The sequence below is a fragment of the Dermacentor silvarum genome, chromosome 11, assembly GCF_013339745.2.
Source record: "Dermacentor silvarum isolate Dsil-2018 chromosome 11, BIME_Dsil_1.4, whole genome shotgun sequence".
Classification (NCBI taxonomy): domain Eukaryota; kingdom Metazoa; phylum Arthropoda; class Arachnida; order Ixodida; family Ixodidae; genus Dermacentor; species Dermacentor silvarum.
In genome coordinates this window covers 90,983,371-91,127,549 of record NC_051164.1, presented here as the reverse complement: position 1 = coordinate 91,127,549, position 144,179 = coordinate 90,983,371, and the positions used below count along the sequence as shown (strand labels likewise).

The window sequence follows — 144,179 nt, the reverse complement described above, 5'->3', positions numbered from 1 at the left end:
TATGATTCAGTACTGGAGGAGATGAACGCTAACAAAGAGCGCGGACAGGCCTAGGAAGAGGAAATTATGTGCTTGAATGAAGTAGTCAAGGCCCAAGCGATACAGCTTGAGCTTCTGCAGGATGTACAGAATGAGAACGAACAGTACACTCGGAAGAATAACTTGGAAATTGAAGGCCTCCCACTGGAACAAAATGAAAACCTAAGGCATGTTTTATCAGAGGTAGTCATCAAGTTAGAGCTAGCAAGCTTTTCAAACACTGATGTAGAGGCGGTGCACCGCGTGCCTAGTAAACCTAACACCGATCCCGACAGTCCTGATACGGTTCACTTTTGTAGCAGCCAGAGAAGCTTCGTTTGATTCACGAGGCAAACTGCGGCGGTTACACCGTAACGGTTCTCTACCCAAATTGTTTTATTGCGATAGCAATTATGTGGACACTTCAAACGGATTTCCGCCATCGGCGTCGCCGTCAGGTTCCGTATAAACTCCAAGGGCGATAAAATCGTCGCCGCGCGCCGTATGCGCGAGTAAAAACGCGCGGGGGACGTGCGCTATCACGGAGAGCGAACGCACGGCGGAAAGCAAACGCGACCGTCGCGCGAAAGGCCGTGGGGGTATGGGAGGGAGGGAGGCGGAGTGACGCTGTGCTGCGGCACCAAATGCTAATCTTGCAACCGGGCGTAAGGAGAACTGGCCACTCAATCTCCTATGCGAAAGCAAGAAATCGGGAAGGCAGCGCGGGAGGGAGGGGGGCGGCACATTCTACTGTGCCAGCAACAGCGCTTGTACTTTGCCCGGCTGTGGCGGTCGCCCGCACCGTCTCTTAAAAGCGATCTCCACACGGCTCTGACCTTTGTATGCGCCGTGCATTCGCCGCTCAGTTTCCGTTGAAGCGACAGACCGCACGAACCTTCGCCCGCTGCGGTGGCTGCGCTTGCTGCCAGGGTTTTGACAGCCATTGTCTGCGGTCATTCAGTGTGATCTATTCATGTTTGCTTGTGCGCGCTGACACCACGCTTGTTAATTCAGTTAGTAAGCGAATGTGGCCATGTTTATGCAGCCGATAAAACTACTATCCCTACTCCGAATAGCTCTCTACTAATTTGCTAATCGCAATCGATGCTTCGCTTTTCGGGCGAAGCTGCGACTTTTTTTTTTTCAACGATAACTTGACAATGGCAAATCGTAGTTTGTTTTGGCGTGCAAGAACCGTGTCTAAGGAGAATGGGTACAAGATCGCCTCGGTTAAAGGCGGAAAGATCTTTGTAAAGAAGGTCGAAGGTGCACCTTTGATCCGAGTAATCAGGCCAGCTGATATTGCTAGGATTGTGTAAGCGGAATGGGGTCTAGTTTCTGTATGAATCAATTTTAGAAGTTTCAAAAATACGTTTTGCCTTAGGTCACAACATAATTTTACTCTAGTCAGCGTAAACATAAGAAGCCTCCGAAAGTACTGGAATGAATTTAAAGAGATGGCGGAAGCAGCTAGCAACTACGCTGACGCTTTTGTTCTCACTGAAATAAACATACCACAAGTCGGTGCCGATATGTTTACGCTGTCTGGTTATCGCTCACATTTCGTGACCCGGCCACGAGGGCGAGGAGGTGGTTTAGCGATTTTTGTCCGGGACACGTATGTTAGTCTGGACTAGATACTACGTTCGTTCATATCGGAATGCCTGGCCATAAAAATAAATATTTCAAATGCAGATTTAATCCTCCTTTCTATATATCGTCCACTATGTAACAGTGTGAGGCGATTCTTGGCAGAGCTCGATGAAATACTGGGAAAATGGGGTTCAGCTGTGCAGTTATGCTTAGCTGGTGATTTGAGCATAAATACGCGATGCGTCACGTCAACTACTGTTTCCGATTACTTATGCATTTTGTCTTCTTATGGTATGGAATCCATCATAAATCATCCGACTAGAGAAGAGTGTTTAGATAAGCGAGTGGTAGCGTCCTGCATAGACCACATTGTGGTGCGCGCATCTGAATATTCCTTGGCTGCTTGCGTCATAAATCAAAGGTTAGCCGACCACTATTTTGTGGCCTATCGCCTTTCGAAGCCTTCACTAGCTTTAGAACATCAATCGGTTGGGAACACAAAAAGAAATAAAACGGAAATTCAAATCACTAATACAAAAACGTTCGACCAACACATCACTAATTTTGACTGGTCTTTGCTTATTGACGCCAGTACACTCGATAAGGTATACGAAACGTTTTCCACTCAACTTAAACACCTTGAGCGCCTAAGTACATATACTGTTATGAAAAAGTGCAGAAATAATGTTAGTTGGCTTAATGCCGATATTATGCGTACCATATCGTTTAGGGATTGGCTCTGGAAGCGCTGCAAACGTTCCCCTAAAAATGAAGGATTAAAAGCTGAATATAAAATCGCAAGAAACAGGGTAGTCGGGCTTCTGCGAACAGCGAAAATAATGTATTTTTTAAAATAAATCCAAGCAATCGCGCAAAAGTCCCGCGAAAACGTGGTCTAAGGAGAGGAAGTGACGTGCTGACTAATCCCATTGAATCATTTCCAGATGACAAAGCAGTGGTAGTGAACGTATTCAACCGTTTTTTTCTCGCGTGCTTCTGAAAACGCTCTAACCCGACAGGAAAATCATTGTAGGTTGAATGAATCTGTGTCGGCATCAGAGGCGTACCAACTATTTCTCGAATGGGGGGCCGGGGGGGGGGGGGGGGGCAAACCGCAGATCTAACTTTCTCTCTCGCTCCATACATATATATATAACGAACCACACAAGGACGGTGCTGTGCATTAGTGGGGAAAGGAGGAAGACGAAGAATAAAGGCAGGGTTCGGGCGACCATGTTTGTTTCCGTCCGCAACCCTCTGATCGCGTCACACAAGTCGACAGGATAAAGACCTGGCAGTCACTGCATCGAGCAGACATCATCATGCAAGAATTGAACACCACGCCGTGAGCCCCATGCGCAGAGATCCACCACCTACTACACAGATCAGCATCATGACCGCACCATTGGAAGCCTTGAACGTCCCCAAGTACGCTGGATCAGCGGACGATGGGCCCGTGGAAGACTGGTTCCGCTTCTTCGAGTTCCACGCAACCGCTGCATCATGGTCGGAACAGGAGATGGTCGCCAACTTCAATGACTACGTCGCCGGTGAGGCGTTTCGGTTTTACCTCACGCACATCTTTGAAACCAACGAATCGTGGGAGAGAATCAAAGAAGAAATGATTAGTCAGTTTAAGGTATACGCTGCAGATCCCTCCATTATCGAACAGCTAGAGACATTTCAACTGTGTCGCCGCAGTCACCCACAGCCTCCACTTCGCAATCCCCATCAGTGCCAAACAAGGTCTCGTATGAGGAGATCACCGATGAGTTTCTCATGGCATGATCCTCGTGAGAACACGATGCACAAACGCACGCCCAGCAAGATGATGACTACCACAGAGCCATATTCACCATCTATGCTCTCGACACGCCGCAAGAATCATGTCACTGAACCAACTGACGCGTTCACACCGTTGTCGTGTACGCGCGGTCCACCACCGCGTTTCTCGTCACGTGACGCTTCCACAGCTGTGAAACAACGCCGCATTTCAAGCACAACTATTACTTTTCCTGATGAATCGAAGCCGACTAGCTTTCCGACAATACGTCAGAGAGAAACCACCAGCAGCATGTGCTCTTTTCACGAAGAAGACAATACTCTTTCAGCAGCTACGGATGAGCCATGTACATTTGGAGACCAAACCACTTCGCAACAAATAAACTTTCTTCCGCGTACAACACCCCGACGAATCGCTGTCACTGCAGAAGCGTCGCAAACCCTAAGCGTCACACTCTGCCATAATACAACAGCACCCATTCATCATGTCGGCGCTGCAGCCCCAGAAGAGCCTCCTGTGGAGCCTGACACAATGCCTCTGCCACCAGACAAGTTTCCCACAAGCGAGCAATGCACCAGCTACCCACAGAATACCACGTCGGTTTGCAAAACAAATCAAAGGCCAAATGTGCAGGAAAGACAACCCCAGCAACTCCCGCATAAACATCAAAAAATGTCACAGTTTCGCCCTAAGGGTGAAGCAATGAATGCGATAGCAACACAGCAATGTCATACGAAGTAAGGTGAGCGGCTTTGGTAGCAATATGAATTGTAGTAAACATGAGCTGATTAAGTAAGCAGGTGTGCTGCGGCGTAAGTAGACCGACATGAAGAGAGACTCGATGACCACGAGAAGGCGCGTGTGAAACGGTGGTGTTGATGAGAAGCGCTTCCGGTGGGCAGCGCGTGCGAAGGGACACACCTGTAGCGCTGCACTGCCGATCCGGGCAGCATTGCATGTGTAGCGTGCGTTGGAAAATGTGGCCCGGCTATTACTAACTGAATGAACAAGCGTGGTGTGAGTGCGCACAAACAAACATGAATAGATCACACTGAATGACTGCAGACAACGACCGTCAAAACTCTGGCAGCAAGCGGATACGCCGCAGCGGCGAAGGTACGTGCGGTCTATCGCTTCAACGGAAACTGAGCGGCGAATGCACGCGATCAACATCAACTCCATCAACAACTTCAACGACCCTGACGACGACTTCGACACAGACGACGACGAAGAGCGTCGCCGGAAACACAAATACATCAACAAAAAAGAAGTGACCGCGCAAGCCAACTAAACCCAAGGCGACCACAAGTAGGTCGTGTCCCAAGAAAACAACATCACCAAGGACGTTTTCAACACCACCAGTCAAGACTGCGCCTATTGCGGGGGCAACCGCGACGACACCGCTTGCGACGGCGAAAAGGACGGGTGCCATTTTCCTGCCTCAGAAACATCGAACAACGAGCACTCATTTCAGAAAACGCGTATCGGCAACCATCAGAAACGGGACAATTCACCAGCCAGCAGTACCTGTCACACGAGCGCAATATCCCAAAGAAAACTTACAACGTGCATCCTTTCATCGGCAATAGTTTCAAGAGCAACCACCGCTCCTGCTACTTCAAGGCACTTGAGCTGTACTCAGTTGTGTCAAGAGCTGATCGTGCACTACGATCAGCGTTCACGAGCTACGGCGCGTGCAAACATCGTCCGGAGCGCAACAGTCAGGCTCGCCCGCCAGAACTATGCTTTACGTCACCGGACAGATAAACTTTTCCATGAAGTTGTGAAGAACCATCATGGAACATTTATTCGTAACAATAGACCTATTTCTCAATAAGACATGGTGAACCATCGAGGCCCGAAAAATTATTTGAATTTGCATTTATTTCTTGTCGCTATAAAATCTATATGTGATGCAGGGACAAATGGCATTGAGTGCCCATAGGTCCCTGATCCAACCCTGTAGCAGCAGTGCAGCTCACAAAAAAAAAAATGCACATTTGTTGCAGTCAATTTTTAACATTTTTTTTATTTACAATACCCTCATGGCCAGTGAAGGCATTGAAGAGGGGAGTGGATTAACAAGCGAGTTAAAACAAACATAACTGAATTGTTTACACGGGTGAAAATAGCACAGAAAGAGAAAATAATGCAGTAATCCTGTCGTTGTATAATATTAGCTAAAGCGCTACGAAAAAGGGAGTTATCGTTGATGGACAAAATATTGCCGGGAAGGTGGTTCTATTCAGTGGATGTTCGAGGCATGAAACACTGCAAGAAAGGGTAAGTGTTAGAGCTATCGATGCCAACTTTATGATGGTGATCCATGCGATGTGATAAGTAATCAGGTCGAAGAACAAATTCGTTGCTCAGTGTAGAATGATGAAACTGGAACATATAATCTTTAAAGCGCTGACAGAATTCCTTGAATCTAACTTGTTCTTTACACCTGCACATTTCCAAAATGATGAATGATGATGAGCTTCTCAAACATGACTAAACGTGATATTTTGCGGCGTGATGATAATGATGGAAGCTGAAGGTCGGACTTCATGACTGTAATGCTTACGGTTCGGCTATAGTTAGAATTAATAAAACGAACAGAGTTATTCTGTACAAGTTCAATAGCGCTAATTAGTTTTTCGTGACATGGATCCCATACAGATGACGCATACTCCAATTTTGGACGAATTAGAGTCTTGTACAGCAATAAATACAAAGAAGAAGGAGCGCTGGAAAAGTTACGGCGTAGATAACCAAGCATGCTGTTTGCGTTTTTAAATACGTATTCAATATGGGTTGTCCAAGTGAGGTTGGATGAAATAAATAAGCCCAGGTACTTATATGAACTTACTGATTCTAAAGGAACGTTATTCAAATAGTATACATGCGGGGTATTAGTAATCCTGGCTACATGTATAGATTTACACTTACTAATGTCAAGTTTCATTAACCAAAGTTCACACCAGTTAGCAATCGCAGTACGATCAGTCTGAAGAGAGTTAAAGTCGTCAGAACCTTTAATTTCGCGGAAAATAACGCAGTCATCAGCAAAGAGGTGAATGTTAGAAGATATTTGAGAGGGAAAGGTCATTAATGTAAATTATATAGAGTAACGGACCAAGTACAGACTACAGATCCCTGAGGTACACCAGAGTGCTCCTCAGTAAGTGAAGAGTTGTGACCGTTAACCGAGACAAATTGCGAACGATTAGCAAGAAAACATTCAATCCATTTTAAAACATTAGCCTCAATGTTAAGATAGACTAAGCCTATGTAGTAGTAGATTATGGCAAAGCTTGTCGAAAGCTTTGGCAAAATCTAAGAATATGCAATCGACGAGTGATGATCGGTCGAGAATTCGATGAAGTTTATGTGTGAACGATACGAGTTGAGTTTCACATGAGTGTGACTTAAGGAATCCATGTTGTGCAGGTGTAAAGAACAAGTTAGATTCAAGGAATTCTGTCAGCGCTTTAAAGATTATATGTTCCAGTAACTTACAGCGTGTACTTGTTAAAGAGATGGGGCGATAATGTCCACGGCGTTGCTGCCCGACTTGTGAAGAGGAACCACCTTCTCAATCTTCCATTGTGTAGGTAAAGTACATGTGTCAAGAGATTGCTGAAATATCTTCGCTAATATGATGGAACTATATGCGGACGTATTTTTCAAAAATTTTGCATTGACCGAGACAAAAACTGGAGAAGAGCGATAGTCGAGATTTTCAATAAGTTTAGCAACACCAGCAAAGTCTACGACAATAGGGAACATGGTCGGGCAGTCATAATTTTGTGATTCAGGAAAGTGAGAATTAGGAGCAAGGGAAAAAATTTTGGACAAAAGTATCGTTTAATAAAGTTGGGCATCCTTCGTTAGAAACATGTTCGCCAGAGGAGTCCTGTAAAGTAATTAAATCATCCGAAGAAGGGTTAACTACGCGCCAGAATTTACGGACGTTTGTTTTCAATATAGATGGCAAGGAATTAGATAGGAAATAATGCTTTGCGCTTTTTAAAGCAGTTATGTGAGCGGAAGAAGCTAGTTTGTATATCATCCAACGCGAGTTAGTAGGGCGTGCCCTAGCTGCTGGATAGAAGCGTTTGTTTTTCTGTTGGAAAGGCGTCTGATATGTGCGTTATACCAAGTGGCGTGAGTAATTGGAAGTGATGGTGCGGCTTGGAACGTGTCTATCAGTCAGATCTTTTACTTTGGATGCAAAGGATGCTTTGATGCTTTTACTCATTAAACAAAGAATTTTACTCGGTGTTTAAGTCTACAGCATAAATGTATCGCTAGTTAAGGTAATAGTACTGTCGAGGTTATACATAACGAAATACAATCAACATAAATTACTCTCAATACTAAAAAAAAAAAAAAAAAGACGGCAGAGGTGTGCGAACTTCGTGAATTACAGCCCGATTTTTAGTGAAGCTGTTTTTTTTTTTTTTCGAACAGTTGCACTAAATGTTTCAGTTTCCTGTAATTACATCGCATACTTTGAAAAGTTACCCGTATATTAGTGTTGCGTTTTAAACCTTGTCCCCATTTAATGCTTTGAAGCACTTCTTGCTGGAAGTTAAAAAAACAGTAATTGATCAATACACATCTTACTTCGTCACAAAAATTTCATTATCCCCAGATATAAAGATGCCTTGTTTAGCTCACCGAGGACACCGGAGAAGCAACCTATACGCAACCCCCCGTATGGTGCATGGGAACAAATGGGAAAACAAGGCTTTAGTAATTATCTGCAACACTTGCATTTAAAGCAGGAAAGTGAGATTTTCGCAACGCATCGCGCTTAAACTTATCTCTATTTTCATGGAATTTGAAGTTCATATCTCATGCAATTGTTTTAGGAGTCGAGGAAAGCGGCGGTATGGCACCCTGGAACACTTCAATATGTAACTTTAAAAAATTAAATTATGGGGTTTTACGTGCCAAAACCAGTTCTGATTATGAGGCACGCCGTAGTGGAGGACTCCGGAAATTTGGACCACCTGGGGTTCTTTAACGTGCACTACAACACAAGCACACGGGCGTTTTTGCACCTACACAGAACCTACACAGAAAAAACATTTATCGCTCGTCACTCAGGATACCGTTTCGTACTTCGAATAAATATTAACACCGTGCCCCGCATAGTTTACTGAGGATACCGGGATCAACAACCAAATGCCGTGTATAAAGCATAAAAACTGGGGGAAAGCGAGTATTCAGTAGCGGTTTTTCGAGTACATAAGCAACCACCACAGTTGGTCTTCATTTCTACAAAATATAAAATATCTGCTGTTCTTGCTCCTGCCGGGAAACAAGTAGCAGGGTAGCCCTTATTCAGAAACAGCCTGAAAATGAAATCGATAAAAGCAGTAGTGACACAGGCCTTTAGAAAGAATTCTGTTAAGTGTTCTATAGGCACTGAAATGGCTATGCACGTTCGACCGAGGTCACTTTCACGAACATATCACCTCGCAGACCCTCATGTAATGTCCCGTTCTGGGACCTTGCATATAAAACCCTAATCCGTTCTAAACTATAATATGCCAGTGCTATCTATGACAACCACCAGGTTAACATGAATAATTCCATTGAATTGGTTCATAACCGTGCTGCCAGGTTCATTCTTTCTGACTACTCCTATAATACAAGTGTCTCAGCTTTAAAATCCCGGTTGTGTCTTCCCTCGCTCACCTCCCGCTGCAAAAGTGCTCGTATTTTTTTTTTTTTTTTTAGGTTCTTTCATTCGCTGCCCACGGGCAACCAAATCATCATTCCAGCGCATAGTTTCTCCCGCCATACGCATCCCAATGCTGTGTTTCTACCACGCGCCCATTCCACTATGTATGAGCGTTCTTTTTTTTTCTGCACACAGCCCGAGAATGGAATACCCTTCCTTCTGACATCGCCCTCATCACCGACATTTCCCGCTTCAACACTGATATTGAAGACCATATTTCAAGTCACGCCACCTAACCTGTCCCGCCATTTTTGTACGTGCCCACCCCTCATGTAGTGTCCCGTTCGGGGACCTTTGAGGTATCATGAATGAATAAATAAATAAATAAATAAATAAATAAATAAATAAATAAATAAATAAATAAATAAATAAATAAATAAATAAATATGCGATAAGTCGTGATTACACAAAGAAATTCTGCAGTTAGACCTGTAAGTGGTTTGATTAGATTTTTTACGGTGATAAGTTATATATTTATACTGCAACGCTACGTAGACTATCTCTGGACGGAGATTCAATAGTTCCAGTATTTGATAATCCAACCATTTCATGCAGTAAGGCACACCCATCGTTGGGCGCGGCTGATTAAAATACTTTATCCGGACCTCTCCCCTCGCCCGAAGTTTAAATATATCAAGCCGATTGCTTTGTTTTTTTCAAGTATGGTTAGGCGGTAATTTGTAACTGCGGGAGCTGCCCAGCGCCAGGACTTCTGCGCAATGCAAGCGTGTATGGCGAATCTCGCGCGTCGCCCGCTACAGCGCGTCACGAGGAGGCACAATACTCGCTGCCCAAACCGGGTATACGTAGTAAAGAAAAGCATTATTAACGCGGTGACTCTATTAAGCAATAACATTTACCTTCAGCTGTTATTTGTTGGACGTTCCAGTGTGTAGGCGAAAGTGCCCGCTTTCGAAAGTGGGGGGGGGGGGGGGGGGGGGGGGGCAAATGGCATATACTTGGTCACAAATAGGCACTTGGTGCCACAGCTAAACGTCGCCTCCCTTCCCTCCCCCCCCGCTCCCTCCCCCACGGCCTCTCGCGCGTCGAAGAAGGCGCGTTTGCTCTACATATATGGTGATTGTAAAGGAGGAAAGAGACGCCTACTTCTGCAGCCCTTAAGGGAGCACGGCGCAGAATGCGCGTTTGTTCTCCGCCATGCGTTCACTCCCCGTGAAAGCGCGCACCCCTCTCGCCCTTTCACTCGCACATACAGCGTTCGGCGCGCGGCGACGATTTCATCTCCATTGACGTCATACGGAACCTCACGGCGACGGCGACGGCAGAAATCTGCTTTTGAGTGTCCATATAATTGCTATCGCAATAAAAAAGGTTTTGAAGAAAATGTCATCTTCCATTTGAGTTCTTCGTTTTGTATGGGTATATGTTTATTTGATCTAATTTGGTTGCCTTAACCTGTATATATATAAGCGTGAAAATATGTTCACGCTACACTAGAATAACATGCATCTAATTTTCTTTTTGTTTGCACAATGTTTTGTCGGCACTAAGGTAACGCCTGTATGTACACCCGTGAGCAAAAGTATACGGACCACGGCGTCGCCGAAAACACGGAATTTCTTCGTAATTAGCAAGCATAAACTGGAATTGACGAGTACACTGAAAAGTTTACAATGCCAAGTTTGGACTGCAGTCCTCAATTTCAAGTTGCGTTCAAAGACCGAGAAAAAAAATCGGCTTTATCGCGCAACCCTTGGTCCGCATATACTTTTGCTCACGGGTGTACATACGCTGACCTCATCGCTGTTGCCGGCGCTGCCGAGCCTAGTCACACAAGCCATTTAGGCTTGGACAGGCCCGCCTACTATGTATTTATTATTATTATTATTATTATTATTATTATTATTATTATTATTATTATTATTATTATTATTATTATTATTATTATTATTATTATTGGGACCACTTTTTTTTATTACTGACGTTCTTTCTGCCGTTCGGCATTCCTCATTCCTTCTAGATGATTTGAACCAAATTTTTAAAGCAATTCATACTGTTGATGACTGTCGCATCCTACAGTCTGACTTGATTTCTTTTTTAATGGTGGACAGATAATAACCTAACCTTGAATGCTGTCAAGACCAAAGTCATGACTTTCACCCGCAAAACAGCAAGCATTTCTTTTTCTTATTCGGCAGATTATGTACCATTGTGTAGGGTCCATGAGATCCATGATCTCGGTGTACTTTTTGATACAACCTTACACTTTTCAGCTCACACTAAACGCGTTGCAATGAGGGGTATGCGCACTCTTGGCTCTGTCTGCAGATTATCGAGAGAATTCAATTCTCCTACACCTTTCCGCAAGTTGTACACAACGATCTGTCTTCCTCAACCAGAATACGCGTCGGTCGTCTGGAACGGCATCTCTAGATCCAACAGTGACATTGTAGATCGGGTCCATAAAACATTTCTAAGCATATATCATCACCGCTTTGCTAGCACGGACACTGGACTTTGCTCTAGCATTGTCGGGTTATTGTCATTGCCCTTACTTCGCTGCCGACGTAATCGTGCTGACCTGCTGCTTTTTTTCAAACTCCTTCACGGTATCGTCATGTATCCCGAACTCCTCAGTTGTATCATGTTCCGTATTCCGCGTAAGATCACCAGAGAACACAGACCTTTCCATGTTGCTGCCTGCATGTCACCACCAACACTCAACCCTCCACAGAATACAGTCTTCATAACGCCCCCCTTTCATGACTGATATTTTTCACAACTCGCTGTCATTATTCTGTTCGGAGTTTTGCGTTGCACGATAAACAATCGATTGATTGATTGATTGATTGATTCATTGATTCATTGATTGATGCATTGATTGATTGATTGATACGTTGTGAACAATATGTAACAAAAGTGGGGCCCACAATTATCTCCTACAGTTTGACGGGAAAATAGAAGTGAGAACGGAGTTCACGAAAGCTACAAACGGAAGTGAAAAAAAAAAGCCATGGGACGAAACACACCGTTTTACGATACACTGGTCTCGATAATAATGCACTATTGCCAAGGTAGACGCGATTGTTTCTCATTTAAACTAGCAGGGTCGACCTATGCTGAAGAAATTATTTCTCTTAATAATGTAATAATAACCTCACCAATGCCATCAATAACATTTTCTGCACATGGAATCGCCTGTATCATCGAAAAAATTAAGCTGTGATCATCATCGGGTAACATCGGGTAACACAGGTAACATACCCAGCGATTGGCAGGTTGGAAAGGTCATGCCAGTCTTCAAATCAGATAACGAAGAATCACCTCTTAACTACCGTCCTATTTCCTTGACTAGTGTGCCATGTAAAATCATCGAACACGTCATTTATTCTCAGATAATGAATTTTCTTGACTCGAACGTTTTTTTTTTTTTTTTTTTTTTTTTTTTTTTTTTTCATTCCTCACAGCACGGGTTTCGTAAAGGCTTGTCCTGCGAAACTCAATTAGCCATTTTCATTCATGATCTGCATATCAATCTTGATTCTAACATTCAAAGGGACGGAATCTTTCTTGACTTCGCAAAGGCTTTCGACAAAGTACCTCACAAACGCTTACTACTAAAACTTCCCCAGTTAAATTTACACCCTAATGTATTACAGTGGATAAAATAATATTTAGCATGCACACCGCTCTCAGTTCGTCTATGTCAATAACCAAGCTTCTAATTTCCTCCCAGTAACATCAGGCGTCCCTCAAGGGTCTGTGCTTGGTCCCGTTCTATTTTTGATATTGCCGCCAGCATTGCGAGAACAAAAGGCGACCGCCACATCCTAACTGTGTTTCAGAGAGCCGCCACACCGCAATCGTCAAGCAAAGCACCGCAAGGCAACGCTGGGCCGGTGCTGACAGACCGGCGGGCGGCTCGGGCGCGAGAATCGTACGAATGGCACGTGACAGGAGGCGACGAACAGAAAAACGAGGTTCGAAGAAGCGAAGCACGAGGGACGCTTTTGTTGAGTGTACAGCCTTTAGTTGGCGGGCACAGGTTCGCCCAGAATAAATTAGTTTTTATAGAAACGGCTGTCGTGACTGTTGGGTACAAACTATATAAACGACTTACCAACGCATGTTTTCTGTAACATCCGCATGTTCGCCGATGACTGCGTTGTGTACCGAACGGCTAGCAACACATCCGATCAGCTAGTTCTCCAAAACGACCTAACCTGTGTACAAGACTGCTGTAGCCAAATGCTCATGGAACTAAACCCTAAAAAATGCAAACACGTCATTTCATCGCAAGCACAACCCCATTTTCTTCCCTTAATCTTTAGCGTAGCAGTAGAATTAACCAGTTCTTACAAGTTCCTGGCCGTAACCTTGTGCGAAGACCTAACCTGCAATGCGCATGTCACAAACATCCTATCATCAGCTAACAGAACTCTTTTTTTTTTGTTGGTTTTTTAACGGCATTTGCGCCACGCACCACCAAATGTAAAACTTCTTGCATTGAGATCCCTGGTACTAACAAAACTTGACTGCGCATCTCCTATCTGGAGCTCTAATCAAACGTATCTCATAACTCCACTATAATCACTACCAAATCGAGCCACTAGATTCATTCATTCGTCTTATTCATACCATACCAGCATATCAGCTTTAAAAGCGACATCTGGTCTAACAAATCTTGTTTGCCGTCGTCCAATCGCTAGTATGTGCTTGTTCCATAAGTTATTTTTCAGCTCACATAGTATTCCGCCGTACATCAGCCCTCCGGCACGCATTTCAATCCGCATAGGTCATCCCCGGCAAGTTGCCCGTCCACGTGCTCATACCACAAGATTTGCTGTATCATTCTTTCCTCGCTATGGCATAGATTGGAATGGCCTTCCACACGACGTCACTGCAACAACCTGCCCATATAGATTTTCTGATTATAGAAACTGCCATATTTAACCGATACCTTTGTATATACATGTACCCACCCCTTATGTACTACCCCCAAATTGAGGGTCTTTATGGTAATAAAGTGAAGTGAAATACAATCGCTCTTGAGATACTCAGGGATATTAACGCGTAGCCGCCACAGCAGAGGATATGTGGCCCACGGGGGCCGTCTACGCAAAGCAGCCTAAATGCGCTTTCTCAAGATTGCAGTTCACCCGGATATCTCCCGAATAAGTGTGATTACAAATGTGTCCTACTTATCTTTGGCATACGCTGGGCATCAGCATCCTTCTCTCGACAACCATCACACATGGCCTTCGTCCTCCTGACATCTCGGCGAAGACCTCTCACAATGGGCATCCGCCTGATTTGGTGTTTCCATTTCGGTAAACCATCTGGTCAGTGTAGAGCACAAGTCTAAAAATTGTGCGAGGTGACGGCTCTGTATAAACATTGCATGAAAATACTTGTTGCACAGCAAGAAACCAAATAATTGTGCGCGTCGCCGTTAGTTGTGTAGTATTTGTTAAAAAGTTTCGATTCAAATAAATTATAACAATTGCGTTGGAGCAGCAGTACACTCTTGCTGCCACGATAGAAACGATCAAAACCAAGGTGAAACGCTAGCAAATGTAAACCTGCCTGCAGTATTTATCGAGTGCTCTATCATCAACTTTTTAACTATACATGACATCAATTTGAAAAACGTGCTGCCCTGAACAGGCAGTTGTAGTAAATTTTTCTAACCGCAGATACGCCTACATCAACAGCCCGACAGAGGACGCGGTTACAGCAAAAGGAAGCGGACGGCACTTCACGTGGCTGCTATGCACCAAAAGTTGATTGAGCGTAATTCAAAACAGTCACAAAGATTGCGCTCACCTCCTCTGCTAGGAATCGGAACTTGGCCCGGCTGTCCATCTCCGCGTTGTTTGAATCAAAAGCCACGGGGATGGCCTCCATAAACAATCAGCAATCATTGATCCAGCCACTTCGTGGTGTCTTCAAAAAAAAAGCGGCGTGAATTGCTTCTGGAGCTCATAGGCTAAATGTATTCACGAAATCTGGTGAGCACTCTTTCACGCAACCACATATACCGTCATTCTCAAAATGACCGCCAACGCGAAAGCAACCCACGATTTCTAATTAGGATACATCGACCGTTATTGCAGCGAAAACAATATTTAAGTACAATGAAATGGCCGAAATGACAGCGCGAAAAGTACGTAGTTACACCTAGACGCTGAATTTGCATGTTAATCAACAGCTCTGACAACTTGTATTTTTGATACAGAAATTGATAGAGAAAAACATTTTGCCACCTGTGATTCCTTAACGCATGGAGGCCACAAAAACAGTTGGTTTTAGGCCTATGGGGCGCGCAGAAAGATGACACGCAGCTAGAAAACTGGGACACCAGGTCATCATGGCCGGCATCGAGATACCAGGTCGAAAGATCAGCTGGACGCCAGATCCGCAACACGTAGTGAGGGGGGGGGTCATCGAAACACCAGGCTGCAAGAAAAGCTGACCGTCGCTGTAGCATACGCTAAAGAGGATGGAGGCGAAAGCCTGCGCGCTCATGAGCCATTCATTAAATTACTTGACATTCTCATTCAAATGCATTCCTACTTCCTATTGTTATCCCACCAATGGTGGTTCAACTCCCACAAAGGGTCGTGGGTTCGAGTGCCTTAACTCTATCTTAATTAACTGTCCCTTAATTACTTTTGCCTTCAGTAACACCGAAGGACGTGGATTCGACTCCCACCAAAAGGTCGTGCGCTCGAGTGCCTTAACTAACTCTTGATTAACGTAGAGTTAATTAAGGCACGCGAACCCACGAACTTTGTTGGTCGTGCGCTCGAATGCCTTAACTCTTGATTAATGTAGAGTTAATTAAGGCACTCGAACCCACGAACTTTGTTGGTGGCACCAACGTATGGTGGCACCATGTGCCATAGCGGTACCAGGAATTTTGGTGCTATAATGCCAGACAACAGTTTTTTCGACTCATGAGCCATGTAAAGTTTTCACCTTAAAAGCTGGCCACAAGATTCGCAGGGAAGGCTGCCAGGCACCGTCGTGCCTGGCCACCAATTCCGCCGGGCAGGCCGCAAGACACCGGGCCGCTAAATGTGACCCAGGTTGGCGTGGAATAGGTTGACTGAAAAGACCGAGATACCCAAGTTTGGGTCAATGATATTCACTGATGGACAGTATAAGCATAAACGTACCCAATGGCACATAAAAAATTAAATGTTGGGCTTTTACGTGCCAAACCCACGAGAGGATTAGGAGGCACCCGGTAGTGGGGCATTCCGGAATAATTCTGACCACCAAGGGTTCTTAAGCGGGCATACAACGCATGGTACACGGGCGTTTTTGCATTTAGGCCAGATTGAAAAGCGGCTAACCCACCGCGGCCGAGATTTCATGCCACGCCTCCCCTCGGACTTAGTAGCGAACCCCAAAGCCACTACGCCAGTGACCAAAGTTGGTATAAAACAGGTTCATTAATGAGCAGAACATAAACATCAACTGAGAATGGCGTGAAAGAAGTTCATTGAGGAGCACCGCATACCATAACATAAACAGTGATCCAAGTTGATCCGAAGGATGGTTTTCAACCGTCTTCACTCAGCTTAGCACACCGAATCAGTTGACCACGGACAACCTGTCACCCAAGCTGGCGTGAAACAGGTTAGATTCGGATAAACAGACAAACCAATAGAGAGGCAAACATACCGCAAACTGAGTGAAGATCCGAAGGAATGTAAACTACAACAATTAGAAGGTACAACAGCGAGTGTCCGCGGCCATCCAATGAGATGTGTTCGTATTTGCGTGTACCATAGTGGAGTGCTCCTGATTAATTTTTACCACCTGGGTTTCTGTAGTGCACGTTAAAGAACCCCAGGTGGTCAAAATTGATCCGGAGCCCTCCACTACGGTGTGCCTCATAATCAGAACTGGTTTTGACGCGTAAAACCCCAGAAAGAAGACGAACGTGCGCGCGTGACAACGTGCTTGCTAGTTTAGTTAGTAAGCCAATGTGTACAACAGTTTATGCGGCTAATAAAACGACCAACCTTACTTCGTACAGTTTAGTGTGCGCGAAATCGTTTTATCGGAAATTACATTGGCAGAGCGAAAGGCAATGGAAAGATTACGACGCAACATGTCACGTCTCCGACGCGCTCACCTTGCTGGCCTGGCTCGTATAGCAGGCCACCCTGATGCGTCCCACGCTTGACCCGGTGATGACGCACGAAAGGTCGGCATCGCCTTTGCCCGAAGGATGCGTGCACGACAGGAGCATGTCGATCTCGTGCCGCTCATTCTTAGCATCGACGAAAAACAAAATAGAAAAGACATCGCAACCGTATTTGAAAAGCACGGTGAAAAAGATGAGGTCACGAAACCTTTACCTTCTACTGTGTACACCGTAAGATTTGCACAGAGACAGAAACGCTTTTGGACGTATACTCGCACACAACCGGTGTGATCGGCTCCGAAAGAGATCGCCCAAGAAGTGATCGCCGCAGAAGTGATAGCCCCATGGAGATGTTGCTCCCGAACCACTGGCCGTACGCGCCTCGATGACAGTTATTCACCTACATTGTCCCATATACAGCAACGCTAGCTAAAACGCAAAGGTACGGGCTTTGGTGTTTTCTGGCAAGACATTAATGGGTTGATGGACGGTAAATGGTGCACAGTAAATGAAAAGGCAGTGGCTTTCTGCAACGAATTTCTGCCGGCACTCACCTCCTATTGGTTCTCAGAAGGTTAAGGTTGGTTATGTTATGTTAGGTTAGGGCACACCTGCAGGCCGCTTATCCCCGGCAGTTTGTCATGTGACTTCCGAGCGCCAATAGGAGGTGAGTGTCGGGGGAAATTCGTTTCAGAAATTCTGCCTGCTGCTGGGAGAATAGACTCACCCACATGAAAAACAGGCAAAAGCAAGCGAAGCACACGAACATCGCCACAGCTCCCAAAAAAATGAATCATTCTGGAAAAGGTGACAGCAAATCGTGTCTAATCACAGCGAAAAAGAAACAGGGAGCAATGAAGCACGAAATTATAGGCCACGACAGAAACCAGCAAAAAAATGGCAAAACGTCGGCAAACGTAAACCTGCCTGCAATAGTCCTTGAATTCTTTTTCAGCAAGTTTTGAATTGCGTTTAGGAATAAGGAACAAACAGGTTATGTTTAAACGCACCGACATCAAATTCAGTGACGTGCTGCACTGAAGAGGCAACTCTAGTGCATTTGTATAAGGCTTCGCAAGCAGGAAAAAGAAAGCATTTTACAGCTAAAAGCTAAGGAAGGCACATGTCCCATAGCTGCTGCACGAAAAGTTCACTGAGCGCAATTACTTCACGTCGAAAGTAACAGCAAGGACTGTTCTCACCTTGTCCGCTGCGAAGCGGAAGTTGGCCCGGCTGTCCGTCCCTCCCTCGAGCCAAGAGCCACGGGACTGTGCTGCATGCACGAGCTGTCGGCATTCTTTCAGTCGCTCTGTGGTCCCTCTGAAAAATCGGCGTGAATTGCGGCTTGACGAAAGAAGCAAAAGCTAGTCGCGAAAGCAGATGAGCACTCTTACACGCAACTACATGCACCGACATATGGCAAAATGGCAGCCAAGGTCAAAGCAAGTCGCGATATCAGTGCAGGCTACATCCTCTGCAATTCCGGCGAAGGCAACCTCCCAGTACAAAGAAATTGCCGAAATCAAACAGTTACAAAGGAATGCAGACAGAGACGCGATGTTAGCCTAGCAACTCGCCCTACTTGCAGTTTTGATAAATAAATTGCGGGAGAAAGAGGGAAGTAAAGGAACTTGCGCCGCGTGTGATTCTTAAGCGTGCGCGTTAGCTTATCAGTTGCAGAACGAAAGACATAAGCCTTATTTATATTTTTCAGTAAGCACTTGTATATATAGTTGAATGTGAACCAACGTCCTTGTTTAGTGTAACCGAAGTCGAATGAATGTGGCATAATGATGCATTACTTTTGCTGCAAGAGTGAATTAAGTTGTGTGCTATTGTTAACGCCCTTTAGGTGGTCATGAATGTTGCTATATCGCGGGATGTGGAACCCAGCTGGAAGCGAGACAACACGGACGGCGCTGCCTGCCGTCTTTGTTTTCTACGAGATACTGCATTCCGAATATATCTGGCTTTCTCCTATTGACTGCCGGCTTGATTACGTGAATGAAGAAGACATGCGCTCTTATATGCTATTCAAATAAAACTTTAACAGAGCTGTCAGTGTTCGCCTTGCTGGCGCCTGTTTTCAGTTTTGCGCCGTAAGTATACCACAGACCAGAGCCGCTATTCTGGACATTCCGCCATTTTCTTCGAGGCGTGACGAAGGCGTGACGCTTAGAAAATGGCGCCGATTGCCCCATTTTGCTTTCGTAACGTGACGCAAATTTGACATTTCGCCTATGAAACTGTAATGTAGGCATTGAACATAGCGTGGTTGATAAAGCAAAACAGTTTTACTCCCCAGTAAAAATAAAGCAGCTAGCTCAACGCGTACGATTATTCCATCAAAATCGTTTCTCGCTTCCGTCGTATGCATGCGCGCAGGATGTCGTCTGCTTCATTAGCTAGGATGCGTGTCCTCGGGAAACGGAATGAATCATCATATATTGGCGCCCACGCGCTTGCTTTCTACCTTGAGACAACATACGCGACCTGCCAGTGATGATCAGCGCACGCTCTGGGCCGCGTTATCGCTATCTCGTGATCCGCAAGTGACTCAGCCCGACTCGTCTGGCTGAGAAGCCGCCGAATATCATCGATAGCGTTGCGCGCGCGCCACAGCTATCCGCTTGAGCGACGCAAACGCCGGCACTGCCATCTCTTGTGCACTTCGCTGCTCACTCGCACCGCGAGAGGAAACTTCAAGGCGCCGTCTTGCGTACATTTCTTTTTGCAAATTAAAAAGTCACCGTTGTCATAGCCTTTGATGACGCGAAAAGTCATTAATATTGATTACAATACAAACGCAATAGTGAAAAGTGCGAAATGTCGCAGAAAGTTTGCTAGTTTCAACCAATATTATTTCAAATAAACGTGTTTTTAATAAAAATGATGGCGCAAAACACAAATGCCAACACCACCCGAGAACGATGCAAATGCTATGAACACGCGTTGTGAACAAAAGATTTTTATGGCCCAAAATGACAGGGAAAATGCGGCGATACGCATGCCTCTCCACTGCCATTGCATATGGCCGCTCATTACCATAATTCGCGCGGCTCGTCGCACCACAAATTATGGCGGAAAATTTCTGCAATGGCGGCCCAGCGCAACGTCACGCAATGTCAAATTGACGTTTACGAAACAGCCCTTCCTGTGACGCTCCTCGCGGGATATTCCTTCAGCCAATTAACAAGCTGACATGCCGGCTATCTTGGAACGCCACCACATATTCGCGAAATTGTAGGTGCACTGCACGGGCTTCTGCATGCTACCATCCACGTTCTCTTTAAAGCGCTAAAGTCGCAATATAGGTGCTAAGGGCCCCAAAAAAGTATTAGTCGATAAAACTTGCAGCTCCACGTCACGTTTCGTCATTCTGACGAGAACGCAAAATTGCATTTTGCAAAATTTCCGTTTCCCGGCACAAATTTCAAAACACGTGACCTCTGGACAGCCAATGAGACAGCCAAGATGGCGGATAATGGCGGCCGTGCAGCCGCCATGCGTGTCCAGAATAGAGCCCCAGCTCATTGCTGTGCACAGCGCATTAGCAGGCAGTTCTGCATCGTGTTCGTAGACGACGCTTAGCGGCACTTGCTGGTTTTGACATTGTGAACAAAGGTTCAAGCGTGACCGCGTAAGATTGCGCACGTTGCTCTTCCCGAGCGGCAGCGCTTAATCGGTGTGTTGGTTTTGCGCTAGCCCGCTGCTTGCGCGCTCTACACCGCAATGAATGGTTCTGTATACATATTCAGGACTAACCACCAACTACACCAATCTTGCTAAGCGTTAGGTTGGCCGGATAACTGCAATGAAGTTCAGTCCCTATTCGAGTAAATTTCTCGAAACGCCATTTTTCTTGCGCGTTTTAAGAGGCATGCTCGAACGCACCTTGGAGGCACTTGCCGGCTGGTAGCTCTTGAGAAAGGTCGTTCTCTGCAAAGTTTCTGCAACGTCGTCTTTGATGACCTATGGTTCACACTGGGACGTTAGCCGTCCGCAAGGAGCTAATTTCCCTGCCGCCACGATACCGAGTCGCTCACAATTTTCTGTGCCCTCGTCACGCTTCGGAAGTGGCTACGATATAGTTCTCGAACTTTCTCGGAGACAACGAGGTTACGCCTGGCCACGCGATTCTTTTCGTCGGCGTTATCTGAAGAGCGCGCTCAAACCAATAGCGTTTCCGCGCTTCTAGTTGACAAAAGAAAAAAAAAAAAAGGCACGCTCACTGGCCTCTCTTGCATGCCAGCCACAATTTCTTCTCATTCGCGCCGTTACCCGATCTTATCAATCGTGCCAATGTGCCGCTCCATTGTGGGCTCTTGCGCGTCGGTGTTCGTGAGGCTTGACTGAGTAATTATTATCTCGCCAGATCAACGTCGGTTGCCTGCTTGAAGGGACCTGTTCCGCTGACATGCGCGAACATTGCACGCATTGCTGGCAGCTATGTACAGTGTTTCACATTTAGGGGTGATCTCTAAGTGCATTGCATCGCGATGCGGCGAGCGCTGGGGCGCGATTTTGTAGCGATGCCTTATGACTTATTCTATACTAGCCTTATCATCCACCGCTCAGGACCGGCCGATCCCGTTGATTACGCGAGCGGACCGTCGCTCCGACCACTGACAAAGCGCGATAAGCGCGAAAAAGCATTATTACCGGAAAGACATCGCTACAAAATACCGGCTCTGGAGTCGGGTGTCGGCTACAGCTCGCGCCGACGCACGAGGTGCGCTATCTTGAACCGCGTCGACTGCTATGGCGGCGCGCGCTAGCCGCATGGTCGGGAAGCGTGCTGCTGTCAAGGGCAGTGCACGGATTTCATCGTTACTGCGGGAATTGAGCCGATATTCTTAATTAAACCTTGTGCGACGCCAACCTCTGAGCCTTCATTGGCGACAATGGGGTTCTACAAACTTCTTTTGACAGCAGGCTTCGTTTGTTCTTTCGGAAGGCCGGGGTACTGAGTGCGTGCACATATATTTCTTCACTGTGTGTGCTAACGTAATACGCAGCGACAAGGAAGAGACACCAAAATGTGCGCGCAACGTGCTCAGTCTTTATTTGACGCGAAAGGAAAACATTTAAAGCACTCAACAATAATAACTATGCGGGTCAAACACGATCAAACAAACGGATACGAATAAAGGAATGCTTTAGGTTAAGACAATGAGCTGGAAGTGATTCTTCTCGACAATAGCTCAATAAACCAGACAGGTGTTCATCGTATTGGCCCGCATAGTCATTACTGAGTGCTTTGTTTTCCTTTCGCGTCAATTAATGCATTCTCATTCGAATGCATTGTTATTTCCTATTACTTGTTTTTCCCACCAAATGTGGTTCAACTCTCACCAAAAGTGGTGGGTTCGAGTGCCTTAACTCCATCTTAATTAACTGTGCCTTAATTAACTTTGCCTTCAGTAACACCGAAGGAAGTAGATTCGACTCCCACCAAAGGTCGTGCGCTCGAGTGCCTTAACTCTTGATTAATGTAGAGTTAATTAAGGCACTCGAACCCACGAACTTTGTAGGTGGCACTATGGTGGCACCAACGCATGGTGGCATCATGTGGCATAGTGGCACCAGGAATTTTGGTGCTATTGACCCTTTTCGCGGAGCAGTTTGTTTTAGAGAAACGAGATGGCGCTCACGGCGGCGCGCCATACCTCTCCTCAGCGACCGCGCACGAATACGAAACCATTACCGCTTCTACCTTGCTTCTGTGCGATCAGCTGTCGGAAATGCAACTGAGTTTTCGCTAACACACTGTGCTCCAATCATGCAAGATTGAATAATGTGTATTGAAGACGTGTGCAGTAGTTGGCTGCAAAAATAGTGACTGGCATGTTAAGGAATATAATAAATCTGTGTGGCGAAGTTCGCGGACCGCTGCTGCAACTGTCCGAACGTGTTACCGGCATTTCGTGATGTACAGCTTTCCTCGAGGATACAGAAATTTGCTAATCCGCCAGCCTTGTATCGCTAACCTTCAAAGAAAGGGCTTCATCTCCAGAACGTCGGCAAGAGTGAGTACCACTCGTTAAACAATGACAAAGGGAGTAGCGCCGCTTCCTGTCATGGTAAGTTATCTATACACATCTGTTATCTATACACATCTGTCCAAATGGCAGGAAAACTTACGCCCACTCTATCGCCGACGTATCAAGAATAAGTGAATGAACGCACACTTGAATATATTCGCACTGTATACACACAATAAATGACGGACTACACCTATGGCGCACCAATGGTCGAAGCTGAATGTTTCGTGACGGTTCGCAAGAGTAAGCAAGTTACTAGCTGTAATATATATTTGCTACAAGGTATTACAATGTACAAAACAGCTACGTTTCAATCCTTGTGCGCAGCAAGAACAAATCTATCGGATTCGGAACTGAGCACACCCGCGAGCGATTAGGCAGAAAATAATCATATAGTGGCCGCACCGAGGAACTTCACGGAGTCAGAAACTGACAAGTCACCGCTTCAAAATATTTGCCGAATAAAGAACAAAGAGGAAAACACACTAATCCTGACTGAATTCATAATCGCAAAGCTTGGAATGCATATTTAGCCCCACTTTTAGAAGAAGCACCATATACACAGCTTGCGCCGTTTCGACATAGCTTAATCAGCTCCGAAAGCGCTTTTGCATGTTCTCTGAAGCTGCAGGTGATCAAAGCTTCGTGTCGTCCACCTAGTCACCGTCCACGATATCTCCGAAAACAGAGGTTTTCTAAACCGCGCCGGCGTCATACACTTCCATTGTAAACAAGGAGGCAACGGAGGCAGTTGAGGCAAGCAATGGACGCGTCACCACGTGATCAAATATGGCAGCGCCCACGGGATTGCCGCGAAAAGGGTCAATAATGCCAGACAACAGATTTTTCGACCCATGAGCCATCTAACGCTTTCACCTTAATAGCTGGCCACAAGATTCCCAGGGAAGGCTGCCAGGCACCGTCGTGCCTAGCCACCAATTCCGCAGGGCAGGCCGCAAGACACCGGGCCGCTAAAAGTGACACAGGTTGGGGTGGAATAGGTTGACTGAAAAGACCGAGTTACCCAAGTTTGGGTCAATGATATTCACTGATGGGCAGTATAAGTATAAATGTACCCCATGGCACATAAAAAATTAAATGTTGGGCTTTTACGTGCCAACACCACGATAGGATTAGGAGGCACCCGGTAGTAGCGCACTCCAGAATAATTCTGACCACCAAGGGTTCTTAAACGGGCACACAACGCACGCTACACGGGCGTTTTTGCATTTAGGCCACACTGAAAAGCGGCCAACCCACCGCGGCCGAGATTTCATGCCGCGCCTCCCCTCGGACTTAGTAGCGAACCCCAAATCCACTACGCCAGTGACCAAAGTTGGTGTAAAAGAAGTTCACTAATGAGCAGAACATACACATCAACCGAGAATGGCGTGACAGAAGTTCATTGAGGAGCGCCGCATACCATAACATTAACAGTGACCCAAGTTGATCCGAAGGATGGTTTTGAACCATCTTCACTCAGCTTAGCAGACCGAATCAGTTGACCACGGACTACCCGTCACCCAAGTTGTCGTGAAACAGGTTAGATTCGGATAAACAGACAAACCAACTAAGAGGCAAACATACCGCAAAGTGAGTGAAGTTCGGAAGGAATGCTAACTACAACAATTAAAAGGTACAACGGCGAGTGTCCGCGGCCATCCAGTGAGATGTGTTCGTATTTGCGTGTACCGTAGTGGAGTGCTCCTGATTAATTTTTACCACCTGGGTTTCTGTAGTGCACGTTAAAGAACCCCAGGTGGTCAAATTTGATCCGGAGCCCTCCACTACGGTGTGCCTCATAATCAGAACTGGTTTTGACACGTAAAACCCCAGAAAGAAGACAAACGTGGGCGCGTGACAACGTGCTTGCTAGTTTAGTTAGTAAGCGAATGTGTACAACAGTTTATGCGGCTAATAAAACGACCAACCTTACTTCGTACAGTTTAGTGTGCGTGAAATCGTTTTATCGGAAATTACATTGGCAGAGCGAAAGGCAATGGGAAGTTCGACACAACATGTCACGTCTACGATGCGCTCCCCTTGCTGGCCTGGCTCGTATAGCAGGCCACCATGATGCGTTCCACGCTTGACCCGGTGACGACGCACGAAAGGTCAGCATCGCATTTGCCCGAAGGATGCGTGCACGACAGGAGCATGCCGATCTCGTGCCGTTCATTCTCAGCACCGACGAAAAACAAAATAGAAAAGACATCGCAACCGTATGTGAGAAGCACGGTGAAAGAGATGCGGTCACGAAACCTTTACCTTCTACTGTGTACACCGTAAGATAGCGAGCTTTGCACCGAGACAGAAACGCTTTTGGACGTATAGTCGCACACATCCGGTGTGATCGCCTCCGAAAGTGATCGCCCAAGAAGTGATCGCCTCAAATGTTGCTCCCCAGCCACTGGCCGCATATACGTGCCTCGATTATAGTTATTCACCTACATTGTCCCATGTACAGTAACACAAGCTAAAACGCGAAGGTAAAGGCCTTGGTGTTTTCTGGCAAGACATTATTGGTCTGATGGACCGTAAATGATGCACTGTAAATGAAAAGGCAGTGGCTGCCGCGAGAATTTCTGCAACAGATTTTTGGCGGCACTCACCTCATATTGGCTCGCGAAAGGTTGGGGTAGGTTATGTTAGGTTATGTTAGGTTATGTTATGTTAGGTTAGATAAGGTGAGATTAGTTTAGGTTATGTTAAGTTAGGTTAGGTTAGGGCGCACCCGCAGGTCGTCTTTCCCAGGCAGTTTGTCATGTTACTTCCGAGCGCCGATAGGAGGTGAGTGTCGGGAGAAATTCGTTTAAGAAATTCTACCGGCTACCGGGAGAATACACTCACCCCAGGCGCGTAGCCAGGGGGGGGGCTGATGGGGCTTCAGCCCCCCCCGAAATTTTTTAGTGCCGGCATGCACCGCCGACCAAAACCACCACCGACGCCGGGAATAATAATAATAATAATAATAATAATAATAATAATAATAATAATAATTTATTTTCCATGAAAATAATTACATGGTGGGGTTCTGGATAAAAAGTTGCACGCAGGCAACTTGACCAGCCCAAAAACCCATCAAAGGCACCAGAGGGCGTCGGGCGCTCATATGTGAGTAAACAGATGGGAAGGTGTCAATTTAAAAAAAAATGTGTATAGGAGACAGGTAGTAATACACTTTAACAATTAGAAAAACAAGTAGTCTGCATTAACACGGAAATATTGAATTTACACATGAGCATTATAGATTACATAAAGAAAGTCTTAAAAACAGGAAAAAAATTGGGAAAAAAGAACATAACATAGCACTATATTCAGTGCAGCATAAACTAAAGCAAATAAAGGGGGGAAAGTCATACAGTATTGCATATGAACAAACTCATTAAACAACAAGGATTAGTTTGACTGAAAGTAGTTGTGCAGGCTGCATAAGGACAGAAGTTCTATTTCTCGTAAGGCGAGGTTACTGAGTAAAGTCGGAAGTGTATGTCGAAGCATTTGTTGACCATAATTCGTTCTTGAGTGCAGAATGCTCCATTGTTCAGGTGTCCTAGTGTCATAGGCTGCGACATGTTCGAGCAGGCGAGCTATGTTCAATCATTCTGCATTCTGTCTACAATGTCTTTTTCACCCTCGAAAGACATTTCGGCACGAACATTGTGAACTCGGGCTGGATTTCGTGGCACCTTTGGTGGATTTCGTGGCACCTGGGGTCACGTAACGCAAGAATCCCCATCCGAGCACAAAATTTCAAGGGCTTTTCGATAGCGAGCGCGCGCGTTGCAGCATGGACACGCTCTGCGCGTTAAGGAGCGCATGGATTTCAATTCCGAAATTTTATGGGTGTAAAGTTCTCATAAAGGTTTGACGCGAAAAGTGCACTGACATTTCCAAAGGCGTGCTTCAAAAGATTTTCAATTCTGGAACTTTATGGGGTTAATGCTGTTATAAACTTGGACCAACATGCGTGCACTGGAGCCCTCGTGTCCAAGCCGTTCCAGAAATGAAAGCACGCGCTCGCAATCTTCCACACACACGAAAATACTAAATATTACCGTGACTGTGAGCTAGCAGCTGATAATTTTCTCCAAACATTTTCAGGACGCGTGCCCAATGTGATCGATCAGCTGGACCAGGGCAGGCAAAGTAAATTTGAGAAAACAGGAGGAAGGAAATGGCCTATTATTGAGGAAATTCTTTTTGCGGGCTACAAGGTCTGGCTCTCGTTGGCCACAGGGACAGTGGCCCTATGGATTCAAGCATAGGCCCCCCTAAAAATACAGGTATTTTCAGAGCGCTTCTTCGCATGCGAGCTGATTGTGGAGATACATATCTGAAGAACCATTTGGAAAGTTGCCCCAGTAATGCCTCGTATTTAAGCCCAGATGCACAAAACCAAATTATAGAAATTTGTGGCGAAATTAAGAAAGCCTAGTTGCATAAGCAGGCTGCTTCGCCGTACTTGCTGACGAAACGACAGACATCGCCGCAATCGAACAGCCTACTGTTTGTGCAAAGTACCTAAACAAGGATGCCAACGACATCGAGGGAGTGTTTTAGGTTTTAGCACCGGAATAGATGCCCATCTCTCATTGCGACTGCAGGTTCTATGTAAATGTGTACAAACTGTTCCAGATTCTAGTCACCCTTCCAGAGACCACTGCCAGCGCAGAGAGAATATTTTTTTACAAGAGTTTACTAAAAAACTACTTGCGCTCCACAATGTCTGTGGAACGCATGGTTAGACTGGTGCTTCTATACACCCACAGAGACGTCGGCATCAACGTGTCCGAAGTCATTGACCGCTTCGCTCAACTTCCCCGCCGAGAGAAGTTTGTCCTTTAGATAGCGAAGCAGCAAAAATCAATGCAACTAAAATGCTCTATTCCTTCAGGCCCATAAGCTCGTAATTGTGAAAACGTATGACTGTTCGTTAGCTTTTAAAACCGCAGAAATTTTAGCCGTTTATTCTAGCAGTTAGCATCATGATCAAAATTATCATGCGAATACGAAAATTACGAGGACATCAATAACCAATTTTGACCGACCTTGCTCATTGAAAGCCCGGCCCACGATGCGTTTGCCAAAAATACACTCGGATATTGGGTAGTAACTTGCCGCATCATCTGTGTCTTTCGCTTGTCCTTTTCTTTCCTTTTTAGCTACCTGCTTTTATTTCTTTTTTGAAACGAAGTAAAACCCTCCTTTAATTTTGGGTGCAGAATAATTGTTGTCGCTGTGCAGGCAGTTAAATTACACATTTTCGTACTGATTTCTGCATTATTCCTCTATTATTCTACCTGTATGGTGCTGTCGCGACCGCTGCATGGCCCGAGTACATATCATGATGTCTGCGATCATAGTTTTGTTCTTGCCTAGATCATCTGTCTTTCTGTGCGCAAAGTTTACTATCTCTGACTCCGCAACGTGTTTATTTGTCTTGTTTGACGCATAATATACAGTGACGTTTGCTTAAATACGTAGATTTATTGGAGACTTAGACGTACATTTAAATATCTTGTTGCGAGGTGTTGTGTATACAAGCAGTGAACTTTGTTTCCAGCGACTCTTTTTTGCCCTTAGCGAGTTGTATCTCCGCATTTGTATATTCCATTCTATCTTCGCATTTCTAATGTATATTTTGCAGAACTCCTACTTTATGTGACTGCCACAGATACGAAGATGAGAGGATTGCCCTTCGGACGGCTTTGGGGCACTTAGACGACAGGTTTTTTACGGAGGAAAATATCTTGGGTGCGTCGCCTCGTGCGTCTGCTATGTGCAGGGCTACAAAGGCGCTGCTGTGTTTTTTGAAGTGAACAAGTCTGTATGACCGCCTGTGACGAAACTCAGCGATGAACCCTTAACTGTAAATGTGCAACGTGTGAACTGTGAAATTCTCTCTTCCTTCTCTTTCAATCCCTTCTACCCCTTCCCCAGTGCAGTGTAGCCTACCGGGCTCAGCATGTTTAACCTCCCTGCATTTCCCTTACGACTTCTCTCTCTCTCTCCTACTTTTTATTTGTACTCACTGTTGCGAGTATAATCTCGGTGTAATTACAATACACGACCGGTAACAGCTGCTCCTGCGCAATCTATTGCAACCAGGGACAGCGTCATTGAGGTTTTTTCCTGGCCGTTGCATATGTGCAAAAATGTAAACAAGGTTCTTGAATGACGAAGATTCATCAAAATATTTGTCCTCAACTTATTCATTAGATGGCCTTTACGTTCTTCATATCAGCTGTATACATTGCTTTGCTGGTTTCGAACTCATATAGTTCTAATGTCCGTGTGATATTTTCTTTCCTTATGAAATAGACGAAAAAGAACGCGGCCGCATTGACATCAGTTATTTCTGCCAGAATTTTTAGGACATACGAATATATTCTTTTATGAAAAATACATATTTTACTTGACAGTGCGTAGCGTTCAATAATTCGTTTGCAGCATCTAATATACAATGGCATTGGCAATGCAGTTATTATTCATGTATTTGATCCTTCGACAAATTCTATAAGGAGGAGGCCGCGCTGCAACCTCAGCCCCCCCCGAACAAAATTTCTGGCTACGCCACTGACTCACCCAAATGAAAAACAGGCAAAAGGAAGCGATGCACACGAACATAGCCGCAGCTCCCAACAAGTGAATCATTCTGGAAAAGGTGACGGCAAATAGCGTCTCATCACAGCGAAGAAAAAAACTGAGCAATGACACACTAAATTATATGCCACGACAGAAACCAGCAAAAACATGGCAAAACGTCAGCAAACGTAAAGCTGCCTGCAATAGTCCTTGAATGCACTTTCAGCAAGTTTTGAAATTGCGTTTAGGAGTTTGAAATTGCAAGTTTTGAAATTGCGGTATCATCTAGAAATTTAAAAAGGTCCGGTAATGGCACTAGTGCATCATCTCCTAAACCTAAGGCAGGGTGTAACGGTATGTGTAACTTATACAAGTTCCGTAAAAGTTTTCGTCTCTGTGTTTCGATATGTTTACATGCAAGTAAAATATGAATCACTGTGAGCGGTTCTTGGCAAATATCGCATATCGGTGGGTGTTCTTTTATAAGTAAAAATAATGTGTGAGGTGTGTGTGTCCGATCCGTAGTCGACATAAAACTACTTCAATGAACCGTTCCTGATGACTACATAACTTCCACTCGCCAAGTATACGGGTTTAGTGAGATGTAACTTGTTGCTTGTGCAGTGCTCCCATTTGTGTTGCCATTTTGCCCTCAAGGCTTTCCGAATCGCGCGGATACTACCTTTATATGGGTGTATTGTGTTTGTTATGTCTTTGTATGCTGCCATTGATGCACATCTATCAGCTGCTTCATTGCCCGGTATTCCAACATGGCTTGGTACCCAGCAAAATCTGATTGATCTGCCGTATTTGTTTGATGTTACCAGGTTTAAAATATCCCCAAACAGGGGTTCAGATTCGGAATTTACGTCTAGAGCGTTCAGTGTGCTTAAGGAATCAGTGTATATGACTGTGTTTTCGGGTTTGTCAGCGATGATCTTTTTAACTACAGTGCATATTGCGTAGACTTCCCCCGTGTAAACAGAGGTACGCTGTGGTAGTCGAATACTTGTTTCACAATTTTTTGTAAGACGCCCACGCGTTCTTTTGTTTAAGAGCCATCAGTGTAAAATTACATGTAAGTTTGATATTTCTCCTGAACAACGCGGAATTCTTGTATAATGCGTTCGTGTGGGGTGTCATTTTTCTTTAGAGGGGTTAATGCCCAGTCACATAGCTCTATGAACTCGCACTACGGGGGTAATCGTTGCGGCCTTTTAGCAACCTGAAGGACCTTATGAGAAATGTCATAATCACGACAGTATTCCTCATATCGCAGCAGAAGCGGTTTATTCATGTTTGGTTTATTTGTGTAGTGTAAGCGAGAGTTGCAGTGTGTGACGATGTTGTAGCATATATGTTGTGGTGATGACTGGATTCTAAGTATATAGGAAAACGTTAGTAGCGCTCTGCGCTGTTGTAAAGGAGGCTCATTACGTTCAGTGTATAAACTCTGGACAGGTGATGTTCTGTAAGCACCACTTGCCAGTTGTAGTCCAAGGTTATGAATTGGGTCAAGTCGTCGGATGCAAGACGGTCTGGCTGATCCATAAATGGTGCCACCATAGTCTAATATGCTACGTACTAAAGAGCGGTAGATGTGTAGCAGGCATTTACGGTCAGAGCCCCAGCGCTTCCGGGACAAGACTTTGAGGATGTTAAGTGCATTGTTCCCTTTAATTTTAAGACTATTTATGTGCGCAAGAAAGTTCAACTTTTAGATGCGAAGCACCTTATCGTCGGGGCTATGTCCCTCCGGAGGCTCCGCCGTGCGGCGTCCACACCCCTACGGCGCATGTACGCCAAGCTCCGGCTTCCGGAAGCCGGAACCGGAATCCGGCTTCCCATTCCGGTTCCGCTTCCGGAAGCCAGCTTCCGGCTTCCAGAGAACGCTTCCGGCGTTTTGCCCGAATGATCCCGCGGTGCTTCGCCCACTCATCATCATTCACTTCGTGGATATGCGGTGTTGAGAAGAGGGCTCTAGCCGCTGCCACGAAACGGCAGCGGCGGCAGGCCGATCCCGAACTTCGGGCTCGCGAAGCCGAAAGGAAACGTCAACGCCGCCGAGAATCTGCTACTGATGCAACGAGGGCTCGCGTAATGGGAACTTGAGTCGACCCCATGGCTGCTTCGCATACTACTCAGGCTTCTCCTACGGGAAGATGGTGTAATTTCTTATCAAACAGAACACCCAGAAACTTGTGTTCTTGTTTTACCGGTAGTATGGCTTCCTGTAACTTAAGGGTGGGATCTGGTTGTAGGCCTCTTTACTGTGAAAAGACAAGGCTAATAGTTTTTTTTTTTTTTCAGTTGAGAAACGAAAACCGTTTTCAAATGCTCACTGCGTGAGTTTGCTTAATGTCATTTGAGTTTACCGTTCGCAGGTTGTCATGTTCGATGCACGACACGCCATTTGCTAGATCATCCACATATAACGAGTGCATTACAGACGGTGGAATTGCATTATTTACGGAGTTCATTTTTATGACAAACAGTGTTGTGCAGTGGCGCACCGACGGGAGGGGGGGGGGGGGGGGGATTCGGGGGTTGTAGCTCCCCCTGAGGCCGACTTAAGCCCCCCCTTTTGTTTAACCCCTTTTCTTTCCTTACGCATTTGAGTACTGCAACTAAGATGTAAGACGCGCAATCGTCTGCACACTCGCAAAAAGCGCATTTGTTTGACAATTTCCCGTGAAGAAACCGAAATCAGTGCTGTTTAGATGGTATTGGCAAACTGTCAACCCCCCCTGGCAGAGATCCTGGGTGCGCTACTGGTGTTGTGCTTAATACACATCCCTGTGGCACACCATTTTCTTGGATGAATATGTGTGACAGCACCGTTCCTAAACACACTTGAAAGGTTCGGTCGGACATGAAATCGGCTAGACATTTGAGCATTCTACCGCGGATCCCTAAATCCGCCAAGTCCCTCAAAATACCAAACCTCCATGTTGTGTCATATGCCTTTTCTAAGTCGAAGAAAACTGTGAGACCGTATTGTTCGTGTAGAAAGGCAGCACGTATCTCGTGTTATAACCGGACTAAATGGTCTGTTGTAGAGCAACCTTTCTTGTACCCACTCTGATGGTTGTCCAGCAGGTTCTCGGTTTCAAGGACGTATGTCAATCTTATGTTTATAATTGTTTCATATGACTTTGCAAGACAACTTGTGAGTGCTATAGGCCTGTAGCTGGTTGCTGTTGTAGGATGCTTTCCAGCTTTCAAGACAGGGATTATAATAGCTTTCTTCCACTCATTCGGCATTTTCCCGTTTCCCAGATTAAATTGAAGAAACGAAGTAAGGTATCCACTGCTTTAGGGGAGAGATGCGCGAGCACTGTATAATGTACTCTGTCTCGACCGGGTGCTGTCTTTTTGCCAGAAGTGAATACCCTGTTCAGTTCTTGGAGTGTTAAGGGGCTGTTATACCTCTAGGAACTTCCTGTTTTCGGAAGCTTTTGTTTTTCTGCTGATTGCTTATATTTTTGAAATTTAGGAGAATAGATTACTGAGCTTGATATGCCATGAAAATGCTGCCCTAATATGTCTGCTTGCTCTTCTAAGTTTGTTTGCTTGCCTGGGGGTGAGAGTATGGGGATCGTGTATGGAGTGTAGTTGCCTCTAAACTTACGACCTTGATCCCACATTCTTTTAGATCTTATCAAGCTATTTATGGATCAAATAATTTTTCCGCATGACTGTCTTTCGCCTTGCCTGCGTGTGTACCTGGCTTTCGCTTTTGCTTTTTTTTTTTTTAAAGGAGGTTGTCTTGTGTTGGATATCGCCGAGGGATTCCCCATGCTTTGTTTTGTAGCTTTTTAGTTTCTGTACAAACGTTCGTCCACCAGGGTTTTAATTTTTTCCCTAAAACGCCCGAGGATTGAGGGATTGTCTGTTCTGCTTCAGTAAGTATACTGGCAGTAACTGTTTCATTTACTTCATCTATGGTTAATCCATCTAGGTATGTCATCCAGATTGGTCTTTTCGGTGAAGAGAGGCCAGTCTGCTAGATGGAGTTTCCAACGGGGTGATCTCGATGGTGTGGTGGGGAAATGAGATTTTTTTTAATAATAGAAGGCATATGGTCACTACCGTAGGGATTGTCGATAACCCTCCATTCGAAACCGTTAAAGATAGATGGGGAGCACAGCGCCAGATCAAGATAGCTCAAAGCTCCTGTGATAGGGGCAACAGTAGATTGAATTGCGTTTAGGAATAAGGAACAAACAGGTTATGTTTAAACGCACCGACATCAAATTCAGCGACGTGCTGCACTGAAGAGGCAACTCTAGTGCATTTGTATAAGGCTTGATACGCCATTTCGCGAGTAGGAAAAAAGAAATCGTTTTGCAGCTAAAAGCTAAGGAAGGCACATGTCGCATAGCTGCTACGCGATAAGTTCACCGAGCGCAATTACTTCACTGCGAAAGTAACAGCAAGGACTGTTCGCACCTTGTCCGCTGCGAAGCGGAAGTTGGCCCGGCTGTCCGTCGCTCCCGTTGTTCGAGCCAAGAGCCACGGGGCTGTGCTGCATGCACGAGCTGTCGACATTTCAGTCACTCTGCGGGCCCTCTGAAAAATCGGCGTAAAATGCGGCTGGACGAAAGAAGCAAAAGCTATCCGCGAAAGCAGGTGAGCACTCTTAGACGCAACCACATGCGCCTACCTCTGGCAAAATGGCAGCCAAGGTCAAAGCAAGCCGCGATATCAGTGCAGGCTACATTGTCAGCTATTGCGCCGAAGGCGACCTCCCAGTACAAAGAAATTGCCGAAATCAAACAGTTACAAGGAATGAAGACAGAGACGCGATGTTAGCCTAGCAACTCGCCCAACTTGCAGTTTTGATAAAGAAATGCTGGGAGAAAGAGGGAAGTAAAGGAACTGGCGTCCGCGTGTGATTCTTTAGCGTGCGCGTTAGCTTATCAATTGAATAACGAAAGACATAAGCCTTATTTGTATTTTTCAGCAAGCACTTGCTGTATATATAGTTGAATGTGAACCAACGTCCTTGTTTAATGCAACGGAAGTCGAATGAATTAAGAAACCGGCTATTTGTTCGAGTTGGACGACGGCGACTGAAGGTCTTCTAATGTGGCACTAATGATGCATTACTTTTGCTGCAAAAGTGAATTAAGTTGTGTGCTATTGTTAACGCCCTTTAAGTTGGTCATGAATGTTGATATATCGCGGGATGTGGAACCCAGCTGGAAGCGAGAAAACACGGACGGCGCTGCCTGTGGTCTGTTTTCTGCGAGATACTGCATTCCGAATATATGTGGCTTTCTCCTTCTATAGACTGCCGGCTTGATTACGTGAATGAAGAAGACATGCGCTCTTATATGCTATTCAAATAAAAATTTAACAGAGCTGTCACTGTTCGCCTTGCTGGCGCCTGTTTTCAGTTTTGCGCCGTAGTATATACCACAGATCAACTCATTGCTGTGCACAGCGCATGAGCAGGTAGTTCTGCATTGTGTTCGTAGACGACGCTTAGCGTCACTTGCTGGTTTGGATATTGTGAACAGGGGCTCAAGCGTGACCGCGTAAGATTGCGCACGTTGCTCTTCCCGAGCGGCAGTCCTTGATCAGTGTGTTGGTTTTGCGCTAGCCAGCTGCTTGCGCGCTCTACACAGCAATGAATGGGTCTGTATACATATTCAGGACTAACCACTAACTACACCAATCTTCGTAAGCGTTAGGTTGGCCGGATAACTGCAATGAAGTTCAGGCCCTATTCGAGTAAATTTCTCGAAACGCCATTTTTCTTGCGCGTTTTAAGAGGCATGCTCGAATCGCCAGCATGTGATTGTTCCATAAGTTCTTTTTTCAGCTCACTTCGTATTCCGCCCTACATCAGCCCTCCGGCACGCATTTCAATCGGCGTGGGTCATCCCCGGCAAGTTGCCCGTCCACGTGCTCATACCACAAGATTTGGATCATCATTCTTTACTCTCTATGCCATAGACTGGAATGGCCTTCCACACGACGTCACTGCTACCAACTGATCATCTACATTTTCTGATTATATAACTGCCATATTTAACCAATTACTTCTTTTTGTATACATGTACCCACCCATTATGTAATACCCCCAAATTGAGGGTTTTTAAGGTAATAAACTGAAGTGAAATACAATCGCTCTTGAGATACTCAGGGACATTTGCGCGTAGCTATCATAGCAGAGGATATGTGGCCCACGGGGGCCGTCTACGCAAAGCAGCCCAACTGCGCTTTCTCAAGATTGCAGATCACCCGGATACCTCCCGAATAAATGTGATTACAAATGTGTCCTACTTATCTTTGACATACGCTAGTCATCAGCATCCTTCTCTCGACAACCATCACACATCGCCTTCGTCATCCTGACATCTCGGCGAAGACCTCTCACAATGGACATCCGCCTGATTTGGTGTTTGCATTTCGGTATAGCATCTGGTTGGTGTAGAGCACAAGTCTAAAAAGTCTGCGAGGTGAAGGCTCTGTATAAACATTGCATGAAAATATTTGTTGCACAGCAAGAAATCAAACGATTGTGCGCGTCGCCGTTAGTTGTGTAGCATTTGTTAAAAAGTTTCGATTGAAATAGATTATAACAATTGCGCTGGAGCAGCAGTACTATCATGCTGCCACGATAGAAACGATCAAAACCAAGGTGAAACCCCAGCAAATGTAAACCTGCCTGCAGAATTTATCGAGGGCTCTATAATCAACTTTTTAACTATACATGACATCAATTTGAAGAACGTGCTGCCCTGAACAGGCAGTTGTAGTAAATTTTTCTAACCGCAAGTACGCCCACATCAAGAGCCCGACAGAGGACGCGGTTCCAGCAAAAGGAAGCGGACGGCACTTCACTTGGCTGCTATACACCAAAAGTTGATTGAGCGACAGGCTGCAGGTGATGAGACACCAGGCTGCAAGAAAAGTTGACAGTCGCTGTAGCATACGCTAAAGAGGATGGAGGCGAAAGCCTGCGCGCTAGTGAGACATTCATTAAATTGCTTGACATTCTCATTCGAATGCGTTGTTACTTCCTATTACTTGTTTTTCCCACCAAAGGTGGTTCAACTCCCACCAAAAGTGGTGGGTTCGAGTGCCTTAACTCCATCTTAATTAACTGTGCCTTAATTAACTTTGCCTTCAGCAACACCGAAGGTCGTGGATTCGACTCCCACCAAAGGTCGTGCGCTCGAATGCCTTAACTCTTGATTAAGGTAGAGTTAATTAAGGCACTCGAACCCACGAACTATGTTGGTGGCCCTACGGTGGCACCAACGTATGGTGGCACCATGTGTCGTAGTGGCACCAGGAATTTTGGTGCTATAATGCCAGAAAACAGTTTTTTCGACCATTGAGCCATCTAAAGTTTTCACCTTAATAGCTGGCAACCAGATTCACAGGGAAGGCTGTCAGGCAACCATGGTGCCTAGCCACCTATTCCGCAGGGAAGGCAGAAAGACACCGGGCCGCTAAAGTGACCCAGGTTGGCGTGGAATAGGTTGACTGAAATGACCGATTTACCCAATTTTGGGTCAATGATATTCACTGACGGACAGTATAAGTATAAATGTACCCAATGGCAGATAAAAAATTCAATGTTGGGCCTTTACGCGACAAAACCACGATAGGATTAGGAGGCACCTGGTAGTGGGGCACTCCGGAATAATTTTGATCACCAGGGGTTCTTGAACGGGCACATAACGCACGGTACATGGGCGTTTTTGCATTTCGGCCACATTGAAATACGGCCACCGCGGTCGGGATTTGATCCAGCGCATGCCCTCGGACTTGGGTGCGAACCCCAAAGCAACTACACCACCACGGTGGGTAATGGCACATAGCTAGTGACCAAAGGTCATTGAAAGAAGTGGAAGAATGGAAAAGAGTGAAGTTCATTGAGGAGCACCGCATGCCATAACATAAACAGTGACCCAAGTTGATCCGAAGGATGGTTTTGAACCGTCTTCACTCAGCTCAGCAGCCCGATGTTTTAATCAGTTGGCCACGGACTACCCGTCACCCGAGCTGGCGAGAAACGGGTTATATTCGGATAAACAGACAAACCAATAGACAGGCAAACATACCGCAAACTGAGTGAAGTTCCGAAGGAATGCTAACTTCAATAAAAATTCGGCAGATCCCACGCCCTGTGGGAATCGATGTTATGCGAAGCAGTGTGCGGGAAGCCTACCTAGTTAACGAAACGATCATCAGAGCACGAAGACGTAGGCGGCTCTTTAATGACATACATGACACGCATGCCACGACATTCATGTCATGAGTCCTCAGAAGTCCCTTTAGCTACACCTAAGAGACCTTAGGGCGAAAGCCTTAGTCATGCTCATGACCATAATTTCGACCATCAACGTTTAGCCTTTTCCTTCACTTATTACCACGTCCGAACCCATTGCATTGGTTTTTGAGTATTAATATTTTTTCGCTTAGTGATTCACATTTTGCTGAGTCATCGTCATGACTATGACTTCTACCATCATCCTTTAGTGTTTCCTTCACTTGTACCGACGTCCCAACCCATTCCAGTGGTTTCTGAGTGTTCATCATCTTTTGCTGAGTCATTGTCATCTTGCTGAGTCATGCACATGACTATGACTTCTACCAGCATCCTTTAGTGTTTGCTTCTCTTAGTACCCACGTCCGAACACATTTGAGTGGTATTTGAGTGCTATACTTTTTTTCGCTGAGTCATTGTCATTTTTCTCATTCGTGCTGATGACTATGACTTCTACCAGCATCCTGTAGTGTTTCCTTCACTTAGTAGCCACGTCCGAACCCATTTTAGTGGCTTTTTGAGTGTTAAACTTTTTCGCTGGGTCATTGTCATGACCTACATGACACGCATGTCATGATATTCGTGTCATTACATCATTTATGTTCGTCATATACTCTTGCCATAGTGTACCAATTTTGGTACATAACAAGTTAACGAAACGACCATGAGAGCACAAAGTCGTAGGCGGCTAGATAGATACGGTCAAAGTAGCAAATGTTCGCCAAGAAATGCCTCGCATTTAATAGACGGTACAGTGGCGAGTGTCCGCGGCCATCGAGTGAGATGTGTTCGTATTTGCGTATGCCGTAGTGGAGGGCTCCTGATTAATTTTGACCACCTGGGTTTCTGTAGTGCACGTTAAAGAACCCCAGGTGGTCAACATTGATCCGGAGCCCTCCACTACGGTGTGCCTCATAATCAGAACTCGTTTTGACACGTAAAACCCCAGACACAAGAAGAATGTTCGCGCGTGACAACGTGCTCGCTAGTTTAGTTAGTAAGCGAATGTGTACAACAGTTTATGCGGCTAAATAAAAGACTAACATTAGTTTGTACATTTTAGTGTACGTTAAGTCGTTTTATTGGAAATTACATTGGCAGATCGAAAGGCAATGGAAAGATTACGACGCAACATGTCACGTCTCCGACGCGCTCACCTTGCTGGCCTGGCTCGTATATAGCAGGCCACCGTGCTGCCTCCCACGCTTGACCCGGTGATTACGCACGAAAGGTCAACATCGCCTTTGCCCGACAGATGCGTGCACGACAGGAGCATGTCGATCTCGTGCCGTTCATTCTCAGCACCGACGAAAAACAAAATAGAAAAGACATAGCAACCGTATGTGAGAAGCACGGTGAAAGAGATGAGGTCACGAAACCTTTACCTTCTACTGTGTACATCGTAAGATAGCGATCTTTGCACAGAGCCAGAATCGCTTTTGGACGTATACTCGCACAGATCCGGTGTGATCGCCTCCGAAAGAGATCGCCCCAGAAGTGATAGCCCAAGAAGTGATCGCCTCAGATGTTGCTCCCGAACCACTGACCGTATATACGCGCCTCGATGATAGTTATTCACCTCCATTGTCCCAAATACAGGAACGCAAGCTAAAACGCGAAGGTACGGGACTTGGTGTTTTCTGGCAAGACATTAATGGGCTGATGGACGGTAAATGATGCACAGTAAATAGTGGCTATTCTCCCGGCAGCCGGGAGAATTTCTGCAACGAATTTCTGCTGGCACTCACCTCCTATTGGCTCTCGGAAGGTTAGGGTATTATGTTAGGTTATGTTAGGTAATGTTATGTTTGGTTATGTTAGGTTAGATTAGGTGAGATTAGTTCAGGTTATGTTATGTTAGGTTAGGTTAGGGCGCACCTGCAGGCCGTTTTCCCCCGGCAGTTTGTAATGTGACTTCCGAGCGCCAATAGGAGGTGAGTGTCGGGAGAAATTCGTTTCAGAAACGCTGCCGGCTGCCGGGAGAATCATCATCATTATCATCAGCCTATATTTATGTCCACTGCCGGACGAAGGCCTCTCCCTGCGATCTCCAATTACCCTTGTCTTGCGCTAGCGTATTCGAATTTCCACCTGCAAATTTCCTAATTTCATCAATCTACCTGGTTTTCTGCCGTCCTCGACTGTGCTTCCCTTCTCTCGGTATCCATTCTGTAACTCTGATGGTCCACCGGTTATCCATCCTACGCATTACATGCCCTGCCCAGCTCCATTTTTCCCGCTTAATGTCAACTAGAATATCGGCTATCCCCGTTTGTTCTCTGATCCACACCGCTCTCTTCTGTCTCTTAACGTTAGGCATAAGATTTTTCGTTCCATCGCTCTTTGTGCGGTCCTTAACTTGTTCTCGAGCTTCTTTGTTAACCTCCAAGTTTCTGCCCCATATGTTAGCACCGGTAGAATGCAATGATTGTACACTTTTCTTTTCAACGACAGTGGTAATCTCCCAGTCAGGATTTTGTAATGCCTGCCGTATGCACTCCAGCCCAATTTTATTCTTCTATAAATTTATTTCTCACGATCAGGGTTCCCTGTGAGTAATTGACCTAGATAAACGTACTCCTTTACAGACTCTAGAGGCTGACTGGCGATCCTGAATTCTTCTCTTGCCAGGCAATTTAACATTATCTTTGTCTTCTGCATGTTAAACTTCAACCCCACTCTTACACTTTCTCGGTTAAGGTCCCGAGTCATTAGCTGTATTTCGTCTTCATTGCTGCTGAATAAGACAATGTCAACTGCAAACCGAAGGTTGCTGAGATATTCGCCTGTTGATCCTCACTCCTAAGCCTTCCCAGTCTAAGAGCTTGAATACTTCTAAGCATGCAGTGAATAGCATTGGAGAGATTGTGTCTCCTTGCCTGACCCCTTTCTTGATAGGTAACGTTACACTTTTCTTGTGGAGAACCAAAGTAGCTGTGGAATCCTTGTAGATATGTGCCAAGATATTCACGTATGCCTCCTGTACTCCTTGATTACGCAATGCCTCTACGACTGCTGGTATCTCTACTGAATCAAATACCTTTTCATAATCTATGAAAGCCATATAGAGAGGTTGATTGTACTCTGCAGGTTTCTCGACTACCTGATTGATGAAATGGATATCATCCATCGAAGAATATCCCTTCCTGAAGCCAGCCTGTTCTCTTGGTTGGCTGTAGTGAAGTGTTGCGCTGATTCTATTGGAAAATATCTTGGTGAATATTTTAAACAATACTGAAAGCAAGCTAATGGGTCTATGATTCTTCAATTCGTTAACGTCTCCCTTCTTATGGGTTAGTATAATGTTGGCGTTCTTCCAGCTCTCTGGTACACTTGATGTCGTAAGGCCTTGTGTATAAAGAGCCGCAAGCTTTTCAAGTATGATATATAATCTCCTCCATCCTTGATTAAATCGACTGTTATTCCATCTTCTCCAGCAGCGCTTCCCCTGGTCATGTCTTTCAAGGCCCTTCTAACTTCATCGCTAGTTATAGAAGGGGCCTCTGTATCATGTTCATGACTACTTCGAATGAAAGTTGCTTGGCCTGTTTTGGGCACTGTACAAGTCAGTATAGAATTCTTCCACTGCTTTTACTATGTCATCGAAATTGCTGATGATATTACCCTGCTTATCTTTCAGAGCATACATCTTGCCTTGTCCTATGCCAAGCTTTCTTCTTACTGATTTCATGCTGCGTCCATATTTTACGGCTTCCTTAGTCTTTCCCACGTTATACTTCTGAATATCCCTTACTTTCTTCTTGCTGATCAGTCTCGACAGTTCAGCGAATTCTGTCTGATATCCCGAGTTTGACACTTTCATGTGTTGCCGTTTCTTCGTTATGTCCTTTGTTACTTGGGAGAGCCTTGGTGACTTACCTCCCACTTCAATCCTGCTTCTGAGATCAGTCTAGTTATGGTTTCATCCATTACCTCTATATTGCCTTCATCTTCCTGTTCTAAAGCTGCATATTTGCGAGCACCAGCCTGAATTGGTCTGCTTTTACCCTTACTGCGTCTAGGTTGGCCTGTTTCTTCTTGACTAATTTCAATCTTTCATCAAATTGAGAGAAATCCTAAACCTCACTAACCTACGGTCACTGCACTTTACCTTACCTAACACTTCTACATTCTGCACTAAGCTTGGATCGGCAGAGAGCATGAAATCTATTTCATTCCTTGTTTCTCCATTAGGACTTTTCCAGGTCCACTTCCTGTTGCTGCGCTTCCTGAAGAAGGTATTCATTATGCGGAGCCTATTCCTTCCCGCGAATTCTACCAACATCTATCCTCTTGCATTCCTAGAATCCATGCCGTAGTTGCCTATTGCTTGCTCACCAACCTGTTTTTTCCCCACTTTTTAATTGAAGTCGCCAATGACTACAGTATACTCAGTTTGCACATTTCTCATTGCTAATTCAACATCTTCATAAAACTGTTATATTTCTTCTTCATCGTGACTGGAGGTTGGGGCGTAGGCTTGTACTACCTTCATTTTGTATCTCCTATTCAGCTTTATTACGACGACTGCTACCCTCTCATTAATGCTGTAGAATTCATCAATGTTGCCCACTATGTCCTTATGGATTAGAAATCCTACCCTGAATTCTCTCTTATCTCGAAGACCTCTGTAGCAGAGGACGTGGCCGTTAGTCAGCACTGTGTAAACCTCACCAGTTCTTCTAACCTCACTAAGGCCAATAATATCCCAGGCAATGCCTGATAATTCCTCAAATAGTCCTGCTAAGCTAGCCTCACTCGAGAGGGTGCGCGTGTTTAACGTTGCCAGGTTCAGTTTCCATTGGCGGCCTGTCCGGACCCAGAGATTCTTAGCACCCTCTCCCACGTTGTAGGTCTGACCGCCGCCTTGGTCAGGTGCTCCGCAGCCGCTGGGGACTGAGGGCCATGGGTTAATTGTCGGAGTCATGAGGGAGGTAGTGGCCGAATACTATACCAAGGAGGCCAGCTCCTGTTCTGGTGAGGGAGTGACTTTGATGAAGCTTAGCGGGCCTTTCTCGTTTGGTTATACCTGAACTAGTATAGCCCAACTAGCTCTTGGTAATATTTTTTGGCGGTGTCAGGCACCACTCCATGCCTGAAAATGTAGTGGACTGGAGTAGGATTCGAACTTACAACCTTCAGATTTGAAGCCGGGTGTTCTACCTCTGCTCCACGCCACCACCCAAATAGCTCGCCCAAATGAAAAACAGGCAAAAGCAAGCGAAGCACACGAACATAGCCGCAGCTCCCAACAAATGAATCATTCTGGAAAAGGTGACGGCAAATAGTGTCTCATCACAGCGAAAAAAGAAAAACGGAGGAATGAAGCACAAAATTATAGGCCACGACAGAAACCAGAAAAACATGGCATAACGTCGGCAAACATAAAACTGCCTGCAATAGTCCTTGAATGCATTTTCAGAAAGTTTTGAATCGCGTTTAGGTATAAGGAATGAACAGGTTATGTTTAAACGCACCGACATCAAATTCAGCGACGTGCTGCACTGAAGAGGCAACTCTAGTGCATTTGTATAAGGCTTGATACGCCATTTCGCGAGCAGGAAAAAGACAACGTTTTACAGCTAAAAGCAGTGGCAAGCACACAAGTCGCATAGCTGCAACACGAAAAGTTGACTGAGCGCAATGACTTCACGTCGAAAGCAACAGCAAGGACTGTTCTCACCTTGTCCGCTGCGTAGCGGAACTTGGCCCGGCTGTCCGTCCCTCCCGTTGTTCGAACCAAGTCACTGTGTGGCCTCTCTGAAAAATCGACGTGAATTGCGGCTTGACGAAAGAAGCAAAAGCTAGTCGCGAAAGCAGATGAGCACTCTTACACGCAACTACATGCACCGACATACGGCAAAATGGCAGCCAAGGTCAAAGCAAGCCGCGATATCAGTGCAGGCTACATCGTCTGCTATTGCGCCGAAGGCGACCTCCCAGTACAAAGAAATTGCCGAAATCAAACAGTTACAAAGGAATGAAGACAGAGACGCGATGTTAGCCTAGCAACTCGCCCAACTTGCAGTTCTGATTAAAAAAATTGCGGGAGAAAGAGGGCGGTAAAGAAACTTGAGCAGCTTGCGATTCTTTAGCGTGTGCGTTAGCTTATCAATTGCAGAACGAAAGCCATAGGCCTTATTTGTATTTTTCAGTGTGCACCTGCTCTATATATAGTAGAATATGAACCAAAGCCCTAGTTTAATGTAACCGAAGTCGAATGAATTCAAGAAACCGGCTATTCGTTCGAGTTGGACGACGGTGACTGAAGTTCTTTTAATGTGGCACTAATGATGCACTACTTTTGCCGGAAGAGTCAATTGCGTTATGTGCCATTGTTACCATCCTTTAGGTGGTCATGAATGTTACTATATCGCGGGAAGTGGAACCCAGCTAGAAGCGAGACAACACGGATAGCGCTGCCTGCCGTCATTTTCTGCGAGATACTGCACTCGGAATATATGTGGCTTGCTGACCTTTATAGACTGGCGGCATAATTACGTGAACGAGGAAGACATGCGTTCTTATATGCTATTAAAATAAAACTTTAACAGAGCTCAGTGTTCTTCGTCTTGCTGTCGCCTGTTTTCAGTTTTGCGCCGTAAGTATGCCACATATCAACTCATTGCTGCGCACAGCGCGTGAGCAGGTAATTCTGCATCGTGTTCGCGGATGACGCTTGGCGACACTTGATTGTTTTGATATTGTGAACAAAGGTTCAAGTGCGACCACGCAGACATGTAAGATTGCGCACGTTGCTCTTCCTGAGCGGCAGCGTTTGATTTGTTTTGCCCTAGCAAGCAGCTCGCGCGCACTCTGCACAGCAATGAATGGGTCTGTATACATATTGAAGACTCCCCACTAATTATACCAATCATTATAAGTGCTAGGTCGATCGAGTAACTGCAATGAAGTTCAGCCCCTATTCGAGTAAGTTTCTCGAAACCCCATTTTTTCTTGCACGTTTTAAGAGGCATGCTCGAACACACCTTGGAGGCACTTGCCGGCTGGTAGCTCTTGAGAAAGGTCGTTCTCTGCAAAGTTTCTGCAACGCCGTCTTTGATGGCCTGTAGTTCACACTGGGACGTTGGGCGTCCGCAAGGAGCAAATTTCCCTGCCGCCGCAATACCGAGTCGCTCACAATTTTCTGTGCCCTCGTCGCGCTTCACAAGCGGCTACGATATGGTTCTCGAACTTTCTCGGAGACAACGAGGTTACGCCTGGCCACGCGATTCTTTTCGTCGGCGTTATCTGAAGAGCGCGCTCAAACCAATAGCGTTTCCGCGCTTCTAGTTTACGAAAGAACTAAAAAAAAAAAGTCATGCTCACGGGCCTCGCTTGCCTGCCAGCCACAATTTCTTCTCATTCGCGCGGTTACCCGATCTTATCAATTGTGCCAATGTGCCGCTCCATTGTGGGCTCGTGCGCGTCGGTGTTCGTGAGACTTGACTGCGTAATTATTATCTCGGCAAGACCAACGTTTGTTGCCAGCTTGAAGGGACCTGTTGCGCTGGCATGCGCCAACATTGCTCGCATTGCTGGCAGCTATGTACAGTCAACCACAAAAGTTTGCGGACCACGCGAGCGCGTGCCAGACTGCCTATCCGCGCCACCTAGCGGTACGCCACCTAGCGGCGACAGGGGCGCTCTCCCGGATATGAGCCCTCTTGGTACTCGCCTGCCTGTTAATTTTTTATTCCCGTGCATGACATTGTTAGTTCGTTGTGTTGACGCAGAGCGCTGTCTGCGATAAGACCGCCACATATCTGGCTTGATAGCAGTATCGGAGCAATCACTGCAACCTTTGTCGACTGGTGTGCCAGTGGGTAGATAAGTTTCACGAAGCGCTGCGACGATTTTTTTACGCGACGTTTACTGGCGCACTTTGGTTGGCAGCATCTTGGTCCAATGAGTGTTGCTGCTTCTGCGTCTTGAGAGAAAGGGTAGGGAGGTGTTTCGCTGTCATCAAAAATAAAGAAAAAGCGGATGCATAGAAAATTTTCTTTCACACATAGGCGCATCTTCGCATCAGTCGCTGAAAACGTAGTAGACTTGCTTCAGGCCACGTGGTGATTGCCTATTTGGAAAGATGCCGCTGCGTGTTCCACTTGACGAAAGAAGGCACATTGTGCGTTTATTTATAGAGGGAATACCTCAGCGCGAAATCTGCCGCCGAACCAACAGGAGCCGGACTGCCGTGAATAGGATTATTCAAGCTTTCCGCGACGATGACAGATTCACAGATATGGAGCGCAGTGGGCGTGCAAGGGCCACGACTGAGGAAGAGGACCGCCTGATTACGGCCGCCATCGTGGCTGATCCTTTTCAAAGGGCAGAGGATATCCGAGAAGCGCTCTCGCTCACGGTATCGTCTGAGACTGTAAGAAGAAGGCTGAGCGAGCTTGACCTGCAGTCTTTCGTAGCAGCACAGAAGCCCTGCCTCTCAGACAGCCAGCTACAAGAACGACTCATGTTCGCTACAGCAATGAAAGATTGGACAACAGAGAAATGGGGCGATGTCATCTTTAGCGACGAGTCAACTTTTTCCACGCGCTGGGACCAACGGAAGCGGGTTTGGCGTCCACTAAACTGCAGGTGTGTTTACAGTGTATTGGCAGTTAATTCACGAAGCTAATTCTGCATCACAACATGTTTCACGTAAAATGAGCTTTTGGACATTACGAGATTTTTCTGTAGTGGTATTATGTTGAAAACATTAACGATTGTTTCATAGTACTACTTACTCTGAAGCTAATTAAAAGCTGCCAGTGGGTCTTTCAGTACTATCTAATGATGTTTGCACGTTTTCTATTGCAACTCTATAACAGCATTATAAAGTTCATACGCAAGAGGAATCACAACATTTTTAGACGCGCCGCTGCAACCCAATTGTATGCTATTTCTTGCAGATATCTGCCTAATTACACACAGAGTGTTCTATCCAGTGGACGGTGTTCCGTGAGCGTGTGGGGAGCAATCAGCAAAGATGGCCTTGGTCCCCTTGTGCGTCTGGAAGGGCCCTTCCCTGCGTCACGGTACTGCGACGTCATCACTAGACACCTCGTTCCGTATGCGCTGGACGGTCCCTTCAGCGACGGCTGCTATTTTTTTCAGCACGACCGCAGCCCGATCCATAAAGCACGTATCGTCCAGTCATTGCTAGAAGAACATGCTGTTTGCCAGCTTGAGTGGCCTCCATGTGGCGCCGACTTGAATCCCATAGAAAATGTCTGGGGCATGTTGAAGAAACGGCTGTCCACACGAGCCAACCGCGGCCGCACGGCCGATACGCTGTGGCAAGCGATCGCACAAGAATAGGAAAGCCTGCGCGGTCGACCGGAGATTACTGAATCTTTGTACGAGTCGATGCCCACACGCATCAATAAGGTGCTAGAAAACGGCGGACATTTCACTTCCTACTAGATCATTGAGAGACCTATGTTTCATGACACTTCTGTAAATGTCTTGTGAATAAATTCATCCCCTTCAGACACGAATTATGATGCACTGTCTGCAAATGCGTCAAATGCGCATGGCATCATTTCAAGACGCTCACTATTACATTCCAAGAAAGAAGACGAAGCAATGTGCTGTTTTGTGCGAGTTTCAGTAAAAAAAATTAATTAGCGTATAACTCATTATCTAATTATTCTGAAATCCGTCAGCTTCAATGCTTGCATAAAAAGAATCAACTATTAGGCCCGAAACGCATGCACACTTGCTTTTTCGGTTGTATTCGTGTCGACCGGAGAAAAAAAATACTCTTGACGTTGGTCTTGGAACGCGGCACGTCGAACGATTGTCTAACATGGTAGTGTCTCCAGCAAAGTGATCATCTGCAGCAATACGCAGGACAATGAAGTTAACTGACCGCTAGTTGTCCCATTAGGAAGCGGACACGAATGTGCACACTGAGTTTTAGGTCATTTGAAGAAACACGTGGCGTGGGACGCGCCTCCGAAGTTCGAGTCCCCAAACGAGGACGCCGTGTCGCAAAGGGTTATAAAAAGAGTCATCGCACCCGATTATTTCTTATTTTTCTAAATGTAACCACTATAGCAGCGCGGTGGTTCGGGCTTTGCGCAGCAAAACCTGGGCGCAGGCGATCAAATCCCGGCCGCTACTGTCACTTAGCGATGGGGGAGGAACGGAAAAATTCTGCCTACTGACTAAGCATCTGTGTCCCATGGCTGCCTCACCGCTCACTCACGCACTCACGAAAAAAAAAAAACAGCGTGGCTACGCGAAAATAGAACTGATAACAGCCGAAGAATACGCTGTCTGATTACTTGTAGTGATATTCTGCTCTCAAAATATAAGCAAGTAGCCCTGGCTAACAAAGAGCGCGTCACGTTGAAAGAGATAGGTAGAAAATATTTGCGCACAGTGCGAAAATAGACAGGCCATAGATTTAAGGAGGGATGCGTCTTCAACGTAGCGCTGCTGTCGATCGCTGGTGACGTAGCGGAAGTGTCGCGAAGAGGCTCTTGGCCACGCGTTCGCGTGGTCCGCAAACTTTTATGGTTGACTGTACCAGCTTTTTCTATGTCGTGGTCCAATCCGGGATACCGAAACATCGTACGGGCCAGGCGCTTCATTGCAGTCATGCCTGGGTGGGTGTCGTGAGGTTCTCAGAATAAGTGCCCGCACGCATTCGGGCAGAACTGCACCGATGACCCCAGTACATTAGTCCTTTACTCACAGTGAGCTCGTGTCCGCGGGTGAAGTACGGCTGACGGCACTGCTGCTGCGGCCCAGTTGGTTTGGACTACCACGCAGAATCCACGTCTTCACCTGTCGGTGCAGCATGTCCTTGCTGATGCTGTCTGCCAACTGCTGCGCGCAAAGAGAGATTTAAAAAAATGACCGCCGAAGCACTCCGTACCGATGGTCAACCAGCAAAGCTGAAACGTGCGACCACGGTGTTTATCACTGAGTTAATCCCGACGGTTCATTAAAGTATTTCTCAATTATGAGATTACACACACGTTCGGCTGCGACGGAGAGAATGGTGTCACTGACGGTATGCCCGAAGTAAACCATTGTCGCTTGCGTTCGAAGTCTCGAGTTTGCTCGGCGGGGTGGTTAGCAGCATTCGCCCGCCATTACCGCTAGAGATTCTTCGAAATTAAATCTGTACGTTACGTGAGACAATGAATGGCTCATGCCCCTTTAAGCAATGGCTCATACCCCTTTAACAATGGCTCATACCCATTTAAGCAATGGCACATACCCCGTAAACGGGGCCTCCCCATTACGACGCAGAAAAGTGAAATTCTATGCTGGAATGATTAGCGGCAACGCAGCCAGCTGTGGAAGACGACGACGACGACCACGACGACGAACGTGGGAGCAGTGGCACAAGCGCGCGCCGAGCACGAGCCCGAGCGCAACCCGAGGGGCGCCAAAGAGCCAGCTGCGGTAAAGCCCCTGGATTTTTTCCAGGGGCTTTAAGCTGCGGAAGAAGACGACGACGCTCGAGTCAATGCTGATGATGACAGTTTTTTGGGGACAGGCGATGGACAGACGCTTTTTCGTTTCGCCTAGCCATTTAAAGCTTCGCTTTAAAATCTGTCAAAGCTTGCTTATGTAGCACATATTCGACGGGATCATCTTCACCTTTGAGCTGTTTGCCCTTGCTCCGGCCGCGGCAAACAGCTCAAAGCGTCGGCATTCGCGTTCAATGGTCTTTTCTGGAATGCTATGTCATACTGATACTCTGATAAAAGGAGCGCCCAACGCTGTATCCTGGCCACCGCCATCTGTGGAATTGGTGTCTCGGGATGGAATAGCCCGGTGAACGGCTTATGATCCGCCATCAAACAAAATGTATTACCGATAAGATAGTCTTTGAACCTTGTCACACCGAAAACTAGGGCGAGCGCTTACTTTTCTAGTGGCGAGTAATTGCGCTCCGCCGGTGTCAAGGTTCTAGAGCGAAAAGCTATCGGATAATTTTGCCCTGATGCCATGGGACAGCACTGCGCCCAATCTGGCCGATGACGCATCGCATTCCAGTCGAAGGGGTTTTGGTGGGTCATAGTAGAGCACTGCACGGGCTCGGGCTTACCCGAAAGCCCGGGCCCGGCCCGGCCCGTGGGCCGGGCCGGGCCGGGTAGAGCAGTTTTTTCACGGGCTCGGGCCGGGCTCGGGCACGGCGTGTGCTTTTTGACCCGGGCCTGGGCCGGGCTCGGGTTTTTTGACGCGGGCCCGGTCCGGGCTCGGGCTTTGTTCGAGTTATTCTCGGGCTTCTCAACTGTGAAAAACATGTATTTTTTGGTCTCGGGCCGGGTTCGGGCCGGTTTCGAGCCGGGCTCGGGCTTAAGGTAAAGGGGTGGCGGGCCGGGCCGGGCGGGTAATGTAGATTATTTCCGGGCCCGGGCCGGGCCCGGGTCTAGCCATAAAAGTTTTGATCGGGCTCGGGCGGGCCGCCCGATGTAAAAACGGGCCCGGGCCGGGCCCGGGCCGCAAAAATCGGCCCGTGCAGTGCTCTAGGTCATAGTGGACAATGCATTTTACCAGCCTAAGGCACTCTTCCTGAAATGCGCTGTGCAGAGACGGCCCCCATAGCCACAGCACCCCCTTTGCCAGCAAGCGATATAAGGGAGCCAGCGTCGTTGACAAGTTAGGCAAGAATTTAGCATATGTAACCAAAGCCGCTATTCTGGACATTCCGCCATTTTCTTCGAGGCGTGACGTAGGCGCGACGCTTTCAAAATGGCACTGATGGCCCCCGTTTTGCTTTCGTAACGTGACACAAATTTGACGTTTCGCCTAAGAAACTGTAATGTAGGCATTGAACCTAGCGTTCTTGATAAAGGAAAACAGTTTTAGTCTCCAGTAAAAATAAAGCAGCTAACTCAAAACGTACGATTATTCCATAAAAATTCTGTCTCGCTTCCGTCATCTGCATGCGCACAAGCTGTCGTCTCCTTCATTAGCTAGGATGCGTGTCCTCGGGCAATGGAATGAGTCATCGTATATTGGCGCCCACGCGCTTGCTTTCTACCTTGATACAACATACGTGACCTGCCAGTGATGATCAGCGCACGCTCTAGGCCGCGTTATCGCTATCTCGTGAAACGCAAGTGACCCAGCCCGACTCGTCTGGCTGAGAAGCGGCCAAATATCAACGATAACGTTGGGCGCGCCACAAGTATCCACCCGCTTGCGCGACTGCGCGACGCAAGAGCCGGCACTGGCACATAGAATAAAACTGGCATCTCTCGTGCACTTCGCTGCTTAACCGCCATCTACTCTTTCCTCCGCCTCCTCCTCTCCTAAAGCGCTTGCTTTTTTCTTTACTTTTTGCTTGCGAAAGCCAAGTCGACGGTGGCGCACCTAGAAAGTCCACGTTGAAGCTTTCAGGCCAGGCGTGCGCCGCCGCCGCCGCCGGCGACTGCGGCTGCGCAGAGGACTTTCAACATGGCTCTGAGGCGGAAAAAAAGAAAATATAAAGAAGTGAAAAGCGCGCGCTATCATCGTCCAATCGGAGATACAGGAGAGAGAGAAGCGGCGTTTATCAAAGGATGGCGGTACTTTTCTTATATAGGGACTTTACGAGAGGTAACTTCAGGGCGCCGTCTTGCGTACATTTATTTTTATAAATTAAAAAGTCGCCGTTATCATAGCCTTTGATGACGCAAAAAGTCATTAATATTGATTACAAAATAAATGTAGCAGTGAGAAGTGCAAGAAGTCGCAGAGAGTTTGCTAGTTTCAACCAATATTATTTCAAATAAACCTGTTTTTAATGAAAATGATTCTTCAAAACACAAATGACAACACCACCCGAGAGCGATGCAAATGCTATGAGCACGCGTTGTTAACAAAATATTTTCATGCCCTAAATGACAGGGAAAATGCGGAGACACGCATGCCTCTCGACCGACATTGCATATGCCCGCTCATTACCATAATTCGTGCGCCTCGTGGTACCACAAATTATGGCGGGAAATCTCCTCAATGGCGGCCCAGCGCAACGTCACGCAACGTCAAATTGACGTTTACGAAACAGCCCTTCCTGTGACGCCCTTCACGGGATATTCCTTCAGCCAATCAACAAGCTTACATGCTGGCTATCTTGGAACGCCACCACATATTCGCGAAATTGCAGATGCATTGCACGGGCTTCTGCACGCTACCGGTCACTTTCTTTTTAAAGCGCTAAAGTCGCAATATAGTTGCCAAGAAAGAGACAGAAGAAAGGGGAAAGGCAGGGAGTTTAACCAGATGGGAAGATCCGGTTGGCTACCCTACGCTGGGAGAGAGGGGAGGGGGGGGGGTAAAATGACAGAAAAGTAGAGATAAAGAAAGTAAGAAGCACAGATACAATCACAATCGGTCACATTTGGCACAGCACAGTAGCACTTGCAGCACTATAAACATCTGTCCGGGCTACAGCCGCTTGTCCAAGTTTGTTGCCCTTAAAAACTGCAACAGTGCCCTCGTCGCCCTCCGCTGCGATGGCTTGTGCTGTCGACATTCTAAAATAAGGTGCCAAGGATCACAAAAAAGTATTAGCAGATAAAATTTGCAGCTCCACGTCACGTTTCGTCATTCTGATGAAAACGCAAAATTGCATTTTGCAAAACCTCCGTTTCCCGGCACAAATTTCAAAATACGTGAGCTCTGGACAGCCAATGAGACAATCAAGATGGCGGATAATGGCGGCCGTGCAGCCACCATGCGTGTCGAGTATAGCACCTTAGAGCCTCAAGCGGAAGAAAAATTTCCGCTGGCTTACCGATGTTGGCTTCGGCGCGGCCAGTACCGCCTCAAGGTTATCTTGCAGAGGATGAAGACCTTTGGCATCGACGCGGTGCCGCAGAAACAACACTTGCGCTTCCCTAAACCACCACTTGGCTTTGTTCAATTTCAGGTTGTGTTCACGAAGCCGCTGAAACACCTGCCGCATTACAGAGGTATCGTGTTCCTTTTCCGCCCTAATGATGTCGTCGAGGTACACTTGAACATTCGGCAAGCCTCGCAAAATCGATTCCAAGCATCGCTGGAACAAGGCGGGGGCTGAAGCAACCCCAAATGCTAGGCGATTGTAGCACTAAAGGCCCCGGTGTGTGTTGAGTACCGCTTTCTAGCTTCATCGTCCAGCGGCAGCTGATTTTACGCGTTGCGCAAGTCGAGAGTGCTGAAGACTTCGCCTCCAGAACGCGCCAAAAATGTGTCATCAACTTTGGGCAGGGGATATTGTTCCAAGTGCGTCGCCGTGTGGACTGTTAACTTGAACTCGCCGCACAATCGTATATGGCCGTTCTTTTTTTGCAACAGGAACCACTGATGTTCCCCAATCCGAAATGCTTATCGACGAAACCACTCCGTATTGTACAAGACAGTTGATCTCACCCAAAACATTGGAGCGCACGGCATAAGGCACTGTACATACGTGCCTTACAGAAACGTGGACGGGCTCCTTCTTTAAAGTGCAGTTGCACAGGGGTGCCCTTGCAACAGCCAACCTTGTTCTCGAAAAGATCCGGAAATTTATCGAGCAGAGGCTTCGTCTTGTTATCATGAACAACATTTACACTCGAGGTGTTTCCAGTGTCCCAGAAGGACACACCCGCCTTACGCAAGGCCTCTATCGTGCTCCGGTACCAGACTGAACCATCATGTTTATGTGGCCGACAACTGGTAATGACCCGAGAAAGCATGTTAAGCGGAGCGATGCCTTTTCCAGTGACGGCCACCATTTGCGATGTTTTTTCTTAAATATGTTCTTCGGTATGACGCTGACCGGAGAACCCGTGCCTAGAATCATTCGCAATTTCAAGCATTTCCATGTCAACTCTTCCCCGAGAGGCTTCAACGTAGCTCTGTCGGCGGAGCTGTGAGCGACAAGAGCAAGCAACATCTCTGCCGTCGAGGAAATGGAACGTGAGAGCGAAGAAATGGCATCACGTTCCCGAGATCGGCCACAGCTGCAAACCTTTGCCAGATGACCTTTCCTGTCGCAATGGTGGCACTCAGTGTTTAGATGACGGCACGTGTGCGTCGCCACTGCAGTAGCGCGAATAACAACAACAGACTCAGCAGGTGCAAGCAACGAAAAAGGTTAATTGAAGATAGCGTGGCTGCTTTTAGTAGTAGTAGTAGTAGTAGTAGTAGTAGTAGTAGTAGTAGTAGTAGTAGTAGTAGTAGTAGTAGTAGTAGTAGTAGTAGTAGTAGCAGTAGTAGTAGGAGAAAACTTTATTTTATGTTTTAAAACAAAGTCCCAGAGGGTAGAGCCCTCAGTCCAGGGCCCCATTTGCTGCTGCTATCCGGCTGGCCCGGTCGATCAGGCATCGCTGGTCGTCGAAGGCTGTGCTGGAAAGAGCGGCTTCCCACTGGGATGGGGAGGGGTTGGGTATTCTAGGTAAGCCGGTTGGTTTCGAACATTCCCACGTAGAATGGTAGAGGTTTGGGTGACCACCACAGAAAGGACATTTGTCGGGGTACTGGCTGGCTGCTTTTATTCCGTGCGAATTAGCAGGACCTTGCGCGCTTCGTGGTGCGATGAACGGGCTTGCTTGACGCGATACGGCACACGGCGTCACGCGCGCACAGGCAAATATAAAGACATCTCACTCGATGACCTCGGAAAGTCGCTGCCAAAATTCTGGAGTTAGGAAGCGCGGAAGCAGCAGCGAGCGAATTGACCTTTGTGCTGTCTCTCGCTTCAACGCGAACTAAACGTCGAAAGCACAGCTCATACGAACCACGATACGAACCTACCCGAACTCGGCGTAGCGTCCTTTGTGCACGTCGCAGATCGCTTTCAAGATACGGTGCCTGCGCGGCCGCGCCGTTAGCAGCAACCGCCAGAGTAGAACGCCCCCGCTCTCCCCTGTAACACTTAATTTTTCCTTTACGTAGTTTGGTATCTCCTTCTTAACAGCGAAGCTGTTTAAGCCGGCCGTAAAGTGTGCCGCCTGCCACTGCGTTGCCTAGCAACCACCTCGCGGAGTGGCGTGTGCCTCCCCTCCTCTCTGTGCCGTGCACATGTTGCCTTGACATGGGACGTTAAGGAGAGGGAAGGAGAGCATGCGCGCGGCGCGCGAAATGCTCGGGAGAGGGAAAGAGAAAATGAGAACGAGTTCTCATGTGAACCGTCCATAAAATGCTGTTATAGGCGAGTTAGGTTCATTTGCTTAAGTTTATTTTTGAGTTGTCGAACTCTGTGTATAGTAAAAGGATACGTTTGGCATTACAATGTTACATGATCTTGGTGGTAGTGGATTCGGAAACAAAATGGATAGAGGCAGTACCCCTTAAGATGGCAAGTGCTGAAACTACATTCGAAGTACTGCGAGGGATCTTCGCGCGTTTTGGTCTGCCCCATACATTCCTTTCCGACAATGGGTCACATTTTAACAGTTCAGTGACTGAAAATTTTTTCAGAAAATAACCATGTGTGTCATGTTACCTCCGCTCCATACTATGCTCAGTCAAATGGATTGGCGGAGCGTGCAGTGCGCAACCATTAAGGAAGGTATCAAGAAGAATAAGGATGGAAGTCTGCTCAATCGTATTTCCAAGTCCTTGCTACGCTACAGGGCAACACCGACTCGAGATGGCAAGTCGCCCGCCGAGATGTTGCTGGGTTTTCAGTCCAGGACCCGGCTATGTGCACATTTTCCAGAGGAAGAGGTGGCACGGGATCCCACGGTGAGCAGACCCCCGGCACCGTTGTCACAGCTCTTTTCACGGGGAGCGCCTGTTTGGTCGCGGCAGTGCAATCACGCTGGCCAGAGATGGTTACCCGGCACGGTGACGTCAAGAAGAGGTAGGTGTGTGGTCACGGTGGACACCACAGGATTGCGCCGTCACGTGGAACAAGTGCGGCCACGTCACGCAGCGGGTGAAGCAAAGCAAGAATTGTAGGCAACTCGGCCCGGAGACAACCAAGTCACAGAGAGTGACGAACCCTCAGCCGTGGAAGACACGGAACCATCGTCAGACAGGATCACTTGGTACATCCCAGGCTTCCAGGGAAGCAACATCAAATATACCGGCGGGCTTAGGATCACCCTAGGCGTTCTACGCGCACAAGGAGACCACCCGACAGACTAGGCTTCTAAGGGGGAGGAAGTGCCGTATCGCGTCAATGCAAGCCCGTTCATCACACCACGAAGTGCGCAAGCTCCTGCTGATTCGCACAGAATAAAAGCAGCCACGGTATGCTCAATAAACATTTCCGTTGCTTGCACCTGCTGAGTCTGTTGTTGTACGTTACTCCCGCTACTGCACCGTGCTTGTTAATTTGAATAGTAAGCGAATGTTTAAAAGTTTATACGGCCGATAAAACTAATATCCTTACTTCGTATAGTTGTCTGCTGATTTGCTATCGCAGTCGATGCTTCGCCTTTCGGGCGAAACTGAGACATTTTATTTGGTACCGCTGAGACCATGTTACCACAAATGGTATCGCTCGTCGTCGCTGTTGCTGTTACTATTTCGTGGTAACGCTGAAACGATTGACCATTTCTAAATCATGTCGCTTTGCTCGTCCTTAAGCAAAAAAAAATGGAAAAAACATAAGACACTTTCGAGCCAGCGTTTCGCCCTATTGAACTGTTTCTCTGTTGGTTTCCTTTTTTTTTCTGACACTCTGTGGGAGCCTCCTCTATTGTACACAGTCGTGAGGGTGTTTGCTCAGCCGTTGATAATGATGATTGGCCGTTGTCGCGTTGCCGCAAGCGGCAATGCGACAGCGGCCGACTGCGGCCATAGCGTCAGTGACGTTGTTCTTTCCGTCGCAGCCGAACGTGTGTGTAACCTAATTAAGAAACACCAAAGACGTAACCAATAATTTAGAAAGACTTTCATGTACCGTCAGGATTAACCCAGTGATAAACATCGGGGCCACACGTTTGAGCTTCGCTGGTTAACCATCTGTACGGAGTGCTTGGGCGGTTCTTTTTTTTTTTTTTTTTCATTTCATCTATGAAGTACTTCTTCGCCTTACGTTTTCTGCAGCCGCTCGATTGCGGGTACGTGCCATAGCCGAGAACCGTCGTCATCATCAAGTCAAACAACAATGGCGCCCAAGACGAAAAAAGCCTCCTGAGATGGTCCCGGTGCTGCGCGGCCCGAGCCGACCACGCAGCAGCCGCCGCCTATAGGCCGATCATGGCCGTCACCCAGCGGGGCGCCGCCAGCACTAGCGGCGGCCTCTCGACGAGCCACCTGCCGTCGTCGTCCAGTTCGTGGGACCCCCTGTGCTCCTCTCAGGAGGAGCCTACGCCGCAGTGCCTGCTGAGGGCCAAGCGCGACATCATGGATATCTTCGCCGCGCCGCCCGCCGGCGTGTTCATCGCGCCGGAGGAGAACGACATCACCCGCATAGAGGCCCTGATCGTGGGGCCCCCGGAGACCCCCTACGAGGGGGGCTTCTTCCACTTCCTCGTCAAGTGCCCGCCCGAGTACCCGAATCAGCCGCCGCGCGTCCGCATCATGACCACCGGCGGGGCACAGGTGACCGACGACGCTATGACGTTTTCATGGCCAGCATACGAGAGCTACAGTGGAGACGAAGATACTTATTCGACAAGGAGTGGACGCTATTGGCGATTTAACGAAAGAGCAGAGCAACAGGCGATCACAGAGACACTCATTGGGCGATTAGATTAGGGGGCGCAAGCGGTTTGCGTATAGCCAAGCTCCGATTGGGCGCTGCTGGGTCCCGAGCGAAACGGAAGCCGCTTGCCCCCGTAACTTGTCCTGGATCTCTCTGCTATACTAGCCGCGTAATGACAGGGCAGAACAACGGACGATCAAAGAACAACAGAGAAGTTGACCGGTAGATGTAGGTTTTAGGTTATTAATAGCGGTCGAAGAAGGAATGTCGATGAAGCCAGCGTTTCGACAAGGGGACTTGTCAGTTGTGGCTGCCATGATAAAGACAAGTCCCCTTGTCGAAATGTGGCTGGTGGCAGCATTTCTTCTTCTATCACTGTTAATCATTTCAGACGGTCGAAGACACACTCATTCGGTAATTAAATTAGGGGACGCAAATGGTTTGCGTACGCAAGACGTCAAACTCTGCTCGGGTGCTACGGGGTCTCCGAGGGAAGCGGCAATCTCTTGCCCGTAACCTGACCCAGATATCTATACCATTAGCCACGTAATGAAAGGTCAGAACCACAGACGACCACAGAACAATAGAGGTTCGCATGAATATAGATGCTTTAGGTGATTAACAGCGGTAGAAGGAATGTCGCTGACGCGAACGTTTCGACAAGAAGCCTTGTCTTTGTCATGACAAGTCCCCGATGACAAGACGCATTATTCGAGCGCAATGACTATACGTGTTGCCGGGTGGCAACACTGTCATTTACTCAAGGGCCGGAACTGAGCAAGTAAGGCGCATTCGATTCGTTAAAGAATGGTCGAATGTCGCTGCGTGGTAGAAGGCCCGCCTGCTAGAATTCTCGCTTCGCTGATCTGGGAAACAACGCGACTCTTGCGGAATGCGTGACTTGCAAGCAGGAACGCACCTTGTTGATCATAACTGCTTTCGTTGGTTCAGCTAATCCGCCGGCACTGAAACGATGACCGCATTGGTGTCATTCCTGTGGGTATGCCTGCCGAAGACGGTCAGAAAAAATTTAATGATCACCTGCGGCAGTCAACAAAATTGTAGTCCTTAAGCTTGAGTACTCAGTAAAGCGGAAGCTATTTACGCGAGAAATCACGCGAAGATAGCACGCGAAGAAGCACATTACGTGAGCTAACCAAAAATTTCATTACAAGACAAAAAACTACCTCATCTATAGAATGTGGGCATGCGTGCAACGTTATAGACGTTATGATGCCTGTAATCCTTTCAATGTTGTGATTTTTTATGTGTTGTTATACGTACGATTGAATCGCTTTCGACTCCTTCATAGATGCATATATGCCTAAATGGGCGTCAATGAAATTTGCTTAATTCGAGCTATCTAAGCTCACGGAGACGCTTCTCTGTGGCCTTAAGAATGCAATCTACCCATCTAGTGCGCAGGCGACCCTCATTTTCAGTTACTTTCAACTTTAACTAGCGTTAATTGACGTTTACTAATTTACAATTTAGGTAGCGAGATTTAATTTACGTTCCTAAGGGGTGAGATTTAATTTACGTTCCTAAGGGGTGTTGCATAAAGTCGTAACGTTATGTAAGGACGTTTCATTAAACCGGAATCCCGCATGACTTAATTGACAAAAAATAAGAAATCTTTACTTGTGATCTTTTCATTGAAGGAACATTCAGGTTTAATCGCACTTCAGACGGAGAGATTGGCTTGCTTGGCAGTCCATGGGCATTCTCACCGGAGCTCAAAGAAGCTCTTTGAAAGTGATTGGCATTCTTTGGATATCTTAGGCTTTTTTCGGCCTGCCGGTGAGATGGCTTCTTAAAGGGCTGCAGAAAAGAACGCCTCTTCCTTCCTATAATCACCCTCTCTGTCTCGAGCATCTAAAGCGTAACTTGAGGTTAAGCGCAAGAGGTCACGTGGGACTACAGAAGACACAGCGCTGCTAACAACTGAATATTTATTGCACATGGGTAACACGTATATACCACGGTGCAACAGGAAGAAAATGCCACCGTCACAGCAAATATCACTTATCGGCATAATCATTCACCACAGGACGCTCCCGCGATAGGAACGCGGTTTCTTTTTTTTTTTTTTGACAGCGAAACAGATGGGCAACCTACAGCATTATTACTTCTAATCATTTCGAACGCCTCCATTAGCTCCCTAGTCACTTGATCCGGGTTTCTGGATACCACTTGTGTTTTGTCAAACAAGGGTTTACAGCCCAACGCAACCAGTACGTGTGTGGCTAGTTCACCAATCTTTACCAGATTGCTAACATTGTTCGAAGTCGTGCTCTCTTGCGCTTAACCTCAAGTTATGCAGCACCAACCTAGCGCACCAGTCTATTCTCTTAAACTTCATTACAAGCGATAGTTGTAAGGGCCTCGTTACGCAGAACATTCCACGTTGGCAGTGCGTTGACCGTGAGCGAAAATTTTCCACCAATCACAGCACGGCGCGCGCCGCCTTTCTACCAATCACTGAGCGGCACGCACCGCTCGGTTCCTTGCAGCACCACCAGAGGGCGCTCGCCTCCGCGCATCCGCGTCAGCGACGGCGGCAGCCGCGCAGGGGAAAGAAAAAGAACCAGAAAGCTCGCCTTCGTGCATCGCGTTCGCCGCAAGCTTTTCCTGGTAAAGGTTACGAATGCATAAGCTGAAGTTGCAGGAAAGCATGAGAAGCAGTCAGGGACCCTTGAATGCTATCGCATTTTCCTCTTAAGCAGAAGCTTTAATTCGGGGCCTCCTATTTAGCTAAATACCTGGGAAATGACAAATCGTTTTCTCTACAACCACTGCAGCAAATTTGATAAGGTTCATCGCATAAAAGAAAAAGTAAAAATCTAGTGATTGTTGGTTGTGAATTCTAGATTTAGGTCGCCAAATTTTTGATTAAAATTTACAGAAATCGCAAATTTTCAGAAAACGAGACTATCAAGTTTACAACTCTGTAACTCGGCAATGACAAATGATATCACAATACTGTAAGTTCCACCTAATAGTACATCTAAAGCGACCAAACTGATATATTTACATGGGTCTCATTTAGAGTAATAAGTTGTGAGTGGAACGTTTTCAAAACCCTAGTAAACAATGTGTAAAATTTACGTAAGATAAAAATTGACACATCAAATTTGTCCGCTTTGGATGCTTTAATGGATGCAGTTTATAGAACTGTGATTTTTGTTCTAGGTGCAGAATTTGTAAACTTCGTGCTTAAATTTTTTTTCACACTTGCCAATTTTTGGAAATTCTATTAAAACAATTCAGGCCCTAAATCGCGAAATTTCGTTTCCGACAGTTATTAGAATTTAACTTTCTCTCTCAAATTCAGCAAATTTAATTAAAATTGGCCCAGTGGTTATCTCAGAAACGCGTTTCTGCGCTTTACATGTATTTTGAATAGGCGTCACCGGAGTTGGGCCCGATCTAAAGCTTCCTCTTAACGGGTGAAGCTCAAAAAGCCTCCCAAGTGTTCCCTTTTTTTTTCCTGTTTTTTTTTTTTTTTCACAGCGCTCTTGAATTGCTATGAGTGCACTCCACAGGTGCATGTCCGACTGATAAAGTGCGACCGCCCGGTCTTCTAGATGACAATAAATAAAGCTTTACGCTTTAGATAGACGCCTATGCAATCACGACGTAGTTCAATCGAAGTCAGATATGCTGAGACCTAATTCTACAGTTGCCAGCGGGACGAAACTGACTGCGGTTAGTAGAAGGCCGCGTTTAGTGAAGCTATACTTTGCAGCGTCTGACATTGGCACTGTGGCAAGTGCGCGTATTAATGCGAATGACATTCTTCGCCTATTTCTCCACTGCAGAATGTAAATAAAGGTGTCTTCTGTATGGTTGATGCCCTGTCTGTCAAATCGGCGCGACGGAAGCGAGAGCCGGAGGTAGCGAAGAGAATCGCCGCGTTCGCTCCCTTTCCGTCAGTGCTTCGAAGCCGCGGTGCTCGCTATGCATGTTCGTGGCGCCCATACGCTTGCGCGTAACCCGCGTTCGCGAAGTGAAACATCACTGTAACGTTTTTGTTAGCTTCACACGATATCTGCGATTTCCGGCGACAACTGCAGGTCAGATTGAACCCCTACTTCCACGCGGACGGCAAGGTCTGCCTCAGCATCCTGGGCACCTGGCCCGGACCGGCCTGGACGCCCGCGCTCTCCATCAAGAGCGTCCTGGTGTCCATCCAGTCGATCATGTCCGAGAACCCGTACTACAACCACCCGCAATTCTGCGTCGAGCGGACGCCGGGCGACGTGAGCCGGTACAACGCCATCATTCAGCACGAGACCATCCGGGTCGCCGTGTGCGACGCCGTGCAGGCGTGCCTCGCCGACGACGACGGCATCGGTTCTCCGTGCCGGCCGCCGCCTCCCGCCCTGAGGGAAGTGGTGTTCAAGTCGTTCGCCGAGTCGTACGACAGGTACGGATAAGTATAACAGCGCGACCTTCTGACGAGGACATAAGCCGATTATCAGACACCTAGTCCAAGAACAAATGCATTGAAATGTCCAATTAAATAAAAATATTACCTGATCCCTCTTTCATAGGAATCGGTATAGAACACGAAAGTGAAACGTGTCTTGATAGAAGCTGCTGCATGTTTGCTTCGTGAACTCACGGTCCGCTGCAGCGAAAGACACACGATTTGCGGGCCGGCAACCGTGTTGCAGGTTTGCTTGGCGCGCGACGTCCAGCTGCCGAGTCACTTCGGTGGCGGTACGGGCGTTTTGATCTGATTCCGCAGTCTCTTGGGCGGCCAGCTGAGTTGCGAAGCGCTCAGCTTCAGGAATGCGCGTGGCAGAGTTCGCAGCGTGCGCCGCGAACACGCGAAGGCGTTCTGCTTCACGCTGGCGTGTCTCGATCTCGAAGGACCAAAGCGAGATTCGCCCGTCGACGCAGTGACGCAGTTACTTTTCTGTGCCACTTACCGCAGCAGTCTTAACGCGACAGCGTTAAGAGCCTCCTGTCGCAGAAAATCGGGCGTCGGCGTCGGCTGGATGGATGGATGAGGCTGAACCCTTTAAATCGGGCGGTGGCATACGCCACCTAGCCATGACTATTAACATAATTTGTACTTTGTGGTGGGTGAAATTTCACCCCTGCCTTGATTTTATCCACCAATCAGATAACCTCTGTTTGGTTATTTCTACCCGCTTAAAGTCTATTTTGCCTTCACTGTCCCTAAACCCCAATGCTTTGAAAAAATCAGCCCCGTTGCCTTGCACTGTAGGGTTAAGCCCTTTACAGAAAAGTATGAGGTGTTCAGCCGTTTCCTCTTCTCCACACGCACAGCACAACGTGTCTATACCTTGGTACTTGACTCGGTACATCTTAGTCCGCAATACTCCCATCCTGGCTTCAAACAACAAAGAGCTTCCCCTAGAATTATCGTAGATATTTTCTTTGGTAATTTCTTGCTTGAAAGTTCGGTATGTTCCCAGTGCTGATTTCGTCTGCATCCCCGTTTTCCACAGACCCCTCTCTGTTTCCTTAACCTTTTTCTTAACCGCTGTTTCCTGGTTTGCACCCCTCCTGCAGTCCAAATATTTGATTGACAGTTTTCTGGTCAGCTTTATCCGGCTTCGGCATTAAGCATCGCGGTCTGGCGGAAATAATCATTCCGAACCACATCATCCCGAACCACCCCGACCACACAGGCCCTCCGCGTGGCGCAATGCGTTAGTGAACAAAAATTGAATTTCTCAAAGTAAAATCCGTCAGAAATATCGTAAAGTACGACTTCACCTCAACCTACAGGCGTGATAGCATCGGACTGTAATTTTAATATACGAGGGAAAAAGCCTGATAGGCAGCCAGGGATCTTTGAGTGCTATCGCGTTCCACTCTTATAGGCGAAGCGTAAGCGTCCTCCAATTCTGACTGGTGTTTCGCTGTACTTTGGTTCTAGGCAACATTGAGGGTAATGTTGAAAACCAAGCCTTTCTAAATTTTGGACACGTGCGTCTCGGGGCAACAGCAAACAATTAATAAAATAACATAGGTCCTAGGGCCTTCACATTTTGATATAAGACGGCTTAAATTGCTCCTGTAAATATTGCTTCACAGCAATGCATCTGTGTTTAAAAGTGAAGCCGACTTTAAGGGTATCGGTGTAAGCTTGGTCTTTGTAAGCTGGCTTTCCCACGTTTTGTGTTGCAGTGAAGCCTACTCATAAAGAAAAATGTGGTGTGAACAGAGCCCGATAACGCTATCGCGTTCAAATCTTCAACGCGGAGCTTAAGCGTCCTTCAATTTTTCTTAGTTGGGGTCATCTCAAGCGAAGCAGTAGGCGACGTGTAAGCACTGCTTATGCATGTTGAAGCTGCACTCCGCAGGCGACGAGGCGCCACAGGATAATCCGACGCGAAAGGCAAACCATGTGCAGAAAGTGCCAACACCAGCTAGGCTATACCGCGTTGGAGCCTCCTCTGCACTGTGACTACCGTTGTGCTCCCTGTGGGCGCTCGTAGTGTCACGATGCAATACTTCGCTTCATCGCACCTAGATGACGGTGCCATCCCTGTCAACGAAAGCGAAAGCAAGATGAACCTGATCTACAAAGGCAAAGGAGATAAGGATAAGACAAGCTCGTACAGGACAGTTACAGTAACGTCGGTGATATTTAGAATGGCAATGCAAGCAATAAAATTATAACTGTCGAAGTGGGTGGAGAAAAACGATGTATTGGGGGAACTACAGATTGGGTTCAGGCCAGGCAGACGCTTAGAGGATAATATGATTTCAGTAGCTCAGAAAAGACCTCTATCGATAGCATTTCTAGATAATAAAGGAGCTTATGACAACGTAGACAGAGAATTGGTATGCGATATTCTTAAGCACGAAGGCATAGATGACGATTTCATGGAGCTGCTGAGGGAGATATATAGAGACAACCAAGTACAAGTTGTATGGGAAGGTCGAAAAGGTAATGAAATGGTGGGAATTCACCAAGGATTGAAGCAAGGATGTCCTTTGTCTCCATTGTTGTTCACGCTTTACGTTAAGGGTATAGAAAGACGACTGGTAAACAGCGAGTTAGGGTTTAATTTATCCTACATGCGTAATGGACAAATGGTGCAACAGAAGGTCCCTGGACTAATGTACGCAGACGACATTTTGCTACTAGCGGACAATAAAAAGATTTACAGATACTTGTGAATATCTGTGGCAACGCCGCGACAAATCTAGGCCTTAAGTTTAGCACAGAGAAATCAGGAATTATGATCTTTAATGAAGAGACGAGTAACTACGTGGTGTCAATTCAACAGCAAGTCATACCCATAGTCAAACAATATAAGTACCTCGGCGTACACATAAACGACGGAAATAATTACTCAAGCAACCACCAAGATAATCTGAAAATATAGGGAAAGCGGAATGCAGAAATAATGAAACACAGAGCACTGTGGGGCCACAATAAGTATGAGGTGGTGCGTGGAACCTGGAAAGGAGAAATGGTGCCAGCGCTAACGTTCGCAAATGGCATTCTATGCTTAAAGTCGGATATCTTGTCGGGGTTGGAAGTTAACCAAAGATCAGTAGGCCGGTTGACTTTTGGAGCCCCCGGTAAAACCACAAATGAGGCAGTGCAGGGTGATATGGATTGGGCCTCTTTTGAAGTCAGAGAAGCATAGAACAAAATTAGTTTTGAAGAAAGGCTCAGGAACATGGATGACAATAAATGGGCGGCTAAAGTGCACAAGTATATGTACATGAAAATCGTGGACACAGAATGGAGGAAGAGGTCCAGGAAGTCGGCAACGAAGTACAGGGCCGCGATTTTGTAGCGATGCGTTATGACTTATTTTGGAATAGTGTTATCATCCACCGCTCACGGCCGGCTGATCCCGTTGATAACGCGAGCGGACCGTCGATCTGACCACTGGCAAAGCGCGATAAGCGCGAAAGGCATTATTACTTTAATGTAATCGCTACAAAATACCGGCCCAGGATAAGCGAAACTGTAGACAACCAGGAGTCATCAGAAAGAAAGTGAGAAAAATAGAGACAGTAAATTGGATGCAAAGAATGGAAACAAAAAGGACCATGGAGATTTACAAGAACGAGAAGAAAGAAACTAGAAGGGAGAATCTGTACGATAACACAAAGGGCAGTGCCTTGCTATTTGAGGCTCGAGCCGGTTGCCTAAGGACCAAAACATACCGGAGCAAATATTCGGAACTAGATGAGGCATGCGTATGCTGCAGTAAAGATCCAGAGACCACTCAGCACATCCTAATGGAATGCGACGGGATTCACCCAGCGAGAACCGTAGGTAACGTGCAACTTCCATAAGCGCTTGGGTTTAAAGTGGAAGGAAACATCAACCGATGAGTCGTAGAGATACTCAAGAGACGATTAGAGTGCTGGTAGAAATAAAGCAGCGAAGAGATTGATACGAACTGATCTCTTAAAATCATAGGTAGCGTTACAAGGTAAATTTTAGAAAAAAAGAAAAATTAATGAGGGGCATACAAAAATGCTAGATAAAGAACATGTATAGTATACTTGATTAAATAAAGTAGGCTAGGTGACTATTGGTCGCCGCCCCGTTTCAAAGGGGATGCCTTTAAATCATCATCATCATCACAAAACACATTTTACTCGTTGGCGCTGAACGTCACATCGGTTACATCCGTAACGGAAGTTCATCGTGGATCCCGGCATAACCCAATTTCATGCTAAATGTTCCGTAGTTTTAAGGGCCAAAACCATGATTTCATTATGACGCACGCCTTAGTGGAGGACTCTGGAATAATTTAGACCACCTGGGGTTCTTTAACGTGCACTGAATGCAGGGTACACGGGCGTGGATTTCCAAATGCTCGAATTGTTCTTTTTTAACTCATTTGGACCCAAGCGGACTCATTATAAGTAATATGAACAAAAAATATACAAGTATATTTTATCTGGAGAATCACATTATAATTATGCTGGTATTATGTTGTAGCTTTACAGGATTACTCAATGACTTTCAATTGGTGCCGATTGTCATAACAAGTCCAAATGAGGTCCAATGCGAACCAATTGGAAATGTCGTAATACCGACCGGACTTGCAGTGATCTCTAATTGTAACCAACTGGACTTCTACCAATGGCCAATTGGAACCAAATGGGTCTCATTAAAAAGTAGCCAATGTTTTAAAAACGACGGAGTGTGCTATGAGGATCAAACCAACTCAGTGGTGTTGAGGATCGCGTGTCCTAGTCTGCGGTACTTTTTTTTTTCGTTTTGCAAAGTCAGTTAATCAGTATAAACTAATTGCCCAACTTTTTAGATATTGGCTTAAGCAAGAAAGTGCAAATACGAAAGTTGTAGATAACATTTAAAAATAGCCGACTGAAGTGTTTGCAACTAAGTGCCATTGCTGGAGCTTCTTGTAATCGTCTTTAAAGAAACCCCGCGAAATGCAAAAACAAGCGCTGATAGCACCTAGGGAGCCTACATGCAACCTTTGTAAGGGCACTTGCCGCCGCCAGCTAAATGGGCGGGTAAATTTTCTGCCTGAATTATAGGATGTGGGAATCAAACTGGCGAAAGACCAGCCGACAGACCACGTTTCCCGCAACCCTTGGTGACATGAAACTAATTCACTTTTTTTTAATAAAATTTGGCCTCGTCAGCCAGAGACACATAGCGCGTCTGAGCGCAGTACATGGCACGTCTACGTTTTAGTTAAACAGGCTTGTAAGCACAGTTTTTATTACAGCACACTTCGAAAAACACCTTTTATATTGCTATGTGTACAAGTGGAAGGCAACGACAATGCTTAATGCAGTTCACATTCTTGGCATGAGATGATATACTACCAAGAGCACGCCACCGTGCCTTATAACTTGTTTCTTTATATGCTATGATAAAAAAAAATAAGTTTGATGCGTTAAAATAAAACGAAAAGGTAACTGGTATATTAAAGATGTATGCAGGTTTCATGTGCGCATTGGTGCGAAACTAAATTAAAGAAATTGGATAGGTCGCGTGCCAACATGGGTACATCAGAGCGTGACAAAAAAAAAAAAAAAGAAGGAATGCGCCGCGACTTCTAGCGATATTGGGAATCAAAATGGCTACTCACCAAATTTGGCAGTAAATAGCGGTCAAAATTTTGGTGTTGTCACCACCCTAGAACAGCGCTTGCATGCATGTAGGCTCCGCTTGCATGTAGGCTCCCTAAATAGCATCTAAAGCTTTAGCAGCACCACTATTTCACCGCCCCCAGACGACCGACCAGTAAAGTGCATTGTTTGCAAGCTTTTTTCGAGACTCACTCGCGTGCCTTGTCGCGATCGGACGCACAGAGCCAGCGGCGGTGATAACGGTGTGTCGCGCTTAGACGTGACGTGGCAACACTTATCAAGTGGAGCGAAGCCCGAACGCACAAGGCAAGAAAAACAAAAGAAGAAAGGTAGCTCGGGCTTGAGTAAATGTTGACCGCCAAACAGTTTAATCGGTAAGGCAAATGCGATTGTCATGTTCTTCAATTCGTTCGTGATCATATCTTACTAGCGAGACTTGCTGGCGCGTATATCTTGCGGCCACCGGTAACGCCAAGCCCGTCCCGGAACCGCTATACAGATATGCGGATTTCGTTTCTTGATCGGTCGTCTGGGAGAGCTAAAATAGTGGCGCTATCACACGCTTGTTTTTGTATTTCGCGAGCTTTTTTTTAAAGGCAATTACAAGAAGTTCCCATCAATGAAACACTTCCGTCGACCATTTTTAAATGTGATCTACAACTTTCGTATTGGCACTTTCTTGGTTAAGCCAATATTTAAAAAATTAGGCATTAGTTTGTACTAATTAATTGACTTTGCAAAACGAAAGAAATACCGCAGACTAGGACACGCGAACCTCAACACCACTGAGTTGGTTTGAGCCTCCTAGCACACTCCATCGTTTTTAAAACATTGGCTACATTTATGTGGGACACCCTGTATACTATAATACATGTTGCTGATTGCAAACACCTAAACGTAGAATGAATAAGCAAGAAGATTAGCACAGTGCTGGTTTGAGCTAAATTGTAACTCTCGGTGACATATTAAAGGGACTGCAAACCGATATTTAAATACCTAGTTTTTTTTATGGCGCAACAAAAAGCTCACCCTCGGTAGTGTTTGCACCTGCAGCGGTTACTTCAAAAAGCGCGTGGATATTTTGTAAGCAGAATTTTTCGATCTGAGCAATCTCTAAAAAAGTAAGTTTCCCTCCTCCAGCAACGCTGGGAAGTGATAGCGATGCCGATAGCCCGGCTCACAAATTGTGAAAGCCGCCCATCGTTCTGCTTTCGCAAGAGTGCGTGCAACTGTGGTTAACCACCTGCATTATGACCTTTTCAACCACTTTTGAAAATAAAAAGCCGGTACAATAAGTTTGCGTTGTCGTACAGACCTTTCTTATACTTGTACCACGTTTTCCCCCAAGTACACGCCTACGCCATGGTTGGCTGGCCCCCGTCGTCGCTATTATGTCGATAGACGAGCCAAACGAACTCATGGAAAACGAAGGCGAAGGCAGCGCCACTTTTCTACTCACTACAAACGAAGGCCTATCTGCACATTGTAAGTTGGAAAAAAACTTATAGCAGGAAAAAGTGTACTATATCTCAATACTAATAAAAAGATCAGGAACCGCGTACACAAATAGAAAGTCACATGGTAGACCTGTATGCATCTTCATGTTTTTGCCGCGTGGGGCAATAATATAAATTCACGCTAATGAGAAAAACATGGGTCGTTTTAACCAGTACGATAGGCAATATTTCCATCAGCGGGTTATCTCGATTCATGTTCTGAGCGGCTGTCTGTCCCTTTAACAGCGCAAGTAAAAGACAATTACGGACAAGGAAAGTTTCTTTGGACAAGTTTCTTTGTGCTTGTCTTTTACTGGCGCTGTTACTCTGTTACCAAGCTTCAGTACAGATGAAATGCCAATGACAAAAAAAAGTCAGAGCCCTTCCACTACGTCATAGACTATGGTGGGTCTGCTATAGTGAATATTGCTATAGTTATCATTACATAACATTACATTACATTACATTACACATACATTATCATTATGGACTACATTGAGCGTCTTCGGCATGTTCGTCAAAGATCAAGGACACCGGCGTCTTGTTTTCGCCCGGCGCGATGGCCACGTAGTGCGTTTGCTGCGCCAAGTCCGCCCCGTCGTCATAGACTAGCGTATGAGCCACAGCGTTCATAGCCGCAGTACACTGCACGGCATCATCAGGTTCCTAACGTCAGGATCCTGGAAGATGTGGTTAAACGAGCGTCCGTCCGATCGCAAGTCCAAAGGGCAACTGCTCATAAAGGTGCTAGCGCGATTTCTACGTCACGAGACAAAGGGGCACAGCTATTGGTGGGACGTGCCGCCGCCGAGTATCGCGACACTTGTGATAGAGGCATCGGCGGTGGCAAGAGGTATAACCATGGGCCATCCATCATCCGTTTTGACACCTTTGCTAAGGCACGGCTCGCGGTAATCTGCCACGCACATGGAGACGAAAATTGTTGATCTACTTCTGGTCCATCTACTTCCGTTGTCGGACGCGATCTCTTGGAACCTAGCCTAGAACAGCTTCGCTCTAAGACATGAATTTCTGTCGCCTATACCGCTTATTTATTTGTTGCTTGTTTGTACCATTCCGCAACATGTATATGCCTCTCATTCGCAATGAAGGTTCCCAGTGGAAAGTCAACGCCTGTAATTGTCTGCTCTTCGGTTTATGTCTTCGTCAAAAAGTCGCGCTGTTATACTTTGAATCGTGCAAAGCAATTATAACCCAAATTTATGACGTCGCAGGTACGAAGCCGCGGTGAAGGTGCGCCTAGAGATGACCGATACGCCGATGAACGATCCATTCGGCATGGCAAGGGGTCGGTACGACTACAAGACGCTGCTGGCGCGACTGAGGGACTTGAACGAGAGGGTCCAACGAAGGAACGAAATTTCCGCCGAGAAAAGCGAGCAAGCGACGCGTGGCTAAACTCTGGGCTAACCGCGATTCCGATGGGAATGGGGCTCGCTGAAATGATTAAATGATGCGCCTAAATACAAAAAAAAAAATGAATCCTAGTTGAAGGCTGTGGTCACGAGTACTGCATCGCATGGGAGAGAGAGTCAGTGATAGCATAGGAGCGAGAGGAAGGTTAACCAAAATCGTTAACCGCCGCAGTGTCCAGGCAGGCTTGGCTGCTCTTGAGTTGTCGTGGTGGTGTACGTAATAAGACGCAGATCAATATGGAGTAAGAATGGGACAGGAAAGAGCGCCTTTTCGGGCACAGAAAGTAGGACTCGCTGTAGGAGAAATGTGACTGATCATTACTTGCTGCTGCGCGACTGTGCAAGTTGTCCGGTGTAAGAGGACGGGAAACAGTGTGAAATATAAGAACAGGACTGGTCCTGTTACACCGGTGTTATCGCAGCGGTGTAATTAGGACGAGAAGCAATGTGAAGAGAGAACAGGACATGTCCTATTATACTGCGTCCCATTACACGAGATGTTTGAACCAACTAGCCCAGTAAGAAGTAGCGATATGTTATCAAACTGCCCGCGGCACAAGCCCGCTGTTATGCATGCTGTGGTCTCCGACATCCGGCATCGCGCGCTGTCCAACAGCGTGCGGCGTCCGATCTCTGAGGCCATGCTTATACAAGATAATTTTCTTACCGCTGGAAGTATGGTGGTTCAGACAGCATGGGAATGATGGTTAGTGCATGGAATGAACCTGCCTGTAATTCCTCCTTCCATGACTTCAAACGGCTTCGCGATTTCGCAAGTTGATGATTTTCACTAATGTGTTCCGTCATAATCGAAACAATTCACGATGGATATGTGTGTCCGCAGAAGCTTAAATTTTAGCCTCGCCTGTTTAGAAGAGTAGGATTTCTTCGAAATTTAGAAGGATAAAACGTAAAAATAACGCCACAAGAACCTTTGAAGCCACAGTCATAGGATTAGACACTGCGCGTCATTCCCATGGCAACTGAAGAATCGCCACGCCAGAGCTTGGTCTGGTAACTTTTGTGGGAAACTATATTCATATCATTCGCCCCTTACTCTGTGCGGAACTTAATTGCCATGGCCTTTAGACACATTTGAAGAATGCCATGTAGTTTGCCACACATTCAAAACACATTTGGAAATACTCAACTAAACCCAGCGGGAGAGAAAAAAGGGGGGAGACAAACATTTCAGTCGCCAGTACAGCACTGGTCTCGTCATAAGAAGACGTCAGGCATACGGCATAAGTCGCCGTGGCCACAACATCGACTGTATTTTGACAACGGGAGAACCAATCTCACCGCAGATATTACTGCATCATTACAACATAAACACCTGTCGTGACATCAGTATGTCCCAAAATACAACGAAAACGCCTGTCGTTAGGGGAAAAAAAATTCCCTTTTGTTTTTATACTCCGGTCATCTTGCTTCTTGGTTGATTGATTGATTGATTGATTGATTGATTGATTTGACTTCGGGAACATGTTTCTTCACGGCTTAACGCAGTAATCGACTCCATTCCGCAAGAAACGCAATTCCTTGGGTGTATACGAGTATACTACAGCAGCCCACAACGTTTATTTGACGACGGTTGGTTCTGACTCCGGGATCCGCTAGACAGGCGCTCCACTCCACTCATCCGATTAACGCGAAAAGTTAAAAGCGAATTCCCCAAGCTCCGTTCCCTTTCGAATCACTTGACAGTAAAGCAAGACTCCCCTCTCTCTCAAAAGGGCCCGATCACGAGCAGAGACCCCCGGGAGATTTAATTACGATAATAAAAGGGCAAAGTACACCGCCGACCTTTAGGTCTCGAACTGGTAGCTGGCGTGATAAGCCTCGATCGGCTGAGTTACTTGGCCTGTCGTAACCATCTCACGTTCCTTCTTGAAGCGAGGCTCATCACTGGAGGCATCGGCAGAGCGCGTACGTGATTTAAGTGGAAACAAGCGGCACTCTGTTTGCGCATATGCTAATTTCGTTCCTCTGGGACGCGGGGGTATAGGGCTAACAAGGGGATCCTAAAGTCGACTCGTTACCGCGCTCGTGGGAGCGCGTTTCGTCTTCGGGAAACGAAGTCGGCGCGTTCCTTACCGACGACCGTGGAAAACGGCTTCCTAACCTCCTGAAGTCAAAAAACGAATTATTTCGTTTCCTGTTGTTGCTGTTGTAGATGAACGGTTTACGAAACTGCCCTGCAAGTTCTCGATGAGTCACGTTTTTTTTTTTTTTTTCGCGAGCTTTCAAGCAGGTTACAGAATGGTAAGTTAGTGTGGAATGTTTTACTTGTTAGCAGGAGCTTTGTTTGTGCCTTACAACCTTCTTACGCCAACTTTTTTTTTTCGCACCGTTAGGATATATACTTACTGACGTTAAAGGGGCACTCAATAGAAATTATATGAACACTCCGCCGCATTTCTGCCGTCGCCGTGAGGTTCCTTATAAAGTCGAAAGGCGATAAAATCGTCGCCGCGCGCCGTATGCTGTACGTGCGAGTGAAAGCGTGCTAGAGTGAGCTGGCGATCGCGGCTCAATCTCGCGCATGCAAGGGAGGAAAGCGGGAAGGAAGTGCGCGGTCTTCAGTCGCGCGCAACGCTACGGGGAATGGTTGCCGGGCGGCCGCGCGCGCCCGCCTGGGCCGCTGTATCGTGAACGCCATGTGCGTCGGGTCACAGGCCACCGTGCGCTGTGTTTTCGCGGCTTAGTTCGTATTTAGTTAGTATGCCTATGTTTACAAGTTTATACGGCCGACAAAACTACCATCCGCCCAATAACTAGCTATCGAAGCGTCGATAGCTATGCTTCGCCTTTCGGGCGAAACTGCGACTTTTTGTACACAAGCATCATTGCCATCTACGCACGTCGCCGGTGGCGCATTTCCCCAGGCGCTCGTTTCTTACGTCGACACTCTTTTCGTGTGTAAATGTGTGTTGGATCTAAAAATAAATCTCGCGTCATGCTGTTGCCCTCGTGGGAAAGTCGTCGGTCCGTGTGTCGGCCAAACGCGCACACAGCGATTTAACCGGTGGTCGTGACGCCGGCCCAGTGTCGTCTGCCGACAGTCACGGGCTGGCCATTCGCAAAAAGCAAGCCCGGCCCGACCCAGCTGGCCGAGATCGGGCTGTCTACTTGCAAATTGCCATGGGCGTCGGCCCGATCTTCCGTCGAGATTTTTTTTTTTTTTTTTTTTTTTGCTCGGGACCACATGCAGCGCAGGAGAACTCCAGGAAGTGAATACAAACTCGTGGCTTCCACAGCAGTGCGAGTGAAAAAATTTCGACAAACAAATTGTTCAATAAACTTTTATTGCTGGTATTTGAAAAGACACCGCCAGCAAAATTAAGTCTTCCATTTCACAGTCCGCGACAGGAGAGGTCAATCTGATTCGGGATTAGCTAAAGGCACTTGGTGATGCCCCACAAGGAGGGATTTCTTGTCAGCAAGACGCCACAAAAATTGTTCAGCCACTTATGGAGAGCAAAGTGCTTAAAAACAGTGCACTAACGTGGCCCAACCCCCGGCCACAATGAGGGCTGTGGCCACCTCGTGGAAGCAAATATTAAAAAAAAAAAAACTGTAAGAGAATACAGGGTGCCATCAAATTATGTTGTTGAGCTGGCAGCAATCTCGGTGCACTGTAGCTGAACCGAAATTGGATTCTAAACAGCTCAAACACCTTGTGAGAAGTTCAGTTTTAATAGTATAAACACATATTAAACAAAACTAGATCAAACTCCGAGTAACATTCATCTCACAGATATGATGAGATGGTGCAACTGCAGAGCATGACACACAGTTCACAACAAAATCAAGCCACTGTTTCAGTACACTCACACAAGTACACCATAAAAACAATGAAAACCCTTCTCTCGAAGCAAACAAAAGGAATGTTGGCGTGCGGTCAGAAACAGCACTTCCAGAAGTGGCTGTTGCATCAAAAATAGGTTTGACCGAAAAATGATGTCCAATAATGTCCGAAAAGGCTTCTGTGAAAGAAAATACAAGTGCACCAAAATTCAGCATCCGGCATCAAAAAAATGCTCTAAAGACAATCAGGTATAAAAATAGAAAATATTTCGAAAAACAGGTCCAAAGCTTTAACGCTGTTACATATAAAATACATGTTCAAAGTACTTTGTCCGGTTATACAACGCACATAGAAAGAAAGGAATGTGTAAATATTGTTCAGCTTTGATCTTATTGTTGCACACACACAATGCTCAACGTGCGCAAAGAACTTGTACAAATTAATAGTTCCATGCAAATACAATAGTTTTCATACAGAAATAAAAGGCCCACATAGAAAATGATGCTCACCGTAGTTCTTGACGGCAGAAACTTTAATACTACCACTTTTTTCACCGCTTCAATCGCGCAATTGTACATGTTAGAAAATTCAGTGTCATCCAACAAATCAACCATAACATTATGCACCTACAAGGTGCACCAATGTGAAAGGAAACACCCAATCCAGTATTCAAGTAATGACTAAAGCAGGTGCGCAGGTTCGAACATTGCTATTGGACACTTGCTGAATAGCTCACATGCCGAAGGATATGCATCATGGTAACATTTTGATTTCAGAGTGAAGACTACAATAGACAGCCTTGAATCCAACTCAGGTGTTTCCCTTCCCGTCGGTACCTTGCACGAATGTCAAACCTGTCACACACAGTAGACATAAATGCAAATTCTGAAGTACTCTTTCACAATCAAAAATGTGTAACAACCACACACAACCTTGGTGTCTCATCAGAATGAGGCAAACCGCAGTGGCTTCAAAAATTTTATGCTTTGGCTACAAGATCCTGTGATGCTACTACAGCTGGCAATATTTGAAGGCACTTGTTTGTCACTAAATGCATTGGCATTTATGTGCTGTGAAAGACTACCTAAGGCACAGGGAAGGCTCTTATATTACAAGTGTCACTGCCACTTTCTATGTGATTTAATGCTTTCAATTGAAACCAACCAACGCCTTTCATTAGCAAACTTGCTCGCAAATTAGAAGAATCCCCTACATCACCTAGACTGGAAAAATCAGAAGGGGCTGTCTTGAAATTCCAGACGCACATCACAGTGATAATGAGCAATGGAAGGCTGATCAATGTGTTACTCAAGAAGTGCAGTGTTTGTCAGAAGTTTTATGGGATGCAGAATCTAAGAAAAAGTGAAATCTTTCCCGAGCACGAGCATGCAGCCTGGCCTTTAGATTTGTTACATGCATTAATGTAAACTTCCAAAAACTGGGCTGAAATTGCATTTTCGTGTATCCTGCATCCCGCAAGCTTTTTACACCAACTGTACATCAACCACTTCTGAAATGTTCAAGCTTTGGCTTCGTAGATACCAAATATGAGCAACCTTTACACAGAACAGCCTTAAAGTTGTTCTGTGCTGGACATGCTATTTCAGCATGTCCAGCAGGCATCCTAAATAAAGTGCCTGTCGTGGAAATGTGAACGACATTTTATTATAGCACCTCTACAGCTTCAAAAGACAAAATGCTAAAGTTAACTTTGTTGTTGTAGTTGCAGCCCAGCCTCCATAGTGAGTACGCAAGTTCACCAGGAATAGCTTTCTACAGTCAACACACAAATGCATGCAGCAATGTGCAAAATGTAACCATCTGATCGGAACTTCATTCTAAGGTGAATTTTCATCCACACGTTGTTCACCGAGTCAACATCTTTTACATGCTGAAGCACATGTTCAATACTTGCGTAAATCAAGCCGTTTACATTATGAACAACTCGGTAATGGAAATCAGTTTCGTTATCTATCCACGTCTAGTCTATAACATATACGTAACGTCTGGAATGTGGTAACATGTGCAACACGCAATGAAACGAATGCACCAATAACATTCTTCATCTCCTACAAACGATGTGCCTTCTAAATACAATGATTACCTCAACAACTTAGGATTTTAGCAAAAATTTTAAGAGCCCATGCAACAAGGATTTCATGAGACCACAATAAGTTTGCCAAAAGTCCAAGGGAATGCCCATGCCAAGCACAGCCCTCAATTTCAAGTCAAAGGCAGCATCACAGAACGGAGGATATGAAGGAAAATTAATTGTTCTGTGAAGAAGCACCACATCACATTTGACACAGAAAAGTCACTTGCAAAAGCCACTTCACACAGAAAAAGTGATCAGTGGGAAAATATTGACTTTACCGGTGACATATACCAGTATTCTGCAACTAATTACAATATGGTTAATTAGCTGAACAGAGAGTTTTCAATACAGTCCTCCCGACTCGGACAACTGCTGTTCAACCAGAAACAATAGCTTTACAACATTGTTATCAGAAATAATTCTTGCCAAGTTCCTGAGTAGCCACATGGTGTAACAAAGCGAAATCCATTGCCAATATGAACAGTTATCCCGTCACACATGCAGAGAAAGCGTTAATTTTTTTATTGACAGCACCTATATCAGCAACATGTCAATGCTGCCAAATTCCAAAGTTCTTCTCTCCCATTTGGATGCCACATTCCTTTGTCAACAGCACCGAAATCATCATTATGAAAAGAAAAATTCAATCGGCGCCTCATACAAGTACGGCAGATAACAGTGAATCCAGAGTTGCGCGATTTCTTGCACATTCGCCCAGGCACACAACCCTCCCAGCTCCTAGATAAAAATGAGAAAAAAAAAACATCTATTACACTCGCACACAAAAAGTGTGCTGGGACCAGCCACACCCAACTAATGGCGTCGTTCGACGGAAGGCACAACCGGCTCACATCTGCTCGATGAGCTCATACTTTTTCTTCAGGTCCATCTGGATCTTTTTGGGGTCGTGCTTTTTGCGCTGCGCCAGCAGCTGCCGCATTTCGGAGGCGCTCATGTTGAGCATGTTGAGAGAGCCGTTGCTCGTGGCATTGGCTGGTTCTGATGGTGCAGGCTCTGTCGGTGGTGCGACCTTGGCTTCAGGGCTTGAGTCTATTTGATTCGTTCCGGTGACGAGGCTCTCTGTCAGCTTGTCACCAGCACCATTTGCCTCCTCTCTTGCAGACACCTGGAAAGAGGGCACATCATTATGTGATAAGCTATATTATCCCCCACAGAAGCCAATGATAAAAATGGCTATACCAACTTTCTCAATGCTAGGAATAGATGTAAGTTATCTGGCAGCTTTCTGAACTCTAGCCTGATGCCAGGAGCTGTCCAAGTGGTGACCATAAGATTTGAACAAGAGTTCTTCAAAGTCGAAATCACACTTTTTCACTAATTCACTTGGCCACTCTTGACACAGATACTGGGTCTTTCTACGACTTTTACAAGTGAAGATTTGTTTGAAAAAAGAAATGAACTGATTGCATTTTCATCTTGCCATGTGAAAAGGTTGCAAGAACTGAAATTTGGGCAAGTTTGTAAGAATTAAGTAAGCACTTTAAGTCAAGTATGAAAAGGTTGGGTTTAGGCAAGAAATAAGAGTAGACTGTGTAGCAGTTACATTAAGTTAGAAAAAGGGAGGCAAACATGCTGACATTGAGCACCATTTCAAAAGCACCTCTCAAAGCATGAAGGGAGACCAAAGAAAAGAATGAGCTAGAACCACAAGGAATGGTTCTCCTGATTTTCACTAGCTATTACTGTCCCTGATTCACTGCTTTTCTTTCGCCTTCTGCAATATGCATCTTCACCACAATTGTGGCTTCTCTGTGCACTGTGTGACTGGGCCTGTCATCTATTCACGGGTTTTAAAACTGTCAGAGTTTCTTATGACCTATGATTAAGGGAGGGAAGTGACATTGAGGTGGTGATTAATGATGATGATGATGATGATGATTAAATGTTTATGTGCTGGCGGGTTCTCATCAATAATCATTATTCCTTTATTGTCCCTCCAAAGCCAAAGAACGGTATCAACTGGGAAGCAGGACTTCACGAGTTTGTCACCACCTGTACGCTAGCGCTGCGCACACAAATTTGTCATGATAACCTAGCAAAGGTGATCATGACTACATACCTAACAATATTTGTTGGGTATGGTCAAGTGTTCAGAAATAGTATATACATCTGTTTCCTCAAGTTCTAGTGGAGACACATGTAAAGTAAACATTATAATCAAGTATAGCATGCAGAGGATTGTAACCAACAATAAACTGCGTGCAGTTGAACCTCGTCATAATGAATACTGCAAGTTTCAAGAGATATCTTGACATAGCCAAAATACTGTATATAAAATCATGTAAATTGACAAATAGCCTGGACTTGACTGGACGCTTACTTGAACCAAAGCAACCATTGATTGAGGCATGAAAAAAAGCAGCAGCATTGCCTTTTTCTGTTGTAGGTGTGTATACATAGCATGCCTGCTCAATAGTCTCAAGGAACTTCATGAACCTAAGTACACTGCCTTCGATTGTGGACATCACCAGAAGTTGGCGATATGCACAGGCTGCTTATGTGCCACCTCCGCAGCAATTTTCATATGGGTCAGTATGACTGCAATGGTCCCTTTCACACTGCCATCGCCAACAGTTTCAGCCATGTCACCCACGAAACGTGAGAACATGTTTTATTAAGCTTGAAGACTATCAAGACACTCGAAACCAGCAGAAAGTAGTTTGGCAGCACGGATGCCAAACCGTGCTGTCAACGGCTCAACTGTCACAAACATCACCCACTTCCAATGTGTGGCAGAGAAGCCTGCTGCATGTGTCCATAGCAAATGTAGTCAGGTGCAAGAAAAATTTTATAATTGTTATAACAGTCACCGTCAAAACAATACCTTGGTTATACCCGGTTATTCATTATAAGAAGTTATACAGCCACTGATTCGACATATACATGTTTTCTGTAGTAAGGTTCGACTATATGTGCAGGCGGCAAAATTAGTATACCAGGTGCACGAGGTATTTGAGAACACAATGTTGGCTTCAAGCAGAGAATAATATCTCCAGCAAAAATAGACATATTTTCACCAAACTATGGGAAGTACTTCTCTTACGGTTTATTTCCACAATTACTGAATGAATCCGCCATCCGCAGCAATAACCGATTCAACTTCGGCTTCGGAAACGGCTGCATGCACCGATCAAGTGGTCCTTGGAGATGTTGTCAGTGTTACGGTTGACGTACGACAGCCCGTTTAAAAGGATTAACCAGAGGTCTCCCCATCGGCTTGGTTGTCGCGGGCGGGACGCAGTAGTTGCTGATCCCGTTGTGTGCAGGTGCGGGGAGGAGATTAAGCCCGCCTTCCACGAAACGTTCTTCCGGAGCATCTGGAACGCAGTAGTTGCTGATCCCGTTGTGTGCAGGTGCGGGGAGGCGAGTAAGCCCGCCTTCTACGAAACATTCTTCCGGAGCGTTGGGACGTCGTAGTTGCTGATCCTTTTGTGTGCATGTGCGTGGGAGGCGAATAGGCCCGCCTTCCACGAATAACGTCTTCAGGAGCTTCGGGTTGCCACCAGTGGGGACAAGCCAGGGAAACGTCACCTAGGCGAGAGGGAGATGCTGCCGCACCCCCCCAACTGGACTTGCCTGTCACGTGACTGGAGCGAAACCCCGCCTCATTGTTAGAGGGCCCATTTAAGCGGCCCCGCCATGTACATTCATTCATTCATTCTCTTCTTTGCAATCCTTCAACATGAAATAAACCGTGCAAGTTTCGCACTTAAAATTGTCTCGCCCTGCCTGGTCGCCATGATCTACCGGACGCCTACAGCCTGCCGGCAGCGCTACGCTACCTAGAAGTGATGCCGGTCGAGGTTGTAGTAACCGGCGCCCCAACAACTGGCGGATCGTGGTAGGATGGAACCGGACATCAACGCGAGTCTCAACATGAGCCAGCCACTCCTGGGTGACACAGGCGGTGTGGGTGGGAGCCAAATCTTGCTGAAAGACATAAGGTATTCCTTTCAAAACAGTCTCTATCCAGGTCTTTACAATGGTGGCAAGCACCTCCACGTACGCGGCAGCATTAACGCGGAGTCCTTCTGCAAAAAAGTGCGGCGGCATGACATCGCCCTCGTTGCTGACGACGGCTAACACCATCACAGACGATAGAAATTTTGTGTGCATCACTGTAGGCACCTCATAAGCGCTTGTGCAAAGCCACGTGTTGTTACGGTGGTTAACTTTTTGGTCTTGGTAAAAAAACAGCATTCCAGGCTCCTCGGGTCTCTTCAGCTTGCTTAGCAAGCACTTTGACCAGAGCAGACGATTCTCCCGAGTTTTATCGGACATGAATTGCCCCCTCCTCATGATGTAGGAATGGTACCTCAAGTCCTCATGCACAGTGAGCCTGACATTCGACTCTGCGACTTGGAGCTCCTTTGCAATGGCTCACATTGACTTCCCTGGGTCATAACTCGCGATGATTTGCAGCCGCTGGAGAAAATCAGGGGCTCTAACGACGTTTCACTGCTGATTGTGCTTCTCCCTTTTCGCCACAGATGCCACGTCACCACCAGAACACATCAGTTCTGTCCGCACCTTGTAACGAAAGGCTTCGCTACGTTCTGAAAGGTGGCGATTTCCAAGTCGCTGTGGTGTGCGGTCAGGGCGACGAGGACTGCATGGCATTTGATTTTCTGCGTCAACCTGTATGCTTCCATCTTTGAACAAATTGCACAGTATGAATAATAAGGGGTCAACCAACAAGAAGCCACACGCCTAGATAGATATGATGAGCCTGCTGGCGTCTATGGCGATAAAGAATAGTGTTCTCAAATACCTCGTGCACCCGGTATAGCATTTAAACACGGTATGCGAATTATTGCAACCAGGGCTACCTCATGAGGCACAATGCGTGCAATTTCCATAGTATTCTGTGTCGTGACAGGCAATTGTATATGCTGCTATGTTGAACACTGCTGTGCAAGATCAAATAAGTATGTACTACTGCATGTGAAATTTATGCCTGCAGCTCACAGTATTGTTCTAAGCACCCACTAGAAAAGCTCACTCGTCAACAGCACACAGCTGAAACTGCATGGTTTACGATTCCCGGTGCCATATACTGCATAACTTTACATTCCCACTGAGAAGGTCAATGAATCAAAAGCCAGGAGGCAATGAATGAAAGAATGTCCACATGCATCTTTTTTTTTTCGTCTGCTACCATCAAAATGTGCATTTTGTGCTCTACTGGTGTCAATGTCAGAAGCATCATTGATGCCTCTTGTGCATGTACTGCAGTGCCACTGTTATGATCTCTGGTTGGCAGTATCTACAAACCTTGATAATTGACCAAATCATCTGCACTCTACTAAATGTGCATTTTGTGCTCTACTGGTGTCAATGTCAGAAGCATCATTGATGCCTCTTGTGCATGTACTGCAGTGCCACTGTTATGATCTCTGGTTGGCAGTATCTGCAAACCTTGATAATTGACCAAATCATCTGCACTCTACTGGACACTTGTGTCTTCCTCGACCTTGCCAGTATTAGTGGGGGGATGTTGAAGAAGAATGGTTAAAGTGCTAGTTTATTATTGGACATCAAACTTTTAGAAATGCTAAATGAACTGTAAAGCCATATAGTATTGACTAAGAATCAGTGCTGTACACATTCCTCTAAAACAGGAACGAAAACTCGTTCCTAGTTCCTTCCCAATGTTAAAACGAGTTCCCGTTACAAGTTCCTTTAATGCAAAAAGAATGTGTTCCAGTTGCACTTCGAACATTGGAATGTGTCGTTACATTAACGTTGCATTTTTTAAAGCTAAAATATGGTGTCGGATAATCCAGAGGCGGAATAAAGTGAGCAATTTAAAACTCACATCGAACTACGTATATTATACAAATTTTAACATCGCCGGCAACAGATTATTTGGACATAAAAAGAATCCCAAGAAATGCTCCAAGACAAATTTTTTCACGAAACACTGGACATACTGCAGACATGTCTAACTGCAACTTTGATGCTTGTCTATTTACAAGTGCAACACATATGGCACTTTCCACTTCGGTCTTGCAATTGCATAGTCGGGACACTGCGTTTCAGATGTGCAAATAGAAAGTTACTCACATGCACCAATATAATTAAATTTCTTGTACAAGAAACCGCATCGAAAGGAAATACATAGACTGTTTAATGAATGCTCGATAAGGTCATGGTGAAGGTGAGTCACGTGAGGAATGGACATTTTCCATCCTGCCGCGAAGTTCCCTCGAGTGGCGCTGCGATCCTGACATCAACGTTCTTCTGCGGCGGACCGGCATGCCGGCATGGAGGAAAGAAACTACAGGAGGGAGCGTCACGTGACAATCTTGAAGCCTAGTCATAAAAAAGTATAACTGAGAAGTCACGTAAAAAAAAGTCACAGGCCTGCAGCGGCACAAGCAGCACAGTCACAGCGTAAGCTGGTTGAGCGGCGCAAGAGTAGCTCCAATTTCGGCACCATGCACAACAAGGTCTTCGCGGCAAAGTGTCTCCGCCTCGATTTTGACGAGAATGATCTGAACTGTCCGCCCGGCGCCGACGGCGAGCTGCGGCTTGTAATGCTCTCTGCACAGCAGTCTGCTGAGCTGTCTGCCGATGATGCCTAGTTGTAGCCGCGCACATAGCTGTACGATTCACTTCTTCAGCAGCGGTTCGTACCTTGCGAGGAGACATCATAACGTGTACCGAAGGGGTACCTACAATATGTGGCGCACATCTGACATCGGGATAGCGTTGATTGCGTGCCTCGTCTGAATCGAATCTCGTCGCACGCGGCGGTTGCAGGCACGTTAACTAGATGGTGCCACCATACTGGCGGAGGCTCGGGTCGTCTACGCCTGTGCGCCGGCCTATAGGGCGCGTATAAAGGGAATTTTTCTTCCGCCTGATAGCAAGCGCTTGCATGGCTCAATAATAAAGTATCCGACTCCCACGCAGCGGGCCTGGGTTCGATCCCGGCAGAGAGCGGGTTCTTTTTTTCGCATTTCTGGCGATAGCGGTTGCGGGGCGGCGGCGGCATCATCGCGACCTAGAAACTGCTATTGGAATGAACCCATAACAGCTTACGCTGTAAAATGCACAAAAATCACGTGAGAGGTAAGCGGTAGTTCTTTGCGCCTCACACGGTCGCCCATCTTCCCTGCTTGATGTGCTGCATACGTGCGTGCGACTGTTCAATGCTGTGGAACGTTTACAGAAGAAACGCCATTCCCCCTGCCGTTCCTTCGCAAATCTAATGAGTTACCGTTACAGTTCCACTGACCCTTAACGGAACGGTGGTGTTTCTCTGTTCCTCCCAAAAGGAACAAGTTCCAGGAACGCCATTTCGTACAACACTGGTAAGAATGTGAGATCTGAAATTCACTACATAGCCCGTTAAACTTTTAGCAGGTAATTGTACCTTGGCTTCAGTAGCAAGGACACCTGGGGCCAGGTTTCATAGTGATCGTTGTCGTTACCCATTCTTTACACTTTCGTTCATTGAATTGCATGCTACCGCACTGCTGCTGTCACAAGTATCATGTCACAAGTATCATGTCACAAGTATCATGAAAAAAAATCATGAAGTATGGCTCCCATACAAGCATAATACAAGTATCAACGGATATAGTAGGTGGGTAGCAAAATGCTGTGTTATCCTCTACGCCACCTCCGGTTCCAGGTCTTGGTTGCTGCTGCTCCACGATTCCTGCTGTTCTGTGTAATTGTGGAGGAATGATGTAGGTTTATGATAGACTTGAATTCTTTCGTAAATGAAAAAAATTGTTTTACTTTGCAAGGAATTACATGCCCAAGCATAAATGAGCAGTCACCGTCAACAAGCGACGCAGAGTTGTACTGAGCGTAGCAGACAGAGTATGTGATGATCACTTTGCCAAAGGCAAGTGAACACATAGACAAGTGTTTTGACATATAACTTTGTTCTCATGTATTGTTCTCGTGGTGGACGAGTGACTGACCAGCCTAAACTGTTTACCATACTAGGATCATATTCCTCTCCTGCGAGGGCCAATCTGGCTTGCAGTATTGTGAAATAAATAAAATAAATAAATCACTTACACATATTAGCATACGGTACCAAATGTCAACAAACAGATGTTAAAATATAATGAGAAGGGCTTCTGGCAGAATCACAAGAACTCTGCTCAGGCAAAGGCAACCAATTCAGTACACTTGTCATGCATCTCGCATTGCGTATCTTACTGACAAAAAAGAAAGAATGCTGAGCTAAAAAGGAGAGTTTGTACAAATCAATCGCTCAGCTACTGAGGTGGCTGTGGGGACACGAAGCGATGTTGCTTTCTGCTGCATAAGTGGCTTGACATTGGTTAAGGTACTGCCTCATGGTGAATCTACTGTACTAAGCAGTGTAAGCGGGAAGTGCTGATACATTTTACGTTGAACATGCAAGCAAGGCATGTGTTGTGTGTGCAGGGTTTTGCAGAGGTCCAACATCAAGTTCAAGTGTGGCAGGTGAAGGAACACTCAAGTAAAGTCCCAATTAAAAAACATAAGAAAAAAAGGAACTACCAGACTTCTTCAGAATTATTGCTGCCATGCCATTTACCAGTACTCATGCAGAATAGTTCACAAGTTCCTGTACGAGCAAACAGTATGTTAAACATCATAAGTATTGATTCATCATCATTATCATCAGTCCATTGGTAAGTTCCCAGCAAGACGAAGGCCTCTCCCAGCGATCTCCTATAACCCCTGCCTTGCGCTAGCTGATTCCAACTTGCGCCTGCAAATTTCCTAATTTCATAAGCTCACCTAATTTTCTGCCTTCCTCAACTGCCCTTCCCTTCCTTTGGCACCCATTCTGTAACACTAATGGTTCACCGGTTATCTGCCCTATGCATTACATGGCCTGCCCAGCTGCATTTTTTCACTTGAATAAACTAGAATTACTGACTATCGCCTGTTTGCTCTCTGATCCACACCGCTCTCTTTCCGTCTCTTAATGTTACACCTAACATTTTTCATTCCATTGCTATTTGCACGGTCCTTAACTTGTTCTACAGCTTCACTGTCAACCTCCAAGTTTCTGTCCCATATGGGAGTGCCGGTAGAATGCAATAATTGTACACTTTTCTTTTCAATGACAGTGGTAATCTCCCAGTCAGGATTTGGTAATGCCTGGCGTATGCACTCCAACCCATTTTTATTCTGTAAGTTTCCTTCTCAGGATGAGGGTACCCTGTGAGTAACTGACCTAGATAAACGTACTCCTGCACAGACTGTAGAAGCTGAACGGTGATCATGAATTCTTGTTCCCTTGCCAAGCTACAGAGCATTACCTTTGTCCTCAGCATATCAGTCTTCAACCCTACTCTTACACTTTCTCTATTAAGGTCCTCAATCATTTGTTGCAATTCATCCCCCTTGTTGCTGAACAGGACACTGTCACCTGCAACCCAAAGATTGTTGAGATATTTGCCATGATCCTCACTCCTATGCCTTCCCAGTCTAATAGACTGAATACTTCTAAGCATGCAGTGATTAGCATTGGAGAGATTGTGTCTCCTTGCCTGATCCCTTTTCTTGATAGGTAATTTTAAACTTTTCTTGGGGAGAAGTAAAGCAGCTGTGGAATCTGTAGATATTCCCCAAGATATTCAGGTATACCTCCTGTACTCTATGCAATGCCTCCATGACTGCTGGTATGTCTACTGAACCATAGGCTTTTTCATAATTTTCTTCTTTCTGGAGTTTTACATGCCAAAACCAGTTCTGATTATGAGGCACGCCGTAATGGAGGGCTCCGGATTAATTTTTACCACCTGGGGTTCTTTAACGTGCACTACAACACAAGTACACGGGCGTTTTTGCATTTCACCTCCATCGAAATGCGGCCGCCGTGGTCGAGATTCGATCCCGCAAACTCGTGCTCAGCAGCACAACGCCTTAGCTGACTGAGCCACCCTGGCAGGTGCTTTTTCATAATCTAGAAAGCTTTAAAGCATAATCTATGAAGTTGATTGAAGTATTATTTAACATGCATTAAATAGGACATGACTTTTACATGACCGTGTAATGTGCAACAATTGAGTCTTTACTTATTTAGCACAAAAAACATGCAAGAAGCTTGCAATTGTCTGCTGAGAAATGTTAGTTCAGAGGCAATACCGTAGCTTGAATAGAGAAACACCTCCCGCCTTCCCATGCTATCTGGCAGTGATTAGCACATTGATCATTCAGCTAAGCTGCACAGCACTCAAGACGTGCTGAGATAAATTTGCAAGAAAAGCAACCACGAGTCTTGACAGAGCACAGATAAAGTGACAACACTGACAGCAGTGCCTACAGCAGGCATGGCATGGCATGGCAGTGAACACCTTTACCAGATACCCCACTTGCTGAGTTAGATATGCTAAATTCTATGATGGCTATGAGGACTAATTGTATGTTAAAAGATGAAGAGGCTGCGCCCGTTTGTTCTACCCACCTCTGCTTTTGCTGGTACAGGTTCAGGCTCCGAGGATCGGCTTTCCTCCTCTTCTGCATCCTCCTTTCCTTCCAAGCCACTCTGCCGCCTCTGCATGATTAAGGACGAGGGAAGCAGTTGTGTTTGTAAACCAGCACTATCACTTTCTCGGTTGCAAGTTCTTACTCAGCCAAAAGAGACTGGAGTAACTGGCTCTTTCCAAGGCAAACTTCAAGAAGTCATCTCCAGTAGCAGACACCAACATTTCGTCTGATATGAAGAGTCTCGTTATCAACAAAGTAGTAGTACATAATGGTTTTAAAAATAGGCTCAAAATTAAATCATCAAAGTGGCTTGCTACAGCCAGACTCCTCAGTCAGAGGACACATCAAGACCAACAGTCAAAATCAGCAGGGCCCTGCAATATGATCTCGGCTTTCTCATTTTCTTTCTCATACATCGGTAAGATGTCATGATCATTCCAGCATTTATCGCAAAACCAATACTTGAGCATTAAGGTCTTAATTTTTCCACAACTTCAGTCACCTTGCACCTTTGCTGTTACCATGCAGCGATGCCTCTAAGCAACAAATACTGTATTGTTTAACGATGCTGCCTCTTAATCTTAATTCAAAACCCTGTAGTGGAGGGCCCTGGATTACGATGGTCAGCCATTTTTGTTTCACTTGCACATAAATATAATCATACGAGTAGTTTTAGCATTCTCCATCCTACAAAATGCAGCTGCCGGAACCAGGAATCTAACTAACGACCTCGCACTTAGAGGTAGAATGTTACAGCCACAGAATCATCGTGGCAGGTCACCCACAACCAATGCCTTCTATAATGTAAAAAAATCTAAACACTTGCAGAAGCACACAGGTGCTATCTGTAGCCTTTCCAGGCAGCACTGAGGAACGTGGTGGTAGGGCCAAAAAATTTAAAGACCTATAAGGCGAAGGAAAAGCGTACTGCAGTGCACATATACTGGTAGAGGAAAACCTACTTCACTCAGTGCTTCGGTCAAGGAAACAAAGAATCCAATAGATGAATGTCTATATGCCCATAGTAATGACAGAGCAATGTCATTGCTTGTCAACGAAAAATACATATCGGTTCTTTATTGCCAGTGTTTAGTTCTTTGCTGATGCCACTATAGACTTCGCCGCTCTCACTCGTACTTCAATTTTTCAGCATACCTTTAATGACTGTTGTACCATGGTAACAGTGTCGCCAACAATACAGAAAACGACTGTGATAAACAGGCAGTCATTATTGGCCTATGTTTTGTGAACTTCACGTATGCGTGCAAGAGCCACAACTGCCCTTTTTACATTTGAAGTAGAGTAGAACCTCATTGATCCATTCCTGTGTGTTACGTTTTCCCAGCTCCTACATTCTGAAATGGTGGTCCCATTTAGTTTCCATAGGGTCATGTATATTAGTTTCGCGTATGCTAAATTTATCTTTCCAGTTACGCCTAAAAACTGCAACAGTGCACCACCGATGCGGCATCTTGCGTTGGCGGTACCTACATTAAGCAAGCTAAGTATGGCATGAATAGGAGCTCCTGACCCCATCATGAATATGTGCTCTGCGATGATGCATTTCGACACCAGAATCGCTGAGCATGCAGGTCATTGTCGCCAATCTCAATACAGTTCACGACGTCAAAAGCGAAAGAGGAAGCTGGACAATGGCACACACAGTCACACAAAACCCATATTTATGGACGCTCTCATGGCCTTCCATACCTTGAGCGATACTATGCACAGCTGTATGGAAACTGATAAAGGGCTACAAGGGCTAAAGAAAAGGCTGTTATTATTGCACATTTGACTCAACTACCACTTTGAATTCACAAGCTTCATTAAGTGTGCTATTAAGGGCTATTACTGCTCCAAAAAAGTGTAGCATTTAGTTGAAGTGCCAAGTAACAATAGCAAGCTTGATTTAGTAGGTTTGCAATAGTCTGTAGGTTTCCTCTTCAACTAAAAATAGAGTTTCTGTGTGAGAGTAGTTTTTTGCCTCATCTTGGGTCTTTTGTAAGCATTATCGGGTGTAAGTGTTCCCGGATAGCGCATAAACTTTTTATAGTAGTTTAAGAGAGATATCCATGGCGTTCTGTGTATAGACGAACTCAATGTCTTTCCAGATGGTTTTCCTCCCATGAAGTAAAGTCTAGTCTCAAGTTCTCACTTGAAGCACACTACGTTCAATCCATGGCCCAAAAAGCACAAAAGTAATGTCATAAGGCAACCACAAATGCAAGCAGAGCTCTCTTAGCTGCACATGGAATTGCCCTAGTTGGTGAATACTGCAACGGAATGGGGTTGAGCAAACAGCACAACACTGCGAAAATAACCAAAAGGAACCAACAGAACAGTGTACATGTTCACAGGCTTCTTGAGGCTGTCCTGTTCACACTAATAATGTGCCTTTACAACTCGCTCATCTTTACTTTTATGCAATTTCGTAATGACTCAACCTGAGTAGCTGCAAAGGTGCATGTCATTAGAGCTGAGCTGGTAGCCCTAAAGAAAAACAAGGGTGAAAATGCACTGGAGAAACCTTTCCTAATTTGCCTTTCTTCAGCACTATTAGCTCAACTATAATTATGCAATTTGTCATTGGCTGACGGAACCCAGGCATAGTAGTTGACACTGGCATTGCAATGGACACCATACCAGGACAGGTGTGGGAGCTGACTGGGCTGCTTCATCCTCCTGGGAACCCTCGCTGCCATCGGCTACAGCAGCCACAGCTCCATCACCTTGCCCTTCTCCACTGGTAGCAGGGTTGAGCTCTGGGTTGCGGAGCCGCAACACATTGGCTTGGTCACCACGTACCTGTATGCAGGTTGAGAGGTGCAGTTTTAGCATCTTCAACACACAGCACCGTTTGGTCATCAAGAGCAGGCACAATTTAACAGCTCTCACTGGAAGCACTCCAGCTGCAGATTCCAGCGGAATAGCATAGGGCCGGATAAGAATATTGAGGGCATTCATTTATTGAAAGGACATTTGCTTATTGGTTAGTGGTGAAGATACAGTTAAACCTCAAGAAAATGAAGCCGTTAAAATCGGCATTTTACTTCGTTATGTCAAAATCTCACTATATTGAAAGGTTACATTTTATGCAACTAAGTACAGTCACCGAAGGACTTTTTCTTACACGGAAGGGGCTGCAAAATTTCCCATCACATTGGGCAATAGGACAAATAAAATTTCGATGAGAATACAATTTTGTTACACTTGAGAGTCGGCGACCAAAGATACGGGAGGAGACGCGCACTCACCTGCTCACCGCGTGCTTCTTTGCCACCCTCCCCAGGTTTTGGTGTGTCTGCTCAGTTGGTTCCTCACCATTAAAGGTGGGCCAATCCCAAATAGTAAACTGGGCCGATTTCAGGAATGGCACAATGAAAACGGGGCCGATCCCACATTAAGGAATTATAGTGGATGTGGTGATGGTGAGACAGAGTAAGAGGAAGATTGCAGTGCGAGTGTAGCGAGAGACGAGGAAAAACTCAACGAAATTCCAGCAGATTTCAAAGAAGCCAATATGCTCTCCTCGAAAATCATTATCGGCGGTTCCTACCGAAGTTCTTTCGCAGTACCGCGAAGGTTAAACGTACCTCGATGTCCCGGTCGCGGTACCACTGCTCGCCCTCGGCCGTGAGCACGAGCAGCCGCGTCTCGTCGGGCACGGCGCGGATGCGCTCCACGATGTCGCGGTGCGCCTCCTGCTGGACGTTGACGCCGTTCACCTCGACGATGCGGTCGCCCTCGCGCAGCCCCGCGTACTCGGCGGGGCTGCCGGCGTCGATCTTGCCCACGTACTGGCCCCGCCGGTCCTTTTCGGCGTGCAGGTTGAAGCCGTAGCCCTCGAAGTCGCGCCACTTGGTCATGTGGCAGAGGCGCGGCTGCGGGGCGTCCTCGGGCAGCATCTCGGCCTCCGCCTTCGCCGCCGCCACGTCGCCCTCAACGGTCGCCTTCTCGGGCTCCTCTGGTTCCTCCTGCAGCGACGTCGGGGACAAGAACACGGTTGAAACAACGGGGGCTGAATTTGCGCGCAAGTACGGGTTCCACTTGTACGACGCGAAACCTTTGAACGATCGAGACTCGGTTGATAGGAAGTTCGCGATAATACGAATGAGTTGTATTACCGCGAAACTTGTATCAACCATTTCGGTTCGAAATTCCTATCCGCATTTTCTATCAAGTCGGAAAATTCGTATCAATTCGAAATCCTTACAAAACAAGCCCTATAAAAATGACACATTGCTACATATTTCCAATAATCTCGTATCAGCACGTGGTTTCTACGTGTTCTCGCATGATCACATGATATTACTCGATATGGTGTATATGCATCGTATGAGATTTTTTTGGACAGGACAGGTTCTGTTACACCGGAACGAAATGTCAGCACGAGCAACAAACTACAAGTCTGATTTCCCCCTTCCACATAAGGCGGTGGGTGAAACACGGGAGTGATTCCTCCGTAGACTCTCGAACACGTTGGGCCGCCATCACGCATTGCAATTGCGAGTAATTAACTACTTCGTTTCTTTATTTACGGGTCTCATTTCGGCGTGATAGTACACAGTACCTACGACCCATTCTTGGTGTCCTGGAAAAAAAATCAAGTCAAAGGTGCAGGAAAATTTCGTTCTAGTCCAGGGCTCGAAAATGGCATCAACGCCTTACCGGGCACTGCCTTTACCATCTGGCCCTACCAAGAAGCTAGCAGATGGCAGTGCGAGGACGAATGATTCGCAAACTCGAACGCTGGGCGCCTGAAGCAAAGCTTCGTGCCAACGAGTTGTGCTGAGATCCGCAAGGTGAAGAGGTCTCGCGTGCGGAAATATGCGCTGCCAATGCCCTCTGCCAGCTAACAATTCGAGCCTGACTAAAATATGTCACCTCTGTTTCTATATACTTTTTCCTAAATGCCGCGGAGCTGTACAGCGGCTCTCACAGAACTGCGCACCGATATGAGCGCGGCCCACTCGGGGCTAATTGACGGGACTTGGAAAGAATACGCCCTTTAATTCCGAGAACCGAGAAAGCGCGGAGTCGATGACATGCCTGGCCTGGAATTTCGCCCGCGCATTTTTCGCTGGCGAAACCGCGCTCTGGAAACGCCTGTCCCAGTTATGAAACAGAAAAGTGAGAAAAGAACAAAGAGACGCGACGGCGATCCGCCCCAGCCTTCTTGTTTCACCCTCCCGCTGTACACTAATAGAGGTTTACCCGCTTAGATTCTAGAAAACTTGCTGCCGGAAGGGTGAACGTAACACAGTTCATCGCGGTCACAGACGCAGACACACGCCGCAAACTGGTGGCGCCGCCGCGGAATCTTGCATGAGGACATTGAGCCTCTTCGATTGTACGTGCCTGACTGTTCCGGACTGCCCGAGGCGGTGCTTTCAGCCAATGAGCGTCGCCTAAGCAGCATCTGGGGCAGTCCTGGGCAGTCCGGAACGACAAATCGAAGACGACCATCGAGGCGCGCTAGCTATAGCATGCGATAGCAGAGCAGGGGGGGGGGGGGGGGGGGGGGAGGCAAGCCTCTGTGGATTGACAGAGGACAGAGGCTTGCCTCTGTCAATCCACGCTCCCAATGCTCCCAAGCAAGACGGGAGCATTGTTTAGACGACGGGAGCATTGCTTAGACGACACGATTCACTCGATCTCAGGGTCGTGTCTTGGTCAAGGTTCTGGGGAGTCGACGACGGGTCTGTTGTGCAGAGGCTTGACCCGTCCCGTCCTTCCTTATGTGGGGTTTTTCAGAACCCCTACACCGCTCTGAGCAGTACGCTTTGGCACCCATATTGCAAATAAAGCCTCCGCATCGCGGTAATTTGTGTTTCGAAGTGATTGGACAACCATTTTCCCGGTTTCAAATGTGGCACGCACTTCCAGATTAAACGGCTAGCCAACTATCCCCAACCAAAGATTTAAATGGCTGAAGTCCGCACAGCCCAGGAGCCCCTAGCGGGTGCAAGTCACTTTCGTGATGCCGGCATGCACTGACGTGACGTCAGCAAAAGTAGAGGGTGCGGAAGGGGGGGGGGGGGGGGTCACCTAGCACATGCCCCCCCCCCCCCCCTCCTTCCCTTAAAAATTTTGTGTATCAGGGATACTTCGCAAAACGACGTGCGACTACACCCGCTTGCACTGCACCCCAGAGATCAAGTGCCGCGTTAAGCGCTGAAAATCTCAAATATCATAGTTGCAGCTAGCACAGATATACGCCCCAAGGGGTGCCTTACTCAAAAATAGGAACAGCAGGGCAAGCTGCTCGAGAGAAGAGATCAACGTTATTTTCCGAACAGCTCATTGAGGCGATATTGGCTCGAGGTACGGACAAACGTACGCGATAATGCACGGTGAGCAGTTGCAAATATACTATGTTCTATGGTCCCACTCATCTGTGCTCCAAATGGTTACGTAAAATCAGGGGCAAAGCGGCGGGAAGAACAAGGAGGGGGGGAGTGAAAGCGCACACCAGGCCCGTAGATGCGGTCGCATAGTTTCCGGCAATTAAGTCTTGCCCGTTCTATACCGCTGCAAAGTTATGTCTTCGTGGTTCCCGTCAGCAATAAAAAAAGACGCTTGAGTGCCTAAGCGTAGAGGAAAGTGCAATATTTATACGTGGCATACACTCAATTTTTCCGTAACGGTGAGAGCTCGCAAGGGGAAACCGAGCGTTGCACTGGGAGGAGAAAATATTCCCGCAAGTCGCACCGATGCGGCACAGCTAGCGATGGCTATTTCCAAGAACCGTGCGCCAGGTCACCAGACGCTATAAGCTCTGACGTCACCGCTTTCCTCCACGGTACGGCTGGCTGCTTCGTCTTCTCGGCCGGCATCGGAACGGCTTTCAAGCATCGCGTCATGCGAACCTAAGCCCAAGAGCAACTTCTCCTTCGCCTGTCGTCGGTGAAGTCTATAGGCACTTCGTCACGCTGGGATGGCAAACGGGGCTCTGGGTGGAGGGTCCCCCCTCCGCACGCCATCAGCAATTTTAGCGTAATGAAGCTAATCTATCTATCTATCTATCTATCTATCTATCTATCTATCTATCTATCTATCTATCTATCTATCTATCTATCTATATCTATCTATCTATATCTATCTATCTACATTCATCTAACATACATGTCTGCTTATCTAGATGTTTATCTAGCCAGATATTTCTCCAGACATCTTGACATAGTTCAAAAAAGAATGGTCCTGGCGGACAGACACTGGACTTGTTTCTGGAGTTTTTAATGAATGAATGGATTAATTGTTTTATTTCGCAGAGGCTGGCTCGTGGCCTTAAATGAGAAAACAAGAAAAGGAGTGGCAACGAGGCTCATCATATGCGACTTATACGTCCACGAGACCGCGAAATTTGAAAGTGCACTGACTCGTACGTAATAATAGACACGCTCCATGTGTGTAAACAAAGGCTGCGCTGCGTCACAGCGGGCGCCGGTTATAGTGTGTCACATCGTTCAGGCGAAAAAAAAAAAAAAGAAAGAAAGAAACTGTTTTCTGGGTCTGTCCCCTAGCCTCGCAGTAAGCATTGGTATTGATATTGCCCCGGAAGAACTCTGACGTAACTGTCTATTTCGTAGACAAAAAAGTCCATCTTGTAAGCTTACATTCGAAGCCAAGAAAAGGGGGTGCGCGAGAGGCAGCGCTGTATGCAAACATGTGGTAAGTGTGTTCGATGACGCTCTAAGAGGGAGACAGTCTTAAATGGATGGTGGAGATGTCGGTCAGGCCTTCCGCTTAGCATGCTAGCTACTTCAGATGACGAGAATGATGCATGAAACGACCCCACTCATACGCGAGACACACAAGCGAAAACACACACGGTAACAGACAACTGAAAGTGAGAACTGAAGCGTGAGACAACTGAACACAACTGAAGCGCGTTGTAAAACTTTCGCATTCGAACATAAGCAAAAAAAACGATTATTGTTAATGAGATGGTTAAAGACAATTGACTAAAATAGAGAGGACATCCTCATATGCGTATTGTGACTGCGAACACCGATGCATCAATCTCATCCTCTTTAAGAACCTGGTTAGCTAACGGTATACCTAGGACATCCTGTATACTAACTTACGAAATTCGATGCAATGTATTTATATGCATTTATTACTACAGGCATCAAGAAGTTCGAATTAGAACATATACAGTCTAACCCGCATATATCGAACCCATATATAACGATTTATTGTGCACAGAGAACAGCAGTAAAATCCCCTTGAAATCTTGTATAAAATTTTTAGTTTATTTATCGAATTATCGATATATCGAACTTTTTTGCGATCCCCTTCAGATTCGATATATCCGGGTTCGACTGTATCTAACGATAGTAAAGTTGCACGTGAACTTAAAAACAGTATACGCTGGAGTATATGGTGGCACATGCGACCATCCTATTTCAAAGCGGAATTCACTCACAATAATCACAGTCTGTATAAGGTCACTGGAAAAGCTCCAGTGACTTTATGATGGTGTTATACTCGCACAGACAATCCGAAACTCCCTAGTCGGAGCGGCGTTTTGCTATCGCTGGCGTATTACGACATCGCGCCTTGTCATATGCGACGCTGCCTAATGCAATGAGACCTCCGGACGATGATTCTGCTGCCCCTCTTTTTGCTTCTGACCTTCAAGCGCTTGCGGCACGCAAAGTTAACAAAGGGGGAAGTATTAAAAAACCAGGACTTCACACACCCTCCTCTTCGGCGAGGATACTCGGCACTATAACAGACGCCTCCGCGGACCCCGCTTGCGTCCCGCTGAGCAATCGCCGGGAAACAAAACCTTCTCTTGCGACACCTACGGTAGCCGTGGCGCGTGGATGCGTCTATAAAGAGAGGTGGTCACGTGACAGGAGGAAGCGCACGCTACGCGATCAGCCTGGCAATCTCGAACAGGCGAGATTTATTCAGGCCTGCCTACAAAAACACAATTTTACTCAAAGGGACGCTGCCTAGAAAGTACTACAGAACGTCGGGCCAATATTGTTATGACGACACTCAAGGCTATACCAAGGCTCAACGTTGTCAGTAATATTACAGTACCGGTCGTGCCATTTTACGCCAGTGTTAAGGTACCACGCAACAACAGTAGCTGGCTCTACATTCCACACGGCTAACTTTAGCAAACCATTCTATATCCGTCGCTCTGCCAATGTTGGTTTTTAAAATGTCGCTTGGTACAGTATACACGTCGCCCCAATCAATGTAACCAGCTGCTCCCCAATATTGGACAACAGCCGGCGATATTACGTCGGACAACATTGTCTTGTAATGAACTGTCTTTATCTTGGCGCGCCAATGTCGTTAATAATGTTTAGTACGCGTGATATACTCTACACGAAGGCTGTCCACCTTGTCCAAGTGTTAGCAAGCCTTGCGCGCACCGCTTTTTAATAACGCTTACGTGATCTCGACTGCCACTGGATTGCTCAGAACGCATCTATCTCGTGCTCCGTGGGCAGCCTTCGATTTGCAATTGCCTTTGCGATTGTACAGTGCCGCAGCACTATTGATGTCACGAGTAACACGAAACAATTTCATCGGTGAAGTGCACTTTCACCACTGCATTAGCACTTATTCGGTGCAAACAGGCTATAGCCTCGCCTGAAATTCGAAGCAGTGTCAGCATCAGGATGCCGGCGCACTATTAAGCACGGTAAAAAAGTATTTCCCGCAACAAGCCTTTCACTTGTTCTCAGTAATTGCCTATATATAGAGTGCATGTTTACACGAAACAAAATGCTTCTAATTCTTAAATAAACAAGGCCGAAGAAAACAAACGTGTATTTTTTATGCGCGTGGAACACAAATTTCATATGGGCAAAACAATTCTATTGGATGCAAAAGCAGCCTGCAAAAGCCTACATATGTTCATTTCCATAAATATATCAGCGACATTCGCGGCTTAAGTTCTGAAATCCAGCGTCGTCGCTGGCGGGAAACGAACCCGCAACCTCGGCATGGCTCGTATGGTGCAAAAAAATAAATAAAATCTTACATTGCAGAGAGCAATTTCCCAATGCATACCTCGTCAACAGTGACTAGTGGCGTCGCGAACGACACGACTGGTTAAGGCTGTGAATATAGATGGCCTAAGGCAAGCAATAAATGAGGAACTGCCAGGTCCATCTGGCCTTGGTTCAAGCTGGCTGCGCTTCCTTCGATCGTAAATCTTTCAAACGCAGATAGGTGCGTATCCTCCGTGCGTGTACACCCACCCACACACGTAATATGTGTGCGTATATATATATATATATATATATATATATATATATATAAACCGAATTTTGAGGAGCAATACCGCTAGTTGTTCTGAGCGAGAGAGAGGAATGTTATTTACTCCCAAAGCACGTGTGAGAATGGAACGCGCATTTGCGGCTTAAGAAGGAAGTGACGGAGGTATGCGAAAAACGTGCTGCTCTTCGTTCCGATTCAAAACAGATGCGCTCGGAATATCAAGTGTATATATATATATAGTTGGCACGCGACACGAGCGACGCTGCGGGCAAGCTTGGCAATCGGGTTGGCCAGCAAGAATCGATGGAGCAAGGGAAGACAGCATCGAAGATTGGAAAGGTGGAGAGAGGGGGGGGGGGAGAGCGAGCGGCGGCGGCGACGACAACAACAACGCATGCGGCGCTATTAGTCAATCTCACAATCGACGCGGCCGAATCGCAAATCAGCTTCCTCTCCGCGCAGCCTGCCAAAACGAGCGATTGCGGCGAAGACGCCGCCGCCGCTAAGCAGTCTGACGGGGAAATACGACTCGCAGAAAAAACGGCACACTTCAGCGATTCCTAATTAGACTCAACTCCTTTACTGCGACAGCCCAGGGACGATGTGTGCCATACTTAAACGTGGTTCCAGGAAGAGTAATGAGAAGCAATGTTCAGGATAATATGTAGAGGCATGTGGTATACACTTCACCGGATAACAGCGAATATATTTCACTGGAACAAAGTTCTACATATATATATTATGCGCACTTAAAAAGTTACAAGAAATCATAAAAAATTGAGGACGCTTAAGCTTCGCCTTAAAGAGTAGAACGCGATAGCGTTATCGGGACCCGTTCGCATCGCATCGTTCGCACACGGCAAGTAGGCTTTATTCACTGCAACACTGAACGTGGGAAAGCCAGCTTACAAAGACCAAGCTTGCACCGATTCCCTTAAAGTCGGCTTCACTTTTAAACTGAAATGCATTGCTGGAAAGACTTTTTCCAGGGGCAATATAAGTGGTCTTATATTAAAATGTGAAGGCCCTAGCACCTTTCTTTATTATTTTATTAATTGTTTGCTATAGCCCCGACGCGCGCAGGTCTGGTAGAAATGCTGGAAAAGGGGTTTGTGCTTGAGTTTCCTCGTACATTCAAATTACAATCCGACGCCGATTGGTAAGCAATCCGACGGCGAATCCGACGCCGAATCCGACGCCGAATGGTAAAGTCGTACTTAACCCTTTTTCTGGCGGTTTTCACAGTGAGAAATTCAATTTTTGTTCACCAAAACCTTGCACCACGTGGAGGGTCTGCGCGGTCGATGTGGTTGGATGATTTTCTCTGCCACCCGCGATCACACGCCGGTTGACGACGCCGGATTTTCTGCGATACGGGGCCCTAAACGCTATCGCGTTAAAACCGCATGGGTCCTAGCATGGGTCCTATTTCCTTTAAAAGAAAGTGTTCGGCGAAGAAAGAAAAGCTTTGCATATGGCCCACTCTAAGCGCAGCGTCTCTATAGTCAAGGCGCGCCATATATACGATCGTGAATCTGTACAAGATCACTTCGGCAACGGTAGCCCTACCTCGATATAGAAATACGAGCTACGCGTCAACCGACCTGGCTTCGCCGACGCACAACTGCCCACTACAGCCGCACTCTTATTATCGTTATTTTTTTATTTATTTTTGTGCCGCTCGTGCTATAGGGTGCGTGTGTTTGCAGCCCTGTCGCAATCCGGATTCGCGAGGATGTGATTCACGCTGTTTTCTGCGCGGCGAGACGCGACACCGTCGCAGAATGGCCGCACTTTGTGGGTTGCGGATGTAGTTATACGAGGTTTCGAACTATGTGTATGGCGGCTGAGATTTCTCGCTGGTCGCAGGGCTCGCCAGGACTCGTTGACGCGTGAGACTGCGCTCTCTATAGCTGCGGTGTTGCGTATAGTTCCTTTCCAACGAAGGACGTCATAATGAACAGTGGACAATGGGGGCCATAAAACCAGCGTTCATTCTGACTTCTGCATGCCTATAGAGCATGTCTGTGTAAGCCGGTCACGGAGTTCGCGAGCGTGACAGGATTTCCACGTGTAACTGTAATCGCTTATTAGATTTGGTCAGCTCGAAGGGACCATTGTGCCCATATTTTCGACGTCTCCCGTCACGTGATGGCTTGTTTTTTTTTTTCTTCTAAACGTCCTTGAAAGTGCCCGCCATTAGATGTCCACGCAGTAAGCCTTGAATAGAGTATGGCTTTAGAAATAACGCGTTGACGGGATGTAAGAGAATGGGCAAGACGGGCGGAGCACTGGCAAGCAGCCAGTTTTCTATGTTTGTCGCCGCATCATATCACACACACGCACGCACACAGGCACGTACGCACTCACAAACATGAGCGCCACGCCATGCGCAAACACCAGGACAGAAACGCACGCCCCACTGCGCTGTTCGGCTGGCGTGTGTGGCCTTTTAGAATAGCAAAAAAAAAGAATGCTTGACGAGGAAATGGGGCGAAATATGACGGAGTCACGAATATATGAGCCATAAGACAGAGCGGTGTGGATCAGCCAGCAAACGGGGATAGCCGACACTCTAATTGACATTAAGAGAAAGAAATGGAGCAGGGCAGGCCATGTAATGTACAGGATAGATAACCGGTGGACCATTAGAGTTACAGAATAGATACCAAGAGAAGTGAAGCGCAGTCGAGGACTTCAGAAAACAAGGCGGGATGATAAAGTTAGGAAATTTGCAGGCGCAAGTTGGAATCAGCTAGCGCAAGACAGGGGAAATTGGAGATCGCAGGGAGAGGCCTAGGTCCTGCAGTGGGCATAAATATAGGCTGATGATGATGACGGAGCCATGATATTTAACAACAAAATAGGTTTTTTGACGCGAGACATAACTGAAGCGTTGAGCGCGTTGGTAGGTGCGTGCGTCTCTATCTCTCTGTCTATCCATCTTTCTGTCGCTCCATCCATCTCTGTCTATCCTTCCACGTCCTTATGAACCTAACTGGACCTGCGGTGCAAGCAGCCTACGTAGTCCACTGCGGACTAATCCTGACAGATGCAGATAAGTGAGGTTCATCGCCCTCTTGAGTATTGCGTATAGCGCTGAAGTTCGGCTGCAGATCACATGATAGCAGCACGTTTTTGTTATTTCCAGCCTCCAGAGGTATGCCGCCGACACATAAGCATAAAGTGTGTGTGAGCATAACAGCAAGACTTTTAACTGCATGCGTGGTTTCACAGTACATCTCAGGTTTTCGTTAAACCTTCTCCAACCCCCGCTCTCGGATCTCGAATGGTTAAAATGTGACACGTGAGTAATAAAAGAGGAAGGCAGCAGTTTAGGAGGGAGAATGAAATCACTAAATATACCATTGCTTTCTGGATTAGAAAAAAAAAAGATTCTTTGAGAGAGCATAAAAACAGATGTACGCCTCGGCTAAGTAAACAGCTGTTGCGATGCCTGCAGCGCATTCCTGCCGCTGTTGCATGCTGCTCCTGCCGCGGGTGCTAAAGTCTTCGACATTCTAGATAGCCAGATGCTGACACTGAAACTAATCTCAAAACAGCGCGCGCAAGACTGCGTGCGCAATACATATGCTCGAGAACCACGAGGTAAGAGACAAAACGGCAACGGTGCGCCGCAGGAGGTCGGTTTATCGCGAAAACTGCAAGCGACACCTTGTATCGGCAGTAAAATATTAAAAGACAAAAGCAGTGAAAACGGAACTTGTGAAATGGGAGGCCAATGGCTCGGTCGAGTGATGCTCTATCGATCGATTCATTGGTTGATCGATAGATATAATACCGGAGTTCTGATACCCAGTCGCGGAGGCTTTCTCCCATTGGAGGCTGAATGCGTCAAAAAGCGCCCACGTACATTCAGATGTCTGTGTTGCTTTGAAAAAAAAAAAAAAAAAACTTGGTCAAGCTTAGCCACGGGAACGCTTAACGAAAACAAATAATTCGATTGCTTGGCTGCTTGGAGATCGATTGCTTCGTTAATTATTTCGTTGACTTATACTGATTAATAGAGACTGCATGGCGTATCTGCGCTTATTTGCTGGAACCCAGATGTTTTTGCCGAGAGTCCATTCTCTGACTGCGACGAATAATATCAATCACTAATCAATTTTCCCTCCAAATAAACGAAAACATTACTTTCCAGCTTAGGTGATGAAACTTTTTTTATTATTTTTTGCACTTTGACACACCTAATACTAGCGTATTAAAACGAAACCGCCCTTGGACGACCTTTTCACGTCAAGATCCTCCGCCAGGGCGTAGGGCTCCTACAACACTACTCGTTTATACTGTCCTTCACATAGCGTATACCGTATTCTCGAAACCTCGCGCGCGCGCAAGTAGCAATTGTTCGCTTATCCGTCGCGCCCTCCGTTACAAAGGTCGCTGCAGAGTCTTTTTTATCCGCGACGTGTCCGTCCTTCGCGTCTTCCCTCCTCTTCGCGTCCTTCAATCGGCCGCTCCGGGGCGATTTAGCGCAGCCGTACACGCAGTTCACTGCCGCGACCCCCCCCCCCCCCCCCCCCTTCCGCGCTTCCGTGTGCGGCCGCCATTACGAGACAACGCACGTAGCGCGCGCCCAAGTGCAACACGCAAACTGCCACCGCCACAACCATCGGGGATGACTGCGGAACTACCGCGTCCTCTCGAATGTAAGCACTCCAATACAACCCCTTCATTTATCGTCCGAAGCCATTTCTATCGCTTATTCGAGGCATCGGGCCAACTTCCTGTCGGCAGAGAGCTAACATCCAAAAGCTACGCACAGGGGCTGCCAAAATCCCCTATGAGCGATTATTCACTTGCTCGAAGCAACAGACCCCGGTGCCCAGCTGTAGGGACGATGTGCCTTGTCTATAGTGCGTGTGAGTAATCTAAACTGTCTCTCTCTCTCTCTCTCTCTCTCTCTCTCTCTCTCTCACTCTTCCATGTCCTCCTACGCACGAGTAAGGTAGCGACAGTACTGAGGCTTGGGTTAGTTGGCACATAACTATACAGTCGAACCCAGAAATATCTAACCCCCATATAACGAATTATTGCGTATAACGAACAGCAGTAAAATTCCCTTTAAAATTTTTGTATAACATTTTTATTTGATATATCGAATTACCTATATATCGAACTTTTTGCGATCCCCTTCAGATTCGGTATATCCGGGTTCGACTGTGTAATATACGCAATGACGCGAGGAAGACGAGGACATGAAGACACAAAATGTACTTTGTAATGTCGGCGCTTGTGTTTGTGTACCCTTCGTGTCCTCGCTTTTCTCTCGCCGTTGCATCTATTACAAGGTGGCGAACTGGGCCGGTATATTGCAACGATTCCAACGATATCTCCCTTCTCGCGGTTCGTGGGTGGTTCGATCGGCGCCCTGCCCACCTTATCATTGCGATCAGCCGGCCTTGAATGGCGGATGATAAGATAAGAATAAAATCAAGTCTTGCCTCCCTGCAGTGCTTGCCAGGATCCAGTGATTCATCTTGCATAGCCACTAGGAGCACAGAAGAAGCCAGAGTTAGGAGTGCACTCAAACATTGTCGACAGTGGAATGCGAAGTGGAATTCCCCGTCTATCCTAAGTTCCGTACTGACGCCACCGCATATTTTCAGCTTGGACGCTAGTCAGTCCGGCCTGCATCCTTCCGCACGACAAGTGTGTTCTCGTATAGATCAATCCCTTTCGACATTCGACCATGCAAACTGAAGATTTAAAAGAGAGCAAGAAAGAAGGAAGGACAGGAAGCTTGGCTTGACTGTCTAGTTTGCTACCCCACAGGTGGGGAAAGGAGATGGCGTAGTGAGAGAGAGAAAAGGCAAGAGTTCAGGATCCACCACACTCACTCTGTAAGGTGCAGCTGCCCATCTACAGTCGGGCACTCAAGTCTGTCGCCTTCATGTTCTATAGAAGATGTCGAGTGGCTTTCTGAGCTGATATGCCAGGTTATTAAGACTTCTGCTTTTGTAAAAGACTAATCGCGGCCAGTCTACACATATTAAGGCACGATGTGGAGTCGAGAGTGCAAATTTAACCTTTGCGGCGAGACAAAGGCTGGTGATCTTGCAGAGCGTGGCTCTGCAAGATCACCACTTCATTAGGGCATAGAAAAGGATGCATCTGGCCATCTGGCTCGCCGTGCGATCATTCTGATATAGCGCGATACAAGATGCGGGTAGGAATTCAAAGCCGATTTTTATTTTACGTCGTTTAGGTTTTCCTCCGCTATACAGACAAAAGGACGTGTTCATCGATAGCCTGCCGCCTTTAAATGGTCAATGTGTTGCGAAAAGCACTGCTGTGGCCAGTCTGAACATGACTTTTAGAACACGTCCTTGATTACCGTATGTTAATCTACGTCTGCGAGTGTTCAGATCCCCCTACAGACGTCGTCAGGAGATAGAATCTAAATATCCAATAGACGTGTTCACGGAAACTTCGCGGATCCTCTCTAAAATCTGCTTACATGCTGCCAAAGTATCGATCACGGAGAGCTTTTGTCCGATATTGCAGAACGTGCCTATAGGCATTAAACGGTCGTCAGCAAATCTATACAGGTTAAGAATGCCGCAAAACATACTCTTGGGTACGCGAGCTAAAAATAAATTGGGCATACAGGATTCCTATGGAGGAGTGGATAGAAGTGGTGCTTTGGGTCTGATCGCGCCTGGACGTGCAAGATCAACTTGTCTAAGCTTCCATTTTAAGCGAGTTCACCACGACATCGGGTTTAATTCCGACCGTCTACATTAGAGAAGGAAAAAAAAAAACTGCTTGCTTATACAGGCACGTAATTCATGTTTCAATTCATGTTTCTCTCTCTTCCGTCCGAAGTACAAAGGGATGGTTAGGTTCGAAAAAACACGGCATCTCTTCTCAGCGAGCAACAATATAAACACATCAAACTGCTTCTCAAGCGCAATCGCTTCGACCGATCGGAGAACGGTACATCCTCCTATGTCTGTCTGCTTCTGCCGTGGCTTCCTTCGCCCATCTATCTGTTTTCGTATTTCGATCTTCTCCTCCGTCGCCTACTTCCGCCGTCTCGAACCACCGCGAAGCGCCGAGAAATTCGGCAACACCACCGGCAACGAGCTTATACCACCCCCCCCTCCCCTCCCCCTTCCGTCCGCCTCAGAGCAAACAGGTCGGCGGGCAGCTCTCTAATCTCGCGCCATTGAACCTCGTAAAAAAAGGAACGGGAAAAAAGAAAGAAAGACAATAACGGCAGCAGTCGTCCGAACGCGACGCCGTCCGACGCCCAAGGTATACGGGGGCAATGGCGGAGTGAGACCGGCGCTGGATTACTTTACAGCACCCTCGGTTGCACGGATTGCGGCACGGGCGCATGTAAAAAATTCACCGGCCATGCACCCAGTACAGATGTTCAACCAGCGAAGTTGAAATTTGCGGCGCCGGTATGAGCCACACGTGATGTCTTCCTTTCCGTCCTTCCTTCCTTCTTTGCTTCTTTCTTCCCTTGTCTTTCTTGTCCTTGGCTCATACCCGCATATCCAATGCGGGTATGCGCCACACGTGACTTTATTATCGTTAATCGTCACGTGACTGACGAGCATATGATGTTATTGATGTCACGACCTATCAGTCATGTTAATCATACATTCGTACCCTTCCATGCCAATTTTGGTATATACTAAGTGAACGAGGAGCGAATTTTCGATAGGTTTATTTCCGCCGAAGGGTTTCTCTGGTCGGACCACGAGTGTTTCAGCCTAGGCACATACAGCTTCGCTGTAATAATAGGAGGTAGTGTCACGTGACAATGCTGAAGCGTAGACGTAATAGATCGTTTGAACGTGACGTCATGGGCGCAGCTTTTCACCGCGTTAGTACCAAGGAGGTTTTTAAAAAAGAAAAAAACTAGCTGGAGTGGCAGCCCCCGCTGTTTCTTATACCAGCACAGGTCAATAAGCCAGAGTTTGCCTACATTTCTACTCTGAAAAAAGGACCGTGACAGCTGAAATTCGCCCCGTACCTCACTTGCTTTTGGTGACCTACTATAAATGCTAGGCTAATTGGAAAATAATAGCTCGCATTTTCTGGCTAAAATATTACCTTTACCTACGCGTACCAATATCTTGATGTGCCTTAAAATTTGAGAAGAGAGCTCAGGCTTTCTTCTTCAAACCAGTAACAGACAGAAAGACGTCGAACAATACCTGTATGGCAAAATTAACCATCTTAGATAGCACGGGGAGGCAATAGAGAGCGCATCGTATATTCTCCGCTGTTATAACGTTGCCTCGTGCCTATGGTAAAATGGCGGCGGTCCGGCTTCACTTTGCACACGTCATCTCCACCACTCCGGAAACTTTTTTTAACATCTCCTTGGCTAGATACCCAAACGTGGCGACCACGATAACGTGGGTGGGCCATAATCACGCGTGTATTATTTCGCTTTGTGACGGCAACCATTTTTTCAATCACTTATCGATTTCCAGGAAATTGTCGCCCGTCACAAGACGCGTCGATCACGCTGTCACGTTACTTATTGACTCAGCTTCTCGAGGTACTAGCACCCTAACATGGCGGTCACGGTGCAAACCATCTATGAAAGGGCAAGGCTCGTGGGAAATTGGCCCTCACCACACGATATGGGCAAGCGGTAATTTCTAGCCACCGAGCGCGGATAGAGCATAGTGGGTGGCTAGAGGGCCAGTCCATGACGAGGACGTCACTAAAATATACCACGAACCAAACAATTGCCCTGGGAGGTCTGCCAACCATGGAGGGCCTAGTTCCACAGTTTCCGACGCGCAGATCTGCGAAAATGCGAAAAAGCTGTTCTGAAATGCATTCGTTCCCGAAAAAATAAAAATGCCAGTAAGGAGTGAGCGCTTGTGGTCTGACAAAGGTAAAGTTGGTCTTACAATATCAGCTTTATCAGGCAAGACGTTGCCAGTGAAAGTAGTTAACTGTTAATTAAGCAAGTATTAAAATGTACGCAGGCTCGAATGCTGTTTAGACGAAAAACAGGGAAATTGATAGTCACTTAAGTATCTTCACGTGATTTGAATGCGAAAGCATAATGACTTCTTGAAGACATCACCTTAAATTAAAGCTCTACCTTAATCCACCTTGCTCTAACGTGTACCAACCTTAATCCGCCGTAAGCCACATTAATCCACCTTAATCCGCTTTAAACCACCTTAATTCAATTTTGGGAGTGGGCCATCTGAGCGCACGACAGAACTCACCGAAATCACCGAATTGACTGGCAGCGCCGCGACGCGCGGAGCTATAAATAGCCCGGCCACCGGCGCGGTCTGTCTCTGTGACCACGTGACCTTTTGTCACATTGCGGCCACGCCGCCGCGTTTTCCGCTTCATGAGCCATATAATGCTTTCGCATTAAAAGGTACCTCTTCAACCCTACTGCTGCGTTCGTTTAGCTAATAAAGAATTCGCTGAAAACACCCGGTATACCTGGTGTCTCAGCGAACAGCGACTAATAAAGCAAAACTTCCCTGATTAAGTTTTTAACTAACTTTACTAATTGGCGTTCCAGTTACTTTTGTGCTTGAATGCATAAAACGACGTTTCGTTAAGAAAGTAAATGGAACGCCAATTCATTTCTCCGCAAAGTTCGGGAATTAATATCTCGAAACTGGTGTCATCCTGAGAACTCGTTCCAAGTGGATCCGCCTTGCGAACTCCACGGCTACAATTTGTAAATTGCAATACGGGTCATAAGGGAATAAGTTAAAATTTATTTAGTGAATGTGTTAATTGGTCGATCATGCATTTGAATTTCTTTGTGCAAGTAATGCCCAGCCTCTTCCGAGTAGACGAACTAGAATTGTGCTATCTGCGACAGGAAACTCTTGAAAAAATTGGAGGACGCTTAAGCTTCGTCTTTAAGAGCGCAACGCGATAGCATTCAAAGATGCCTGGCTGCTTATCGGCTTTTTTTTTTTTTTCGTATATTCAAATTACAATCCGACGCTATCACGTTTGTAGGTTGTGGTTAAGTCGTACTTTACGATTTTTCTGGCGGATTTGACTTCGAGAAATTCAATTTTTGTTCACTAACGCCTTGCGCCACGCGAAAGGCCTGCCCGGTCGGGGCGGTTCGGGATGATGTGGTTCGGCATGCTTATTTCCGCCAACGCCGACGCCGGAGTTTCTGCGACACGGGACGCTATCGCGTTAAAATTTCCGAAAGCGTTCGCTGGAACACCCTGTATATAAGGTCACGTAGCGGGATCCCGCATTGTGTGCACATGCATCATTCATTAAACGTCGCAACGCGACCGCGTCTGTGAAAACGCGCACGCGGCGCGTGAGGCGACCGGCGTCTATAGATCGAATGGCCGGAAGCCAGACCGGTTTTACTGCGCGGACCTGGAAACGCACGACGCGAGAGAAAAAAACGCTTGACACAATCACCGATCGTTGCACCCCATTCAGCGCGTGCAAACGGTGTTTCCCGAGGCGGAGCCGAAATGCCGATCGATTCGCTTCGTAAACCGTATATATAGGCTCCTCGAAGAGCCGCAAAACGCGACGGGATTAGCCAGCGTATTTGCCAGCCAAAGATATATATATAGGGTGTTTCAGCGAACACTTTCAAAATTTAAGGTTGCCTGTGGCAGATAGCCCAATTCTAGTTAATGAGCTGGTCTGCTCGAAGCGGCGGACATTACTTGCGCAAAAAAAATGAAATGCATAATCGACTAATTAATAAAAATTCAGTAATTAAGTTTTTCACTAATGACCTGATGGCCCATATTGTAATCTACAAATTGTAACCGTGGAGTTCGCAAGGCGGATCCACTTGGAACGAATTCTCGGGATGACACCGCTTTCGAGATATGAATTCCCGAACTTTGCGAAGAAATGCATTGACGTTCCAGTTAGTTCCTTAACAAAACGTCGCTTTATGCATTGAAGCACAAAGTTAACTGGAACGCCAATGCATTTCTCCGCAAAGTTCTGGAATTAATATCCCGAAACTGGTGTCATCCCGAGAATTCGTTCCAAGTGGATCCGCCTTGCGAACTCCGCGGCTACAATTTGTCAAACACAATTCTTACACTTTCCCGATTAAGGTCCCCAATCATTTGCTGTAATTCGTCTCCATTTTTGCTGAATAGGACAATGTCATCTGCAAAACGAAGGTTGCTGAGGTATTCGCCGTTGATCCTCACTCCTAAGCCTTCCCAGTCTAAGAGCTTGAATACTTATAAGCATGCAGTGAATAGCATTGGAGAGATTGTGTTTCCTTGCCTGACCCCTTTCTTAATAGGTAACTTTCTACTTTTCTCGTGGAGAACCAAGGTAGCTGTGGAATCCTTGTAGATGTTCGCTAAGATATTCACGTATGCCTCCTGTACTCCTGTATTCACGTATGCCTCCTGTACTCCTTGATTAGGCAATGCCTCTATGACTGCTGGTATCTCTACTGAATCAAATGCCTTCTCATAATCTATGAAAGCCATATAGAGACGTTGATTGTACTCCGCAGATTTCTCGATTACCTGATTTATGACATGGATATGATCCATCGTAGAATATCCCTTTCTGAAGCCAGCCTGATCTCTTGGTTGGCTGAAGTCGAGTGTTGCCCTGATTCTATTAGAAATTCTCTTGGTGAATATTTTATACAATACTGAAAGCAAGCTAATGGGTCTATAATTCTTCAATTCTTTAACGTCTCCCTTCTTATGAATTAGTATAATGTTGGCGTTCTTCCAGCTCTCTGGTACACTTGAAGTTGTGAGGCATTGCGTATAAAGGGCCGCAAGCTTTTCAAGCATGATATTTCCTGCATCTTTGTTTAAATCTACTGTTATTCCATCTTCTCCAGCAGCTTTTCCCCTGGTCATGTCTTTCAAGGCCCTTCTAACTTCATCGCTAGTTATAGAAGGAGCCTCTGTATCCGGTTCATCACTATTTCGAATGAAAGTAGCTTGGCTGTTTTGGGCACTGTACAGGTCAGTATAGAATTCTTCCGCTGCTTTTACTATGTCATCGAAATTGCTGATATTACCATGCTTATCTTTCAGTGCATACATCTTCCCTTGTCCTATGCCAAGCTTTCTTCTTACAGATTTAATGCTGCGTCCATATTTTACGGCTTCCTCAATCTTCCCCACGTTATAATTTCGAATATCCCTTACTTTCTTCTTGTTGATCAGTTTTGACAGTTCAGCGAATTCTATCTGATCTCTTGAGTTGGACATTTTCATGTTTTGTCGTTTCTTTATTAGGTCCTTTGTTTCTTGGGAGAACTGGTTGCCTTGGTGCCTTACCTCCCACTTCAAGTGCTGCTTCTGAGATCAACCTAGTTACGGTTTCATTCATTACCTCTACGTTGTCTTTATCTTCCTTTTCTAAAGCTGCAATATTTGTTTGCGAGCACCAGCCTGAACTGGTCTGCTTTTACCCTTACTGCCTCTAGGTTATATATATATATATATATATATATATATATATATATATATATATATATATTGCCTGGCGCCTTTAAAGGGGGCTGACGACGTTTGTTGAGAGCAGCTGGGCTCTGGATAAAACGGCGGCGAGAGCTAACTACCGAGTGGAGCGGTTAGCACGCGAACTTCTTTCTTCTTGCTCTTGCCCTGTTCCCGCTACTATAGGTGTCTATATATATAGTCAACTTCTCAAACTGTGTGTTCTGTGTGTTCAAACAGAAACCTAACTTTTGAAATAGCACGCCAACCAGCAGAGGGAGCGCGCTGCGGCTACTGAGCGCATGTAGCGGCAGGTTTAGACAACTAACTGCGACTTTGCCGCGTTTCGCTCTGACCGTTACTTGGCGAGCTACAGCCGCTGAAGTGAGCACATGAACAAGCTGTTCTTCGAATTGGTGCCAAAGTCACAATGAAGGAATTGGAAGAACAGCGTGTGTGGGTGACCGTTCTGCTACAAACTTGGTTAAATTTTCACAGATACATTTCAGTTGTTTAGCCAAGCATACGGGGAGGACTGTATGAGTCGCACGCAGTGCTATGATTGGTTCAAGCGTTTTGAAGACGGAAGAATGTCGGTCGGTGACGATCCCAAGCCTGGACGACCTTCCACATCCACAGATGATGACCACGTCGAGAGAGTTCGAACTGTGATTCGTCGCTGACGAAGTGGGTATCAGCGTAGGATCACGTCATGAACTTTTGAGTGATAAACTTGGGATGCGTCGTGTCAGTGCAAAATTCGTGCCGCGTTTGTTGACTGACGAACAGAAGCAGACCCGTGTTGAAATCAGCCAAGAACTGCTTGCCGCTGCCAATGACGATGAAAACTTTCTTAAAAACATCATAACAGGCGATGAGACATGGGTTTATGGCTATGATGTTGAAACGAAAGTGCAGTCTTGGCAGTGGGTGGCCAAAGGTTCTCCTCGTCCAAAAAAAAAAAAAAAGCACGCATGAGTCCGTGAAAAAAGAAGGTGATGTTGGTTGTGTTTTTTTTTTACTGCAAAGGCATTGTCCATCAGGAATTTGTGCCACATGGTCAGACGGTAAACAAAGAAGTTTACCAGGGAATCCTAGCACGTTTGAGAGATCCTGTGCGCAGTAAGAGGCCTGAATTGTGGGAAAATCAGGCTTGGGTGTCACATCATGACAATGCCCCGGCTCACGCGTCGCTCCTTGTCCGCGGCTACTTAGTGAAACACCAGCGCCTCTGCGCCACGCGGATGGCCTGCGTGGTCGGGGTGGTTCGGGATGATTTTCTTGGCCGCGGACGCCGGCGCAGGGACCGACGCCGTATTTTCTACGACACGAGGCCTATTTCGCGTTAAAAAAATGTGCGTGGTAAGAGCGTGACCGAGCCGCCGGCGGCCCTGATGATCTCGGTCATCTCCCTACGGCGCTCTATACCTCAACCGAAATCCCTGGTGTGCCGGATGTCCCTGAAGACAAACCACCGGCACTTCCGGTCATTAGACGGGTCCTCGCAGACGGTTCATGGTTCTCCTTGGCCTTTCCTGCTTTTCCGAGTGCCTATATTAGCCTGAATGGCCGCGATGCTGAACTTTGTCCGGCGCGAAAACATCGGCGGTAATCGATACGGGCGGCGAGCTAAGCAACGGCGAGCGCAAAATTAAGACGAAGGCGAGACAGATTGCCCAAAGTGCGGGACATTCAAAGCGATAGATCACGCGCTATTACACGCATTGATCGGAAGTTTCCTTGGAAATACCGGAGAGAATTGGCTATGGGTAAATTGCCTAAATATATGACACGAACATCAACGTTCGAGGAACTAGTTCTATGCGTGGGATCAAAGCCGGAAAGTGGGGGCTTAAGATTGAAGATACGTCTAGCGACGCTATAGGGACCACCGTTCCATCTGCCACAATAATTTAGACTGCATATATTATTACTAGAATATACCTACGTAGCATACAAGTGGTGTTTTACCAGTATTATTATATCAGAACTTATACTCTGTACTCCCTCCTAGAGTTCGGTGCAGACCACTGCATATTTCCCCCCCCCCCCCCCCCCCACCCCCCCCTTTTTTTTTTCTTGTGCGTGTTTAGACACGCCACACAAGAGTCTTCGGACAAAAGTAAGTGAACAGTTGCGAACACCGATTGTGACTCGCTATCACAGGTAACAGTTTGCGTGACTAGACATCTCGGAGGTACTATCGACGAAAAAAAGTTAACGGACCACGGGATTTCAGAAAACGCTAAATATCCGAGCAGCCTTTAAAAGTAGCCAGTAAAACCGTACATCACAATGTTGTCCGCATGTACCAGTAGACGCTAGAAATGGGAATGTCAGGCTGCGTTTTGAGGCTGCGGAGACATTCAGCTTTTTGTCAGATCCTTTGGTCCGTAAACATTTTTTGGTCGATAGTACATATGACACACAGGTGGCCTCGGACAAGACTGTTGAGACATTTGTACTCACTGGTGTTCTTTTGTTGTGTTTCTCTAGTTATTTTGTTTGTATCGCTAGTTTAAATACTCCAGACGCTCTGCCGTAAGAACGGAACGGTGCTTCCCTCCGCCGACGGCTTCCCCGTACCCCGAGACTCTCCTCAAATTTACGACTTTGGTTGGGCTTGCCGGGAGGGACGTCTCGGGGAGGAGGCGGGGAGGGGGGCTGTGGGAAGCTGGGAGAGAGGACGGAGGCAGAACGACTTGGAGGAGCTGGTGCGTAAGCAGCTTATAACGGACGCTCTGGCGAGATTCTAAGATATTAAAGGAAGTGCTTATTTGTATTACTGTAACTTGAAAAGAATAAACGACAGTATTACATCAAACGGCAGTACCTTCCTCAACGATCATTGACAACAACGATTAAGTATTACAACAAAGACACTTCACGAAACAGTGCAAACGATATCTATCGCAAGAAAAAAGAGTAATATCTGCGCAGTTATCTGCTAAGCCGCGGCCAGTTGGAATGAGAAATTCGCGAGCCACTAACTGATTCCCACGGTAGCTGCATAGACGATCGCCGCGTCAGATATCTCTCTCTCAAGTAACTTCGTTATGAAACTCTAATGACCGCGCGCCGCTGTATAACGCCGCGGAGCGTGCGTTGGGTCGTGAGGTGCAATAAACTACCCGGCGCCCTCTTTTACAGCCTTCCTTTCACGCTTGGCGCTTGCGTTTGGCGAAACAGCCACACAGCGCAACCCCATTGTCCGCGCCAGCGCGCGCGTAGGGGTCCGTGAACCGGCGCAGACGCTAACAATTAACCTCCGATGGAATGATGATTGCTTGTGTCGGCCGCATAAAACCTGCCGACGACCATGCGACGACTGTACACCAGTCTTCGCTTATCGGAAATCAGAGGCGCCTTCGTTCCAGCTGCCGTGCGAAATCTGATGCCGCGATGTGGCGGCGAGGTGACCGCGTCAGTGAATTTGCAACTGTTTCACACAACCGGTGTGATACGACGGATCCGTTCGTTACAGGCATGTGTATCGGTACAAGGTAGATGCTAGAATGAAAAAAAAAATGCATAGCATACCTGATTAACTCAAGAAGGCTGGGTGACTACTGGTCACCGCCCCGTTTCATAGGGGATGCCAACATATCATCGTCATCATCATCATCACAAGTAGCCTATACATACGAAATGAACGAAATAGAAAACTGCATTACAGGAATATTTAGAAATTTGGCTTCCGTTAAAGTCAAATACGCTAGAATTTGTACACTGCCTGACTTTACCAACGCTCTCGGCACCTCCAGGTTTGTATACGAAGAAACGCAAAGGGCCATCGTGTAACGCTGCCCCGGATCCCCCTTATGGGTTCTCCGCCTCGCGCGCTTCGTTCAAAGACGAGTCCGGCGTATCTGGTGCCTGACTTTACCAACGCTCTCGGCACCTCCAGGTTTGTATACGAAGAAATGCAAAGGGCCATCGTGTAACGCTGCCCCGGATCCCCCTTATGGGTTCTCCGCCTCGCGCGCTTCGTTCAAAGACGAGTCCGGCGTATCTGGTGCAGCGCTCTGAATAATCAGGTCTAAAACTCGCGCACTGCGGTTGGGACCACGGGAAAAAAAAACTTCGAATAAAACAATGTTTCGAATGAAACGATTTCGTTATAACGAGGGACGGCCGCAGTTCGTTACAGCGAAAATTCGACAGACATAAAATAACGACCAAAACTGTATACGTTTTAAACGACCGGCTGGCTACTCAATCGGCAACAGCCGACGGCGCGCCGGTAATTCGTTATAGCGAAAATTCGATATACATAAAATAACGACCGTTTTAAGGCCGGCTCTCTATTCAATCGGCAACAGGCGCCGGCGCGCCGATCATGTGCGCGCCGGAACGGTCGCGACAGCCGTGCTCTCCTTTCGCTCGCGCCGGGTTATCGCCGTCGTTGTTGCGCACTTTGTACAACTGTGCGCGCCGGCGACGAACGGCGCCGGTCGCGTCTCGCCCCGTTGTCCCCGCCGTCGTGGACACAGGTGCGTATGAGCAAGCAAGCGTGCGCGCAGCCGTCGGCCACGCTTGGCCCCGTCGTATATACGGGCGCCCCCGACACACGCATACAACCACGCGTTTGACTCTCTCTCCGCTTACTTCCCCCTTTCCCCGTCGCGTCCTTCGCGCGCTCGCGATGTTTGCGCTTGGCGTCGTCGCCGAGGAGCAAGGGGCGCGCGCTGCGCAGCGTTCTTTGGTTTGGCGCGTGCCTGCGTTCCATGTGGGTGCGCGCGCCGGTCGTGTCGCGCCTACCGTCGCCGCCGCCGCCGTAGTAGTATAGTAGTGGTACGGGCGCACCGTCGTCCGCGCTTCCGTGTGGCGCGTTTGTCTTCGTGCGTCGTGCCGGGCGCTTTTGTCTTAGCCTCAATGGCACGGCATGCAGGGCGCGACGACTTCGGCTGTACACTTCATACAGCTTCCTGTAGAAAAATTACGAGACGGAACTCGAGCGCTAGAACGGGAGATGAAAGCGTGGCGGTTCGGCCAGCGTGAGAAATGTTGGGCAGCACGTCGACCTGCATAAGCGTCGTCCTTACGGCTACAAACCGCTGTGTGACTTTGCGAGTGGATCATCTTCGACAAAATATTGCAATATAATCGATATGATCGTGCACGTGCGCACAAACGTACTGCCTCCGCGCGTTTACAAATGTATGGCAGTTTTGGACATTCGGAAATGTATAATAACGCCACAAGAACGTCTGAAGTAAAAAAAAAAGAGGATTACACAAATCCATGTCTCCGTTAAGCGCGACTGTTTAATGGAGAGACATTGCAACGAAGTTGTAGCCAGGATACTATATGGGTACTACGAAGTTTGAACTGGGTTGCAGCTATTACGACAAGATAAACCGTGTCGTGGTATATCATTTGGCACCGTGGTTGGCAACGAGGCTGCGGTCAGTCACTCTCTTATTGCGGGTCACTGAGGCCGACATACGCTTTCAAAAACCGCAGTACAGCGCATTCTTCGCAGGCCGCCTGAATCACCGAAGAGCGAGGCTAGCTATAAAGACCTTGCTACTGAGAAAGACCTTGCACCTAACCACCTTAAGAGGTCAAAGCAGGTTTTCGAAGCTCGCAATGGGACTCGAGCTAAAATAATTTCCGTGCTACAATGCGTGCAGACCCCACCGCGACCGCTTTTTTAGATGCCAGGCAGAGAGAAAGGCGAGAGGAGTTTTCCGTCTTGTTACGCCAGCCTTTTCGGACACGTGGCTTGCGGCAAGGACGGAACATTCCGACACGTCGTCCTCGTCACGTCAGCAGCGCGTGTTCTACGTTAAGAAAGAAAGAAAGAAAGAAAGAAAGAAAGAAAGAAAGAAAGAAAGAAAGAAAGAAAGAAAGAAAGAAAGAAGGAAAGAAAGCTAAGGCTTCTTGAACCACGTCGCAACATTTGTCGCCGTCGTCATCATCATCCCACTTTATGTCCACTACAGGACAAAGGACTCTCCCAGCTAACTTCAATTACCCGTCTAGAGTCAGTTCCGCTCCATTCTGCGCCGGCAACTTTCGTTATCTAATCCGACCACCTATATACTCCTAATGCCGTTCTCGACAGCGCTATTTTTCCTTCCCTCGGCACTTCTGTAATCTAACACACCGCCGGCTACCTGATCCACCCTTTACATGAACCTGCCCAACTCCACTTCATTCATCTTAATCTCGACTAGAATAGTTACCACTTGCAAGGCTGTCTTGCAAGGCTGCGCCTATCGTTTATCATTTCATTGCTCGTTGCACGGTCCTTAGCTTCTTCTCGGCGGTCTATGTTAACACTCCCGAATTTATGATGTAACCATTGCTATAGGATGCAACAATTGCATACTTTCTCTCTCTCTCTCTCTCTCTCTCTCTCTCTCTCTCTCTCAAGGATAGCGGTTAGTTGTCGATCACGGCTTGATGAGTGAATGCAATATGTTCCAGCGAACCCGAATTTATGATGTAACCATTGCTATAGGATGCAACAATTGCATACTTTCTCTCTCTCTCTCTCTCTCTCTCAAGGATAGCGGTTAGTTGTCGATCACGGCTTGAGGAGTGACTGCAATATGTTCCAGCGAAACTCATTTTTATTCATCCAGAAATTTACTACTCGTATTCGGGGCCCACCGCACGACATCCCTATACGGGTGCACACGCTGCAGCAGCAGCAGCCACGCGGCAACGTCCCAAAGGCAGCAGCAGCAACAGAGCCCAGGACATGCACCGCGCATAAATCACGCCTTGCACGAATCGAGTTTTGCGCGGCTTCCTGGCCCGAAAGGAAAAAAGAACCCAGAAACAAAAGGAGGAAAGGCGACGCCATAGCGAGCGCGCGCACACACACACACACACGCACACACATCCAGCCTGCCTGCCTGCCTGCCTGAGAGCAAGGCAGGCAGGCAGCTGTGGCAGCTATACGGCTCTCTCTGCTCGAGCGAAACCCCGCGGCACCAACAGCGGCGGCGGCGTGTAATTTCTAGGTCGCGCGGCGGGCATTCCAGGCGAGCGAGCGAACGCGGCGCGTCGACCCATTAAGCCCCGCGCAACGCCGAGGCACCCACAACAACCACGCAAGCACGAACGCACGCACGCACTCACAGTGAGGGCGACGACGTTCGACGTCGCCCGTACACGAACGAAAGCGCCCCTATCCCACGCGCGACGTTACGCTACAGCGGGTTCGGGACCGTGTTGCCGCCTATAGGAAGTGCACTGCATTGCAGTAACGTGACGTCGCAGGCGCCATACCGCTGCTGTACTGTTCGCCGCTTCCACAGTAGTGTATACAGTGTGGCTCGGGAGCTTAGCTGGGGATCCGGGTTGGCGCGAAGCTTTTCGCCTTGATATGTAAGCTGCACAACGTAGTGGCCGCTGTCACGACATCGGTGTGTAACGCCGAGCCAACACCACCTAGATAGGCCTGTTCACTCCGATCGATGACGTCATGCTACCTGGCCCGAAATTTCGATTGCCAAGCCTGGCGTGACGAAAGCGGTGACGTCGAAATCCTCGCTGCTCATTCGGGAGCATCCGCATGAGATTCTACGGCAGTCGGGCCAGGCGGCATGACGTCATGGATCGGAGTGAACAGGCCTTGTGCTATCTAGGTGGTGTAGGCCGAGCTTGCCGTGTGTCTACTGCACTGAAGGTAATTCAATCTTATTTCCCGAACAAGAAATAAAATTGAATTGAATTGACTGCGCTGGATATACTACTATTAAAAGGTTTCTTCGTTTACTTCCTTCACACCCTTGTCTGTTTCCGCGCTGTGAGTTTTCATCATAAAGCACCAAGGGTTCCATACCTATAGCTACAGTGAAGTGAGCACGCGCGATCTTTGTTCCTTCTAGCAAGTGCGGAATCACCCGGTTTTGCAGCAGATTACGTGCTGGTACGGTGGCGCAGGTACAATCCTATAACCCCTGTGCAGTGAATTCGCATAGCTTCGGCCGGCATTTACGGATACAGCTAAGTGAGAGCCGGATGTTGGAATGTTCCTTGTAACAGTAGACCACACTGTACGTATTGGCCGCTGGCAACCCCCGATGTGCCAAACATACTCTTTCTTTGTTTCCCTTTCCTAAACTCCCACATCCATTTCACGGCCGCATTTCAGGTGTCAGCTGACACGAATGACTATCGTCCGTGGTATTTAAGGAAGAGAAAGCAAGGAGAGATAAGACAGGTCAACCAGACGAGGGTCCAGTTTGCTACCCTACACTGTCTGTAAAGATAAATAGAAGGTGAAAAAGAGAGAGAAAGCTACCACTGCGCACGCACGTTAGGACGCACAGCATGCAGGACAGCAAACGGTGACTGGGGCCTGCGTTCTTCAAAAAGAAAGAAAGAAAAAAAAAACGACACTGCAGCCCGCAAATCGCTTTCTGCACCGTCCACGGATGTGGCCAGGGGCCATGAAATTTCGTTTCATAAAATGTTCCCGAGTACAGTTGGCTTAAGGCTCATTCACACCGGCGACTTGAGGAGGTCGCGCGACCATTTGCGACTCGCGAACAAAAAGCGACCGAAGGCGACTGATGTTCACACCGGCAAGCCCGGCTGAGCGCGACCTGCAAGTCGCAATCCCGGACATTCTCGTTCTTTAGCGAGAATTCTAGGGATCTACGCAGTCAGCGCGCACTTCGCTGGCACTATGTAAATTGGTTGCGCGTTCCGGCAACAGCCATGCATTTTGTTTCGAGCGATGGCTGGATTTTGATTCGAGCGAACAGGAAGACGCCGTCCCTGTGCTGATGTGCTCCGCCGAGGTGTCAGCTGTGGCAGCGCGGAAGCCTCCGAAGAAAACGCGACGCTAGTGGGTGCGCCCGTGCCTCCGCTCACGTGAAGTGACCGGCCACGCAAGCCGCCTCCTGCCCGAACTTTGTGCGCATGACAACGAGTATTATCGAGAGAGAGCAAGTCGTAATTTCTAGTTCGCATTGCGTATTATTCGGTGCATAATATTAAAGCAAAGCTGTTCACCCGCTGTTCACCTTTGGGTGGCGTGCTCATCCAACGAACGGCAGCTGGAAAAAGGGTTTGTGTTGTGCTTTCTTTTCCTGCTGTTTAGCTTCCAGCGAATGCGACCGCGTATATTCGACACGTTGCTGCAACTGCTGCGTCCCAGAATCACAAGACAAGACACCAATTACCGGCCTGTAGCCTGCATATCGTGACGCGGGCATTGCATTTGGCGTGGACAACGACACACATCACTTTCGGCGCGGCGCTGATTGGTTGAGCAGCTTTGCGACCACGGTCGCGCGACTGAAAAATCGCGCAGTGAGCGACTGGCCCAAAATGGTCGCTTTTCGAGAAAAGCGACCATTTGCGACCATTTGCGACTGGTCGCTTTGCGACCAACTTGGTCGCGCGACCACTGTCAGTCGCCGGTGTGAATGAGCCTTAGTCCGGTCCCCAAGGAGATGTACTGGACGTCGTACTGGGGGCAAGAGACCACCCAACAGGTGTTCGATAGTACTTCAGAACCACAGGTGTCGCACGTACGTTGTTGTATCGATCGGCCATTCCAAGACGAGTAGAATAAGCGCATCAGTACGTCTTAAAGCAACACGGCAGTATTGGAGGGCTGCGGATTATTATTATTATTGTTATTATTATTGTTATTGTTGTTATTATTATTATTATTATTATTATTATTATTATTATTATTATTATTATTATTATTATTATTATTATTATTATTATTGGAATACACACAGAGGGAAATAGGGAAGGAACAGGCTGGCAACTGCCAGTGAGAGGGGCACAAAGCCTGCCTACTCTTTAGGAAGGAGGGCATAGAAAAGGGAGTTGAAGATAAGGAGAAGGGAAGTAAAGACGAAAGGAAACAGCAAGGTAACAGGTCCGAACGTTATGGAATCACGCTAAAACATTCAGAAAATATGGAACCAGGCGAGTCGGGGGCTTCTCGCATGACCAGTCGTATGCAGTGACAATCATCATCATCATCATCAGCCTCTATTTTATGTCTACTGCAGGACGAAGGCCTCTCCCTGCGATCTCCAATTACCCCTGTCTTGCGCTAGCGTATTCCAACTTGCGCCTGCAAATTTCCTAACTTCATTATCAGTGACAATATAGAGGTTCAATTGTTTTTCCCCTCTCCAAATTTAATGGCCGTAGCAGATATGAGAATATGCGCGATAAATCGTCAGCGCGATTATTAATTAGCGCAACACTCTAATTATTCTTTCATTACCTCTAGGAAGGCGTGTTGCTATTGCAGAGTTAACATGTCGGTGTGCAGTTTTCTTCGTTCTTGAGAAGGGGTGACGAAAGCTAACCAATCATTCACCAAGGTTGACTTGGGGAAGCTGCAACTAGCTTTTTATTTGTAATAAGCTTGGTCTTTGTTGGAATGCGTGTTTTTATAGCACGAATTAAACACGTATAGGACAGACTTCTTTGCCTAAGCTTATTGCGCTATAGGAGGTATGCACTTCAGCTTTTTATTGATCTGACTTGAGACGCTGGCGGCGTTTTTACAGCTGTATTTGCCTACATTACCTCCGACTTTGGAAGTTCTTTCCCAAGTCCGTTTATAGCTGAGACCGGACCGAATAAGGAGAAGCCGTAGGCTATTTAAGCACCCAACATCGGGAGACGAATTACTCGTCCCGATTGATATGACTCATCGACTGACCGATCCAGACCAACTGAAGTTGGGAATCTGGACTGACTTCCATGCCGCCGTCCTGTATAGCTTGCCTTAGTCGACAGGCCATCACCGTCATTTCGTCGTTATCATGCGCCATCATCTTCTCGTTATCATGACACGTTCGCACCACACACATATTCGGACATCTCAGTAGGCTTACATCACGTAGCTATCGTCTCCCGTTTATTCCTGATTCCTCTCTTTCTCTCTCTGTCTTTCTCTCGTGATACCATCGCTTACATGCGGAACCTTCAGTATCAAGGTTGCCTTTAGAAAAAAATTAATAAACAAAGCCACTGATTGGTGCTTGTTCAATTTCATGATCCGCGACCAGCGCACGACTTCTGAAACAGGGATCTGCTGCTGTCGGTGTCATGACTTATAGTATACGACAAAATAGCTCTATACTCTGCCTTCCAGAGTAAAAACAAAAGCTCTGTGGTCACGGTACGATACGCGAGTGAACGCAGACCACACTGCGGCGTGCGAGGAATTTTCCCATTGCCTTCGCTCAAAAAACAGGCCACGTTAACGACCGCCGCCGCGCTCCGGTCTAATTCGACCAACGTACGACGACGAAGGGCCGAGCGCGCCTTTTCCAATCGCTCCATGCGCATAATGTGCACGGATAAAGCGGGCAACGCGGTTCTACGTTCATGCGAAACAAACCCCGCGTAGTAGAGACGCGGCCGAAAAACGAAATGCACTGCGGCGCGCAACTGCACGTAACAAGTGCGAGGCACGCGCGTGTGAGATTGCGATGAAACGTTACGTAAGCAGTTTCGCCACACGCCGCCCGCGCCGTGGCAACCACACTTGTGGGTGTACGCACATACTACACACGCCTTCGGTAGCACACTTTTCGGGCGCAGAAAATCCGCGCGTTTGTAAACAAAGGGTGCAAAGCTACGCGAGACTAACTATATGTGGCAAAAAAGTCGCAGTTTCGCCCGAAAAGCGAAGCATCGATTGCGATAGCAAATTAGTAGGCAGGTATACGAAGTAAGGATAGTAGTTTTACCGGCCGTATACACGGGACTGGAAGACGGCGCGCTTCCTTCCCGCTTCCCGCCCTTGCGTGCGCGAGATTGAGTCGTGATCGCCGGCTCACCCTCGCACATAGAACACTACGGCGCACGGCGAAGATATTATAGCACGTGGACTTTACACGGAACCTCACGGCGACGGCGATGCCAACGGCAGGAATGCACCTGGAGTGCCCGTATAATTGCTATCGCAATAAAAGAGTACGTGTGTTCTGCTTCTTATCGGTCGCTTTGAATTATAAGCTATTTCCGTGCAGTAGTAACCTTGTAGGCGTAATTAGAAAAATCACCACGGAATATTATCAGAATAGAGGGTTAATACGTAGGGTGTGGGACAAATTTTCCAAGATGTTTCTGAAGATATTTTCAGGGAGCCAACATGCAGCGGAGAAGCTCATGCAGTGAGTCAATTATTCGTCTATTCCTTTTGCCATATACGCCCCTACTTCGCCCTATATCTAGGCAGTTTTCGATGGACGGACGGACGGACCGGTTTGAGCATACCACTTGAATAGGGGTGGCACCTCATACCACCAGTATATCTGCTGCGTTCATTAACGGCCCTTGTGATCCGTGGTTCCAGTAAGCGAAACATCGAATTTAAGGGAAATGTATTGCCCTGAAAAGTAATGTCTCTACATCCTCTGTGTTTCCCTCCTTGACTCTCCAACAGTGCAGCCGCCTTTTAACTATATTTCAATGCAGGTTCATCAACGTTTCCTTTATTATCGTTAAAGCCCAAGGCCTCGGGCCAGGTTGACTACGTCATCACCTACCTCTGGATGGATACTGCGACGACAGATAACAAAAGTGACGTCAAGGGATGTCCTTGACATGTCACGACGTCGGACGTTGCGTGACGCGAAACGAGAAGGCGCGAATCACTGAGGGCGATCAACCGATAACCCGATCGATATACAGCGATCGCTCTGCCAGCCGCTTAGGAATTGTGCACGATATGAATGCCGATAAGACGCACGCAGCATCGATGGGACGTCATTCGTACAGTAGTTGGCAGGCGTGCACTTTAACTATAAAGCACTGCGCCTTTTCTGCATGCAGCCAACTTCGGAGCGTGGTAATTACCCCTCTCACACTCGAATGTCCACACGTCACCACTGTAGAGCCTCACCAAATCACTCTCGCATACTTTGGGAATACGTTACCCTACAATTAGCCCCTTCTCGCATACACCAACATTTCCCTACGCCCGGTGACTCACGGAAGCCATCATCCTGACAGCACAACGATACTTGGTGGACTACGTCGAGGCATGTCTCGTGGACTACAAAAGCGAGCCTCCGGACAGAGGATTTTGACCCTCAGTCCAGAACCATTCTTGGTTCAATAAAATGATCTATCATTCGGCAAGGCGATAGACGCTGTAGTCCCCAGCTTCTAGACATGTCCTTTCAGAAGCCTTTCCAAAGGGAAAAAAATTCAATAACATCAATTTATCCGTCCATCTAACCGTCCGCCCGTCTGTCCGTCCGTCTGTCTATATCTAACCGTACACCCGTCCGTCCGTCTATATCTAACCGTCCGTCAGTCCGTCCGTCCGTAGATATCTATCTGAAAATCTCGGAGGGAAATCTAACAAAATGTCGAAGTTCCGCACGAGCTGAAAATTCATACTTTACTGCAGGCTGTCTGATCACAACATGCACCCATTAATATGGCAGTGGCAGCACGGTACAGGTTTAGGTAGAACTTCACAGGGCGTCATTGATCAAGTTGAGACTTTTGATGTTTCAGCAAATCAAATAAGTTCAAACTAAACGAGAACTTTAAACCTTATTGGTAAACGTGCACACTTCTAAAAGTATATATACATTATTTCTACTGACAACGGGTGCTTGCTACGTCAGATGACTACGTAGGAGTGAAGGACAAATGGCGAGGCGTCCACCTACGAAGTCTCAAAGCAGCCTCCACCCCTCCCCGCCACCTGTGACGTCACAGCTTCTGGCGATGTCAAGCCAAGTCTTCAATAAATTGCTTATTACCTTTGAGAAAACATTAAACATCAGAAAGCCGTTAAAAACCTGAGCAGCAACTGTTGCCGATTTTTCGACATATAGAAGAATCCCAAATCAGCGAGAGATTTGTGACGTCATCAAAGGTAGCCTGGTAGCCTGTCCGAGTGAAGCTAAATTTGGCCTTCGCCGCTAATCCCCCTTTTCCGCCGAAAAACCTCTAAACTGTTCGAAAACAGTACTTTACACAGTCTAACCAAATTCATAAGGTGAAGTTTAATCGCTAGCGACTACGACGGCAGAGACGTGTGTATGAAGCCTCCGAGATCGCAACGGCGCGCCGTAGTAATTTAGGAGCCCATGTTGCCTAAGTCGAAGCAAGCCTAAATAACAGGCGCAAGTCTCGCCCATAGCTTCGACAAGGTGAGCTCGAAATAAGTAGGCACAGGTTTCTGTTCCATGCAACTTTGAATTTAAACAACTTTTAACGCGATCGTTAAGGACCCCGTGTCGCAGAAAATCCGGCGTCGGCAACCGCCGTCGCGACGTGCGATGTCGGCGGGTGCCGGAGAACATCATCCCCAACCACGCAGGCCCTCCGAATGTATTTAGGTACATGTATATACCACGCCTTCTTATATGACATGAGGTATATGCGGGTTATATTGTCACACCATTCTATCATTAATGTTGCTCATACCTTGTCTTGCACTCTTGGCAATGCTATTCCCCGGAATTTTGAGAATGACAATTCACAAACAAATGTCATGAAACAAAACACCCACAGCGCATGCCTTTTATGTTAAATCTTCTCGGACTGAAATATTAAAGTGCGAAACAAAAACGGAAACCTGAAAATTGTGCAACTTTTCTGGCGCGGCTGTGCAATATCTCCGGGATCACCCCACGCAAGAGGCCGCGTTTCTTCCAGAAAGCTCGCCTTCGTGCATAGCGTTCACCGCCAGTGTTTCCCGGTAACCATTACGGTTGCTTAAGCTGCAGTTGTCGGGAAGCGTGAGAAGCAGTCAGGGATCTTTGAATGCTATCGCGTTGCACTCTTAAAAGCGAAGCTTAAGCGTCCTCCAATTTTTCAACACGCGCTGCTTAAATGGCATTGCGATCAATGTTATACTTCGCCCGTCCGACCGAGCGTACAACTTGTGAGCCGCTGTTACTTATTACCCCCCCTACGCGAGCCCAGCCAGGCACCCACCGACCAAAGTCGACCATCCAAGGGTAACCGCTGGACTAGACGTCCTGCGCCTCTTACAACGCGGTCCAAACAACTTCTAATGGCGGCTATCTGCTTCGGAAGGTGAACAACACGCCATAAAGATACGGATGGCGATGGGGGGCTGATAGCCGTCGAAAAGAAAAAAAAGAAAAACGGACATCGCGGCAGGCCCACGGACACGTCTTACATCTACTACACACGGGCGACGAACACAGCGTCCACGACGACGCCAAGTCTACACTGAAGTTACTTCACGAATAAAAGTCGAAGTAATCGTGGACGTATTTAGCACAGCAGAGACGTAGTGGTGTCAGGAACATGATTTTGCGAAATCAACCTTATAAAGGGGCACTAAGGAGAAACGCTAATTAGTTTAGACTTCTAAGCACTGGTTAAAACCTCAATTTTCGATATAACTTCGCGGTATAATGGATTGATTATTAGAAGATTAAGATTAAAGCTCTATTTTTCATCATTATTATTATTTTAATTTTGCGATGAAGCCCCATCGCCGGCACGTCAATGTGACGTAACCGAATTGGAAGTTTCTTCTTTTTTTTTTTTTTGCATGTTGCTTTTGTGACTCGGTCAAAGTGATTGAAACTTGCCAAATGCAGTCTATGGTTCCTTTAGAATACAATGTAGCACATATTTACTAATAAAAACTTAACCAGGCCGGTAAGGAACCGGTCAGAATTCGTGACGTCATGGAGAGCTAGTGCGGAAACTTCAAGGCGGCGGCGCCACCCGTCTCTCAAGCACCCTTTCTCGGTAAGAGTGTGTTTTTCTTTTTTTTTTTTTTTTTGTATTGTAGAAGCATAACTTACTAATGCAGCTCAACGCATTTTTATTCTCCTTAGTATCCCTTTGTAGCACTGGAAACTTAGAGAGCTTTAGCATGCCGGTGGCGTACTAGTCTGGGCGTATTCGCGGACTGGATCTTGTGACGCTGTGGTAGGCTATAATGCACTGGAAACGTCGACCGTTTTAGCATGTCAGTGGTGCACTATACTGGACGTATCCGAGAACAAAATCTTGTGGCGCTGTAATCGGCTATAATGCACTGCAAGCGTCGAAAGGTTTAGCGCATGCCAGAGGTGTACTAGCCTGGACGTATCTAACGACATAATCTTGTGACGCTGCGCTCAGCTACAATGAACTAGAAATTTAGAGAGTTATAGCATAGCGGTGAAGCACTAGTGTAGGCATATTAGGGAAGAGGCTATAGCGGCGCTGCGGCCGACCATGATGCACTATAAGCGCTCTTGTATTGCACGACTCTCCCCCATCGAGACGAATAAAAAAAGGAAAAAAAAAACTTTCGCGGTGATTATGGCACCACGAGCACGTTTACGCCAGTAGATAAGTGGAATACAGTCACCCATGGCAACAAAGGTTACCATGGCAACCCATGGCAACAACGCTGATGGCGACATCTGGTGGTGACATCGCGTGAGACACGTTGAACCATGGTGCGTTAAAAATATTATTGTGTTGCACGATTCCGCTCTTAAGAAAGAGCCAAAAATATCCCCGCAATGATTACGTCCCCCCGCCCATGTGTTTCCCGCCAGCAGATCGAGTGGAATGCAGTCGCTCACTGCCATGTACAATAATTATGCGCGTTTGAGTTGAATACGGCACCGCGAGATGTCTCCCCCCAAGAGCGAAGTTCGTACTTACGCTTCCCCGTACACCTGTATACTGTCGACGCTATCACAACTTTGCGCTAAGAATATTGCGGCAATCAAATTACAGCGATTACACGAAACGCTTTCCGGCCACGAATTTAGCGGCGCTAGAATTTATGTTCTAGAGCTTACTGTAAGGGACCGCGCTGACGCCGTAATTTTCGAGGCAATTACAGCCATCACCGTGCTCTTACGCCAACCCTAAAAGCGCCGCAGTCTCTTGCACCTGACGTAATCACTACGGTAATCAGTCGTAAACTACGCCGAGTTCTCTATTCTCTCGAGAACCGACAGGAGATGAAAACGTGTGTGGTCGCGTATTGTTCGCAGACCCAACATTACACGTCGAGGATAATTAGGTTGCATAACGCATTGCCCCCCACCCTGGAGCCCCCTAACACGTACACTTGAAACAGCAAGCATCTCGCACCACGGTAACACGAAAGGAGCAGTCGTACACGCCGTTAGGGTCACTCACAAGCCACAACGACACTGTCTTCAAAATTAGTTTCGAGTTACATTACGCACCGGCCACCAAGGTAGAGTATATAGCAGAAAGGGTGCATTCAAACCGGCGACTTACAGGAGGTATAGCGCGAATGACCAAGAGTGGTGACCAAGAAGGACTCACGGCGGCGGATATTCACAACACAGTTTCCTACTAAAATTACTGGAGGTGGCGCTGAAATCGCTTAGCAACCATGAGAATGACGGTTAGTGCATGGATTTGTCTGATCTTCGTGCTTGTGGCTTCATACGTTCTAGCGGCTTAGTCTACTACACTTTATCTGCCTTTATTGCCTTAAAGCTCGAAGTAATCCCTCCCCCCCCCCCCCCTTTTATTTTAACCCAGGAAGCAATAAGACCGCGCACATCATATAGATAGTATTCATGTCACGTCACGCAGACCGCGCTGGTACCCTAAGATGGCGACTACGATGACGTCAGTGCAACGTATTATCACGCGCAAACTGTTTTGCTTTTTCACGGCGATTGTTTTTCACCGGTTGATCATTGTTATCGCTCTGACGTTGGACGCAAGACGCGCTTTTTGTTGCTGTCATGCTGTCATGTTCCTTGCTTACGCCCCTTCTCGACCTGCTGGTACCTCAATATGGCGTTCGCGATGACGTCCGCGCAACCTATGTATACAGGGTGTCCCAGCTATCAAGCTGCACGATAAAAAAAAAAAAGAGGAACGGCGTTACGCGAAGGAAACCTAGTGCGTCTTTTTTCCAGTACAGTAGAGTAGCCGCCAGTAATTTTTTCGTTACTGAGATTTAATTAGCTAATTGTAATTAATTATCTAACAAGAGAAGCACTGTCCTAATTGTCAAAGTGCCAGTGAGAAAATTGCAGAGCAACATGATAAACTCCCGCACAGCTTCTGTACGGGAGTTTTTCATGTTGCTCTACAATTTTCTCAGTGGCGCAGACGCATCATGGCGCAGACATACAAACAGACTGGGTGAAGTTCCCAAAGGATGATAACAGCAATTAAAAAGAAAAACGAAGATGGCTATTCCAGAACTCGCGATAAGCGCGGAGTCAAGGTTAGCCCAGAGTAAATCCCTATTCCAGAAATGGGCTTGCGTTGTGGTTCACCACTACGACGAGTCTACCCCTCCGCGCGGGCTTTTTTTTTTTTTTTTTTTTTCCTCTATTGAGCCCGCAACAACGAACTGGCGTAAACAGGCCGCAGATTTCAGACAACCGCTACATCGTCGGGTTGTCGGCGCCAACAACCGCTTCCAATGTTACTATGCAAATTCCGCCGAATTCAGACAACAGCTTCGTCGTCGGTCGTCGGCGCCTCGGAACAACCGTTTTCGACGAGTCATCCCGTCCGACTGAAAACAGAACGCGCGCCCTGATTAGCCAGCGTGCCGTACGTGACAGCTGAGCCAACTGGGGCCACTAATGCCCACCGGCAGCGAGATACGTAGCAAACGCCCGCCGCCTCCCATAATATAGCAACCGGAATACCTGTAGTTCCGCCACTAACCTGGTGATTGCTATGGGTGTCTGTAGCGTTAAATATACGAGGTGCTGCGTGTGTATTCCTGCAGCCTCTTTATAGCTGCTTGTCGTCGCGACATGCCGGTTATGACCTTATTTGGAACAGGACGCTTAAAGGGTCTCTAAAAGAAACGCCTAATCAGTTTGGACTGATAAATTATTTCAAAAGACGATATTCGTTATTTCGCGATATTCGATTGGATAACAAAAGAGAAAATAAATGAAACTTTCGTTTATTTTTCTTTCTAATTTCGCGCCGATACCACGGCGCCGCTACGTCAGAGTGACGTCATAGATTCCAAAATTAGTTTCCCGTATTCGCACCGTTACGGCTCCGCAAATGTCCTGGGAGCCACACTAAATCCAGTCTCCGGCCCTTTTAAGAATACGATATGGTCAACCGTTACCGATAACAAATTAAGTACGCGGTTGAGCAGACGTCGCGAAAATACATGACGTCACGGACAAGTTGAGGGAACTTCACGGCGGCGTCGCCACCTGCTTTTTTTTTTTTTTTTTTTTTTTTTTGCTTCCGTGCTGGTTTGCCAAGCCTTTTTCTCACAGTAATGACGGAAAAACAAACACGCGACTTCGGAGAAGTCGTGTCTGTCCGTTCACACCGGTCATTCCCAAATGTGTCCAGCTATACTGGACAAACTGAAAGCGACATTACCTTTGCTTTTTTTTTTATCTGCACTAGCGAAGAAATTAATTTCGTTTCATTCATATCCGTCTAAAGGCCGCCCAAACGCCTACTTTTGTCAAGGTGTCGCCGAGAGTGCTTACCCCCCCCCAGACTACGAAACTCGCGCAATCAGAAAGCCTCGAAGAAGTGACACGTCAGGCTGTGTACCAAGAAAACCCTGCAACGTCGTCCCCAGTAGCCGGCACGAGCGAGTTGGCAAGCGAAGAGAAACGTCAATGCGGCTTTTTTTTTCTTTTATTTTATTGGCTTGAGCCGCAAGGGCCTTGACCGCAACGAGACAGGATTACCCCGGCTTGGCGACCAAAGATGGGGGAAAAGGAAATATTTTCAGCGTTGAGAGTTATACCGCGCGATGGTTCAAGGACCATCGCCGCTTGCGGGACACGTTTACACTTATATGTGCTATAAATAAACGACACTTAACTGCGCTACATGCGAAAGTTTAGCGTCGACGAAGCCGGTATTCCCAACCGGCTGCTGCCGAAGGTCATTCAAAACCCACGCGCTTCACAAAGCGCCGCTACATCATCCGCATGACCCCTTGTGCAGTATACAGTGAAATCTCGTTGATACGACCTTCAAGGAAACCGGTAAATAAAACGTATCATCCGAAATCGTATTATCCGAGTACAATCGTATATAATAACAAAACATCGGATATTTTTTTTAAAAACGTACTATCCCGAAAAACGTATTATGCAGAATCGTATCAACGAGATCCCACTGTATATTGCACGTTGTCCCGCAGTAATATTTTTTTTTACATTAACTCGTAATCGCGTATGCGTGATAGCAATCGCAGATACGTGAAGTCAGACACGTGCGGAACTGTACGAAAGTGGTTTAATCCCATTCCGACCGTCAGCTTTCCTGAAAAGTTGGCGCACATTTTGGTATAGAAAGTTGTGCCGTTAAGGACGACAAAAGTAACCGTGACGTGTGCTTTCCGAATACCGCGAGGAGGTGTTATTGGAAATCTAGCATGTAGCATCAACGTGACGACATGTCGCACGATAATGCAGCTTCATTTGTGCGTTTAGGCGAAGAATAGCGTGTTTTATCATTAAAAGCATGAAGAGACAGGTTGCTTTTCTTCGCGGTACATGGGAGTGTAACTTTCAGCATCTAACCGTGACACTTAGATTTAAAGAAAGAAAAGCTTGCGTTCGTACAAGTCGGTAGTAATAACTATCTTGATAAGCGGTAACATAAGCTGATCATAACCTCCAACGGAGGTTATGATCCATTTAATTGATCCATTGATTTGATCCATTTAATTGTTTATTTCAGCAAACACGAAAGCCAACACGAGAGGGGAAAAATCATTTCTTACCGAGCAACATGACAATTTCACTGCCCCAGAATACGATATACGTATACTTAAGAAAGCACTGACCTATGGTTGCTCGCAGCAGCCTTGCTTTAACGTGTCACAGTCACCTTGCGTATACACGCCTAAACTTATCTGGCAAAGCTAAAGTGAACGTCTGTATGACGAATCAGACGTTCTTTCCTTTTTTTCCCACAAACGAGTGATAAGTGGTGTATATCGCCTATGCAACCGGATTTGCCAATTGCTGCCCTGAGGAGTGACTCACTCGCTGTGTAGCAAACTGGTAGATATCAAATGCTGAAGGAAGCGACACGGTCGCTCGACGCAATTAAGAGGTTAGCCTTGTAACAACTGCCCCTTTTCAGTTTTCTTTTTTTTTTTTTTTTTTTTTGCAGACGCAGCACACCGCGTTAATTTGTTCCGCGTCGGAGCCTCCTGCGACTCCCCGCGATACAAATGTAACGGATGTGACGTCAGAGCACAGACACCACGAGGTCGCCGGTTAAACAGAACCGCCTGCTGCACTCTGACCGACACGTCATCTAAGGTATAGGCCGATGCTCCCACTTCGATCTATACTTTAAAAATGAAAAAGAAATATACATATATAAAGTGTCATCGCAATAAACGTCGCCCGCACCCCTCAATGAAATGTGTGGGCTGTACGGCCAACACGCCTGACGTCACAGCTCCGAGCGCTGAGGCAAAAGCCGTCGGTTCAATTCCTGCCTGAACGGCCGAAATAACATGAATGGATGCAAATGAAGAAAGAAACAGACACAAAAAAGAGAAAGGGTACAAAACGCAATAAATTATATTTAATCAACAATTGGAACCACCGTCGTTTTTCTGAACTTCTTTGTGAACCAGGGCAATCCCGGTAATGAAATGAGGAAACATCGCGTTACCAGATGCACGTGTAAGTTGTGTTCGCTGAAGGAGAATATCAGTGTGACACACTACAGCACCGCACGTTGTTTTAAAGGGATGCCATACACGGTGAGACCGACAAAATAATCTGAACAAATTAGTCTATGGGCTGCCTAAAAGCGAGCCATTCTCATCGATTGACTGGAAAGTCTTGAGCAGAATTTATGCTCCCACAGAGACTGCAGTGCCTCTGCGCAAACAGCCGCAGCTATCGTATACAGCAGAATAATCAGGAACAGACTTGGCATTGATTGCACCGTGTCTCCCTCGATACACCAATGAAAGTGTTTTGATCCTCCATATATTCGAAAGAAACGAATATCCGACAACTTTCAATAATAAATTCTCGAATCGAATACGAATCGAGTATAGCAGAGACTACTCGATTCGTATTCGAAATTTAAAATATTCGCAAACCCCATAATAATTAACTTTTTTTATTAATTACTTCAGGAAGCATACTGATTTCGCGGATTGCAGCAGGCCTGCGAGCTCACGAGGCATGTCGGCTTAGAAGGTGTAGGCACCAGTTTCGAAACATGGGGCCCGAAATTGCGCGACGAAGCGCGTTGACGTTCCGGTTAAACATGCGTTTTTGTGTTTAAAAGTAAAACGACGGTGTTTGCCCGCAAGTGTTACGGCGCTTGTCTCAACAACGATGCTCCAGTTTCAATATTAGTTCTAAGTGAAAACAAATTTGAATACTCGCCGAATGCAACGCGCGAATTGCAGCATTCACCCTACAGAGTGATTAGATAAAAAGTTAAATTAGTCAAATTATATCACTAGTAAAATATTTCAATTAGTGCGCTGAGCTACGACCGCACCGCTTGTGTAACTTCCACCGGGTTGCCTGCCATATATGGCGAGAGCGATGCAGAAACCAGCACGTTGTACAGTGGGGGACCACGGAATAATTTTTTACCATTTTGGGGTTCTTCGACGTGCGCCTAAATCTAAGTAAACGAGTATAATTAAAACTGTTGCTCAAAGCGACGAAGGGTCAGGAATTTAAGCTCTGAAAACATAACGCGGCATCCGAGCTCATGGTGTCGTGTTTTGTTTTCTCGATTTAAATCCCGTTCCTTCGTCGCTTTGCGTAACAGTTTTAATTATGTCTAACCACTTAGCCCACTGCGGATTTTTCCTTAAGACGAGCTGTAATCTGTAAAGGGCTACGCCCTGCAGTGCAAAGCAACGGGGCTGACTTCTTTCAAAGCAATGGGGTTGAGCTATGGACATTGGAGGCAAAATAGACTTTAAGCGGGTAGAAATAACCAAACTGAGGTTATCTGATCGGTGACTAAAGTCCAGGCAAGCGTGAAATTGCGCCCTCCACTAAGTACAAAACATTACTAGCCACGGCTAGGTGGCGTGAACCACCGCCCGATTTAAAGGGCTTAGCCTTATCCATCCATCAATCAATCGAGCTTTTTTTTTTTTTTCATACCACCCCGATCGAAATGTGGCCCAGTCGCGGCCAGGGACGAACCCACGCCCTCGGTTGAGGACGCAGCCTATAGTTTCGATTTCTTTAACTGGATGTTGGCAGTGAAACGCCGGAAAGACGCGGCCACGTGGCAAAGCGCGATGACGCAACGCTGTGAGCCTGTGACGCTCCGATCGCGGTCTCGCATTTCTCAACGACTTGCCAAGTGGGCGCGTAATTTCTCGCTAAGGTCACGTACTACGTTGCCGGCGGATAAAGGCATCGTAATCCCCTATATAGTTTAAGATAAACGGTTTAAGTCTTGCTTCTGCCAGCAAGAAAGCGAGAAGCCGCGGGATCAGATATGCAACGCTTCGACGTTGCGCGACGATAATCTGGCAAACAAGGGGGACAACAAACCCGTCGCTATATTAGAGCGCCAAGATAGACGTCAACGAAAGAGGTCTAAATAAACGTCGTTTCTAGTAGACGCTTTACACAAGGGGGCGGACCTGGCTATATACACCGTGAAGAAATATATCTGCTCACACCGGGAAAACCAAAGCAGGTGGCATGCGCTCCACATTAAGAAAGAAAACAAACAAACGAACGAAAAAGCGGATAACGAAGTCGATATGCATCAAAAGCGACGTTTGAGCAATGAAGATGGAACAAACGACCCGATTCCGAAACGCTTGTTGCGGCGCTGTTACGGACTGTAACGCCGAACAGCTCGGCACACAAGAAAATAAATGAAAAAAAAAAAGCGTTAGAGCAAAAGAAAAAGAAAATAAACATGAACATCAATGATGCGACTCATTTACCACGAAACCGGCTCGGCGCACGATCGCGCTGAGCTACCGCGTTTTCTCGCTCGAGCGTGAATTCAGGGGTACACGGCGAAGAGGCGCCCGATGAGGCGTCAAAAATGTCGTTCAGAGTGATTCTCCCCGCGTTTTTCTTTTACTGTTTTGGTCCTACATCTCTCTCTCTCTTTCTTTCTGTCTTTCTTTTTTTTCTTTCTTTCTCCGCAGCTTATAGCTAGAGCGCCGAAATTGCAGGGTATACACCGAGCACGGACCCACACGCAACCGATGGAAATCAGTTTGCGGAAAACCGGCCGCGACAAGATCCACTCGGGACCCAAATTTCAAGTATCAAGGGCGCCCAAAGTGCAGCGGGCCAAAAAAGAAAAAGAAACAGCGGCTGGGACGTTTTGCGGCTGCGAGCACTGGCGGCGGAGGTGAAGGCTGCGCGCAATTCGAATTATTCGCCGCCGCTCGCGTCTTTATCTTCTGCACGCAAAGTTATACATTGTAATAACAGGAACGCAGTTTTATTCGTTCGTTTTAGCGAAATACTTGACCGAGTTGAATATTCAGACGTATATATACGAGCTCGTTTAACAAGCAAGTCCGCGAAGAAGCCAGAACGAAATGTAAGTAAAGCCCGGTTATCGTAGAAAGAGTTACCGTAAAATCCCGCATATATCATGCGACTGTTTGCTCCGTCTTTTGTGAAGGCAAATATCGGTATACTCCGTGGATTTTCGGAGCAGAAGCCGTGCAGGCTATGATAAGAGACACATGTTTATAAAATATCTTTAGTTAATTAATAAAATAAAATCGGCACATATGGCCGAGGAATCCAGACGATGGTCGTGTTACATTCAGGTAACCAAAATTTTAAGGGTATCAGCGGGGTACTTTTTTGTTTTTCCTGGTTGGGGAAGGGTTCAAGTGTTCTATAATCGTGCTATAAATGAATAACTTTTTTTTTTCTTCGCGGTCGTGATATTGCCCGCAACAGTGCACTCGTTTTGTGTACAGCACGTCAAGGTATTCTACGAACATGCGCCAACAGCTGTATAGGTTTTGGTGCAAACGATACCACATACCTTAAACATCAGCATTAGTACAAACAAACAGATTGTATCTAGATGTATATGGATGCCGTCCTAAACAAGATGGCTACATTTTACGGTTTGAAGGTAATGCGCTTTTTTTTTTTTTTTTTTTTTTGCAGTGTTCTGGTATTTTTTCCGTTGTGTTGGTAGAAGTGTTTGCTTGTCCTGCGATAAGAACGAAACGGCACCACATGTAAGACAGGCGAGTAGAAAAGCAGACGACAACTCCCGTGTCGTCTGCTTCTCTCTACACTTGTGTCTTGTCGTAGGTGCTGTTTATAATTCGTGTATTACTCACCTGCCTTTTAATTATTTCTCTGGGTTACTGTAACAGCATAGAGAGGGGAGACGGGGAGTTGCACAGCTGCATGTTATACGGCGGGCAGCTCTGAGGCGCCGAAACATGGATGGAGGATAACAATTAAACAAAATAAGCTAAGGTCTGTCAGGTCTGCGGTGTTACGGAATCGCCAAAAGGAAGACCCAGGGCTTGCTTTTTTTTTTTTTTTTTTCTCGTAAGCCGCCACCATATGACGCTAACAGACAATGAAGCCAAATAAAGCCAACACAATTGGGTTTATTGGCCAGTTCCTGTTCCTAGGTTCACGAGCCACGTGACGCATTCGGTTAAGAGGAGGGTCTCCTTCCCCCACCTTGTCCATGAGTGTCGCTGGCTAACACCCCCAGATCTAAATTATACCAATACCCGCATAGCTCAACTGACCCCTTGTGTTTCATTGGCTCCGTTGGGTTACGACTAACAGAATCACAGAATTAGCCACAGAACAGAACGTGCGACAACGGATGAAAAACACAGCCAAGGGTGACGAAGGATTTTGTCGTGTGATGAGATTACTCGGAAATTAGCAGACACGGGATGAGTTTGACTGACACAGGACATGGGACTAAACAGAGGCATATGGGTGATATACCTTCGTCCTGCTGTGGACACATTCAGGCTGATGACGATGATGTCCACCACTTTAAAAGTTTGGTGCACACGCCACCGTGCACCAAGCAGTCTGTTTCAACACTTTGTTGCGCACAGGAAAGCACTGTGTCGTGCTAACTGCGTTCAGACTGTCACGCTTAGGGCGGACGACTTCCGAACACGCGCAAAAGCTCGCATCTCGTAATGCGGGCTCTTAGGCCAACACCGTTCGCCTCGGTGCAAAAGGCCACGGACTAAGCAAATTCATCAACACGCTAAAGGAAGTCGTTACACCTAACGACCACCCCGTACTTATACTCCAAACCTCAGTACCAGAAACGTGTTCCTCAAGGCTTTCTCGCAATTACAAGTTCGTTAGACCCCCCCATTATAATTGCCTGCTCGTTTCCTTTTCAATGGCGGTACTAAAGTAAAATGCCAATGAAAACATGTCCATTAAAAATAGAAAATACACGCCAGGCAACTCATCCTCAGGACAGTCCAATCGTGGGTCGCTAGTTCGCAATTTCGGCCAGCGAGTTGTGTATCCGAAGCATACGGTTTGAAAACCGGAATTTAAGGAGCTGCTAATTTCTCCTCCTAAGCGTACGCAGTTTTCACAATTAATTTTTTTTTCCTTTCTTTATCCATTTATTCCGTCCTTGAATTATACGAAGCATGTTTATAGAGAGAGAGGACAATGCAGACGTGAGCAGATACAAGTATAATTATACAGCACTGTCGGACGTGTCCACGATCACTGTAATCGGACATGGTTCTTCAAGAGCTTCGATTGGGGCATCCCGATCACTGCAATCGGACATGGTTCTTCAAGAGCTTCGATTGGGGCATGCCGACTTGGTGACGTCGCGGTGAACAGCCTTTTATATCGACTAAGGCAATCAAAAAGCAGCTATCGCGTAACTCTCACGACGATTCTCGACGGCGCTATTTTATCTGCTCAAAAATCAAAGACACCGGCGACAGCGCGTCACCAAGCCTCTAAGCGATATCGCCGTTCCTTGGTAGAACTTCTAATTGTTTTTCTTGGCAAATGCGCCCGCGCACACGAAAACTTCGTGCGTTATTTCTGGACTCAGGTAATACTAGTTGCGCCGAACGCGCTTTAAGCACGACTCGCCAAGCCCGAATCGAAACATAATCACACCAGCTGCGCTGCTCGTATCGCAGGTATAACGCAAAAGAATGCGTGTTCTGGTTCACACATCCTCGTTTCAATGATGCGTCGTACAGGTGGTGCCTGAAAGTCAATGAGCTTTAGGTCGCAAAACTCCGCCTCAAAAGATGGTCACGACCCGCGGCTCGATTTTTAGAACTAGCAGACGCTGGCGTCCTCTACGAGCGGAAAAATCAACTAAACAGTGCCGCTTTCGCGTTTAAAAACGACGTTCCGAACGACCATATAAATTAGAGGTGGCGCGACAATCGTAAGTTGTTCAATTATCGCGGTGTTCTTTATACAACTTGGGGGAATAATGGAAGTTCCGTAACTGGCCCCTCCGGAAGGTCTCACCTTTGCAGACGGAAGCGATGCAGTCTGCTGCTCCTCGGCGGCCGTCTCCTGTGGCGTGTGGTGTCCGTTGGGCGCCTGCAACCCTCCGTCGACGTCGTCGTCGCCGGTGGGAGTCCGAATGTAGCGCACGTTATCCTGTGTCGAGCGGGGCACCAGCTTGTGCTCGGTGTACCACGCGTCCGTCACGCTATCCACCACGAGCAGGCGGGTCTCGTTCGGCACGGCCCGGATCCGCTCGACGACCTGCTTGTGGCTTTCGCTAGCTATGTTCACGCCGTTCACCTCGACGATGCGGTCCCCTTCGAGCATGCCGGCCAGCTCGGCGGGACTGCCGCTGTCCACTTTGCCGATGAACTGACCCGGCCGCGACTTCTCGGCGTGCAGGTTGAATCCGTATCCGTCGAACGTGGGGATCTTGATCAGGTGGCAGAGCCTCGGCGCCGGCGCTTCGGCCGGCAACAGGTCCGGTGTCGTCGACATGTTGCTTATGCTCCTGCTGCTGCTGCTGCTATACGGGGCACTCACTCACTCGTCGGTCACTCGGTACGAAGAAAGTAGATACGCTCACTACACTACACGACTACTACGGACACAGCGCCGGAAATAGCAAGTGCATCGGGCGCACGGAGAAACCACGCCGAGCTGAAACTGACCCTGTCGTTACCGTAGAAACGAAATCAATGAGCGCGAAAAAAAAAAGTGCAGATTCCGGGCGTCTTGTAAAGTACTTCGACGTAACGCCCACACCAAGTGCGATGCTGCGTTGGCCGGCTCCGCTGTCGTCGTCAACAAGCAAGAGCGGAAAAAAGCTCCGTGCCGGCCGCCGCCGAGAGCGTAGCAGAAGCGGAGGGAAAAAGAAGAGACGCACGGCCCCCTAGCGCGCGGAATGCGAAACACGTACACCGGGATAATCAAGGCGTTCGCAGCAATTAGCAAAGCGGGCCGCTCCGAAACGTATTCGAGGACTTCAGGTTGCTTGAAGACAGCTTATAAACGAGTAGCAGCCAATGCTATCGACTGCAGCACAGTCAACCTTTTATAATACAATCCCCGCGCTAGGTTTTGGTTTGGCCCGCGTTCACAGCGCCTGGTTGCGCCGCAAAAAGTTGGCCTTTCCACGTAGTACACGTCTGCTGAGGCACGTCTGCTTTTAGTTTCAATTTTTATGTTTTTCCTTACACTGTCTTACGTTCCGAAATAAAATGCCCTCCCGTACACCTCCGAGTCCACTCTCTCGTATGGTTGCTCTGCTTGAGTAATCGTGCGTGCGCTTATACTTTCTGTCAGCCTTGTTTCTTTCGGGGAACTGTCTTTTGCAACGGTTGGTGGGACAGGTGGCGCGTGACTAAGACATTTAAACGCAGCTGCGTACGCGGTGTGCAACGCGCTTCTATGCCCTCCAACGAGCAGGACCAAAAGACGAAGTACACGGGGTGTCCGCAGCGGCACCCCCCGTTATCTGCGTCAAAATAAATCCGCGCCACCTGTTGAATGCCAGATATTGCGCCAGTCACTGTGGCTACGAATTCTAGCAACAGGCGTCCGTGACGTCATCGAGCGTGGAAAGGACAGAACAAGCTAGACGGCTAGAGCTTGTAGACCTTTCCCCGCATACTCAAGAGAAAAAAAAAGAAATAAAATACAAAAAGTACAAAATGTGCGTGATTAGACCTGGCGGAACACGTCCGTGACTGGCATAGTTGTTTTCGAGGAAGCCCAATAGGGAGCGGTATGTGGTGTCCGTGAATCCAATGTTCTGGGCATCTTTGGAGGGCGTCCTGGGCGAAAGCCTGTCGCACAAAATTGGCGAAGACCGGATTGATAATCCAAGGATATATATATATATATATATATATATATATATATATATATATATATATATGGTGGGAAAGGCAAGGAGGTTAACCAGATGAGATTCTGGTTTGCTACCCTGCACTGGAGGAAGGGTAAGGGGAAATTAAAGACGGAAGGTATAGCGGAGAGAAAAAGCAAAGGCACGCAAAATAAAGCCTGCGCGCTCACCAGACATTCATTACATTGCTTGACATTTTCGTTCTAATGTGTTCTTACTTCATTTTACTTGTTTTCAACAACCAAAGGTAGCGGGCTCAAGTGCCTTAATTAACCCTACTTCCATTAACTGTGCCTTAATTAACTTCGCCGTAATTACTACCAAAGGTAGCGGCTTGTACTCTCGACCTTCGCGGTCTCACTTTGAATCCAACTTGAAGATATGGCCGGTTCGCCCTTATCTCCAAGTGAGTTCCACTGCCACCAAAGGTCGTGGATACGAGTGCCTTAATTAACAACATGTTAATTATTCTGTCTTAATCAACTGTACCTTAATTACCTTTGCCTTAATTAACACCAAAGGTCGTGGGTTCGACTCCCACCAATGGGCGTGGGTCTGAACCTTCTAGTTATGCCAGCGCCTCTGGTGCCACCATACGTCCCTATAAGAAACTTTCGAGTAAGTTTCATGACCAGATGAAAAGTTTTGAAAGACCCTGATACTACTGTCTGCATACTGACATTTTCCAGTTCAGCAACGCTGGGGATGAATTGCAACAAAATATTGAGGGCCTTAGCCAAGAACTTGAAAGAGTAGGGTTGAAGATCCAGAATACAAAGGTAATATATGTTCAACATACTGACAAGAGAACAAGAATTCATTATTGGCAGTCAGCCCCTAGAATCGGTTCAAGACTGCCTTTATATATCAATTGCTCGCAGGATACCCTGATCATGAGAAGAAAATATTTAGAGGAATACAAATGAGTTGGAGCGTATGCGCCACGCATAAACCGAATCATGACGGGCATCTCACCGCTAAAAGTGTACAATTATTGCATTTTATCGGTACTAACATAGGGGGCAGGAACTCGGAGGTCAACAAATTAAGGACCGCGCAGCGAGTGATAGAACGGAAAATGTTAGGCGTAACGTTAAGTGACAGGAAGACAGCGGTGTGGGTTAGAGAACAAAAGAGAGTAGCCGATATTCTAGTTGCCATTAAGAGAAAACAAAAAAAAAAAAAAGGAGCTGGGCAGGCCATGTAGGGCAGATAAGCGGTGGTCTGCTAGAGTTACAGAATGGGTGCGAATGGAAGGGAAGCGCAGTGGAGGACGGCAGAGAATTAGATTGGCTTGATCAAAATAAGACATTTGCAGATATAACTTGGAATCGGCTCTGCGCAAGCCAGGGGACCGGTGGGAGGAGCCTTCGCCCTGCAGTGTACATAAAGATATACATATGGTGATGATAATCCCAAGAAGCTCCAAGTAGCCACAGCATCTCCCTTTTGTCTCTTCGAATTAAAAATTCGGCAGAAACGCTTAAGACTGCTTACGTGTGGGAATATGCGAAAGCATTATAGTCCCTTTGGTGAATTTTTTTTTTCTTCTTTTTTCGCGCGTTCCTTGTTCGCTCAAGTTCTCGCCGGCGTTCAAACTGCGACTCGGTAAGGCCAAATCAAAACGCGCCGAGTATCTCGACGCGCTCGCTTGTCCGCGAGGAGTTAATAACTCGAAGGACTGCTCAGCGCCGTTCAATTATGCCTTTTTTTTATTTTATACACTGATTTTTAAAACACTCATGACGTGGCGCCGCCGCCTCCCCATTGGCTGCACAGTCACGTGTGGAATGACGCAGGCACTATAGGCCCACCTTTAGTCGACGAGGACCGTGGAACCACCATATATATATATATATATAGCGTCGGGGAAGCGTACTTGTCTTGCACCTCGGAGGCTCGGTATCGATTCCCAACCACATCGAAATCTGCCACATTTTCTTTTCTCAGCCATTAATTTACTTCGTCTACAGGAATCGCCCGAGAAATATGAAGCCGATGCAAGGATTTTGTGGCGTGTTTTTACTCTTTGCGCCGTCGTCCATTTTTGGTACCATCTTTCGGTCACGCCGGCTACGTCGACGGATTTTTCGCGTAATGGGGAATATAATGCTTTCGCAGTAAATTTTTGATTTCCCAAGGATATTGGCACCTTCCCGATCGTGTACACATGCGTGATGCTGATGTTCGGGGGTCTAGCTGCCTCTCTTCTAGTACACCTGGAGCTAGTTCGGCATATAGTAATAGAACGCCGTCCGAGGAATTCAAGCACAAACCTCAATGAGGTGGCAAATGAAGCAGCACGCGGACTTTCTAGCCGTGCTCTTCAAGACCGAGCAACTTACACTTCACACGGGGAACACAGGGATGGATTATTAACATATAACGAAATCACGAAACATTATTCTTTAAGCAGACGGGAATACCCATTGCCACATGGTAAGCTTTGCAGAGCCCAAGCGGTCACATTACGTTTGCTACAGACACTGACATACCCAAGTCCAGATTTTATTAACAGGATCTATCCGGAGAGGGAAATTCAAACCAATTGTAATAAGTGCAATGACATCATTACTCTTGACCACATGCTTTGGCAGTGCCCTCGTGGTCTTCACAGACTGTGACAAGGAACAAGAATGGTGGCGGCAAATGCTACGAAGTGAATCACTCTCTGACCAATTACGGGCAGTCCAGAAGGCCCGCGATGTGGCTGAAGGGATCGGCCTGACAGTCCCAACGTGGGAGCGGCCCGCGTCAACCCAGGCTTGACCTTCAGGACTCAATATATTAAGTTCTCCATACCATACCTCAGTAGTCAGTGTTATGGTTGTCAATGCTTCGCCCTTCGGGCGAACCTGCTAATCTTGTTAATGAGATTTATGCTTCAAGCCTATAACGAAGCTATATTTTGTGACGTTAGATTAAAAGATAATATTCAAGCTTAAAGTGTCTTATCCTCACTTCTATATTTTATGATTGTCCATAACAAAAAGTTGTCGCAGTTTCACCTGAAAGGCGAAGCATCAATTGCGATAGCAAATTTGTAGAGAGCTATACGGAGTAATGATGTTAGCTTTATCAGCTGTATAAATTTGGACATGCAGCAGCACCGGCACCACGCAGAACGGTTGTCGACGCCGTCGGCGTTTTGCCCGCGTTCGCTCAAAATGCGTGCGGCGTTGGTGACTGTTGCCGGAGCCTCTGATATAAATAGGCACTTGGTGCCACAGCTAAACGTCGCCTCCCTTCCCTCCACCTCCCCCCCTCCCCCACGGCCTCTCGCGCGTCGGAAGAGGGCGCGTTTGCTCTACATATATGGTGATTGTAAAGGAGGAAAGAGACGCCTACTTCTGCAGCCCTTAAGGGAGCACGGCGCAGAACGCGCGTTTGTTCTCCGCCGTGCGTTCACTCCCCGTGAAAGCGCGCGCCCCTCGCGCCCTTTCACTCGCACATACAGCGTTCGGAGCGCGGCGGCGATTTCATCTCCATTGACGTCATACGGAACCTCACGGCGACGGCGACGGCAGAAATCTGCTTTTGAGTGTCCATATAATTGCTATCGCAATAATAAATAGATATCCAAACGAAAATAAGGATCATATCCAGAGCAAATGTGGAGGCTTTCCGAGATCACTTGTGTAGGCAACGCTTCACTTCGTTGGCTGCATGAACAGTTGCACGGCAATTCTCGCCTGGTCGTTAGTCTATATACTGCCCACACCAGACGTTTGGAAATTTGCGCCATTACTGGGCTGAAGCACTGGTTGATTTAAACTGTATACTGTCATCCCACCAAGCGGCTGCCCCCAACATTCGTGACACCATGAAAACCCATCACATAAATTTGAGTGGGGCTGAGATTCCCGGCCGTGTTTTAAGTGCGGAACACTTTAGGGGCCTAGGCTGTCGGCGTCTAATGTGTCGTGTCATCACGCTCGGAAACACAAGCGCAAAACATGCCAGTACCAGCGCAGAACCGGGTAAAATTAAACTAACTATATTCGAAATACTATGAAATACTCATTAATTAATCGAAGTAATTAACATAACAGAAATTCGTTCAAATCGCTTGTAACACGCGACACCTGGCAGGAGAGGAGGAGCGCACCTATAGAAAAACCGTTACCGCGCTCCGGGACGCTCTCTCCCGCCATGTACGCCGAGCAGCAAGTACGCTTGGAGCGACAGCGGGCGCTCGCCCGTGAAAGACAGCGCCGACGCAGGGCTGATCAAGCGGTGAGCTCCCGAGATGCTGAAGTTGCTCGTCTGCGCAGGGAAGCTAATCGTGAAGGCCCAAACACAAGCTTCTCACCAGCGTCGACAGGCCAACCCCCAAGTCCTAGCCCGGAAAGCTCGAGGGGAATGCCAGCGTCGACCGGCCAATCCGCAAGTGCAGGCCTGCCAAGCTCAAGCGAAGCGTCAGAAAAGACAAGCAAACCCCAAGCTCCGACAACGGGAAGCAGACGCTAAACGACAACGCCGTGACGACGACCCACAACTGCGAGGAGCCGAAGAGCAAGCTCGAAGAGAAGAACGCCGCTTACCCGAAGTCGGAGGCGCCGACGCTCGCTTCAAGCGCGACTTCCTTGACCATACCTTTGGGCACAGCTGCAAAGTTTGTGACCGCCTTTGGTTTGACAACGCATTAATTAAAATCGGTAATATCCGCAGTGCTGAATCGAGAGCCAACGAAATCGCAGTGCTTCAACAAGAATTTCCCGCAATGCATCGACAAATTATAGTGAGTACTCAGTTTGCTCTGCATGTAAGGATTCCCTAGTAGCAAGCAAAGTCCCAGCGATGAGTATAACCTACGGTTACTGCTACGTTTCCAAAGCCGCAGACTGCCGCAGAACGCCGGCGAATCACTGCTCGGCACTTCCCCAGCTTTTACGTTGAATGGAACTGCATTACCGCCGAGTTTACCATTGCATTTGGATTATATTAATTGATATTACATTTACCGTCGAGATTACTATTGCATTTGGATTACACTTGCATTACATTTACCGTCGATTTTTTTAACAGCGAAGCTGTTCTAGCTAACCGTAAAAAGTGCCGCC

General features: G+C 46.9%; 2 protein-coding genes across 2 annotated transcripts; one reads left to right on the top strand and one right to left on the bottom strand.

Moving 5' to 3' along the window:
• The first annotated feature begins 57,223 nt into the window (after window positions 1-57,223).
• Window positions 57,224-70,815, top strand: LOC119434026 (ubiquitin-conjugating enzyme E2 Z). Its single transcript, XM_037701326.2, has 3 exons — window positions 57,224-57,651; window positions 61,831-62,183; window positions 70,572-70,815. Exons 1-3 carry the CDS (start codon window positions 57,307-57,309, stop codon window positions 70,753-70,755), a joined length of 882 nt encoding a protein of 293 aa, XP_037557254.1. The 5' UTR covers window positions 57,224-57,306; the 3' UTR covers window positions 70,756-70,815.
• Window positions 70,816-74,063: 3,248 nt separating this feature from the next.
• Window positions 74,064-138,444, bottom strand: LOC119433231 (Na(+)/H(+) exchange regulatory cofactor NHE-RF1). Its single transcript, XM_037700382.2, has 5 exons — window positions 137,265-138,444; window positions 90,745-91,125; window positions 89,795-89,956; window positions 87,129-87,218; window positions 74,064-77,804 (listed from the first exon to the last, which is right to left on the bottom strand). The coding sequence occupies exons 1-5, from the start codon at window positions 137,742-137,744 to the stop codon at window positions 77,526-77,528; spliced, it is 1,392 nt and encodes a 463-aa protein (XP_037556310.1). The 5' UTR covers window positions 137,745-138,444; the 3' UTR covers window positions 74,064-77,525.
• Window positions 138,445-144,179: the final 5,735 nt, after the last annotated feature.

What these genes read in the sequence shown, in the direction of transcription:
- LOC119434026 (XM_037701326.2), top strand. Translation starts at nt 57,307, where the DNA reads ATGGCCGTCACCCAGCGGGGCGCCGCCAGCACTAGCGGCGGCCTCTCG. An exon ending in TGACCACCGGCGGGGCACAG is followed by an intron (nt 57,652 to 61,830) that starts GTGACCGACGAC and finishes CGACAACTGCAG; the next exon opens with GTCAGATTGAACCCCTACTT. An exon ending in TTCGCCGAGTCGTACGACAG is followed by an intron (nt 62,184 to 70,571) that starts GTACGGATAAGT and finishes ATGACGTCGCAG; the next exon opens with GTACGAAGCCGCGGTGAAGG.
- LOC119433231 (XM_037700382.2), bottom strand. Translation starts at nt 137,744, where the DNA reads ATGTCGACGACACCGGACCTGTTGCCGGCCGAAGCGCCGGCGCCGAGG. An exon ending in CATCGCTTCCGTCTGCAAAG is followed by an intron (nt 91,126 to 137,264) that starts GTGAGACCTTCC and finishes ACGTCGCTGCAG; the next exon opens with GAGGAACCAGAGGAGCCCGA. An exon ending in CAGCTCCCACACCTGTCCTG is followed by an intron (nt 87,219 to 89,794) that starts GTATGGTGTCCA and finishes TTAATCATGCAG; the next exon opens with AGGCGGCAGAGTGGCTTGGA.